The following is a 105583-nucleotide window of genomic DNA, read 5'->3' as shown; positions in this document are numbered from 1 at the left end:
GGTAACCGCTGCCGAAGCTTCTAAACATAGAAGAGAACTCCACAACTTGTAGTCTACTGGCCGTAACAGATCCAAGTAGTTCGAAGATTTTTCTATCCCATAGTGTCTCTTTCTCCAGTCTTCCTTTCACACTCTTTCTCTCTGTCACTATTTCCCTGCCCATCACTCTCTTTCCCTTCCACCTCTGTCCCGCCAGCTACTTCTACAACCACATTTTTTAGATACTCACATTCTGTTTGACTCTGTCCGCCTGCCGAAACCATTGGTAGTGTAGACAGCCCAAGGAGAAAATTGTAACGAAATTAAAGATCACTGCGCCCATGCCCATATTCACTAATTTATACGTCAGACACCAATATGTGTAACAAACGAATTCAAACAAAGTTGCCTGCGCGATCAGAGTCATGGACCAACCGACATGCTCGTTGATGATCTGCAGCAATTCATAGATGCGTCCGTGGATCAAGCGCAACATATTCAGCTGTGCGAACTCCCAGTGATTGTTGCGACGCCAAGCGGCACACTCTAAGTTTGGATCAGAGCCATTGTAAGCTTTCAGCCGTTTCAAGGCCTCACATAGTAGACACAAACGTTCATTGAAGTCGCACAAAATGAGGATTATATGGAAATAACGTAGACGTAAACCCGTAACAATCGTTAGCGTAAACCAATAGCTGAAATTTAAGCGTTTCAGCGTAAACAATTTAATAGCCTCACAAACGATTAGTATTATAAGTAGTGGCAGTATGCGTGATTTGAGATAACTAAAACGTCTTCGTTGGACCAGGTTCACTTTAAATTTCCTCTTTATCAAATCATCAATTGTACGAAGTTTTTGGGCTATGCGTCCATATTTTCGCCATTTCAGCGTATTCTCCACTATGCAAAACATATAAATTATTGCGGAGCCGACGGAGAGAAAGAGGCGCACCCAACGTACAAGCGAGTTATCACCGCCAATGATGAGCAACATAACGGGCAAATAACTGTAGTATAACAGAAATATTAACCAAGCAATGCGATACAAAACATTTAGCAACAGTGGCGCTTGGCCCGCCGGTATTATGACGAATATAACAAAAACCGACTGTAAAAAATACTTAATACATCTCTCCAGCGGATCCATATTTATTGATGGTACTCAATGAACTAATTTAATGAAGTATCAAAGTAGTTTGGTTTTATTTATGTTGCAAGGCAGCCAAATTAATAGCCGTGGTAGGCTAATTTAAACGCTATGACTAGACAAATTTTTTAAAACACCTCAACCCCCAAAAACGAATGAAGTTAAGAGCTAACAGGCACACATTTGAAACGGCACTTCACACTCTGGCACAACGTGAAGGCAATGGTGTGGTCCAATTGTCCTTAGATAGTGTTATAATGCCACTCCAATAAGTTATGAGTTTTAGGTACATATGTAAGTCGAAACAGTGATGTACATATATACGGGTATTCCTCTGAAAATTTGGGTTCCAAAGTCTGTTTAAAAAGATCGAAATGGACTCTTTTCCCAACTCTTGGTTTACTTTGGATTAACTTCGTGAACGTAATTTTAGCTATTGTAATTATCTGCCTGTAGTGCCCGCTAGTAGAAAGCAAATTAAGCGGAATGCTTCCACTCCGTTGGACAGATCGAGCGACATGGCTTTGCTTGATATTTCCGATTACTGCCAAACTGCGAGAAAAAAACGGAAAACCCCGTTTTTGTTGTTGCGGCCATGCCTACCCCAAAGGATTACTAATAGTATACTAATACCAAGATTTAACTTTTTTAAGTTTTCGTTTTTAATTGTTCCCAAATATATATATTTTCCAACAAATTCTTTTCCTGAGTAATCGGAGTAAACGGAGCCGGTATATCATTTCGTAATTATCCGACACCTTGTTCTGGATACTAGTAAAATAATTTCAAGCTGTAGATAAATGCATGTCGCAGGGCTCTATTTACCCATGGTACTCCAACTGGGATTTGTTTAGATGGGAACGAGAATCACAGAGAGGGTCGCATTCATACTACAACAAATATTGACTGTCCGTTGAAGCTCAGGTCTTCGAATAACAAGCGTCAAATCCTTTCCTTGGCTGATGACAAGCCGTTTGCAATCCGTAGCCCAATGTAAACCCAATTCCTCGCTTATTTGCCACAAACATGGGCCAGTTGTCCTTAAAAGAGACGCAATATATTGAGCTGCTCAAATTCCTCCGTCGTATAAGCCAGGGGCGGATCCAGAAATAATTTTTTGGGGGGCGGGGGGTGCCAAGTTTTAAGAATCTTCTTCTGGAGTGACTTCAATGTCATGATGCGTATGCCGCAAAGCCAAGTCGATCAATCTATCTTGAAGCAAGTTCGTCCTCAGCCACGTTTTAATGCGGCGAAGTGTCGAAAAAGACCATTCAGAGCCCGAATTCGTTAAAGGAAGTATGCAGAATATGCGAATAAAGCTATGAATTATCGGGTATAGGTCTACATCGCAGTTCTTCAACGTTCCCAATGCAGTAGTCGGTAACTTGCTGCCTTTTGACTTTTGGTTCTGGCCCCAATAGCACATCCAGTGATCAAGTTCACCTTTGAGCTAAAAGGCCTTTGAATTTAACTATCAACTGGTCAATAAGATTTTCCATTTCTTTGGTTTTCAAAGCACATACTTTTTCAGGAAACAGCAAACTCAGTTGAAATCCATCCAATACTTCTCTAGAAAAGCGCATCTTCAAATCTTCACCGATTGTATCCAACAGAGGAATGTACACTCAGACTTTTTAGTATTTTTCGCAAATTTTAACACAGAAATTTTCGCGTTTTCTTTGTCGGCCGCAGGTTCTTAGTTTTTCTTCGTCAACTTTCAATTCTGGCGGTATTTTTTTCTGGTCTGAATAAATGGGTCGGAAATATTCCTCATCATAATTTTTTCTGAAGAATTACGCTGAGTAAATGAGTTAGAGATAGAATATCAAATTAGCAAAAAATCCCAAATATAGATTAAAATATGCATGCGGTTGCTTTTCCCGCTCATTTAAGGACAACTGGCCCATTCCATTTATATTGCGGGTGATCAAAGTCTCCAAGAGACTTATAACATCTTGCAAATCACATACCGAATAACGTTAAAAGCATGAGCTCGGTATCTTCTATAAACCTTTGACAACTGCACTCATTATAGCACAAATTGTTCTCAATAACTTAAAATTGATTTTTGAATAGAAGGTTTTAGCTTTATTAATAAAACCTTTTAACCACATACTCGTATACTTAGACCTGATGAAATGTACGTACAAATTAATATTTCTATGAAATCGTTTCAGTTGCTCACGCTTGCCGTGGAATTCTCATTATTCACTATGCTGCTCAGTATTTCATTCCGATCCGCTTTATTTTTCTCGGCGAACATAAACTGTATGAGTATAACCAGATAAGTGACGATGGACGCAACCATCTATAAGTTGAAGAAACATAACGAAAGAAAGTGAGTACATAAAAAAAATAAAAATATAATACTATTTATTTATTTATTTATTAATAATAAATAAATATTTGAAGTCTTGCTTAAAAGGCTTAATATATTCTAAGAGAGGAACTATTAAAGAGATTCTTGAAGAGTGTCCTTAAAGAATTGTAAGCCATATGTAGATTCTGAAACCTGCAGGTAATAAAGTTCGTTTCTCGAATTAAACATAATTAGTTGGTATTAAGGAATAATATAATAGGAAGACGGGTTTAGAAAACTGAGAGCGCAGCATTCTAAGAAAAGTCATTTGCTTTAAAAAAATTTATTAAATTTCAAACGTGTTTTCGGATCTGTCTAGAGGAAAGAATATGTAAGCGTGAGGATTTTATCGAAAAAAAAAATATCTAGAGAAGCTTAAATATAACGGGTGATCCACGTAGAAATACTTTTTTCAAAACACTTTTTTTCAACGCTTTATCAATGAAATACCACTTACACTGCCCAAAAGAGTTAGATTCAAATTGAAGAATTCTTTTGCGGTAATTATATACTGTTGATGCAAAGTTTGCAAAGAAAAATCAGTAACCAAATCATTATAGCACTTATTGCCCAGTGGTTTGACGAGTTTGAACATAATACAACCAATTTGGCGACTCTGAAAATGAAAGACAACAAAAAAATTAAATTATATAGAGTAACTGTTATATATAATATTAACGTCGTTGTTCTTTTACAACTAAAATAGATAGAACCCACGAACTCTCCTACCATCGCCGCACTCACCTGTTCCTGACTGTTTTGACTTTGCCAACACAAGATCCAGAGCAATGTCACCACAACCACCAGAAACCCCAGATTTCTAATGAGCGTGACATGCTCGCTCAATCGCGCAATTAACGAAAATATTACCCAATAGGAGTTTATAGTAAAGTATATGAAATACATTATCATAAACGCCAACAAGGACCAACCATGACTCTCATTGATTATCTTAAACATATTATAAATATCGCCATAAAACTTTTTATACACGCGCAACTTCTGCTCATCCGCTTCTTCGCTGGGCTGCAATGTGGGTGACATAACACGTATAATACACCCCTTGGACACTGGCAAGCCGCGTAAATAGTGGCCAAAGACACGACGTATATTTCGTTCACCCATTTCATTAAGTTTGCGACACAATATAATAGCATATTCATTCAGCACCGTTGTGGATAATATAAGTTCTAAAATGCGAAATTGCACCGCCAAAGCATTCGGTAATGTATGCCAAACAAGTAAGGTATTCTTCAATGTCAACTGATATACATACAACGAGTATATTTTAAACGAAACATTAACCATTACAATAAGCACACTGAGTATTGATGAAAGGCAACTCTCACTACTGAAATTGCTATAGGCGTGCAAACGACCAAATTCTTTATTGAAACGCTTTTCAAACTCCTTGTAAATCTTTGTTGTTTCCGCCCGTTTGGAGTCCATAAAGAACGATTCGAGTAGAATCGAAATATGTGTAACCATTTGGGCTATGAAGAGTAAGTTGAACATGAGTCCACCCATGTCGGAGTGTAGGTGTAGCTCATAGTGTAGTGAGTAAAGTAGGACACATGTAATGTGAATGATCCAATAGCCGGCGTAAAGCTTATAAATGAGTTGAGATTTAGTGAAGCTACGACATGCGAAGACCACACAGCCAAAATTCACAAAAGCTCTTATAAACTCGAAAAGATAAATCTTGAAAGATTTCTTCGTAGCGCGCTTGCCGACGGCCATTTGGATGTGCTACTAACTATTTCTAGCTTCAAAAGATAACTGTGGCAAATGTGATCCATATAATCCAGTGACAACCAAAGTAAATACTACAACTCATTTAATTAGTCAATCAATCAAGTGGAAATATTAAAGCATTGACAGTTACAAAGAAATTAAACAACTTTGGGAGGTCTATTTTTGACAAACCATGACCTTTCTCGGTAAATTTATTTTTAGAGATAAACATTACACACCTATTGTTTTAATTCAGCGCCTCCAATATGTATTCAGCAAGGTTTAAGTTATGATTTGCTTAACACAAAGTCGGCTCATACAATTTTGAGACTAATTCGGTACTTTTGCAACCAATTCAGCACTCAATATGTATTCAGCACGGCTTAAATTATGCGTTTTGATACACCAGAGTGAAGTTGAAATAAGCTTTATATAATTCAGCGCTAATGCAAACAATTCAGCTCGAAAAATATGTATAAAAAAGTGTTATCAGAACGCTTCTCTGTAAATTTATTTTCTCAAATAGACCATGCAAACCTTTTTTAATTCAACATATATTCAGCAAGGTTTAAGTTATGATTTGCGTAACACAAAGTCGGTCAAAACAATTAATAGACTAATTCGATATTTCAGCAGTCAATTCAGCACTCAATATGTATTCAGCATGGCTTAAATTATGCTTTGTGATGCACTAAAGTCGGTGAGATAAGCTATTAATAATTAAGCGCTGCTACAAACAATTCAGCTCGAAAAATATGTATAAAAAAGTGTTATTAGAACGTTTCTCTGTAAATTTAATTTCTTAAATAGACATTACAGACCTTTTTTTAATTCAGCGCCTTCAACATGTGTTCAACAAGGTTTAAGTTATGATTTGCGAAAAACTAAGTCAGCTAAAACAATTAGTAGACTAATTCGACATTTCAGCAGCCAATTCAGCACTCAATAGGTATTCAGCACGGCTTAAATTATGCGTTGTAATGCCCTAAAATCGGTGAGATAAGTTATAAAGTAATTCAGCGCTACTGCAAACTATTCAGCTCGTAAAAATTTATCAAAAAAATTTAATTATAATTTTAATGATTTATTACAGTAGATTACATACTACTCGTACTAACATTTTCGTTGCTAAAGATCAGGTCAACTTGACTCTATAATTGGGGTTCCCGATCTTAGGAACATTTTTGCCAACGAAAAAGCAGACGAGTTGGCGAGAAGGGAGCTCAATATACGGCACTCACGAAGTGCCGCCGCAAATTTAAGCCGATTCAAAGACTAGTCATACGAGTAAATTTTGTGCCGGAGGTGCAATCCATATAGCGACTGCGAGAGCGATTTTTCTCCTCTCATTCGGAACTTTTTGAGCAAAGTAAAGTGTGTGACCTTTTATACTCTCCACCAACTGTGTGCGGTCATTCTTCCATGAAGTATTTATTGTGAAAATAAGTAAAGGGTCTGAAATGTTTTAAGCCATTTCCGAAAAGCTTATGGATTTTCTGAGAAACTTTATCACTGCTGAAGCTCAATCGGAAATTTAACATTTTAAGCATTGCCTTATCAGGAATTGGAGTTTACAACTTAGTCGGTTAGCTGGCTCTATATAAGAATGCAGGCATCGTGCCTGGCCATTGCTTAAGTGACACTCGCGCCGCGATGTAATGTTATTTAAAAGTCGTGCGGTGACTTCTGAGCAGCTGACTGTTAGCTGGTTCTATATAAGAAATGCAGACGCCGTGCCTGGCCATTGCTTAAGTGACACTCGCGCCGCGATGTAATGTTATTTAAAAGTCGTGCGGTGACTTCTGAGCAGCTGACTGTTAGCTGGTTCTATATAAGAAATGCAGGCAGCGTGCCTGGCCAGTGCTTAGGTGACTATCGCGCCGCGATGTGATGTTATTTAAAAGTCGTGCGGTGACTTCTGAGCAGCTGACTGCTAGCTGACTCTATATAAGAAATGCAGGCAGCGTGCCTGACCAGTGCTTAAGTGACACTCGCGCCGCGATGTGATGTTATTTAAAAGTCGTGCGGTGACTTCTGAGCAGCTGACTGTTAGCTGGTTCTATATAAGAAATGCAGGCACCGTGCCTGGCCAGTGCTTAAGTGACACTCGCGCCGATGTGATGTTATTTAAAAGTCGTGCGGTGACTTCTGAGCAGCTGACTGTTAGCTGACTCTATATAAGAAGAGCAGGCACCGTGCCCGGCCAGTGCTTAGTGACACTCGCGCCGCAATGTGATGTTATTTAAAAGTCGTGCGGTGACTTCTGAGCAGCTGACTGTTAGCTGACTCTATATAAGAAATGCAGGCACCGTGCCTGCCAGTGCTTAAGTGACTCTCGCGCGCGATGTGATGTTATTTAAAAGTCGTGCGGTGACTTCTGAGCAGCTGACTGCTAGCTGACTCTATATAAGAAATGCAGGCAGCGTGCCTGACCAGTGCTTAAGTGACACTCGCGCCGCGATGTGATGTTATTTAAAAGTCGTGCGGTGACTTCTGAGCAGCTGACTGTTAGCTGGTTCTATATAAGAAATGCAGGCACCGTGCCTGGCCAGTGCTTAGGTGACTATCGCGCCGCGATGTGATGTTATTTAAAAGTCGTGCGGTGACTTCTGAGCAGCTGACTGCTAGCTGACTCTATATAAGAAATGCAGACGCCGTGCCTGACCAGTGCTTAAGTGACACTCGCGCCGCGATGTGATGTTATTTAAAAGTCGTGCGGTGACTTCTGAGCAGCTGACTGTTAGCTGGTTCTATATAAGAAATGCAGGCAGCGTGCCTGGCCAGTGCTTAGGTGACTATCGCGCCGCGATGTGATGTTATTTAAAAGTCGTGCGGTGACTTCTGAGCAGCTGACTGCTAGCTGACTCTATATAAGAAATGCAGACGCCGTGCCTGACCAGTGCTTAAGTGACACTCGCGCCGCGATGTGATGTTATTTAAAAGTCGTGCGGTGACTTCTGAGCAGCTGACTGTTAGCTGGGTCTAGATAAGAAATGCAGGCAGCGTGCCTGGCCAGTGCTTAGGTGACTATCGCGCCGCGATGTGATGTTATTTAAAAGTCGTGCGGTGACTTCTGAGCAGCTGACTGCTAGCTGACTCTATATAAGAAATGCAGACGCCGTGCCTGACCAGTGCTTAAGTGACACTCGCGCCGCGATGTGATATTTAAAAGTCGTGCGGTGACTTCTGAGCAGCTGACTGTTAGCTGACTCTATATAAGAAATGCAGGCACCGTGCCTGGCCAGTGCTTAGGTGACTCTCGCGCCGCGATGTGATGTTATTTAAAAGTCGTGCGGTGACTTCTGAGACTGTTAGCTGGTTCTATATAAGAAATGCAGGCACCGTGCCTGGCCAGTGCTTAGGTGACTATCGCGCCGCGATGTGATGTTATTTAAAAGTCGTGCGGTGACTTCTGAGCAGCTGACTGCTAGCTGGTTCTATATAAGAAATGCAGGCACCGTGCCTGGCCAGTGCTTAGGTGACTCTCGCGCGCGATGTGATGTTATTTAAAAGTCGTGCGGTGACTTCTGAGCAGCTGACTGTTAGCTGACTCTATATAAGAAATGCAGGCATCGTGCCTGGCCAGTGCTTAGGTGACTATCGCGCCGCGATGTGATGTTATTTAAAAGTCGTGCGGTGACTTCTGAGCAGCTGACTGTTAGCTGGTTCTATATAAGAAATGCAGGCACCGTGCCTGGCCAGTGCTTAGGTGACTATCGCGCCGCGATGTGATGTTATTTAAAAGTCGTGCGGTGACTTCTGAGCAGCTGACTGTTAGCTGGTTCTATATAAGAAATGCAGGCACCGTGCCTGGCCAGTGCTTAAGTGACACTCGCGCGCGATGTGATGTTATTTCACAGTCGTGCGGTGACTTCTGAGCAGCTGACTGTTAGCTGGTTCTATATAAGAAATGCAGGCACCGTGCCTGGCCAGTGCTTAGGTGACTATCGCGCCGCGATGTGATGTTATTTAAAAGTCGTGCGGTGACTTCTGAGCAGCTGACTGCTAGCTGACTCTATATAAGAAATGCAGGCAGCGTGCCTGGCCAGTGCTTAGGTGACTATCGCGCCGCGATGTGATGTTATTTAAAAGTCGTGCGGTGACTTCTGAGCAGCTGACTGCTAGCTGACTCTATATAAGAAATGCAGACGCCGTGCCTGACCAGTGCTTAAGTGACACTCGCGCCGCGATGTGATGTTATTTAAAAGTCGTGCGGTGACTTCTGAGCAGCTGACTGTTAGCTGGTTCTATATAAGAAATGCAGACGCCGTGCCTGACCAGTGCTTAAGTGACACTCGCGCCGCGATGTGATGTTATTTAAAAGTCGTGCGGTGACTTCTGAGCAGCTGACTGTTAGCTGGTTCTATATAAGAAATGCAGGCACCGTGCCTGGCCAGTGCTTAAGTAACACTCGTGCCGCGATGTGATGTGATTTAAAAGTCATGCGGTGACTTCTGAGCAGCTGACTGCTAGCTGACTCTATATAAGAAATGCAGACGCCGTGCCTGACCAGTGCTTAAGTGACACTCGCGCCGCGATGTGATGTTATTTAAAAGTCGTGCGGTGACTTCTGAGCAGCTGACTGTTAGCTGGTTCTATATAAGAAATGCAGGCACCGTGCCTGGCCAGTGCTTAGGTGACTATCGCGCCGCGATGTGATGTTATTTAAAAGTCGTGCGGTGACTTCTGAGCAGCTGACTGTTAGCTGGTTCTATATTCGGTTCCACCTTACCGGGACAGATGAAATATACATATATCCGACCAAAAAGAGTCAACACCTATAAATTTCTGAAGAAAGATTTCTGACGTTACACAATCGGCGTAACAGTCGCGTACCTTGCTGATAGAAATATCTACTATACCAAGAAGTACAGAAGAAGATTTCCGATGAGACAAATGAGTGGGCGGACGAGAACGGTACTTCCTTTTGAAATGGTCTTTGGAGCAAGCTAGTATACCAAGAAGCTAAGAAAAAGAGAGAATAAGGAGCTGGAAGCCTCTGGTATACCAAGAAGCTAAGAAAAATACTCCGATGCTGTTCCCGTGACAATTGGGTCTATGTAACCGGAACGGACCTGGATTTTTATTCAGCCAAGGACTGCCAGGTCGGCAGAATTCTGGCATCACAACAACAACAGTCCCGATCGGGTTTGCCAACCAAAGTGGACCTATATTGTTAAAGTAGCTTTCGGAGACAATTTAATATAATGCCAGAATGAGCATGTGATGTGGGCTTAAAGCTATGCCTTCTCCTGACAAAATGCTTAACGATCGTACTGCAGATCGATCGATAAAATTTTTAGGCTGAGTTCCTGATTCTAAGGCTTTCGATGCTTCCGCCCTTTAAATAAAAAAACAGTAAAATTAATATTTTCTTGGTTATAACATAATTATTTATTTTTATTATAATTTAATATGATATTTTGCATATTTTTACACTTGTAAACAAATTTGTATATTTTATGCTTAATGTATGTATATTCTGACAATCATTTCCAGTTTTATTTTTTGTGTGTAAACTATTAGAATTTTCAAAATATGTGCGTAAATTTAAAAATTTTAATAATATTAGAAAATTTCGGTAAGAAATGTTAATGTGAAAGGACACTTATGTACCACTTAAGGTTCACTAAAATAGTACGAAAAGCTGTGGGATATGAGAGTTAAAGAGCTTTTGAAAATAGTTGATTTGAGCGTGGCTTAAGCTGCTTAAATAACTCTCATAAAGCACTTGAAAATATATATAAAAATACTATATATTACTGATCCAATTCAAGTTGCCTTTGCTGGCTTTATTTGGCACCACTTTGCGCTGAAAGCTTCTAGGGGCAATATTGTGACTTTGAAAGATGTCGAATTCGCCATAACAATGTTTATAAAACAGACATTACGGCTATATTAAGTGAAGTGTACCTGCCCTTGATACAACTTTCATATATTTTTTATATTTTAATTACCTTTTGGTCTTTCTCGTTGTTAAGTAAGTAAAGCCAGCTTGTATTGTAACAGTATTTCAAGTTGAAATAAGCTTCGGATGCAGCGAAGTAGTGCAAAGATCGCTTATTTAAGAGATTGATAGAATCTTTAAGCTTCTTTTACAGTTAAACTGCGAAATGTCAAGCATGTCAAACTTTTCACTCCACCAAAATTTGCATAGCATACAATTCTCAACAGGTTTATGAGAAATTTATTATAAGTAAATGATAGGTGGGAGGATAAAATGATAGCTGGTAAGAATAGGATATTATTGGAAAACAAGTAGCAAATTTTTGAAAGGCATATAATTAATTAATATATTATTCAACTAATAATAAAATATAAAATAAAAAAAAAATATTTATAAACTTAAAATTGATATTTGAAAATAAATAATTCTCATTAACAAAATCACAAATAACAATAAAAAGTTGTTATATATACTTTTATAAGCATTGCCCAATTTAAAACTTACAAGTTTATATACTTTGTTGAATATTTTAAAACTCTGCTCTGTAATTTAACACTTATACATATGTGCATTTGTAAAAATATGTGCAAATGCGCATATAAACATTAATACATACAAGTGTGCATATATTGTTATTAATAATAATTTTATAATATATTAAGTTTTTGGAATTTTAGATATTTTTATAATTCCTTTTGGAATACATAACATTTTCAACTAATCCCAATACTTTTATATACTACTGTTTTTGTTTAAATAAAACAAAAATGCAACACGCATTAAGATTGTTGACATATGTAAATAAAAAATCGATAAAACTGTCTTTGTAAAATATTAAAATTTATTAAAAGCTCCTAGAAAAGCTTTTATGGAAATATTCAAACTTTGCTTTCAAATTTGTCTGAAATTTCTCTGAATTGCACAAAATCATCTTGGTTTTTATTTTTAAAAAAATTTATTGCTGACACAATGAAAGCTTGCTGAAAGCTCTGTGAAATGCAATAAGTAGATTCTTATAGAATTTTACAATAATTAGTCAAACAATTGTATTAACTGTATAATTTAAAATAAAGTATAAAATTTCCGATAGCTTTTTTAAACCACCACGAAAGCTTGTTCAAAAGCTCTGTGAAAAGCTGTGTGTTTATAAAATTTTAGATTGAAATTCGTTAAAAAGGTCTTTCTAAAATATTAAAATTGATCAAAAGTTTCAAACTTTGCTTTCGAATTTGTATAAAATTTGTCTGTAATTTCTATAAAAATTTTTGAAATGAACAAAATTTTATCGCTAACACAATAAAAGCTTGCTAAAAGCTCTATGAAATGCAATAAGAAAATTATTTTAGATTTTTACAATAAATTTCGATTAATTATGTTAACAGTAGCAGTTTTTCAATAACCTCTTCAAACCACAACAAAAGCTTTTCCAAAAGCTCTGTGTAACAGTATAATTTTCCAATAACCTCTTCAAATCACAACAAAAGCTTTTCCAAAAGCTCTGTGAAATGCAATAAGAATGTGCTTATAAAACTTTAAATTTAAACACAATACATTGTATTTCAAGTTTGACAGTTTCCGATAAATTTTTCAAAGCTGTAGAAAAAGCTCTATTGAATTCACTAAAGCTTTTACATAAGTATGCAATGTATCGTGTTCATTTCTAGCTTTTATTCGCTTTTTTTGTAAATTAGAAATATTTGATTTTTTAAGTTGTTTATTCTATGAGCTTTTTTGAAAGCTCAGTATAATTCCATATGAAGATTCATATATAATTTCATATTCATTCTTATTTAATTCATTATATTTCAAGTTAGATAGTTTTCCGAAAGGCTTTTCATAATTATTTAAAAAGCACTGTGGAATTCAACAAAGCTTTTAAATTTGCTTTTTGGTTGAAAATGGGAATATTTGATGATCATATTTTTTATTAAATGTCGAAAAGTTATTAAAATCACCAAAACTTTATGAAAAATTTCTCTCAGAAGAGCAGTTTTCAGTGGTTTTCACAAATATTCAAAAGCTTTTTGGATTAAATGAGCTTTTCGTTCGAGTTTTGATATTTTGTCAAGTTTTTAATTTAATATACAAAGTAAGACTTTTTAATTAATAAAAAATTATATAAAAAGCTTGGCGTTTCGAGCTTTTGCAGAAATTTTTTTTTTTTAATTCTGCGCTCCCATGTTAAATTCTCTGTAAAATTTTCAAAACTCGTTAAAAGCTTGAAAAATCTTTAATCCTTTGAAAAGCTTTTCAAGAGCTGTATCAAATATTGAATAAAGCTTCCGACTGAAAATTGTTGAAATTTGCTGAAAATTTGCGTTTGGAGCTTTTGAAGAAAAAACCTTTTTTTTAACATTTTGTGCTCCCATGCTAAATTCTCTGTAAAATTTTCAAAACTCGTTAAAAGCTTGAAAAATCTTGAATTCTTTGAAAAGCTTTTCAAGAGCTTTATCAAATATTGAATAAAGCTTCTGACTAAAAATTGTTGAAATTTGCTGAAAATTGTTAAAATTTGCTGAAAATTGTAAGCTAATTTAGCTTCGAACTTATTTGAACACACAAAAACCTTTTTGAGCTTTTCATAAGCGTTGATTTTGAAATAAAATGTTGATTTTTAAATAAAGCTCTTACCAAAAATTTAAACTTAGTGAAACTTTGAAATTAATTTAGCTTTGAAAAGCTTTTGATATCATAAAAATCTTTTTGAGCTTTTTCCGAGCTTTGAACTTTTTTAACTTTTTTGTGGTATCTTCCGATCAATTTCTTTGGCACAATTTTTGAGTAAAATAAAAGCATATTTGTATGTATATAAATGTCTAAGAATATAAATTTGGAAATTATTTGTATATACATACATACATACCATATATAACAATGTAAATCTGCCATTCTCACCCCAATAGTTTAGCCGTTTTTTCTTGATATGTACCAGCATTCTTTTTTTGGCATATGCATACATACATACTATGTATATGTATAAAAAATGTGTATTTGTGTGTTTATTGTTGGCAACTGTGTATAAATATATTGTACACTATATGCAAATAGTACGAGTACTGTATTGGAATTAATATTTATAAATTTTTTCTTTCAAATTGAAAATAGTTCATCAGACTGTGTTTCTCTAAAAACTGGCTGTCATTCGCAGAAAAAGCTCAAGCTATTTTTAGACAAATTTACAAGTACAATAAAAACAATAAAGCACATATTGAAGTGTTGGATTGTGGCGTAAGCTTTTTGTGTCGGTATATTTTAAGCAAAATAACGCTTTTGCTTTTACTTTGCAAATTACATAATAATTTCGGATGATTCCTTTAATTTTTATAAGCTACAATAATTAACTTTTTTGCTTCTTTTGGTATACATAAGTGCATTCGCGTGAAATGTCTGTGATTAATTGGCTAATAGTTGTGGCATATTTTAATTTATATAAATTTATGTTTTTAATTTTTTGTTTTTTTTCTTTGTAAACTTTTTTCACTTTTAAAATAACCGCTTCGTTTCAAAAACATGCATATGTAATTAATTATGCACTAATGCATTTTTAATTAATTTTTCAATATTTTAATTTAATAATTTTAATAGCTACCTTTTGTAGTTGTTGTTATAAATTTATTTTTTTCAAGTAGAGTGAAGAGCAAGCAATTAGTAACTTGTTTCAGTAGTTGCAATTGATAAACTAAAAATTCATTTTTCCAACTGAAAAAAAAGCTTGAAAAAACTTAACATAACTTAAAGCTTTCAATACAACTCAAGCTTGTTTATAGTTTTAAATGATTTTTCTGTTGATGAGTATTAAAAAGCAAAGTTAAAAGAAAACAATTAAAAAGCTTTGAAATCTGTAGCAAAAGCTCTGCAAAAGCAACACGGCTGTATCGAAATAAACAAAGAATTATGCTCAGCTAACCAATACCAAATTTTTAATACATTTTATATATTTACACTCAAAAAGCTTTAAAAGCTCTGAAAGCTTACACGTGTTTTTTTAAATAACTTATCAATAAAATTTGATGGCGTTCATAAAAGATTATGTAGACAATTAAAAAACGAATAAGTTTTGAAATCTGTAACAAAAGCTCTTCAAAACCAGCACGAATGCCTCGAAATAAGCAAAGAGTCATGCAAAGCAACCAATGCTAACTTTTTAATATTTTTTATCTATTTAAACTCAAGAAGCTTTAAAAGCTCTGAAAGCTTACACGTATTTTTTTAGATAACTTATCAATAAAATTTGATGGCGTTCATAAAAGGTTATGTAGACAATTAAAAAATTAATAAGTTTTGAAATCTGTATCAAAAGCTCTCCAAAACGGATCGAAATAATGAACTATGCAAAGCTAACCAATACTGACTTTTTTATATTTTTTTGTCTATTTAAACTCAAGAAGCTTTAAAAGCTCTGAAAGCTTACACTTTTTCTTTCTAGATGACTTATCATTAAAATTTCAGTGTTCGTAAAAGGTTATGCAAATTATTTAAACAATTACCGGATCTCAAAGTATTTTCTCGATAAACTTTAAAAGCTCCGAAAGCTTCCGAGCCTTTTTTACGCTAACTTCACAGTAAAATGTCATAGTTCCCACAAAAGGCTACACAAAAATTAACAATACAAAAACTATTCTCAAAAAGCTATCAAAGTTCATTCTAAAAAAAAAGCTCACGAAAGCTTACTTGTTTTTTCAACAAAAATACTTAATTTTTTGCAAAAATTTATCGTCAAAACTGTATTTAACTGTAAAAATTAAAAACTTTACTCATACATATGTATAATTTGTTGACAATGTCAGTTTAAGTAAAAACTTGTATAGCCGAAGCATGAGCTTTTCAATAACAGTCTGCAGTTAAAAGATAATATTGCAAGTGCTACTAATTGCTTGCTCAACACTGTACTAAAAATCAATTTCTTTATGTTTCTGTTTTTTCGTTCAACTCGCGCTACTTAACGAATATGGTTTCATTCTCAAAACTACAAATACAATAAATTTTGTATGTTTTTAATATCAATACTTTTATGAATATTTTTTTTCAATTAAAATGATTTTCATATTTGTTCAGCTACTCAACGTTACTCGTAGCTAAAAATGTGCTGCTGAGGCACTATATATTTTTATTTTGTTTTGTGATTAAAATGCTTAGAAATATATATGTATGTAAGTATGTATACCCATATGCTATTTGTTGTGGAATTTATGTGGGTGTGTGACTGAATGAGCTTTCTGGATATATTGTAAAAGGATAAAAGTAAAAACTAATTTTCAAATTATTTTCTTCTTTTTCATTTTTAAGTTATTATTTTTTTCAAATTATTTTTATTTTTTTTTTAATTATTACTTTTTTTTTTTTTAAATAATTATTTTTTTTTATATTATTATTTTTATTTATTTTTTTAAATAATAATTTTTGTTTTAATTATTATTATTTTTGTTTATTTATTTTTTATTTTACTTATTATTCAATGAGATTTTATAATTCTTATATTTTCAATAATTAATTTATTTTATTTTTTTTTTATATATAGTAGGTATATTTTTTAATTTTCTTATTTATCTAAATTTTTTTATTTTGTGATTTATATAATATTTTATTTTAATTATTTCTTAAAAAAACATATTTTTTAATTCACTGCTTTCACTATTTCTGTATTTTTAATTTTCAAATTGTTATTTTTTTCATTTTATTATTTTTATTTATTTATTTTTTCAAAAAATTATTATTATTTTTGTTTATTTTATTTTTTATTTTATTTATATTTCAATGAGATTTTATAATTATTATATTTTCATTAATTAATTAATTTTATTTTTTTATTAAATATGTATGTATATTTCTTAATTTTCTTATTTATGTAAATTATTTCTATTTTATGATTTATATTTATATTTTAAATAATTGATTTATTTAAAAAAATATTTTTAAATTCGCTGATTCATTTGGTTAATTATTCAATTCCAATTGCCCCAAAAAGTATGCAACAGTACCAGTAAATAAATAAATTACAGTGAAATTGGTTACTTACTAATGGAGTGTCCGCTTAATAGAGCGTCCGTTTGAGAGAGCATCAGGTTTTCCAAACAATAAAATAATAAATTTCAAAAGTTTCAGAATATAAATTTTAATTGCATTCCTCATAATTTCACCAGTAAGCTTGAAAAGTCTAAGCATACTCTCAAGCGCTTTCGAAAATATATTTTTAATTGAAATCTCACACTTTTTAAACCAATTTGAAAAGTTTTCTTTACTTTTATCCTTAAAACTCTGGCCAGTTTTGCTCACTGCTTTTATATTCCTTGATATTTTTCATATATTATTATATCTTATTATTTTTTATATATATTTTTACATATATATTATTTTTTCATATTTTTACTAAACAGTATTTTTAAATTTTATTTTGCAAAACATGCAATATGTATCTACTCAGATATTACGATTATTTCTTTGTATAAGAGTTAGTATGAGAACCTTGTACTACATTTAAATATAATATTTCATATTTTTTACAACATATTTGTTATCTGCCATATGTTTTGGTATAATAGTTTTACAAAAATTAAACCAGGAAGCATTCGAAAAATTTTTCAAGACAGAAAATAAAGTTAAATGTATGTTATAAAACACTGGAAGCGCCACATATTTGGTCTGTGCGAAATAAATGCAGTTGTAAGGTATAAGGGTGGCTCATAATATTCTACTTTTTGTTGAAATCGTTTAGTTTTCGTTGCTAAAATGTATTTTATGTGAATTACTTGGTTCAAAGAAAAATAAAATTGTATAAGTAATATAAGTATTTCAAACCCTTCGAATATTTCTTTAGTTTAAACAAAATTAAAATTAAATTAAGTAATGTTTTTTAAAAAATTTTATTTTCAGCATTAGTTTTACTTAATATGATTTATATTTCAAAACAGACCTGTTTCAAAGCATTCAAACATATTTAGTTGAATTTCAAGGCTTCAAAGGCATTTTTATAATTAGTAAGTCGGTAATTTATGTGCGAGGAATGTTTTTTCCAATTTTATAAATTTTAAATTTTAGTAATATGCGCAACTTTTTTTATAAAAAATTTATGAAAAATTTGCAATTTGTATAATACATAAAAGTAATTAGCCAAAATGTAATAAAAATGCAATAAAAACTATAAATATATTTATAAATATGTTTTTTTGTAAAAAATTGTTTACATCATATATATGTACATATGTGCATGCATACGTTAGACAATATTTGTTCAGATTCTTGTTGAAAAAAAATAATATTTCGATCAAATATTTCTAAGAATACTCGCGTAGTGTCGTTTTTGATTTTCATAGAAACAAAATTATACATAAATGATTTTTCGAATAAAAAACGTTTGATTAAAAATTTTCGAATAAAAAATTTTCGAACATAAAAATTTTCGAACATAAAATTTTTCGAATACAAAATTTCCGAACATAAAAATTTTAAATAAAAAATGTTCGAATAAAAAATATTTTGAAAAAAAATCCGGAAAACATTTTCGAATGAAATGTAAATTACACATAAAAAGATTTACGAGTAAGATTCGATAAATAAAATTTTCGAACAAAAAAATTTAATAATTTTATGAATACTCGTTTCAATTTTAAAAATCGCATTAAATATGTGGTTCAAAAAATTGCATACGCATGTCAGACTGTTCGAACAAAACAATTTCGAATAAAAAGATAGAACAGTGTTTATGCAAACTCGCGTGATTTTTTTTCGTATTCGTAGAACAATACTTTACATAGTGAAATTTTCAAAAACAGTTCGTTTAAATTTTTTTCGAAAATAAAATATTTTGAAAAACAATCGAAAAACAATTTCGAATGAAACGTAAATTTTATGTAAAAAAATTTGCGAGAAAAATTCGAATAAAAAGTATAATCATTTTATGAGTACTCGTTTCAATTTTAAAGTCGAATTAAATATGAGACTTTTCGTACGAAACAATTTCGAATAAAAATTGTACAGCAGTGCTTATGAATACTCGCGTAATTTGTTTTTTCATATTCGTAGAAACAATATTTTACATAAAGAATTTTTGTTTCGAATTTAAAAAATTCGAATAAAATTTATTTCGAACATAACGTATTTCGAAAAAGTTTCCAATATAAGGTAAATTACATAAAAAATGGCTTATTTAAAAAATTTTCACATAAACAAATTTTCGATTACAAACAATATGCTTATAAAAAAATATTTAAAAAAAATTTTTGGAGGTAAAAAAATTTCGAAAATACACATTTTCAAATAAAAATGTTCGAATAAAAACTTTTCATTTAAAATAAGGTAACTAAATTTTTTATTTAATTTAAAATTCGTATTTTTGAGTTACTAAATAAGTTTGCGTATAAAATATATTTCGAATATTAAATATAGGGTTTTCACAAGTCTCATAAAGTTATAAGTTATAACGATTCGATAACATAGCATTGAGAATTGTAAATGTGTAAACTCATTTTTGTATGAAATCCAACAACAATTTTTTTTAACAAGTGTAAAAATGTATAATTTTACGATTTTACGATGCTTTACGACAGGTTGTGAGTACCCCAATAGTAAAAAATATCAATTAAAAATTGTAAATCTTTTTATATACTGGTTTCAATCTCAAATTCGTAAAAAGTGTTACATAAATTTTTTTAATAAAAAAAGTTGCATAAGTTTTCAAACAAGCAAAAAATATCGAATAAAATATAATTTTTTAATTTTTGAACAAACATTATGCATTTAAAATACGCGTTTTAATAAAAATATTCGCTCAAAAATTTGGCATATAACAATTTTTTCGAATACTAAAATAATAAAAATATCAATAAAAAATGTATTTATAAAAAATAAATACTGGTTTCAATCTCAAGTTCTTGTAAAAAAATAGTTCAGAAATTTTTCGAACAAAAAAAATTTTGATATTTAAGTTTTCGAACAAACAAAAAATAAAAAATTATTTTTTATTCGAGTATACTGTTTTCTCGAAATACTTTTTTTTATTATTTTTTTTTTGTAATTTAAAATAATTTGTTTTCACATATATCTGCATGAATATAAATTTTAATTGCTAACAATTTTTAGTTTCAAACACTTGTATGTATAAAAGCTTCGCTCACACCTTTTCGAAAATAAATATATTTTAAAAATTGATATTTTTCTTATAAATTATAACAAATAATAATAAAAAATATGCACAATTTAAAACTAAAACTTTTCAGACAAAAAAAAATGTCAATAAAAAGCACAATATGTAGTTTTTTTGTAAATATTTGCGCTTTCTAGAAGTATTTTTTATTTATATTTTTAATTTTTAAATACTTTTTCTTTACGCTTTACGTTTTCGTAGAATAAATATAATTGTATAATAAATTATTAAACACATGCACAATTTACACTTAATTACTTAATTTTGTTTGTTGTGCTCGGGACTTTGGAAAAAATAGCACCTTACCAGAAATAATAAAAAATAAATAAATAATTGCATATATACACATTACATGGCATCACATGATGGTATACATACATACGTGCTTGGACTTTATAAACTAAATAGAAAAATTGTGTAGAAGACAATAAATATATATGTTTGTATATAAAATAGAAAACACTTATAAACATATTTGGCTTTAGTATAAATATTGAAGGACGATAAGTGCAGAGAATTTCCTAGATGTATTAATATTAATATTACAAATGCTTGCGAGGCGCTTGGAAAAGATAATTAAGCTAAGTAGCGCTGGAAGGGCTGCTATTTAAAGCCAAAACACATACAAAATTTGAGGTTATGCAGAATTTTTAAATTTATAATGCGTATTTGACTATTTAATAGTATTATTTCTGCATGAACCAAAACTAAATATGATAAAAATATAATACTTTTCAACCCAAACTTTGAAATCACAACTTTTGGCATTTTATTTATTATTTTTTTTTTTTTCTAAAATTAAGATTGAAAAAATATCAACAGCATTATTTCGCTGTTACATATATCACCAAAATCGCGCGCTCTTTTCAATACTAAACATTTGTAGTCAACACCTAGCATTCAAAAACATCACATATTACTAAAAAAAAAAACAATGCATAACCTAAAAAATTCCTGCATTTATCGTCTTTCTTCGTGTTAATATCAACGCATTCACATTATACATGTATACTTCTGTAGTGTAGTGTAGTTATTTTCAGCAAAGGGAGGAATGTTCACCATTTCTAGCAAAAATCTTTCCAACAAATTGTGTCACCGAAATTTTCGGTTTCACTTAACGACACTTGCTTTACTTAAAACTGAAAAATTACAGCTATTTGCACAAAATGCTTTCAACACAAACAAAAACGTACAGCAATTTACTTGGCCTCCATACTGCCAGGTGTGGCGGAGAGTGCCATTTTCGACAGCGTAGCCAAGGAACGTTTGGAAGTATCCGAAGTGTCGGAGAACAGGCGGCGGAAGCTGTAAGGAAATAAAATAAAAATATTTAATATAGTTTACATTAAAATTAAAAAATTATATTAAAATTAAAGAATGAAAAATATAAAAAATATAATAAATTAAAAATATAAAAATTTTGCAATATTAAATTAATATTAAAAAAAATATTGACATATTTTAAGCATTAAGAAATATCTTTTAATTATATTTATTTATTTTTTTTTAATTAAAAATTCTTATTTGCAAAGCTTATAAATCTTATTTTAATTATTAAAAAAAATAATATTAATAAATATTAAGCCTTAAAAACTACTTTTTAATATTTATAAATAACAGACAGACAGGTGATATTAAAAATTAAGCAATATTTTAGATAAAAATAAAAATATTAAAAAATATAAATATTATATAATATAATATTATGAATACTATGAATACTAGATTAATAAGAAAAAAAAATTATTAAAAGAGGTAATTAAATAAAAATAATAATATGTGTATATAATTATTATATTTAAACTTTTTAGGATGCGGTAGAAATATTGTCAGAATTTTATTTAAAAAAAAAATGAGGTTAAATATAAAAAAATGCTTATAAATATTAAGTATTAAAAATTCATTCACCGGTTATAAAAAAAAATTAAAAATTAAAAAAAAATAAAATTAAATAAAAAAAAATAAAATTAATTAAAAAAAATAAAATTAATTAAAAAAAAATTAAAAAAATAAAAAAAAAATTAAAAAAAAATAAAAAAAATTTAAAAACAATACAATAAAATTAAAAAAATTAAAAAAAAATATTTAAAATTAAAAAAATTAAACAATGAACATTTAAAAAAATATAAGAATTAAAATTAATTATAATAAAAATGCTTATAAATATTAAGTATTAAAAATTCATTCACCTGTTATAAAAAAAAATTTAAAAATTAAAAAAAATAGAATCAAATTAAAAAAAAATTAAGTTAAATTAAAAAAAAATTAAATTAAATTAAAAAAAAACAATAAAATTAAAAAAACAAATTTTAAATTTAAAAAAATTAAACAATGAACATTTAAAAAAATATAAGAATTATTAATTATAAAAAAAATGCTTATAAATATTAAGTATTAAAAATTCATTCACCGGTTATAAAAAAAAAATTAAAAATTAAAAAAAAAAATTAAATTAAATAAAAAAAAATTAACTTAAATTAAAAAAAATACAATTAAATTAAAAAAAAAATAAAAAAAATTTAAAAACAATACAATAAAATTAAAAAAATTAAAAAAAAATATTTAAAATTAAAAAATTAAACAATGAACATTTAAAAAAATATAAGAATTAAAATTAATTATAATAAAAATGCTTATAAATATTAAGCACCTATTAAAAATTCATTCACCAGTTATAAAAAAAATTTTAAAAATTAAAAAAAAAATAAAATCAAATTAAAAAAAAAATTAAAAATTAAAAAAAAATAAAATCAAATTAAAAAAAATTAAATTAAATTAAAAAAAAATTAAATTAAATAAAAAAAAAATACAATAAAATTTAAAAAACATTGAAAAAACATTAAAAAACAAATTTTAAAATCAAAAAAAATAAAAAAAGAACATTTAAAAAAATATAAGAATTAAACAAAGTAATATAAAAAATATACAAAATAAAAAATTTAGAAAATAAAAATCAAATTAAAAAAAATTAAAACTTAAATAACAAAAAAATAAAAAAAATGTAATATAATACAAAATATTCTTGAAAATTTAATTTTTAATTTTAATGGTGCGAAATTTTTAGTTATTTTTTTCTAAACAATTTGTAATTTAATTATATTTAATTATTTTTATGGCAGCATTATAATAAAAAAAACAAAAAGCAATTTTTCTTATTATCAAAGCCATACCTCTCAAATAAGTGCATATATAGTACATACATATCCATGGGATTTGTGAAAATTTTCAATATTTCTGCATATATAGTTAGCTTTTCAGCCAAAGTAATTTTTTCCATTTTTTTTTTTTTAATTTCTCAAGTTCCTTAACCGATTTTCTTGGAATTTAGTGAGAGGTTTTTCGATATATATATACCTTTATCTTACTAATTATTAGTTTTAGCAGATAACTAGTTTCAAAAAAGCTATTTACACTAAATACATATTACTATAATAAAAAAAATCAGAAAAGTAAAAAAAAAACAAAATTCAACAATATTTGTTTTAATAAATAGCATTTTTTATAAATAGTTATTTTTTAATAAATAATATTTTTTAAAATACCATTTTTTATAAATAGTCAGTTTTAATAAATAATATTTTGTAATACTTTTTCAATTAGCATAAAAAAAAACAAAAAAATAGTAAATTGTTTTAATAAATAGCATTCGTATTTTTTTTTTTTAATAAATAGTATTTTTTTAATAAATATATATTTTTTTTTAAATAAAATTAAATTTTTTCAACAGCATTTTTTTAACAGCATTTTTTTATAAATACTAGTTTTTCCAAACATTCACAGTTTCGCAAAAACAAAGAAAATGCGAATTAAGCAAAATATTTTTCTTTTGTTTGAGATGGATTGGAGGATTCCAATCGTTAGAAGTATAGGCTTATGATTTTTTTCAATAGCTTATAACTTTTTGAGTATCAAATTTTCTTAACTGTTTTATGTATTGCTAAAATATGAATAAATAAAAAGCTTATTGATAAAATGCAAATTAATAGTAAAAATATTTGTTATGGTTTTTTATATCGCCTCAAATTCAGTCCTCTAGAGTAGAATACTCGTACCCTTCTAATATTGTATCTATTATATTATGTGTCATTACTAGATTTTTAAATTTGTTTAATAGTGCTTCCATATTTCTTAACGGTACTAACAATTTGCGTATGCCGGATTCACTGCTCTTCTTCCAAGGAGCATCGTCTGGCTCATACGGTAGAGGTCCTTGTACTGGTGCATCATGGTCAGGTGGCCTAAAAACAATAAATAAATACACAAAACTATGTAATTTAAATTCTAAAAAAACGTGAAGTAACACAGCTACACAATAAACACATGCATATGCGCATACGAAGAAAACAATGCAATCAAAAAGAGAAAAACTGAAAAACTAAAAGCTAAACAAACAATAAAATGAGAAGAGAAGACCTTTTAAATGCACACAATAGCTGTAAGGCGCTATGCAGGTAGCGACACTTGACGCCACTCAAGCGCAACAACTACCACACCCACACAGCGCACAATCACTGCTGTACTAACGCACACACACACACGCACAAAACTATACGCCTTGTACTCACGTGCCACACACAGCGCCTTCTTGCGCCTCTTGTGATTCCTCATCCACATCATCATCCTCGTCGTCATAATCATACGAACTTGAATCACCACCACCGCTACCGCCGGCACCACCGGCCGCTGTCGTTTTGGCATTACTAGGTTTGAGTGCCTTCAACTCTTCGGTCAAATTGTCAACAGTGGTGATTAATTCGTCACGTTCACAAATTAACTCCTTCAACTGTAGCGTTGTGTAACGCGGACGATTCGGATCGTTGGGGTCGTCGCTGCATGATTTCACCAAATCCTCATTCTCCTTCTCAGCCAAACCGAGTTGCTTGCGTAATTGATTAATGTCACGATATTGGTCCTGCAGTTGGGCGAGAAAGTCGGCGCGCTCCTCGCACAACGTCTTCACCTGCGACTGCAACATTTTGCGTCGACGGTGTGCATCGCGTCCAGACGATTTCAAGCGATCCATTTGTATGTGTAGCTGTAAAGCAAAAAAGAAGAAATAAAAAAAATTAAATAAAAGTCTCATTGCAAAGGATATTATACAAAAAGAGTGGGTGAGGGTAGAGAAAAAGTACGGGAAATGCAAACAAGCATAAAAACAAACACCTACACACACATGCATGCGCATGGAAAAAAGCAATTCTATTGAGTTGTTGCAAAACTTTTCAAGTTAAGGCAACGACAACGTTGCTGCATAGGCAGCTGCAGATAATTGGCAACGAGTTGATTAAATTAGCCAAAGTTAACGAGCGTTAAATACATTTTATGATGACCTGAATAATGGAAAAATCAGCATACTTCGCCGAAGTAATTAAATTGCAGCAAAACTTGTTATGGTTAAGGAGTAATAGAAAGAAACGTTGCGCTGGAATACCCTTCATATACACAAACGATTCTATACCAAAACTTTATTTTGAGCGGGCAGTTTATATGGCAGCTATAAGATATAGTGCTCCGACATGAACTATTTCTTCGTACCGTTGTACCGGTACAATAATCCATGCCAAATATGGTGAAGAATACTTGACAAACAAAAGTTTTAATAGAAAGACTGGATTTTGATTAGTAAGTTCATATGACAGCTATATGAAACAGTAGTCCGTTAACGGCGGTTTAGACAAATGGGCAACCCCTTTAGGAAAAAAGGACGCGTACAAAATTTCAGATCGATATCCCAAAAATTAAGGGCCAATTCCCGAGTATACAGTCGGACGGATAGCTCATCATGCAGATCATTTAAATATATATTTTTGGAGGGTTTCCTACCATTCCTTTTGGATGCACTTCGTGGCACACTTAACATACCCTGTTCAGGGTATAATAAGCTGTAATTCAATTATGTACTGTAATCGGCTTTAAACGGTTAATGAGTTTATTTAAGAAAATTACCTAATTTATTATATCATTTATATTGTAATGTGATTTATCTAAAGTATTTCGTAAAGATTTTCTAGGAAACAATTTGAAAACGTTGCTTTGGATTAGGTTAGGTTAAGTAAATATATAAACTATTGCTTTGCTTGCAACACTTACATTATCGATTTCACCATATTTTTCCTGCAGTTCATGCTCTTTTTCTTTCAGCTCGTCACGTTGTTTGTAGATTTGTTCCTTTAAGCGTTGCAGCACTTGCGTATCGGTTAGCGCAGCATTCAACTCGTTATTTGTAATGCTAATGATGCTCTCGGTCAAACTAGCGCCCAAGCCGGATGAGTGTGCGGAAGATGATTGTAGATCTTGCGTTTGTTTAACCAGACGCTTGTTTTCATCCTGTAATGTTTGTACCATTTCTACCAATTCATTGGTTTCGGTACGCCATTGCTCTTCAAGCACCTCCATTTCCTGTTAACAGTTATAAAGTTTAAGAATTTGTCAACTACAAAATATGTAATAAACACTCACCCTTTCGAAACGCCTGCGATACTCCGCCTTTTCGGATTTTTCACTCTCCAGTTGTGCTATCTTTTCACGCAACTCCTGTATTGTTGCATTTTCACGCTCATTTTTAGTCGCCAGTGCCTCCAGCAGCTCGAGTGTATTGATGATCTTTGGCATTATGCCTGTTACGGCATCGGTGCCGTAACGGTCTATAATTCGCTCATATTCCTTACCAATATCTGTTGCTAAATCATAGACATCAACAACAGCGATATCATCGATGGCATCCAAAACCATTTCACCCATTTCATTTATGTGAAAACCGGGCATGTATAGTTGTCACTTCTCTTAAAGCTTCTTAGCAGGCAAATTTTTTGAGTTGAAAACAAAAAAGAAAATGTATACGAAAAAGGTTTTTGCAAGAGTTTATTGCTGCGCCACTGGTACAGCTGCAACAATTATTTCTATTTAATTATAAACGACTCTATATTGTTGTTTTCTGTATTTGCGCTCCTTAATTTCAGCAGCTGCAAAGTTTATCTGCCAACGCTGCTCCTTGTGCACTTCTGCTTACACACACGCACTGTAGTTAATAATAATGAATTTGTTTACAAAATGTACAAAAAACTTCAATATTAAAACAGCACTTGTAAGACAATCGTATCTTTATTCGTTGAATATTTAATCAAAATCGCTAGATATTTTAAAAGCAATCAGATATCTGCAGGATGCACCAGCTGAAAATGTTTCACTACTCCTTTTTGCACCGTTTCGGAAATTTGCATGAGTAATATCAGCAGATTGCAGATGACGACATATAGAGTTGCATTTTGGACAAAACAAATTATATTGCTCAGAGACGAATTCGCACCTTTTTTTAAACCTTCCTGCTTTATAAACTAATTATGTAATATTATATATATATATTTATAAATTAATATACTATTTCTAAAATACTAGTAAACATGTTTATCAGTTTTTATATCATATGTGTTAAGGAACTATTAATGATGTGTTTACAAATTCCTTCTCATAAAAAGCATATTCTTACAATTTGCAAGTCATTTACATAAAAAATACGTAATTAATAAATATAATAATTATTATATTAATAATTATAATAAGGTAAACACCTACGGATAACTAAGGCATTGGTTACTGATAACCAGTTACTTAATTTTACCCTTTTTGTAGGGGTACACTACTATTTTTCTATTTCAGACAACAGCAAAAACCTGGCAACACTTACGTTCTATTTTTCAAATCGTTTCATTATTATTGCAATGTTGTTTGATTTGTTTTCTTCTTGGTATTGCATTATTGTCAGGTAGTGAAAATAGGAATTATCTTTAGAAGTGAGAAATCTAAACAGATATCAGATTAAAATTTTAAACTATTTATGCTTTATCAGAAGCAATTCAAAAAATATTTGTGCATGTGCAATTATTTGTGTGATATACGCAGTTTAAGGCGTGGCTAAATACAGGAAACTAGTAAAATCTGCGGTGCTAAAGCGTGTCCGTTGCCTTTGTCTTGACATTTGAGGAATTTCATTAACGCCAGACAAAGCAAGTTTTCAGATTACCAGCAATTTAAAAACGAAGAAGTGAAAAAGTTTATACTACGCTTAAAACATAAACTATTTTAAAAACGACTTGTTTCACAGTGTTTGCATTAACTAGCCGGTTTAAATGTTTAACAAACATCTAGGAACCAATTCGGCCATAATGGAGGCGTTGGAAACGCCACCTGGAATCGGGGTGAGTTTTGTAGTTTCTTTTTATTGCTAAACCTCGATTACAAGCACAGATTTTCGCAATAGTTGTGGTAATTCGAATGACTTTGAAAAAACAATAGAATGAGCAAACCGCAAAGCAGAACACATGTCTGAAAATCATGAATTGCGTAGCAGAAATTAACCACAAAATCGCCTAAAAATTCTAAAAAATAACAAAATTATGTGTTCATGAGTTCCACGATAAGTGTTCCATGTATAAAACTGCCCAACAACAGCTGTACTGATAACGCAATAGCGTCGTCAAGTAAATTTCATATTGCTGGAGCGACAATAACATTCGTTGCATACATATTTACTTTGATATTTACTTACATATATATGCAACAATCAAGAAAATAACGCATGTTGGAAGAAGGTGTGTCACTATACCTCATCCGAGTCGTGAATAAAAAAACCCAAACTGCACTGATAACGTAGACTGGCCTCCTTAGCTTTAGACTGAGCAGCGTCATTGAAATAAAGATTACAAATTTGCGACTCTAAGTTCAACCTTATGACTTACATTATCTTGCAAAAACAAAACTATTTGCATCAATTATTTGAAAAAAATAGTAATTAATTGCTGTAAAAGCGTCGCATTGGCTCTGGCTACAACACGTGTATTTTTGCAACAACGCTATTACGAAAATTCTGTCGATTTTCAAAACACTATTAGAAAATATATTAAGTATATCGGCTTTTGAAATACGCCAGTTTATTTCTAACTTAAACTAATATTACAAAAGCCTTAGTTAATGATATCTGCGACAAATAGAATATGCTAATGCGAAACTTGTTGTTCACTCTACAAAAACACATACAAATGTACATAAGGGTACCTTCAGAGTGGACGCTCAAGCCGAGCGTAAATAGAAAAATGCGCTCGGCTCGGCTTTAAGCGTTCACTCAACGGGTATCCTAAGTGAATGTATGTATATCTTTTACCTTACTGAAACACTTTGTGTAATACCAATAACATTATGTGGCTTTGACACTGACACCAACAGCTGATTGAAACGTGACTACCTGAAGCTGTTTATGTACAAACTTCTCCTACATATATATATGTATGTGTGGATGTTTGCGTATATAGTATAACATGTGTGTAATTATCATGTTTTTGACTTTGTTGAAATAGTTTTATTTATAAACAAACACATTTCGCAGTTTATTGTTGCGATTAACACAAACATCTTTCCGCTGTTTGTCTCCATTTATATGTGTATATATGTATATTTTTTTTTTAATAGTTAACTACATATTATGAAAAGTCATATGGACTTTTTAATATTTATAAATATGTACATATGTTTGTATATTAATAATCACGAACTCGAATGCGCAATAGCGAAACAATATACATATGTACATATCCAGTTAATACAAAAATAAAAGTTTGATATGTGAAATTTTATTAACCAAAAAATAAAAATACTGAAGTCATCGCGCTTTTTCGAAATCTATAAAATACAATGTATTACAAATGGGTGTATGTTTATATATGTACATACATATATGAACCACAATTTAGTATTGTTCTTTCGTTTTCAATATACAGTTAGCGCAAATAGCATTTTATTACTTTAATAAGAAAAATGTTAACTTCGGTCGCACCGAAGCTTTAAAATACACTTCACATTTAGAAAAGATTTCAAACAAAAACTTGTTTTTATTTTACGATCTGAACAATTTCTACGGATATTGTACCGTTGCGTTTGACAATAATCCGTCTTCGCGACAGTCGAGTCTACGTAACCGGAAAGGACCCTGATTTTTATCCGCCCAAGAACTGTTAAACCAACAGCATTTCTCCAAATGACTTCAGGTATGCTTTCTGTCGTTACAATAACAACAATCCTACTCCGACAAATTTGGTGAATATATCTCGTCAAATTAAAAAGTTTTCCATAAAGAGGCATCGTTTTGATCGTTCAAAAATTTATTCATTGAAAACAGCTGATCAGAAATATTGTATGTTCATTAGACAAATGTGCATACATGTACATTTATATGCGTCTACTTGATATGTACATAGGCAATAGCGTATGCAATTACATTTTAATTTATTCTGCTTTTTAAAAATTTCCAAATTGAGGTATGAATCATCTTAGCGCTTGCGATGATTAAAAATATATATATGTATGTATAAATTTTTTAGAATATAAATATGCGCGAAAGGAAATGTTAAATGTAAAAAACGCGACATTTAATTGTGTATAATATTTTTAATTCCTTTTATAGATTGGCAGACACCAATCAGTGTATGTATACATATACGCATTCACATTGCATTTACTGGTCGCAAAAAAGTTTATTTCAGTTTGCAGATAACAGTTATAAACACATTTTGGCTCAATTTTGAATTTAAATCTTTGCTTTTGGAAGTGTGTCATGCATGCATCGTAAAAAAACATATAATCTCAGCGACTTGTATACATATAATATATATTTCCTTCGGTTTTATTATAATTACCTTATCGTATTTATATTATATGTACATACATATATGCATAAATACAAATAAGTAGGTTTAATACACCACCTTCCTCGCCTTTTGTGTATTTAATATACACACATACATTTATATGTGCGTATGCACTAAAAATAAAATGAAAACAAAAACGTGCTAGCCTTCATTGCAGTACAATGACTTTTGTAAAAGGTTTTTAACCATATCTTATCGCTTTCATACAATAAACTGATACATATGCGTAATATAATATTAAATCATGCATTTTATTACAAAAAACTGTAAGGAGACGGACTCTTTGTAGTAAAAATGGTTAATTGCGACTTACTAACTTGGTAGCTGTGTATCAGTTGTATCTCTACTCAACTTCACAAATAAAATAAAACAAATCCTTACAAGAACTTGATTTTGATCGAACAGTTTGTTTGACAGCTATATACTGTAGTGGTCCGATCTGAAACAATTATTCGCAAAATATACCGTTTATAATCCACGCCAAATTTCGTGTCTTGCCAAATAAAAGAGTTTTGAAAACCATAAATTTATACATACATAAGTTTATGTATTTATATGTATTATACAAGTATAGTATACAAAAATATAAATAAATGTACTCTGTTATAAATATAGAGGCGTTTCCTGGTCCAACTGTTATTCATTAACCTTTTGTAAATAATTATAAATTTACAAAAGGTTACAAAAATATATATGTACATATACATTTACAAAAATATTTGTTTCTATAATTTTTTTTTTAATAAAATGCAATTTCATGGTGGTTTTCTTTTATTTTTTACTTACATATGTGTGTATGTTTGAATGTACATACTTATATACATATGCACATCTTCCTGCAATGTACTCGTTATCTATATGCCTTTGCATTTCGTCTGACGTAGCCGCCGTCGCTTTATCTCCAGCGTTTACTTTTCCTCTGCGCGTTATCACACTCAGAGTATTTTGCTGAATTTCACACTGATTTGTTTGTTAATATTTTATTTCATTTGTTTATTTACCGGTACTCAGCTGTTCTTTGCTTTGTCTCCATCTTTGCATTTATGATTATTATATTTTCAATTTTTTAAAGCAAAAAACTGCAGTCGACCAACCACAAAGCGACAGCAGTAGCATTTCGGCCAAGTAGAGTCCAATAACAAGCCTAAAGCGCTGAAATCAATTGAGATATTTAACGTTTGTGATTCTTCGGAAAGACAGTAGCGCTGCAAATTTTATTTGTGATTATTTTTTGTCTTGGCTGCAATTTTATTTTATTTACTTTTGTTAAGTTTGTGATAAGTGGATATGGGAGTGCAAATAAATATGCATTTTTAATGTGCAATGTGCTTATGTATTTAATACTATTGCAAAACTAAAGTTGTGTGCAGTAAAAATAATTTTTATAATTACTTACATATTATATTTGACTGCACATTATTAAAACCAAGTTTTAGTGTTTGAAATTATGTGGGAAGTTGTGTTTTTGGATGATGAGGTGAGAAATCCCATCGCGTTTTATTTCATATTCATATATATTCAAAAAGTTTAAGTGTTTTTTATGAAGTGTTCCAGTGACTTCCTTTACTGAAAAATTAAACAAGAAAAAAAGTAGATGGTGAAATCCGTTCGGTTTCACTGAAAACTTAATACCCTTAAAAAATAAAAAAGTTTCGAGATAACAACATCCGTCAGTTTGTATGGCTGCTCTACGCTATATCGGTCTGACCTGAACAATTTGTTCGGAGATTGTGCCGTTGCTTTGGACAATATTAAATTTCAAATTTCGTGAAGAGATCTTGTCAAACAAGAAAATTGTTCCATACCAGGACTTGATTCCTTTCGGGCGTGTACATAATTGCAGATCGATATCACAAAAACTGAGGGACATGGCTCCGATGTTTGTTTTTAGCTGTTCAGGGTATAAAAACACACTTAAATACATTCGTATGTATCGATATCTCAAATGTATGAGTCATAAGTGATGGCGGTTGGTATATTGTAGTAGTTAGAAGTGCGCATTACCATTCTGCTGGAACTGACTACCATGTCAATTACACTCAGAGACCACAAATCAATAACGGCTGTCTTAGATAAAAAGAAGTAGTAATTATTGTTGTATTTGCGTCACCGAAACCTACAATTAGTTTTTGTTCTCTCAGTTACGGTGTACAACCGGAAAGGACCCGAATTTTCAACCGTTTCATTCAAAATAATTTGAAAATTAAAAAAATATTAATAATATAGTACATAACCTCAAATAAATTTTTCAGTTTATTGCTAATGAATACTGTATATATACATATAAATAGATAAATATATCGTTTTCTTATGTACTCTTAAATTTTTCAAACAATTAAATACCAAATTAAATATAAAAAATATAGGACCATAACCTCAATTTATAAATCGGTGATTTATAATGTTCTATATATTAATCATTTCATTATATGCGCTTACAATTTGTAAAAAAAAAATAGTAATTCCGTAAAGCTAGAAAATATATAACCTCAAATCATATTTCTTGCTTACATACGCATTTTTAAGATTTCTATATTTTACATTCTACATACATATTATTATTAGTTGAATTTTATTAACATTTATTCCTCCACTTTTCTCCTACTCCTTTCACAGAATGTTGCAACATCAGGTCCAAGCCATGCCGCCAGCGATGATTTCACATCAATTGATTGCTGCTCACCCGTTGCCAAATATGAGCTGACCGATAACTCCACAGATCATTCGTTTCTGCTCATGGATGCTGAAGAAAATTTGCGTATAGCGACCGCAGACCGCTTCCGTCAGCGACTAAAATGCAGCGATGATACAAAAATCAAAGTGATCTCTATATTTGGCAACACCGGCGATGGCAAGTCACACACCATGAATCACACGTTCTTCGGCGGCGCTGAGGTGTTCAAAACGTCAGCGGAGCAGAGTTCATGCACGATAGGCGTGTATGCGGCTTTACAGCGCAACATGGACGTGCTTTGTCTGGATACGGAAGGCCTTTTGGGCACCTCCAAGCAGAAGAATCGACGCACGCGCATGCTGCTGAAGGTGAGAGTGCGCTACATAGTTTAATAATTATGTTTCTTATCCCAAACCTTATTACAGATACTCGCCGTGTCGGATATTGTTATTTATCGCACACGCTCCGAGCGCTTACACAGCGATATGTATGAGTTTTTGGGCTCTGCGTCGGAAGCATTCTGCTTGCATTTCGCGCAGGCACTACAGTCGCTGCCAGTGCCAGGCACAGCGCAAACGCTTGGCCCCGCCGTCTTCATCTTCCACGAAACACAGCATACAAATCCGCTTGACAGCTGTAAGTAACTACAAAAAAATATAGTTCTATATTTTTTTATTATTTCACCACTTGCCTGCTTCATTTACAGCTGTCGCTGAAAGTGCCGAAGATCAATTGCGCAAACAATTCGATATGCATAACCACAAAATAAACGCGTTTAGCTCGTTGCGCTATATTGGCGTACAAACATTGAAACATTTGGCCACCGACTATAGCAAACTAAGGGATGCCATCAAATTGGAAATCGCCAATACCACCGTACGCTCACCACGTCATCCCAGTGTTGTGTTCAAAGCGATGAATGCGCTCAATACGAAATTCTCCGGTGAAATTACTGAGGAAACTATAAATCCGTTTCCCGAGCAATTTTTCACTTGTCCAGTGCGCTGTGAGGCATGCAATCAGCGTTGTCAACGTTCAATGGGCCATATGAGTGATGGCGATGGCCATTCGAATCAAAACCAATGTAATTATCAGCATCAGTATGACAATAAGAAGTATATGTGTGAAAAATGCTACAACAAAGGCAAAATGGTGAGTAAAAATTGTTGTTATTATTTTAAAGTAATTATTTTTCAGCTTTAAAACCAGTCAAACAGAAGTTCCTCCAAAATTCAAGATATCTGCGATTTTAGCTGTCCAAAGCCCTTGTTAGCTCCATAACCTAACCTAAATCATTGAAAAAAATCCGTTAAATTTTAACAAAACTGATAGAGAAGTTTTTTTGTAAAGGCGATCAGTATAAAGCTAGAACTCAGGATTTTGACGCGTATAAGTAGCGAGTAACCAGATAAAATATCAAGAGCGTAATCGCGGAACATATACTCTAAATGCTCAAGACATCTTGAGCTGTTTTTATTGTTGTAGCACCAGTAAACATTCCTGAAGTGTTTTTGAGGAATGCTGTCGAGTTAAAAATCTTAATCCACTCTCATAAAAACCCCGTAACCCGTATTTATATACCGCCAAGAACAGCCAACTCGTCATCTAAGCGTCCTACCCCCACGAAGCGAGTTGTTCCGATATTATGGGACCATATAGAGAGACTTGTTAGATTAGTGTTCTCACGACAGTCGAGTCTTCATAACCGCTACGGACTCGGAGGACTCGGATTTTTATCAAGTCAAGGACTGTCAGCTCTGTTCTGCCCCTACAACAACAAAATGCGTTAGATTACACATACAAAGGAACGGGCAATATCATGCGGGAACTCAGGGATTCGAGTCTGTATAAATATCTGAAATTTTATTGCGGGAAGTTCACTAGTTCACTCTTTTTTCTCACGACGTACTCCATTATGAGTGTTAATTCGACTTCCAGAATTCCATTCACGCATTGCGTCTGCTGATTTGACCGAGTTTCTCCCTTAACCTCGCTCCATGCATTCGCCAAATCCTCACAAAATGATCATGTGGATTTCCATCTGTTCGGTTACCTCTATTCTAATTATAACGGTTAATTTGGCGTAAGATAATTTTATATCAAAATCGAGGAAAATTTATGTCTCATATACTATATAGCCATATATTCCCTTTTTAAGATTCCTTTGCTTACAAGCTTCAATTTATATATTATTGTTAATATCTATTTTCCTAGAAAGTTAATTACCTTTTCTTTTCCGCCACAGAACGTCGTCACATTTACTACACAAACACGCAGCGACAGCTCCTGGTCCGGACTGGCAAAATATGCCTGGAAGGGCGCCGTCATCGATTGTCCAACTTGCGGCGAAATTTACAGATCACGACAATATTGGTTTGGCAATAAATCGCCGGAAGAGACAGCTGTTAGGTAAATTTGAAGCACACTTTAAAATAATTTAGTTAATTTTACTTTTTATAAATTTTATAACATTTTAAAAATTTTGAAATAACGCTTCCACCTTATCATATATTCTAACCTTCTCTACAGATCCATTATTGTACACGCCTGGGAGCCAAAAGGTCCCACACACTCGGCACAAATGGTGCTGGATAAAGTATCCACACTCGGCGATGCATTGCCGAAGCTACATCCGAATGCTGTAACCGGTTGGTTAGCGGATTGGGTGGCACCCAGTTATTGGAAACCAAATAGCGAAATTATTGTAAATACAAAAAAAAAAATTTTAATGCAAATATTTTACTGTTACTTTTTTTACAGAGCTGCCATGCATGCAAGAAAGTTTTCGAAAATACTGGTTTGCTTAAGCATCACTGTCGCTGCTGTGGCGAGGGTTTTTGTCACGCATGTAGTATGAATCAGTTGCCAGTGCCAGCGCGTGGCTGGCGAGATCCGGTGCGTGTGTGTAATATATGTTATACGCTGTTGCAGAAACAGCCAAATGGAGTGCCGGGTAAGAAAATATTATACATGGTCTTTCATATATATACATACAAGCTTTTTTTTCTGATCGGTTGTTAAAATGCTGAAATATTCTCTAAATTTTTGTGGTAACTTGCTTTGGAGTCAGTTTCTGACCATAAAAAAGTATCCTCAATGTGCCGTAATACGCCTAAATTAAATATTCTTGCAAAATTTGGAATTTTTAACGCATTGTTTATAAAAACTTTAAAGTGTGCTCTAAATTCATCCATTTTCTTTACTGAAAGCGGGGATTTCGTAATGTCCAACCTATTTCATTCGTTGGCATCAGTTCAGTTTATAAAACTGTCGCTTTTTCCAATAATAGTGGCGCCTAAAAGTTAAAATGGATAAAAACCAAAGTCTTTATTTTATTTTAAAGGGTGATCCATTTCGAGGTTCCCTACTTTTTTAAAGAAAAAACACGGAAACTTCAAATTTAATGTCAAAAAAAGGCTACCAGAAAAATCCCTCTACTTGGATCACCCGTTAAAATCTAAACTTTCACTTTTCATTAGCAAAAACAGCAAAATTTGGAAAAATTCAGTTATTCGCACTTACTTATTCCTAGTGACGCAACATATGCTAAATTTTGTAACTGTTTTTGGAAACTGTCCAGTTGAACTAAATTACGTATACCATATAAAAAAGTCCTTTGTTTGTTTAAACTATATACATATGTATGTATGTATATGTATCGTAAGTTTTGAACTATCCAAAATGCCCTGCACTATGTTTCAAAACTCTTCCATTTAAGATAGATTGTGTGACTTAGTTTCGAAACTCTCCACTTTGCGCTTAACAATGTGATTAATTTTCAAAACTCCAATTTGTACTTGCAAAATGCGTTTAAGATTCGAAACTCTTTAACTTAAGATAAACTTTGTGACTAATTTTTGAAACTCTCCAATTTGCATTGAATAATGTGTTTAATTTTCAAAACTCCGATTTGCACTTGCACAATGCGTTTAAGATTCATAACTCTTTAACTTAAAATAAGTTTTGAAAGTCTCCACTTTGCGCTTAACAATATGCCTAATTTTCAAAACTCCAATTTGTACTTGCACAATGCGTTTAAGATTCGAAACTCTTTAACTTAAGATACATTTTGTGCCTAATTTTTGAAACTCTCCAATTTGCGTTGAACAATGTGTTTAATTTTCAAAGTCCTCCAACTTAACAGAAAATGTGTGACCAAAGTTTGAAATTCTCCATTTTACACTGAACTACATACATACGGTATATGTACAGTTTTTAAAAATCTCTTGTCTTCGCATTTTCATTTATGTGCGTTCCATTTAGACATTCTAGTTTCCACAGTTCAACGTTTGTTTTGCATTTTAAATAGTTTTTTTCATTTTCATTACACATTGTTTCATTTTCTAAAACAAATACATCTATATACAAGTACATATATATACATTTCTTATTGTACAGCAAATACAACCGAAGCATTTAATCATACCAATTCCAATTCAAATTCAAATCCAAATAATAATATCACAGGCCAAACAACGACTGAGCAAGCTGACATAAGTCTGCGCCAAATCGGCGAGGTGATCATCAATCCGTTGGGCAACATAACAAAGGGTGCCTATGAATTTACCAAAGGTTTGCCATATTATAACAAAAACAAGTTAAATTTTCATTAAAAACAATATATATATATGTATATAAACTTTCACACAGGAATCATCAAGGACACTGCACGGCCCTCATACTGGGTATCGGACGCCAGTTCACCCACCTGCTACATTTGTCAGACACTTTTCGGCACTGCCGAAGAGCTAGCTATAGCTAAGGCTAGTGGCGCCTCCACCAGCAGCCGAAGCACAAAACACACACATGACACACAAGCAAAAGACAATATTACCAATGGCAATATGAGTGATAGTGTCACAAGTAATCTATCGAATGGCGGCGGCAAATGTAACATACCATCGCCAATTGGCCACTGTCCACGTCATCATTGTCGGCGCTGCGGCAAAGCGGTTTGCGAAAAATGCTCACAGCAACGCCAGCCAGTGCCCGAGCATGGCTGGGATGAGCCAGTGCGTGTCTGTGATAAATGTGCCGATCCAAAGCAATGCGAGCCGACCGCTAGTGGCAGCAACAATGCTAATAACGGCAGCGCCGATTGAATGCGCAAGCGCATAAATTACTTTGCTATGATTTTGTTTTTGTTTGAAGTTTGCATTTATACGCATATGCCACTGGTATGGCGGCATTTGCACATTGGACTGAGCAGTAAAAGGCCTACAAATCGTAAAAATTCGCACACACAAATATAAGCATTGCCACATATTCTCATTGATATTCATTTTCACACATTTTATTCGTTAAAATAATTTTTATATGGACTTATATATATAGATATGAAGCGTTTGAGCGGTTACGTGCCCAGTGAACTATGCAGCTATGCTTTTCTTCACATAAAAGTGGTCAGTTTCTTGCACAAAATCAGTTATTTTTCTATATAGGAGTGGTTAGTTTCTTATATAAGAGTGGTCAGTATTTTATATAAGAGTGGTTAGTTTCTGATATTGATATTTCTTATATAAGAATAATCAGTTTCTTGTATAAAAGTGTTTAACTTGTTATATAAGAGTGGTTAGTTTCTGATATAGGAGTGGTCAATTTCTTGTATAAGAGAGGTCAGTTTCATATGTAAAAGTAACTAGTTTCTTATACAAGTATAGGCAGTTTCTTGAATAAAAGTGGTTAGTTTGTTATATAAGAGTAGTAAATTTCTTATATAACAGTGGTCAGTTTCTTGTACAAAAGTGGTTAGTTTCTTATGCAAAAGTGGTTAGTTTGTTATATAAGGGTAGTGACTTACTTATATAGGAGTGACTAGACTCTCGTATAAGAATAGCCAGTTTGTTATATAAGAATGGTTAGTTTCTAATATAAGATTAGTGAGTTTCTAATATAGCAGTGGTCAATTTCTTACATAAGAGTGGTCAATTTCTTGTATAAGAGTGGCCAGTTTATTGTATAAAAGTGGTCAGTTTCTTATGAAAAAGTAGCTACTTTCTTATATGAGTGTGGTGAATTTCTTATATAAGAGATTATATGCCTCTAAAGTATATATTTTGTACTTATGACAATGGTAAACCAATATAGCTGTGCTTATATCTTAAAATCGTAAAGTCGTATCTGACTAAATTATGTATTTTGTGTGCTAATAAGTACTGTGGGTCTATTCCAACATAATTTGTAGCTAATTTTAAAAAACTATTATTTCTGCTGACAAACAAAGTCATGTCGCTTATAAAACGAACAGCATAACTCCAATTAATCACTTTTGCTAGAGCCTACTTAAGCTATTTTACCACAGTTTTATAGTTATCAACTCGCACACAAATAACTTTGGCAATGAATTCGCAATATAAAAACGTTTTTTTGCGCTCAAAAAGTTTTAACCTAAAAATATTATTTTTTTTTTAATTACTATATAATTGAAAAATGTTAATATATATTAAAGTCCATTTACTGCATTAATATTACACCACACTTTGGTTCTTGGGTTTTTTTCATTAAAGTAAATTTCTTATGTCTTAACCTTCTAATTTGCCGTTATGCGCTTCCTGTTGTATATGTATGTTTATAGAAAAATTATAAAAAATCGATTTATTTTCACAAAGGCTACAAAATTGTAATGAATGATTGTGATACTTGATAAGCGTTTATATATATGTAGATATATAATTGTTTATTTGTATGCATTGTGAGATGCTAATTTCTCTCCCAAATTATATTTACTACCTAGAATTATATAAGTTGCATGGTAAAATAAAATGTAAGCGACATATGTATATATATATATATATAGATATATATAAATATGAAGATAGTTTATAGTCAAAAACAATGAAATGTGTCAACTGTTGCGCATGCGTGGTCAGTATTTTTGGCATACAAACTATTTGGTTGCATAAATCTGTGATTATGCCCGGCAGTGGCAGCACTGTTTCATCATTTGACTACAGCAAATATGTATGTATTGGTATATATATATATAATATAAGGAAAAAATATGTTTCTACGCTATCTTAATGGATTCAATATTACGCTAATTTAGTTAACCAATTTAAGTGAAGTGAAAAGTAGCTGAATTGTATTCTAATAATTTTCTTTTTGTCTGAAAAAAGGTTGCTTCTAGTTAATTTTCTTATTTTATGCAACACGAGTTTAAATTCAAACTTATTTTCATTGTAATACTATGTAATGTAAACAAATTAAATAAAATTGCATCTTTTTCTTATCAAATGTGTTTTTGTATACTTACATATGTAACTTTTTCAACATGTTTTTATGTTTAAGCGCCGTAAAGTAGGCCACACACTCTTTGTTTGCTAATATGCACCACAATATGCTGAGTGCACAAAGCCACCATGAAGTGTGGTGAAAAAATTTCAGAAGCTTGTGAGAACGAAAGTTATATAAACTTAAGCTATAGAGAACAAACGCTCTTTAAAACCGTGTATCGGCTTGTGAAGAGAAGAAGGAACAATTTCGGAGTAAAAGTTTATAAAAATAACATTTTTCTTACGCTAAAAAAAAACTATTATTTTTGTTTTATAATTACTATATATATTAAACGTATTAATATACAGTTGAACTTCCATAACTCAATTCACCATAATCCACAAGAAAAGCCATCCTTGTGTTTGTTGACGTGCGTTTGTTGCTGCACAGAGGCCGATACGTATCTTTGCTGCAACAAGATAGTGTTCCGAGTAAATACTAGGACCGCGGAGCGTAGGCACGTCTAATACACTGGAGATCTGTCTTCCGTCAATCGATTTGGTTGTTGGCTTTTCGTTCTGGGGACAGGCTGGCAGCTTGATGCAATTTCCTATGCTTGAATATAGTACTAAGAACCATATTCCGATCCCCGGCGAAGACGATCAACCTCAACCAATTTGTGGCTCTTTCATCATAGAGGCTGAATTTACCGACCATTGTGCCAAAGATACCTTCTTAGCCCACACTGACGTTAAAGTCGCCAAGCACGATTTTGATATCGTCGCGACTTATGTATGTATGTACATAAAGCTTTTTCTTTTAGCGATCACTTAAAAATTTTAAAAATTTATTGTTTGACAATACAACAAAAATTCATAAAATAATGTTTTTTAACTTTAAGCTTTTTTTATGGACTTCACATAAAAATTTGTAAACTTAAGTATTTAAAATACAACAAAATTCGTTAGTTTTTTTTTAATTTTAAATTAAATTGTTCGTAAATTCACTGAAAAAAATTAAAAAAAGTTATGTATTTTTAAGAATTCATTTAAAATTTATTTTAAAATTTTATTGCTATTCATAAATATAATAATTATGTTTTAATTTAAATTCATAAATTTGTTTTTACAATTGTTTGTTTATATTATGAAGTTACATCTTTTATTTTATAATTTTACTGAAGCACAAACGTTTGTTTAGGTAGCTAGAGGCAGTACATTTATTTAGGAGGGTAAAAAGTATTTTGAAACACAAGGAAATTATTAAATAAAAAAATGAGGTAAAGTAAACAAAATAATTATTGGGTAAAAATACAAAAATAGGAAAAAATATTACATTAAGGTTTATAAATTATTAATATATATGTATGTACATACATATATGTATGTATATATAGAAAAAAATTAAAATAAAAAAATAATATGCCAAATAATCACAAATTAAATTATTTTTATTTTATTTAGTGTTTATTCTTAAGCAAAAAAATATGAGCATTTTATAAGTATAAAGTTCATTTTTTTTTTTTTTTTTTTACATGCAAAATTTTTTATTTTTGCAATTAAAAATGTTAAGTTAATTACACTTATAGCTTAATTTAATTTTTTTATTTTATTTTAATTTTATTTTATTTTTTGTTTTATTTTATTTTTTTTATATTTAATTTTTTTTTATTTATTTAATTTTTAAAATTTAATTTAGTATTTTTCTTATTAATTAATTTTTTTCCTAAATTCAATTTAATTTAATTTTATTTTTATTTCTTTTATTTAAGTTTTTTTTTAATTAACTTTTCTATTTATTCTTATATTTTTTAATAATTTTTTTAATATAATTTATTAATTATTTAATTTTTTATTTTTTTTTATTTGCAATTTTATATTTAACTTTATAATTTTTATTTTAATATTTTTATTTTACTTTAATTTTAACTTTTTATTTAAATTTAAATAAATTTAGTTTTTTTCTTATTGATTATTTTTTAGTTTAATTTAATTTTATTATTCAATTAAATTCCTTTTTGATAGATCTTTTTAATTAAAATCAATGTAATTTGATTTAATTTATTATTATTTTTTTTTTTAATTGTACGAATGATATTTCTCGAAACGTTCTTTTTAGAGTCGGTGAAGAAAATCTCTCCAAAATGTCTAGACTTGAAATTTTCACATGACCTTCTTAGAAATATCAATTATACTTCGTATTTTTAAAGCCACTCCGAAGTGTGAATTTTTCCCAAAATCTATTTTTTCGAAACCGTCATTTTGTAAAAAAATAAAATTTTTTCTACATTATATATAATAATAATAATGATAATAATTATTTTGCTTTCTGAAATTTTAAAAAATTTTTATCAGAAAAATATTCCTCACCGCGAGCACCTCCTTTTGGAGTTCCTACTCGAGTTCGTTTAAGGCATCATGGGAATCAAATTTTTTCAAAATGTATTACCGATATTAAAGTAGATTACATTGTGTATATTATAATTAAGTTATTAAATTAAAAATTTCCGAAAACGCGTTTTTTTGTTTTAATTTTATAATTTTTATTGTTAATTAAACAATATTTTTATTAATTTATCTTTAATTTTAATTTTTTATTTAAATTAAATTTTTTAAATTTAGTTTTTTTTTAATTGATTACTTTTTTTTTAATTTAATTTTATTATTTAATTAAATTCCTTTTTTATTTGGTCTGATTTTTTGCTTAACCATTTTTTAAATTAATTTTTAATTAAACAATTTTTTATTATTTTTTTTTTAATAATCTAATTTTATGTTATTTAACTAAATTTTTTTTTTTGTATTTTTTTTTATTTAATTTACATCATATTTTTTAAATTCTTTTAATTTTTATTTTTTGTTTAAGTTTTATTAAAATTTTTAACTATTTTATTTTATTTAATTTTTTATATACATACATATATGTTTATTTTTAAACCTTTTTATTTAATTTTATTTTTTTATTTCAAATTATTATTTTTTATTTTATATAGTTTATATGTTCAATTTAATTAAATTATTTTTATCATTTAATTTTTATTTATCCTTTTTCATTTAATTTAATTTATATTTTTTACTCCATTAAATTCTTATTTTTTTAATTATTGAATTTATTTTTTGAATATTGCTTTATATTATTTTAATTTTTATTTTTTATTTAATTGTTATTAATTTTTATTTTATTTTTTTTTTTTCATTTAATTAAATTAATATTTTTTATTTCACAAAATTTTTTTTTTGTAATTATTTATAATAATTTATTTATTTTTTTAAAACACACTTCTACTTTCATACTCAAGCAAAAAAAAATATGTATATTTAACGGTAAATTGTGACAGCAACGATTTGCATACATATTTAAAACAACATATATTAAAATGCTACATAAAAACACACTTTCTAGCAAACAAAGGTCAATATTTATAAAATATTCAGAAAAACTAGCATTAATAGTAGCGTTCTCTTGAGAGCAAGTGCCTAAAGAATATACGCTTAAATCGAAAAGAGGATGTAATGAAGTAAAAAAATATAAATAACGGGTGATTTTTTTTGAGGTTAGGATTTTCATGCATTAGTATTTGACAGATCACGTGGGATTTCAGACATGGTGTCAAAGAGAAAGATGCTCAGTATGCTTTGACATTTCATCATGAATAGACTTACTAACGAGCAACGCTTGCAAATCATTGAATTTTATTACCAAAATCAGTGTTCGGTTCGAAATGTGTTTCGCGCTTTTTTATCGACAAATTTTGTTCAGCGATGAGGCTCATTTCTGGTTGAATGGCTACGTAAATAAGCAAAATTGCCGCATTTGGGGTGAAGAGCAACCAGAAGCCGTTCAAGAACTGCCCATGCATCCCGAAAAATGCACTGTTTGGTGTGGTTTGTACGCTGGTGGAATCATTGGACCGTATTTTTTCAAAGATGCTGTTGGACGCAACGTTACGGTGAATGGCGATCGCTATCGTTCGATGCTAACAAACTTTTTGTTGCCAAAAATGGAAGAACTGAACTTGGTTGACATGTGGTTTCAACAAGATGGCGCTACATGCCACACAGCTCGCGATTCTATGGCCATTTTGAGGGAAAACTTCGGACAACAATTCATCTCAAGAAATGGACCCGTAAGTTGGCCACCAAGATCATGCGATTTAACGCCTTTAGACTATTTTTTGTGGGGCTACGTCAAGTCTAAAGTCTACAGAAATAAGCCAGCAACTATTCCAGCTTTGAAAGACAACATTTCCGAAGAAATTCGGGCTATTCCGGCCGAAATGCTCGAAAAAGTTGCCCAAAATTGGACTTTCCGAATGGACCACCTAAGACGCAGCCGCGGTCAACATTTAAATGAAATTATCTTCAAAAAGTAAATGTCATGAACCAATCTAACGTTTCAAATAAAGAACCGATGAGATTTTGCAAATTTTATGCAATTTTTTTAAAAAAAAGTTATCAAGCTCTTAAAAAATCACCCTTTATAAAAATCATATTTTTGAAATTCGGCGCGTTTTTGTTTGAAAAATAAGCGACTTCAAATATAATATTGCGAAATGCAAAAATAAGTATTCGGGATTCATTGAAAATCTCTCAAATCAACAGCAGAAACCAAAATGTAGAATATTTTTGCAGGTTATTCAATAACTGCAGTGAGTTTTTGTTTATCTGTGCCGTACGTTCTTTTGCACTCGCTTAAGAAAAAAAACATTTCTTTTTTTAAATATACTTTTGTGCTTTTAGCATTACAACAACGTCATACACACTATCACGTTTTGAACTATTTTCTTAAACAAATAAAAACTTTAATTTTAATTTAGTTTCAAAGTGGCTGCGCCGCTCCCACAAAACTCAATACTTTCGGTCGCGTTGGGAAGGTATTTTTAAATACAACAATAGCATCGTATATCACTTTTTGCGGTTCGGCAAAGATGTTCGCCTCATTTTTATCGAAAACCTCCAGATCGCTCACCGTTGAGGCGCTGCTGTTGCTGCCGCTGCTGCTGCCGCTGCCGTTAGTTGAATTGTTGCCGTCTTCGTCGGCGCCAATACCCAAAGTTGCTGTTTCACTGATGGCCTTGAAAATTTCGATAATGTAATTGTCATCGGCACGCATTTCTTCCAGCTGATCGGCAATGGATTGCAAGAAGAGGCGCTGCGCCATAGTCGACACAACGCTTTCTAATAAATCATATATAGAGAGAGAGAGAGGAAGATAGATTATAACTGTATATATTTTAAAGGTTATTATACTCAACTCAATCCTATGTCGTCGGCTATGTTGTTTACAACTATTTTAGCGGTATAATCGCGTATTTCAAAGTCATCATCCATGAGCAGCGCCAACGTTAGACCAATAAACAAACGTACGAATGGTAATTTTTTCTTCTCCAAAGCTTTATTAAAATGTACAGCTATGTGTGATAAGATTTGTGCAGCCTTCAATCTGAAAGTGTTGAAAGTTAACTCCCATAAGTTTATACGTGAGTAGGTATGAATTTGAGTTGGTAATTGATAAATTTGAAAAAAGCATACAACATTACTCTCGGCTGTTCCGAGCTATAACCTAACTAACCTCAAACAGTCGGGATTCCAGGCTTGTGAAATTTCCAATAAATACTCCAAATAAGATAGCGATACCTTCGAGTCAACACCGCCTTGTTTAAGCACCAAACGCTCCACACACATGGTCAGCGGTGACTTAACATCACCTGTGTGCTTTTTAGACTCTTTCAGCAAGTGACTTAAAGTGAAATCGAAGTTATCCAATAAACTAAGTATGGCATACGCTTTCATCACACACTCCGGATAGTAAAGTGGCTTTGGCAGGAGTTCCTTCAGTGTGGCATGCAGAGCTTTACTCTGCCGCAACTCTGCGGCCAAACTATCGCGCATCTCAACGGGCAGAGCGCGTACGAAACGCTGCTCTTCATGCGATATTTCGAATTCTGACAAATCCATTTCCTCTGGCCCTAGTATTAGTAGTATCACATTGAGGCAAACTTCCGCTTGTTCCAATTGCACGGTGGCATGCGTGAGCGGCGGGCAAAGCAGGTAATCAGAGAGCGCACCGAATGGCAGTGTTAAACGTAGAGTATGTAAATTGTAGATATAGAAAGATTTGCGCAGCACCGGATAGTAAAAGCTCAGTTCAGCATTGTAAAGCTCCTTGTGTGTGGTGAAGTAGAGTAAGTTTTGTATGGTTTGTTGTTCATAGCTGAGATTCTGTTGGCTGTTATGGCAAAAAGAAGTTATTAAAATATTTTTAAATATTTACATAAATATAGTAAATACCTTTGTAGCATCTCGATAAAAATATCCAAAATTAATTTGAGTATAACGGCATTTTTTATTTGAGTTTTCTCCTGAACTACCACCAATGTGGCCGCTATATCACCGACTAGCTCAGCATCGGGTCGTTTAAGTGCTTTCAGTAGCATGTAAATCTGCAAGAAGTAATTATTTATGAATTAAATGAAAAATAATAAAATTTATAACGGTAGTTTGTCACACCAAAAGCCACTATGTAATAATAAAAGTAGCTACAGAGTTAAATACAAATAGACAAAGCACTTTGAGCTTGTCACAAATTTGTTAAACGGCTAAAGTCAGTTTCGGTTATTTCTCCTGGTTCGCCGAGGGTTTTTCAAAGTACCTGGATGTTTTCGCACGCGAACAACATGGCAAGGATGCCCCTCTAGCTAGCTCTTCGGCTTTGCAATCACCATCGATTCCGCTACTAATAGTCACCCAAACAATTCTGAAGATAAAGTAGCTTGATGCTACTTCTAGTGAGAAAAGAAACTCTTTAACTAACTTTGAGCTCAGCGTATTCTCGCTCTGCGTTCGAAAAGAATGCTCCCCTTCCTAAAAGAGGCTGCACTTCGTAGCAGTACGTCTCTTTTTCTTTACTGGCGTAGAAGTACGTCTACTGCCGCTTTAATAGCAGCCACTTCTGCCTGAAAAACACTACAGTGGTCCGGTCGCCTAAAGCTAAGATTGACGGAAATCTCCTTGCAGAAAACTTCCTCACCAACCTTCGCTCCTAGCTTTGACGTACACGTGGGGCGTAGAGAGCTTCTTCCCCAGCGTCTCCTTACAACCGATATCCCTCGAGAGGCAGCGAAAAAGCCATCACGAGCAGCTTCTGTGTTGCAGTCATCCCAGTTTTCAGCTTCCCGGCAAATTCCGTATGCATAAGGACATAATACTACTTGGTGTCGACCGACCTGCCTTTGCATTTGGGGGTAGGATGTGCTTGAACCTTGAGCTCTCATGACGGCCCTCTCTACACTTAAACTTTCTTAGCACTCTTCGGACTTGTAGCTTCTAACAAATTATTTCAAAGTTTGCCAATTATTCTTCACGGCAGCTTATAAGACATTGAGACACTGTGCGCCAGCTCGAATTTCAGGTAGTTGCTCAAAGTGTATTTTCAACCTAAGCTTGTGGAAGATATGCGGCGTTAAATAATGCTTGAGACTTACCTGCAGCAGTTGGCCATGTAAAACATTCAAATTCAACGTCTTGGGACAATCAGCCGAGATCTATAGGTACACATAATAAAAAAAAAATTGCATCAGAAAAATAAAATAATAATATTTAATCTAAAATAAAACCAGTTTCGTACGCACCACAATCTCAGCACACATCTGCAATACAGTGACGGGTATGGCATCCTTGGAGACTAGCGCCACAACAGCTTTCGCCGCTAGATAACGCGTCTGCATTTCAGGACAACTCGCACAATTCGCTATGTACGGTATAAACTCGCTTAACTGTAAGTAAACAGAACGATAACGAAATTATAAGAATGTCTACTTGAAGAAACAGCGGCAAATCACCTTCAAATTGGACTCTGTGCCCTCCAGCGCGGACGGATATAGACGACTTAACAACAACAATAGCGGATGTAGGTTATGCGCCTTCTGTTGCTGTTGCACCAATGCGCTGGCTTCTTGCAACTGCGCCAGAAAGAAATCATACAATTTGGGATAACGCAAAAAGAACACACGTCCGGTCATCTTATTGCGCACATTCAAATTATCGGAATCGCGCGTGCGCTGCACACCGAAAATGCGTGTAATAAGCGCCGCAAAGAGTAAGGTGGCTGAATTTTTTTCCGACCACGTTTCGGCATTGTAACCGCGTATGGCGCAAATGACACCGTCGCTCACATACTCCACCACCGCCTCATTCAGATCGGTGCAACGGAAGAGCGCACGCAATATATTCAAGGCATGCGTACGCGATTCGGCGCTGCGTTCGCGTGCCGCACATAACTGCAGCAAATGTGACATGGCGTAGTAGAGCGATTTGGTGGAGCCCACGCGCAATTCGGCTGTAATGAGCGCCTGCACCATGAACGGCACGCCCGCGCTGCGACGTGTCGCGCATATCTTCTCATTCAATTGTTCGTCTTTCGCAATGAGCGCGAGCAATTCGCGTAACCATTGCATGGGTAGCGAATTCAAATCGACCACCTCCAGGCACCACAGACGACAACAAAGTTTTAAGAAGCCAACATAGGCTTGTTCGAAGGCGCCACGATGTTTGGTTTCGGCCAGTAACTGCTTGAAATGCTCGCCGATCTCAAGCAATTGCTCTTTGGTGATGAGAAATCGTTCGGTAAATTTACTCAGCTGTATACGTGACTCCAACACTATTTCGCCCAGTATCAGTGATACCTCCTTGACGGTGCGCCAAGCGCATAGCAGCACCATTTGCGGTGTTGTCTTCACATTAGACAAATCGACTTTGGCTAATTTGGCAGAAAGTATTTTAGTATTAGCATCAGGGGCCGTTAGCTCTTCGCCATACTCCGCGGGCAGTTGGCTGAAGTCATTCGGCAAATGACCTTCAGGTGATGAGCTATTCACCACAGGCGATACAACGGTGGTAAGCTCCTTACACAACACAATCAACTCGGCTATAATTATGCGCCATGGTATCTCTACTTCCAACTGATCAAATTCGAGTAGCTGTAAGATGCGCTTTACGGCAAATAGGATGCCATATAATGGATTCAATTTGGCCGCTTGCAGGAGACTCTCTTTAGCCAATTTCAGACCAGCTTTCAGTTCTTGCAGGAGCCAACGTAACGCGGCATAGTAGTAGGGTTTATATTGCGTTGGCTCATAACTGCCAAAGCTGCTGATGTGTTCGTTTCGATTACAATAAAATTGCAATTGATATGCGCCGGTTACCGAATCGGCTGGACGGACCGATGTCAAGTTTTTGCAGATATGTGCGAGTGTGATATTCAATTTATGTTTTTGTATTAAATCACAATTCAAATTTTTTTCAATAAACGACAAAGTACTTGCAGCTGACGCTTTGTTGGCTTCGTATGAGTCAGCAAGCACATCGGCAAGCGCTTTAACGGTATTTGGTGGTAACACGTCATAAAATGATATATCGCGATTTTTGCAAATCTGTAAAGCCGTTGATAAGAGTTGTAAAGACACTGAACGGCGACTGAAATTGGCGCCCTGAAAGAGAGAAATCCTATTAATTTACATACACATAATTTTCGATTACATACGAGATGTTAAAAAATAATAAAAAATAAATAAATAAAAAAAATAAGAGGGGGGTTCAAAAAATTAGGTAACTAATAGTTTTATGGCACTTGTTATACCTTGGATAGGTATTAAATGTACTTTGTAACGCCAGAGAACTACAGGCGAAAATTACATATCGAGCTTGATAAAATTTTTAATTTGCGTGAAGCAATAACGCAAAATAATTCATGATTTGGCACCGAATGATTCTTTTACAAAAACAACAATAAAATGATGTTAATTGTTTGAATTCAAGTGCTGAGTTTCATGAAGCGGCGAAAATTTTCTGCGATTGAGAATTTTTCGTCTCGATCCATCGGTTAAGTATACACCAAAATACTTATCAGCAGTGCTTTTAGAAATGGCAACTGCTTTGTTTGAACTGAAGGTAAATTTTTGAAGGCAACCAGAGGTACATATATGAATTTAACAGTAAAAAAATTAAATGTAACCTTACTTTTTGGTACACCGCGTACTCTTATTTGTATGATATTGTTACAAAAAGTAGTATTAAGTTGTATTTGTATTACTATATGCATCCCTGATTATGAACAATAGCTGTAGGTATATGGAATAGCATTTGTCTTGTTGTAGACATCTGGCGCCACACTGTCTGCTCGTCTAGTTAAACAATTGCTGAGTCTGGCGCCGCGACTGTCTGCTTGCGTCTGGCGCCGTATAGCCGTATGTTCTGGTAATTTCCAGACGCGATATTCTAGAAGGACACGTCGGCATCAGCGAGAAGTGCGTGGCTATATAAGCCGTGGCAGCGCCAACGTAATCAATCAGTGCTAAGAGTAAACTGCTATAGTGTAGACGAGTTGTGAAATAAAGAGTTGTTGAATTAAATTAAACAGTGTTGATTTTATTTGTCAATCCAGAGATACGAACCTAGCAAAGTAAACTAGCAAGAGTAAATTCGTAACAATATTACTGACTGACTGTCAAATACAAAATAAATAATAAAGATTATAATAAATAATAAAAATTATAATAAATAATAAAGATTATAATAAATAATCGTAAACATACCTGAAAAAGATTTTCCACCAATTTCTTAATAACATCGCGCAAAAATTTCAATTGCAATGGCGCATCAGCACCAATGCCTTTACCAGCAGCGCTTGCCGCCTTAATTGCCTTGGCGGGTTTATAATCTTTAAGCACTTTAACAAGATTTACTTCGCAGCGAGTTAGTGCTTTGTCGAACAAGGCTAGCATTTTTTGACGTGTCGCTGGACTTTGACAATTGGAATTATATTCGAGGAAGGTAAGCAGATTTTCACATTCCAACAATGTCAGCAGCTCCGTTGTCTTATTTGTCTCCACCAACAAGCGCAAGGCCATAATGCGTGTTTCATCCGAATTGCAGATTATGCTGTACACAAGATTGCAGGAGAATTGCTCCATTATTTCGGTGAAATCATCAACTTTTATGCCCGCCGTACGCACAGCCCACAGTACCGATAATTTTGTGCTAATCGGTATTTGAGCAGGATGTTGTATGATATGCTTTACAATTTTCGGTTCACATTTCACCGCTTTTACAATTAGCGTTTCGATGTCACTCAAACGCACGTCATCAGCAGTGGCTATCACAAGCAGATATTCGATCCAAAGTTTGAGCCAAGTTTCGTATCGCACCTCTTTGTGACTGGCAAACATAAGTGCTGTAAAAAATATGGTATATAATATATAAAATGTATGTAGAAATGTGTCTACTATTTTGTAAGTTAGCTGTACTTACTCTCAAATAAGTTGTTCGCCATGAAATCACGACCGAGCTGTTCGGCGAAAATGTTTGTAAATACTTCGGAACATTGATGTATTATGGCATCTGCGCCCATAATTGCGGCAGTTTGTTGCAGCACTACACATTTCATTGAAAGCGACAGTCGCTCAGAATTACAGGCATCATAAATTTTTTGTATGAGAAAGTCAAATTTAATTTTTTTGGCCGCTGCCACAGTGTTACGCAGCAAATCCCGACACAAATGCCGCACGCTATCCATGTGATGCTCTAAATAGCCAAATGTGAATATTAAAAGTTTACGTAATATCAACTTGGCATCATCGGTGGGTGATGCTTGGGGCTTTAATTCAAAAGTGAGTATAATTTTTGATATCTGATAAAGTGCACGTGTAGCGCAAAGTAAAATATTCGGCACCGTCGCATTAGCGTTTGCAATTTCCTCTATTTTGCTGCAAATGTCGCGTATATCTGCCGAGATATGTTGAAAATCATGGTGATCGAAAGTATTAACGATGCCAACACATAACGCAATCTCATTGGGATTCTTAGTCAGTTTGACTTCTTGTATAAAACTTTCATAGGTAGCCGTTAGTTTGGCGTTGTGCGCTAATAAAATACCAGAATTGGTGCGTGGATCCATGGGTATTTCGTCGTCGTGTACAATTTGCTGACATAGCGCAGCTAACTGTTTGAGTGTGTCACTGTGTATTTCTTTGACTTTTGCGCCATACTCCTGTACACAGCTGAGTAGTAAGCGTATAGCATTGTGTACATACAAGTAATACTCATTACGTACGGAGGGTGAACTAAGCACACTACAACGGAATATAATATGAAATTGTAAATAATAAATAAACAAAAATGTGTTTGAATTGTTGACACAAACCCCAATTCGGTAAGATATTTTTGCACGGCCGCGCTGAGAAAAGGAAACACATCAACTATGCTTTGCTGAAATGCTTTAAGGCCACAATCGAAATTCTCGAAACAGCCAGACATTGAAGTGACGGTAAAATTCCAAGTGCTGCTCTCAGTTTCTCCTCTAGTTTCCTCCACTAAACGTTGCAATGTGTGTGACAAAGCGTTTACAATGGATGTTTCATCTGTATCACCGGTGCCCAGTCGGGCAGCTGTAATTAAAAGCCTGCATGAAGTAGTAAAAAAAAATATATGTTAATTTTAACTAGAAAAAATATTTACTACAAAACATTAAACTACTTACCTGAGTATTTGATTACGTACGGGATGCTTAAGCGGACAATGAAAATATAAGTCTGCCAAAAATTGCAATGCTTGGATATCTCGACTAAGGTTTTTAAATATCTAAATTATAAAATATTAAATAACCGTAAAATTATGTTTACAATAGATATGTAAATATGTCTGTTAGTATGTATATACTTACATTTTTTACGGCCGCCACCTGTTCTGGTATGGAATTGGCACCCTTTAATTCAATACAATAACTTGCGTCGGCTGTATTTTAAGATAAAAGCACAAACGTGTATATTTTGTTTACAAATTTTAATAAAAGCTTACAATTTTCGTAAAGTTTTGGCAACGTGACAAGCGTTGTCCGCATTTCAGCATTCTTCTTTACATTGTCCCCAGTCTTCACCGAAGACACACGCAAATTTAGTGAATTCATTGCTTTCTGTTTGTTTGGTTTTTCTTTCCAACAGTTTATATAAAATTTAAATACAAATGTCTTTGATATTAAACTGTGATATTTCAAAAACCCAGAAAGCTAATAGGAATATAAGCAACAAAAGACCGCAAAAGCGGAACTATCAGCTGTGCTAATAGTGTTTACCACTCCTACTTTTTCCCCTATCATTTGTTGATAACACCAAATCTGCCCACTTAATGTTGATGTAGACCACACTTTTCTTAAAATCAGCTGTTCAAGTTGCTGCCACTTTGAATATATTTAAAAAAAATGTAAGTGTTTTATATCTCAATCAAAAAGGATTGTCTGTAAACTTCAAAACGTAATTATTAAATACATTAAATGGTAAATGTTCAGGAGAGCGGCTTTTCCGAAAACGAACACCAATTTTCACGGGAAATGTCTTAAAAAAATTCGTTTTTAATTCCGATTCACGAATATGTCTGGCGCGTTATCTAATTTTATGTATTTTTGCAATAAAAACAATAAAAAATATTTCGATTTTGCACAATATTCACGCTATAAATGGCATCACTATTCGAAATTCAATTGAAAACTAGTGATAAAAGCAGTGATCGGGTTCGAAATATCGATACTCTCGATATTCTAGACTAAACAAAAATTGATAAAAATGAGAGATATATAATAGAAAAATATTATTAATTGGAAAAATAAAAATAAATTAAAATATCGATATTCTCAATATTCGATTTTGAAAGAAAATTGGTAAAAATGAGAAATACACAATAGAAAAATAATAATAATTGGGAAAATATAAATAAATTAAAATATCGATATTCTCAAAATTTGAGGCTGATCGAGAATTGGTAAAAATGAGAAATACATAATAGGAAAATTTATAATTCATTATTATTGCAGAAAGAAGAAGAATTTGGACACAGAAGAATTTTGAACACCGGGGTTTTGGACCGACCAGGGATATTATTTTTCGAGCGCTCGAAAAATAATATCCCTGGTCGGTCCAAAACCCCGGTGTTCAAAATTCTTCTGTGTCCAAATTCTTCTTCTTTCTGCAATAATAATGAATTATAAATTTTCCTATTATGTATTTCTCATTTTTACCAATTCTCGATCAGCCTCAAATATTGAGAGTATCGATAATTCGAAAACGATCATGAATCAATAGTGGCCATTCGAATTTACAACAGCTGTGCCATAATTTCGAACATACCTTGCCATTTTCGTTGAATTGAAGTGATTGTAAAGTTTTTCATATTTTTATAAAAATAACAAAAAAACCTATTTATCTTATTGATTAACGAAAGAACATCAATAATTACGTGAATATAACCTATAGAAAGTATAATTTCAACATCCAAAGACGTGTAAAGTGCAAAAGTGAATTTTTGATTTCGGGAAATACGATGTTTTTTGATAAAAACAAAGAAAATACTGATTTTAAAGGCACGCGCCTAACATATTCGTAAATTAGAACTAAAAACGAGTATTTTAAGACCTTTCCCGTGAAAATTGGTGCACGTTTTCGGAAAAGCCGCTCTCCTGAACATTTACCCATTAAATTACTAAAAAGAAAGTTAGTAACTAAGAAGAAAGTTAATAGGGGTATTCTCTTGCTCTTGCAAGATTGCAGATTGCAAAAATACTACACCAAAATATACAAGGACACGAGAGCACCCATTGCAGAATCTAGTGATATATGAGCGACTGATTCAGTCAATTTATTGTAAATGACTATTGTGCGTGGCTATTGTGAATTAGCGCACCATCTGCATGCATTTTTAACAAAAAAACTGTAACAAAACTTTATAATTTAAATAGAAATTATAAAATCTAATTAAAATTTACCTTTCTCAACAATTTAACGACGTAATATGTCTTTATGTAAAATGGCAACTACAACAGGGTTGCAATTTTATTTTTACGTGACATTGCACGCCAATATACACGGGTTTTGGTCTGACATATTTCACAGCCCTTGCAAATATTTTTCTGCGTGTGTTTGTTGTTGTGCCGTTGTAAATTTGCAATGCTTGCACCGTGCACCGGGTTTTGCAAGAGCAAGAGAATACCCCTAATAACTATATTAGATTGAAGTTCTGACATTATATTTTAATAACATAATTTACTGAAGTGTGGTAGCCCTATCATTATTAGTGAGTGCTGCACAACACGTGTAAGCCGCAATTTTATTTAACTGGTATTTTTAGTAAATTCATAATTATAAGCAGTTTTTAAAGCCATTTTCGCAAATCAGTCGCTAAAATGGGTAAGAAGACTAAAGTTGGAAAGGCGCGGAAAGATAAGTTTTACCAGCTCGCGAAGGAAACAGGTGAATACTTATTCCAGTTCCCAATGAAATCTTTACTTTTATGCATTTACTGCTTACAGGTTTTCGTTCCCGTGCTGCATTTAAGTTGGTACAGCTTAATCGTAAATTTGGTTTCCTACAGCAATCACAAGTATGTATAGATTTGTGTGCAGCTCCAGGAGGTTGGATGCAAGTCGCCAAACAAAACATGCCTGTATCGAGCATTGTTGTTGGTGTCGATTTGTATCCTATTCGTCCAATACCAGGGTGTATAAGTCTTGTTGAGGACATTACCACTGAAAAGTGTAAACAGTCGTTGACCAAGGAGTTGCAGTCGTGGAAAGTTGACGTTGTACTGCACGACGGTGCTCCGAATGTGGGTCGCAATTGGTTATTTGATGCTTACCAACAAATATGCTTAACATTGAATGCGTTAAAACTTAGTACACATTTTCTACGTAGCGGCGGTTGGTTTGTTACAAAAGTATTTCGTTCCAAGGATTATAACGCATTATTGTGGGTGTTGAAACAATTATTCAAAAAGGTGCATGCCACTAAACCGAGTGCTTCTCGTAAGGAATCGGCTGAGATATTCATAGTTTGTCAAGGTTACTTAGCGCCCACAAAAATAGATCCACGATTTTTGGATCCTAAATATGTTTTTGAAGATTTAGATATCGAGGGCAAGAAAAAAAATTCCTTGCTGCATCCTGAAAAGCAGAAACGCGTCAAGGCCGAAGGTTACACAGAAGCAGATTTTGCACTGCGTAACGAACTATCTGCTACGGAATTTATGCAGTCAAGCAGTGGCATAGGAGCGCTACAAGGTATGGGTTCAATAATCATCGACGATGAGCGTATCGCAAAACATCCAAAGACAACTCCAGAAATTCTGGAATGTTGCAAGGATATTAAGGTACTTGGACGCAAGGATATTAAAGGATTGCTAGCATGGTGGAAGGCCTTAAAAGATGAATTGTTTAAGAAACCTGAGAAGGAGACTACCGTTATAGAGGAGGAAGCTCCAAAGAAAACACTCACACAAGAAGAAATTGAGGATATGGAAGAGGAAGAATTGCAACAACAAATAGCGGAACTTGCCGAAGACGAACAACGTGAGATCAAACGGAAACGGAAGAAAGGACTTAGAGCAAAACAGAAATTACATGAAAAAATGAATCTAAATATGGTGATCAAAGGCGATGCGGGACCACAAGAAGAGGCCGAGCTGGAAATATTCGATTTAAAGAGTGTTAAATCACAACGTGAACTGGACGAAATGTTGGATGTGGTGCCTGATTTTGATGTTGAAGGCGAAGCAGTCGAAGTACCGAAATTGCCAAAATATAAAGCTTACGATAAAGATGATAAGCGTCTGGATGATGATGCCAACTATGAAAACGACGATGAGCCCGATGTATCCGCGGAGGAAGATTCTGAAAGTGACTATGAGAAGGATGGCTTGGGTTTGAGCGAAGACGAGGACAATACAATCGAGGCACAAAAGAAAAAGAAACGCACCGAACATCCGCTTATAAAATCAGGAGACTTTAGAGATAAGGACACAAAACGGCAACAGCGTGTGCAATTGTGGTTCGAAAAAGATAATCTGCAACAAATAGATTCGGAAGATGATGAGGATTACGATTTGGATCGGTTAGCAAATGAATATAAAAGTAAAGGTGTAGCAGTACTGGGCGAATCACAGCAAAATGCCGATTCGGCAAAGTTACCTTTGGGCAAGAAAGCTAAAAGGCGTGCAAGACATGATGACGCAAACGAGAAGTCGAGTTCCGAATCCAGCGATAGCGACTCTGATGCCACTGTAGATGAGAATGATGAAGATGGTGAAAAAAAAGTTGCCGGCAATATGGCAAAAGGTGAGTGGAGCATTGAATTATTTTATACATTATAAATTATGCATATATGTATATTATATATATATTTTTTTTGTTAGAGCCAAAAGCGAAGAAGGTACGACTTTCCGAAGAAGAGCTTGCTCTTGGATCTATGATGATTAAGGGCAAGAAAACACGGCGTGATCTTATAGACGGTGCTTGGAATCGTTATGCCTTCAACGACGAAAATCTACCACATTGGTTTGTACAAGACGAAGATTTACATATGCGAAAACCAGTACCAGTGCCAAACGAAATCATAGAGGAGTATGAACGTAAAGTGCAAGAATTGAACGCACGGCCAATCAAGAAGGTAATGGAGGCTAAGGCGCGCAAGCGCAAACACGCGCTCAAACGTTTAGCCAAAGCAAAGAAACAAGCTGAAAAAATAATGGACGACAACGACGCGACGGCGCAAGAAAAGGCAAAGCAGCTAAGAAAGATTTACAAGAAGGCGCAAGAGAAGAAAAAGGAAATTACTTATGTTGTAGCGAAAAAACATCAAGCAGCGAAACGTGCGCGTCGTCCCGCCGGCTTGAAGGGACGTTACCGTGTAGTCGATCCGCGACAGAAGAAAGACAAACGCGCATTGAGTGCGAAATCAAAGCGCGAAAAGAAACGTAAGGGCAAAAAATAAGAAAACTATATTAGTCAGCACTAAATTTTTACATATTGCTATGTACAGAATTACATAATAATAGTTGTAGTTAATAATTGATTAAATGTATTTACAAATTCATAAAGAAGCTTTTAATTTCAAATAGAAAATTTGGCATTTTTATACCCAAAACAGAGTATTTTATGTAAAAGATAAAAGTAAAAGGTTTTTTGTATATTTTTTTTTTTTATTCTTCAAAGACAATAATCATATTTATTCATACTTTTTCAACAGCAAACTAAAACTTTTCTTAACGCTTAAGTAACTTAAATATATGGAAAAAATACTTTGAACGGAATACAATAAGAAATTAGAGTAAGCTTTTAACTTTAGAAATATTGTTGTACATATTTTTTTTTACATAAAAACGTCTGAACTAGCCAACCACCAATTTTTTCATATACTTATCATATTTACTTTCTTCTAACTACATAGTTATAATATTTAAGAAAATATCCATATTCCTACATTCACAACTACAGTGTGTACAGAAAATTGCATAAATAAGGCACCAATTCCTTTGTAAAGCCCTTTGTAACCTTCCATAATTACAATGGTATTAAAACAATCTCCGATTCCTTGATAATATGTTAATAGCGGTTGCACACTCTCACCATTATCAAGATTATCTATAATAGTGTCAGTATCCTGTATTAGAAGGCGATGTAGAATAGTTTCCAACGGATAAAACGCAACCTCGGTAATGATGCGTGCAATCAGATCAGATCTAATTTCCATTTTTTGATTCTCAAATTCCGATGGTTCTATTAATAATCCTCTTAATCCTCTTAATCTCTTCCTACGTAAAATGGCCAATGTAGAGTTTTTTACCAGCGCTCTAGGGTTACAGAAAGGTAAGTAATTATGGTTTGAAGTAGGTGTATCATTTATTAAATTAATTACCTAAATTCGTATTTTGCGATTTCCATGCACATGTAAGGAAAAAATAGCGTTTTTACTGATATTTGACGTTGGCAGTTAGTCGAACTGGTAGAACCGATACCGATACCGATACACTAAGTTTCCTACAGTGCTTATTAAACAATATCTTTTTAGTCCGAGCGTCGCAGCTTGAAAACTAAGAGCGAAAATAGTACAGACAAATTTGAATATTTAAAGAGCGAATTAAATATTTCAAGATATGAGCCAAAACTTGTGATAAAAATAAATTACGAAAGTTACGATTTTCGCACAATTAACTTATCTTATTATATTAAATTTTTTTAAAAACAATTTTTTTATAGAAAATTTTTCTCACGAGCTCATTTACTAATTTAAGGTTCCACCTTTAAAATTAAAAATCAACAAATATTTTCACGTTGCGAGAATATAAAGAAACGTATAATTTTATGTTCATTTCCGTCATTACTTACATACCATTGGCGTGTTATACGTACAAATAAACACGTTTCGCCTTCATAGAAAAACATATTGAAAATTAATGTTTGACATTGAATGTTATTTCAGTCTGACTAACCTGTGAAAGTGTCATTTCCTATCAGCCATGAAATGCCCTTTAAAATAAGGCTACAACCAAGACCTTTCCAAAATGTTTTAAGACCTTGACGATAATACAGTTGTATTATGATTGGCACTAACGAAAAAGGTAGTAAATGAAACCTGTAAAATGATAAGTGATTTGTTAATTATTAATAAAATTCAATATATCATTAAAGTGTTACCTTCGAGCTACGTTGTTAACTTGACATTGTTGACGCAAAACAATAAACGGATGAGAAAGCACATTATCGACGAACCAGCTGAACCACGTCAAGCCTATAAAAGGATCATAATAATTGCTAGATTAGTAACAACTCAGCAAACTAAATTTCGTTTTAATTAATATTTAACTTAGAAGTGCTACTAGTAAAATGTGTTATTTCTTTATTTATTATTTTTTTTTGTTCAATGATGCATACCTTTGCTTTTGCTTTCATTCTCAGGAGGATATGAATTTCCATACCCATTGTTACATAAGCATCTTGGAAGTTGAGCATATTCATAATAGTTATCCGGAAATATCTCTTCTTCATACCGTTGTCTCTGATTTTCGTTTCGTCTCATTGAAATTTCGTTGAGAAGAAGTATTTCTTGGTTTCTCCTTAAGGCTTCAATGAAATTTGCTGAATGCTCATATTCTTCTTCTTCATTGGCATTCGCATTTCTTAGCAGTTTGACACGCCCCATACTTAATAAACATAAAATTAACTTGTTTTTAAGGATAAACACTTTTTCAGATACTCACACTTCTGGAACACATACACCCCAGTAGCGCATAGAAATTAGAAAGTTGTCCTTATTATTGCATACTGGACATCTAAATAAATCGCCGGCTGAGTGTGCATACGTTTGTAAACACAATTTGTGAAACCAATTGTTGCGGCAACACGGCGAGCGCAACATTTTCGCTGGATTGAAATTAGTAGTTCCTATGAACATTTTTTCACGGCAAATGCAGCATATTTCATTCGCGTTTGGACGAGACTTGGGCAATTTAACATGGCGATCACAAAACGAACGGAAGGGTGCAACAAATTGATTTCTGGCCCCATTTTGTAGGCCGCAAATGAAGTGAAATGTACGTTGACAATCACGTTGAATGCAACTAACATTTGCACCTTTCTTTTTACAATAGCAGCAATTCTGCAGATGCATACATTTCATAAAAAGCAAATTTACGAAAAAATTAATTAGTAGACACATAAAGCAAAGAAAAATACATTTTCAAAAGTACTTCATTAGGGTGTAAACTACAAATAGCTAACCAACAAATAATTTCCGTTAATCCATAAGCTAATCTTATATTCTATTAAAAATTAAAACTGGACATATCATTATTTCGTGAAAAATGTATGTATTAAAATAAGTTATTTTTCACAGTTTTTTTCGGTTTGATTATTTACCCTTGTTTTGAAAAGTCTGCGTTGATTTGAAATTTCATCTAGAAAGAACTCGTAAAACCCATAATCATCTTGAAGCCTTTGTAGCCCAGAAGAAAAGAACTGAAAAGATAATATGTTAAAATGTAAATAAATTACGTAAATTCAAAATGATATTTATTATAAAAGCTAAAAGTTTTTACGAATTACAATTGTTAATTTTTTAAAACAAGTTCCAAGTCATTTATTTATAATAAAGGTAACGTACACCAATTTTCACGGGAAAGGTCTTAAAATACTCGTTTTTAGTCCTAATTTACGAATATGTTAGGCGCGTGCCTTTAAAATCAGTATTTTCTTTGTTTTTATCAAAAAACATCGTATTTCCCGAAATCAAAAATTCACTTTTGCACTTTACACGTCTTTGGATGTTGAAATTATGCTTTCTATAAGTTATATTCACGTAATTATTGATGTTCTTTCGTTAATCAATAAGATAAATAGGTTTTTTTGTTATTTTTATAAAAATATGAAAAACTTTACAATCACTTCACTTCAACGAAAATGGCAAGGTATGTTCGAAATTATGGCACAGCTGTTGTAAATTCGAATGGCCACTATTGATTCATGATCGTTTTCGAATTATCGATACTCTCAATATTTGAGGCTGATCGAGAATTGGTAAAAATGAGAAATACATAATAGGAAAATTTATAATTCATTATTATTGCAGAAAGAAGAAGAATTTGGACACAGAAGAATTTTGAACACCGGGGTTTTGGACCGACCAGGGATATTATTTTTCGAGCGCTCGAAAAATAATATCCCTGGTCGGTCCAAAACCCCGGTGTTCAAAATTCTTCTGTGTCCAAATTCTTCTTCTTTCTGCAATAATAATGAATTATAAATTTTCCTATTATGTATTTCTCATTTTTACCAATTCTCGATCAGCCTCAAATTTTGAGAATATCGATATTTTAATTTATTTATATTTTCCCAATTATTATTATTTTTCTATTGCGTATTTCTCATTTTTACCAATTTTCTTTCAAACTCGAATATTGAGAATATCGATATTTTAATTTATTTTTATTTTTCCAATTAATAATATTTTTCTATTATATATCTCTCATTTTTATAAATTCTTGTTTAGTCTCGAATATCGAGAGTATCGATATTTCGAACCCGATCACTGCTTGTATCACTAGTTTTCAATTGAATTTCGAACAGTGATGCCATTTATAGCGTGAATATTGTGCAAAATCGAAATATTATTTATTGTTTTTATTGCAAAAATACATAAAATTAGATAACGCGCCATATATATTCGTAAATTGGAATTAAAAACACGAATTTTAAGACCTTTCCCGTGAAAATTGGTGCACGTTTTCGGAAAAATAATAAAAATAAATTAAACATTGCTTTGATAATTTAAACATAACTAAATTTTTATAATTACAAATTTTATAACCGATAAGTTTGTATTCATTTGCAGCTTTTTGCACAATGCGGGCAACTTTGTTCAAGGTCACCATATTTTTTTAATTCGGGGAATCCCATGATATATTTTTCGCCCTCATTACCGAAAACTTGCTAAATCATTTTTAATATTATTATGAATACCATTAATATTCACGGTTGGGCTTTAGTATACTATCCCACGATTTCAAGTGCTCACAACTTTGAATTTCAATTTCAAAGCAATTTATATTTACATACTTATGTATATGCACAACTAACCAAGCAATTTTTATGCACCGCTATGTTTTGCTTTCTTTTAAAGGAACCATATTGAATTTCATCTTGCTGATTAGATCCGCAAAGCTTACACCGCATTATAAAATCTTTTAATATTATTTTATTTACGTAAGTAATGAACAATAAATTCTAAAATATATTTAAAAGAACTTCGCAACAAGAAACTTTTCTTCAGACGGCTTATTAGAGATGTTCGATTTTTGTAATAATTTCTATTAAAGATGTACTCTTACGTTTTTCGATTACACGTAATTAATCGATATATAAATATTCGAATGTATTTTTTTATTTGAATCATAAGCAATTGCTTCACCTTAAGGTGATTGTGGTATCCACAAGTAATTTTCAAATTATTTATTTACTTTGATCGTTTGACTTTTATATATATATTATTTCAGGACCATTTTCTGCTTACTTGCTACTCAATCTTCTATTAAATATTTGTGGACAAGTGGCATCACTAACGAAATGAATATCTTTAAACTGCAGGTTTGACGGAAGTTTTATCTGACATCAGAACCGTTTAACGGTATTTTTTATTTAAGCTTATTTAGTAATTAAATATTCATATGAAACAATAAATAGATGCGTACTCCTTATTAACACAAATGTATTAGCCGAGTCAATAATAAAAAAATATTAGCGTTTTGGCTAACTTTACCGCTTTTTATTTATTTTTGTTGCTGTTAGCATCAAAAAATATTTATTTTCATGTCATGTCGTGTCATGTATAATTGCATTGATTTTAATTATTAACCAAACTTACAATATTTATCGTTAATCTAATGTTACATAACATTATCATGCAATTTAGCTACTTCAGTTTAAATATATTATTATTATAAATTTTAGCATAAGTTCATTTGAAATTTGAAAGCATTTACAGTTTAACAGATCACTCCTGTCGTCCAAGTATAGATATACGTTGTATGTATATATATTTGAAACTGTTGAAAATGAATCGCTTCATTATTAATTACATTAATCCACCGAACGATTCCCCATACTTTGAACGTCCAATTCACTATTGGTACTTAGGCTCGGCGAAATTGTCGTCGAATTCGAGATAAGTCCACGATCCAAATTATAGTATTGCATAACTTTTTGTGGTGGCCGACTAGAAATCACTTCAGTTATTTGTGTGACAACCCACTTTGTAAGCTTTATAACAGCAATATGTGCAGCGAACTGTAAAACTATAGCGCCAAAACCTTTATAGAGTCCTGAGAAACCTTCTGCGGCGACGGTAGTACGATAACAATCGATAGCACCCTGATAATTGGTTAGTATGGGTACAACAGCATAGCCATTATCGAGATTATCAATAATAGTGCGGGTGCCTTGCAGTTGAATGCGATGCAGTATTGTTTCAAATGGATAAAATATCACTTCTGTGGTGAGCATTGAAATTAGATTCGAGTAAATTTCTACATTTTGATTTTCCAAAGTGTCGTCCTTATATTTAGCACCCTTACGTTCTTGAGCTTGTTGGATTCGACGACGCATAATACGCGATGAGATACCTTTGATCACAAGTCTAAGGAATTCGTTTTACAGCATTATAATTTCATTAATTAAATATTAAAAAAGACGTACCCAAATAAATATTTTGTAATGCCCACAGACACACAAGGACCAATTAATGCCCACGCCGGGAGCATACGTCCTTTTTGTGGTGAACTCCAATACAACAAACGCAAGCTTCCTTCTCGGAATACATCAAAAAGACCGGGTTTTTCACTGGCTATATCGCTCTGCACTGTCTCCACCAAGGAAGCAGAGTAAAATGGCATTACAACCGCAATGCTAACACTATCCATTTTATCAATATATTTTCAGTTAATTAATGTTAATAAAATTCGATTTTAATGAATTTTAGTCATACCACTTTAGAACAATATGCTGACCAAATTTCTTTAAAGTTGTACGGCTATCCACATCTCTGCAAAATTAAATAATAATTGCATATAATTTTTACAATATAATTTCATAATTTCATGGCGGATGTTGCTTACTTTGGCCAGTGAGTTATTTTGGAAATAACGTCATCTACTGCTAACGACATGCCTCGAACAAGTAGGCAACTACCTAATCCTTTCCAGAGTGTAGTAACACCTTGTCGCCGATGCAGATGTATAATGCTGGGAACTAGCGCAAACGGATGCAAATGGTAGCTGTAAAAATTTAAAGCTATTAAATTTAACAATGTTTGTAATAAATTTCAATAAGTATACCGTCTGGAAGCATTGTAAACTTGACACTGTCGTCGTAATACAATGAACGGATGGCTAAGCAAATTTTCAGTTACCAAGCTGACCCACTGAACTCCTATGCCGAGATACTTCCGTATTGATATTTCTATCAGCAGAAGAAATCAAATAAATATGTAATTCAATGCGTCAAAAAGATTTTGTTGAAAAACTATATTTTACCATCCTCTTGACTGTCATAGTAGTTATCTAGCACTTTATGTTTTTCTAGCGGTAATGATAGATCACGCTCTGAATTGACATATTTCAATCCTGTTGAACCACCAGTCGTCATGTCATGGGCTGAACCGCCTAAGCTGTCAAGAAAATTTTGTGTATGCAGTTGTCGTTCATCATGCAAGGGAAAGCTGGAAACCGAAGAAATTTGTAAGCAATTACACAACTAAATAAATTGTTATCCACTAAAACTTACGTCATGTGAGAACGTTGTAAATTTAGTGTATTAGGTGGTACTAATGCACTTGCACCAGCTCCGGTTGTAATGTTCGATGTGGTCATTATTGGCCCTTGAATTTGACTAGCACTAAATATATTACGAAGTCGAGTTTGTTGTTCAGGTTCGTCGCTATCATCATCCTCATTTTTTTCATTTGTCGCATACCTGCAATATAGATGTAAATCACAAATCGTGCCTTAAGGAATATTATTGCGAAACCAAAATTAATTATTTGCATTCACTCACATTAATGTTGAATAATTATTCATTCCTGCCATTACACGTCACGACACCACACTTAACAAAATTATTATAATTTTGTTATTATTCCTATTTGTGCGTTTTTTATATTATTTTTAATAAGTTGATAAAAAGAAATATTTCTTCCTACTAAAATATAAAAATTCTTCAATTTCCCCTTAACCATCTGAGCAAGTGTCAGACTTTGGCAACTGATTTTTAACAAAAACAAATAGCATCCGTATGTTCAGTGATAAGCTAAGAATTCATTACTAAAGTTAAAACTTAAAATAATCTGTAAAAAAAACTCTTTTACTAAATAATATTATTCCAAACATTATTGTTAAACTATAAATTGATCTAAATTGACGTAATATGGAATATAAAATCTTAGTACAGTGATTGAATATATATATTTTTAAAAGTCAAATAAGTGTGGCAAGGACAAGTCGGACTGCGGCTCACTCATATGGCACAAAAAGAAAACATTGCTAATGAATTAAAACTTAGTGCAAACTTAAATTTATTTAATAAACAAAATGCTCCGCACACTTATTATTGACCTAAACAAATTACGGTAAGTGTAAATTTAAATCAATAATTTCATTAATTAAAAATGTAATGTCTTAACTAACCTCAAATTTTAACTACATTCACAAGTCTAAATCCAGTCGTGGTTACACAAGTACGGGAGAAAGGACATTTAACCCGACCGCGTTTGAGAAACCCTTACTGGTTTGTACGCAAAGAAAGATTGGTAGGTAAAAATATGAAAAGTTAAGTTTAACTGACAAATACTAATTTAATTTACCACAAGGCTCGTGATACAACGGTGACAACAGAGAACAAAGCTTTCGTCAAAGAAATAATAAAAGACAAATATGGTCCTCCTGCAATTATAAAAGGTATACCTTCATACGACCAATCGGCTTTAATAAAAACAGAACAATACGAGCGACAGCCATGGCATGAAAAAGCACGTCGTTGTGGACTCATTGCTCGTAAAATTGGGCAGTATCCACTCTGGTTGAAAAATGGTGAACGTATACGTACCACATTGTTACAGGTTGTGGACAATCATGTAATTCGCTATATACCTCCTCATGAATACAAGCCTGCGCAAAAACCTAATGTTGCCAATCTGAATAAATATGGTTGTCTGCTAGTGGGTGCCGAGTCAGTAGATCCCTCCACATTAACCAAAGAGTATTGCGGGCTATTTCGTGATTCCGGTGTTATGCCTAAACGTAACTTGGCGAGATTCATTATCTCTCCAGAAGCGGCGATACCAGCTGGCACACCATTAAATGTTGCACACTTTAGAGCAGGCGATTTTGTTGATGTACGAGGCAAAACGTAAGCGTTTAAGAAAACCCAAATCAAATAAAAGACTGATTTTCTATAAAATATTTTCCTTTAGTGTCGATCATGGCTTCCAGGGAGTAGTAAAGCGTCATGGATTTAAAGGTATGCCTGCTTCTCATGGTGTAACAAAAACACATCGTCGGCCTGGTAATATAGGTGGTGGTGGCGAAAAAGGTCGTGTATGGCCAGGCACAAAAATGCCTGGTCATATGGGTAACCGCTGGCGTATAGCGAAAGGATTGCGTATCTGGCGCATAAACACCAAATACAATGTGATGTGGGTACAAGGCAGTGCCATTCCAGGATCTACCAATGGGCTTGTATATATTTACGATACAATTTTACCGCTGCGAAAACATAAAACAGCTCCACCTTTCCCCACTACTTTTGAAGAAGAACTAGAAGCATTAACTGGACCATCGGATGATATATGGTATGAAGACGTGCATAGTTTCAAAGATGATACTATAACTTTCCAACCAGAAACGAATTAAAGTAAAAACTTGTTAAAGAAAGTGTTGTAATTTTATTAAAAATATACCACCCCTAATATATACATATGTAAATATACAAATTATTTCTAAATGACAACATTTGCCCAATATCGCATTATAATACACTGTTTTTCTGTAATTCGTAAAATTTCTCGTCATTATTTGACATTAACTTAAGTTTTCCTTCACGTTGCAATTTCTCAAGGTGATGTCCAACATTATATGCAGCAGCCGGCCACAATTGTTCCGGTGTCTCTTTGTATACATCACGTACTACATCCATAGCTTGTAACGGTTTATTAGGATTTCGACTAAAGAAATCTAGTACTTGTACTTCGCGCTGATTTCTATGATTAATGTAGTATTTGATTTTGTCAACCGGTTCCTATAAAAACATACAACGAATTTTTATAAAAATATACTTTTTATATTCGGTATTTTACTTCAATTATGTTGCCATGTGCAGGGTATATCACTTCAGGTTTTATGCTTAATATTTTGTGCAAGCTTTTCATGTAATCATATAATTCTTCGAATACTGCGGTACCTTCACCTAAAAAGTACAAATTGTAAAATCTGTCAAGCTTGTAAATACATGTTCATACCCAAAATACAGTCACCACTAAACAGTATGCCATCTTCCGTAGTCAACACAACATGATCTGTTGTATGGCCCGGGGTATGCACAATTTTCACTTTCGCACCCTCTACACTTAGTTCTTGTTCATCCTGCAATGGGTGCACCTTAATATTTGCGGGGATCTCTGGGCATACATCTAACGCGTCGGTACGTGGGAATTTATAAACCAAGCAATCTAAATATATTTAAAGAAACATTAAGCGAATTAATTTAAATCACGCGGAATGTCAGCTTAAAACGAACCACTCGCAGCGCACGTCTTTATCACATCTTTCACCCCGCCTACATGATCATGATGCCAGTGGGTAAGTATAATTGTACTTAATGCCGCCTGTTCCTGCTTTAAAACGGTTGTTAAATGTTTGATATACTCCGGCACGTCCACATCACCAGTGTCTATTAATATACGTCTTAAAAAGAGTGAAGATATACGTACATAAGACTTATATCCATTTAAGAAATAATCTTTGACCTACCTTTTGCCTGTACCCAATAAATATGTATTAGTACCTTGCAAGGTCATCGGCCCCGGATTGCAGCCTAATATACGTATAATTGATGAAGTGAGACGAGTAACAGGTGGTATTAATGCCATTTTAAGAATATTTGCCACTTTCTAAATAACAAATTTCCGTCAGTGTAAGTCGGTGATAAATTCTTATCAGTACTGTGAAAACTACAATGTAAACAAAAACAAATGTTCTCTAAATTGTCAATCTCAAATACATTTTAGCACAGGGTTACAAGAAATAATAACAGTACGGCGAATAAAAATGTTTTCCTTTGCTACACCCCATTTTGTAACGGATATTATTGCTTTCAAAAAGACAAGTACAGTTTGAGTGCTGAAAAAAGATGATATTAATGACAGTCATATTTTAAAATATTTTTTGGCTTCCTTTCCAATGCACTTGATTTACTTTCATAATTTTCCTCGCAATTTGATTAAACTTTTTACTATTTAAACACAAAATGTCTACTACTACTACTATAAATAAATTGGCATTAGCTGAATATTCCGCCGAATTGATGGTTTATTTCGAAAAACATAAAATTATCGAAATTATAACGGTGAGAAAACTAAAAACTAATCCTATTTGGTATAACCTGACTTTATATAAAATGTTTACAGCGTTTGATGGTTGAAATTGGTTTGATTCGGCCCACTAATCCACAAAACTGGATCGCTACCAATATACGGCGCATTGCGGATGAGTTTTATCATAAATGTTTAAAAGCAAGCTATACATCCAGCAAAATTGGTAAGGCGAGGAAGAGATCCTTACAAATTTCTTTAGTGTGCTGAAATAATTTGTTTTTGCTACTCTAAAGATTATTACCAATTGCCGCGACATTTTCACCATCGTATAGTTATATTTGGACGCAGTGGCTCGGGTCGCAAAACTCAGGCGCTGGCGATAGCAAAACGTTTTAATTTGATTTATAGTAATCTACACTCATTTTACATACAAACATATATTAATAAGTTTACATAAAATTTAGTTGACGCCGAAAACTTGATTTACACAACTTTCTTTCGAAACGACGAAGTCGCACAAAAGTTACATAAGGCATTCTTAGACAATGTGGCAAAGGATAAATCGTCTGCGGTATCAAAGGCCATACAACAGCGCTTATTACAAATAGATGCCCTACGACAAGGTTGGGTGTTGATTAATTATCCACGAAATGTGGAGGAATTCACCGAGATGTTTGAAACCTACAAAATACCACCCAACAAAGTTATTTATTTGCAATGTCCGGAGGTAATGGCGATGCGACGCCTAGTTGCAAAGCCAAATTTGGGGTGCCCGCAAAATACTTGTGAATATATAGAGCATGAGGTAATTCAAGGGGTTATGTAATACAAATATACATATAGTATGTATGTGATCTAAGTGTTAAAAAAATTAGCGTTAATCTATTTACTTAAATTTATTCCATTCGATTAAATTAAATAGATGGCATATTTCTCACAAAACGAAACAGCAATAAACGACTACCTCCAACGTCGCCATGAGACCATCTATATAGACTCAACACCTTGTTTTGAGGCTGTGCGTACAAACTTATGGACACAAATGGAGCGTTTGCCTTATGTAATGGGTTATAAAATGTAAAAAAAAAAAAAATTATAAAAAAAAGCTAAATTTGCAAGTAGAATTATAATGGCAGTGCTTTAATTGCTGTTACTTAGTCTAGATCGTAGCTAACTTTTTTACAAAGCACATTTGTACATACATACGTATACATATTTTATAGAATTGAATTAAGATATTAAACCATTGAATCAGTACTTCATTTTGCAAAGCATGCACGATACCAAGAAAAACTTATTTGATAGAAATATTAAAAATATTTTTTTTAGAAAATTAACTTATTTGATAGAAGTGCTAGTCGGTAAACATTTGAATTTGGCATAAACGGGTGCATACGTAATGTGCTTGAAGCCAACTTTATAACTCTATACCTGCGCTAAAAAACGAATGATAAGCTTTTTTGACTAACTGTTGCTTCATAATATTTTAAAATTATACACTAGTTTTGCGTAATAATTTTGCTTTCACTTTTTTTTCAAATAAATAAGCTTAACTATGACTAGCCACCTCTCCTGTTGTCGAACCAGTATTACTAAAATATTGTTGCCTACAAAGTTCCTCCATTACATCGTGATTGTAAGTTGAGTGTAGCATGAGCCCCAATACACCAGCACGTGAAGCCATAAGATGTCGTATGTGACGTTCTTGTTCCAAAAGTTCATCCATTTTCAGCCATTGACGCACTCGTTCTAAATCGATTTCGGCGCGACGTATCTTTTCCCAAACATAGTGTTTGAAGCAGCTCTTTTTAGGTGCGCGACAAAATTCACCTGTTGGCTTGAAAACGTTTGCCACTAGCGGACAACCGCATACATCAGTCTCACTAATTTTCGGATCCTTACAGTGCTCTGGACAGAGCACGCGCAAACGTTTACAGTACGTTTTACTAGCAGGATTATAGAAGTCACAGAACATTGAATTGCCTTCGATGCGCGTCTTGAAAATGCTACCGAATGATGCTTGTGATTCATATTTGTTAAAACATTTCTCCATATGTTTGATGGCGGTGCGCGAGTGTATTTCGTGACCGCAGGTAATGCAATACATCGATTGTTCATCTTCGATGTCATTATGGTCTTGTGTACGATTTGTATCTAGCGTACTATGCTTGGCACGGTCAACAATCATATCCAGTTCCATGTGTCGCTTATCGAGTTCGGCTAATGCGAAACGAACCACCGCCTGTTTAGATCGTATCTGATCAAGTTGTTTTTTGTTTTCTTCCTCTGCTCGACAATTGGATAGATTCCATTCTTGCACACGTTGTGGCAGCACCTGAAAAAATTAAATAAATAAATTTAAACTGACAAAGCTATGGCAATTGGAGGTGAGTATATGAAATTTATGGATTCGAAACTTACCTGAAAAATACGATTGGTCGCCAAATTAATGCCACACACATCGCTGCAGTACTTCGACTGTGGTCTTGCATTGTTTCTGCAACGAGGCCCATAACATTGTCGCACGCCTTCTAAATCTGGATTGATAAATACTTCCGGACTTAGTGAGCGTTTCCGTTTCCGTGAACGTTCTTTCGGTTGTTTTTCTTTACGTTTATGTCGAGTGGGCACTGGTACTGCATTTTGCTGTTGTGTAGGCGGTTGCAATTGCTGCTGTTGAGTTGTTGTTGTTGACGGAGCTTGACACACACGCATCTCACAACGCGGCTTATGACCACCCACCCGTATGCGACATGATTCGCATATTCCACAGTTTGGAGCGCGACAACCTTCACAATTACCACAGCGACTTTGTGATTGCTTACTTCCACCTGAAGTTATCGCGCCAATATTGACCTCACGTAGGTTGCCTTGTTCCTTTGCCTTTTTACGTTTATCAGTGTCAGTAATACTAGTAGCGCCACTTGGCGCTGCAGTCTTTTCGATTGGTACAACTCGGAACACAGTTTGTAAACTAGGATCTTCTTCTTTGCATCGCTGGCAGTAATAGTGCCTTATATGTTTAGCCTCTTTCTCAGTGATATTGATGCAGTCACCGTGATACCATTCTTCACAGCCATCACAACCGCTAAAAATAACGACCATTGAATAATAACAATTAATGCAATTTTTTTTTGGAAATTTTAACTTACATCATGAAGCGAGAACAATCAGAAGTTCTGCAAATGCAATATGCCTGACCATCCTGCTTCATTATAGTTGCGATTTTAGACTTTCTTTCTGGCAAGTCGAACTCACGCGCTATCTCCTCTTTCTACATAAAAATCAATAATAGTTAATTCATAAATTCGTAAAATATTGAAATTTTTCTTACTGATTTTTTATATTTTCGCTTATCAGCCATTTTTCGTGAATGCCAACTAAATATCAAGGGAAAGTATTAACAAAAACAATTGTTTAAATGATGAACTTGCCACATGTATCGAACACAAACAACACCATATGTAGTTATGTTAGATTTACAAACATTAAAATTTGTTGATGAATTTAAACAATTTCAACTTATAACTTTAACAAGCTATTAATTAAAATAAATTTATTTTTTTAGAATAAAATATAAATAATAAAATATAAGAAATATAGCAAGTGAATATTTTATATCAGAACATTAAAATTCATAGCATAAAATCATAAAAATACATTCTTGTAAAAATGTCTTTGAGTGCAACCCTGCTTAGTGCGAACTTTTACATATATTTTTATTCCACACAACCCGCTTAAGATTTGTGCGTGTAAGATTTTATCAATTGTGTGAAAATTTTGTAAAATAGTTTCACTGCATAACACTATAATTTTTTAATTATATAGAAAAGATAAATAAGCAAGAGAAGTAGTAAGGAATCATAAAGAACATTATTAGCTAAGAAAAACATGATATAAGAATGGCAAACATAATATTTTAATAACTAGTGAAATCGAAGGTGATCAACAACAACAAAGCGGAACGCCAACCCTCCAAAATTGTGTTTTCGCACGTTTGCCGCCGATTTTATCGCGTGAAAAGTTTGCTGGAAACGAATTTGGCTGAAATAAATATAAATTTAAAGCGTTCGTATAAACGGTTAGTAAATTTTAAGGTTTTTGCATTTATAACTTGTTATCTAAATAGTACAAAGTAATGTTTGCATAAAGCGCGAAAATATGCCAAATACTTTAATTGAGTGGTTATTATGAATGGATGTTTAATTACCGCGTCGGTATTTTATGTTTTTGGAGACACGATGTTCTCAAGTAAAATATGATCTTTGATTATTACTATTACTGAATTCTTTTTTATACACAATAAATGTGTACAAGAAAATTAATAGAACAATTTCATTGCAAACTTTATGTACCCTACTCAGTGTATACAAGTTCTAAAGATGTATTTAGTCAAAAAGTTATATATATTTTATAATAGTTTTCTTTTTTGTTACAGAGACTAGGAGATTTGTAACTAACGCGGTCGAATATAACCTCTTTGACAAGATGATACCCACAAACACAGGACTACATTCAGAAGATCACATATATTGCCAACGTCAAAACAGTAATATGTCTTTAGAAATACGACAAAATCATCGTGAACCTCTGCAAGCGCAACTACAATTTTCGCAGCAAATCCAGCATACTTTATCACCTCGACAACCACAATTACCCCACCAGCAACAACAAAATTGTAGTGTATCAAACAGACTAGAAGAAGTAACGCAAACGTTGCAACAGAACTCTTCACAGCAGCATCAAAGGGCGACAGTTTCCTCTACCGTTTTTACTTCGCACGAATTGGCTGTGGAGAGTGTGATGCCAGGCATATATTTAACAAAGAATTTTATCGCCTGGAATGAGGAAAATTTACGTTCACATGGCTTTACACATATCATAATAATTGACAAGCACATACAGGAATTGTATTATCCTTCACCCATATTTAAATTATCCACTGAAAATACCACTGTTGATGCATTTGACACATATGAATACTTTAGTCATCCAGCCACTGCGTCACTCAAATTTGGTAAAGAATTTGAAGCGATTGATTTGAATTTTGGCGAAAAATCCTACTTGACCACTGTGTTGCCGAATTGCTATCGCGCTGTTAAATTTATAAATAAAGCCTTACTAGCGGGTGGCACAGTCCTTGTAATCGATTGTAATGGCAGTGAACAAAAGTGTGTGACGATAGTTGTGGCATATCTAATGTACAAGCATAATATAAATTTTAGGTGAGTCTCTTCGTTAAAACATTTTTGCGCAAAATTAAAATATGACATGCATTATTCAATTAATCGTTGTAGCAAGGCATTTTCGCGCCTAAAAGAGCACTATGAAAAGGCTGATCTGGATCGCTTCTATATGACACAATTGTACGAATACGAACCAATATTACAGGTGCAGCGTGCACAATCACGCGGCCAGAGTTGTTCACGTGAAATGTACTCGGCCATACTGAAACGTAAGAAGGGAGATGATGAGGAAACCAGCGTGTATGATGGTAGCATGTCATTTTGCGCTAGCAATACAACACAAGACTTTTTCAATTCATTCAATCCGTTAACAAATTTTAATGCGACAACAACAACAATTGCGGAAAGGAATTTGAAAACAGTAAACGCATTTAGGCAACAAAGACACCACAATGAAACATCGGTGCAACATGAAAACAATGCTGCTTCGTCATCTGCAATTTACGGTAGCGATGATTATGCTATGGAGTAAATGAACTGAGTTTTTTTTTCTATGTTGGCAACCGGTTAAGCTGCTAGGTTAGTAATTTTGTACATAAATTTTTGCATACTTCTTATATTTAAGTATGTTTAACTAGTTTTAATTAAAGATAAAGTTAGTCCTTTCCTACATTTATATTCAAAATATATGTTTGACTAAGTAAAAATATGACATCCTTTCACAAAACAAACTTATTTTGGCCTTCGAAATTATAGTGCTTCCTTAGGAGAAAACTTTTACTTGTAGATGGTAATATTTCATTATAGTTAATTTTAGAGGAATAGCGGGTGAATGGAAGTCAACGTTTTTTCGTAATCTCCAGGAGGAGCTCCGAAAAAAGGTATTTTGCGGTGAGGAAATTTTTTTGCTTAAATTATTGGTAATGATCGAAAGATTAGAAAGACCTATTGATATATATTTTCTTTTGTTTTTAAATTTACAATTCAGAATGACTTAAAATCTAAAATTTACTATTATAGGAAATCGTATTTCTTTGATCATTCCCTGACATTTATATAATGTTTGAAAATTTGAAGTTGTTCGTTTCAGCCGTTTCCGAGCAGTTTCCCTCACCTACAGATCTACTTTTCGAACATTATTTTCAAATATACATACATATGTAATACATACATACATATAAGCAATAATTTTTTTTTTTTTTTTGAAATTTACAAGGGGATATAACTCTTTAATCTATTTTAAAGTCTATTATTCAAGAAAATTACACAAATAGTCGGTTTACCCTACACTATTCTGATTTTTTTATACTTTTGAACACTTTTCAACTTTTTTTTTCAGAAGAAATAATTTTTTTCTGCAAGCGTCTATCAGCTTTTTGTAACGAATTTTTATTGAATTATGTAGCATACCTCTAGGCTTTATTTAGTTTAATTCACAGTACTGTTTTATTAGTTATCTGGTATATTAATTCACAATAGTTTTACAGCGCAAGTGTGTTTTTATATCCTGAACAGGGTATATTTAGTTTGCCACGATACAACATCAAAATGTCAGAAGTATATGTGCATATAAATGACCAGTTTGACGAGTTGAGTCGTTTTAAGATAAATAGAGGAAGATTGCACATGTTCTAAGGTCTATTGTGCCCTCAGTCACAACGACCCACCTAGCCCCAGCACATTGATAAATTCTAATATACAGCTAGGTGCTAGTGAGGCGATGTAATCCCTATTTGAATCATGGATCCAAATGCCTTTATCCTGCGTCTCCAGACTGTTATGCAGTCAATCAGTTGGTGTTCTGGAGTTTCAGGCTCCATGTCGCAGAACCGCCAATTTGCACAAGAAGCTAGACCCATGTTATACAAGTGTTTCTTGAGCTTAAAGTGGCCATCTTACCTACATGTATATGTATATAATACATACATACATATGTAAGTACATGTGAATTTCTTAGTAAAAGGAATGCTCGAATTTTTTTCGGTAAATCGCTTAAATATTCCTTTAAATTAATTTAATTTATTTGGTTATTGTTTTAAATAGTTTTTCTCAATTAATTTATTTAAAAACTATACACACATATGTATGCAAGTCAAATAATAAGTTTGGCGCAAATATCTAATGGTAATTTATAAGAGTAACTTAGTAAATACAACATAAAATAAGAAATTTACACTAAATATTTATATTTCAAATAGCACTAACAAGTATTTTGTACGTTTGTATATACATATATGTAAATTTACAACATTTATGTCAGAAAATAAAGTTTATTTATATATAAATAACTATTATTACATACATATGTATATAACCTATCTATTTGCCGACGCTTTGATGATTATTTTATAAAATTTAAAGCGATTTCGATGACAGTACTCGTATTTGTATAAAATTATCGACAAAACGAGTGCATATTTTTAAAACTAAAGCAATCAACTGATTTTTGTATCCTCATCCTTTATATAGCAAATGTAAAATGGCCCTTCACATATAATATACTGGTGTTTAATCAGTCGTCGTGGGCTGAAGTGTCATCAAACGCGCGGAATGGAATTTTTTTTTATCTATAACGGACATCCCTCGGCAGACAAAAAAAATTAAAACAAGAAAGGCTGCACTGAAGCTATAATACCCTGCACAGGTACATTTCTTACAGCATAAAGGGTATAAAAAGATCGTTATCCTGATTGTTCAGTTTATATAGAAGCTACATATATGCTATAGTGAACCAATCTGAACAATATGTTTGGAGATTATGGCGTCGTCTTGAAAATAATCATGCCAAATTTCGTGAAGATATTGGGTCGTCGAAAAAGTATTTTCGTATTTCTAATCAAACTTCTACTTTTTTATATTTATTATAATAAAAAAACAAATATGCATCATTTTGGTCGACCACTTCTTGCCATTTTTCCACTAGAGACATTAATCCATCAGTGTAAAACTTTCGTCAGTGTATATCGAAATTTCCAGAACGGAACCGAGCGAACCATTGTGCTACACGAACTAATACAGCATCGTCTCCGTAAACGTCACAAATTTCATTGGTGGCTTCTTCCCTTTTTTATACAAAAATTTCAAAATATGGCGAATTTCTTTATTACCTTCACTCATTTTTGAACAGCTGTAACTTTTCTTCAACTTCCCGGAATGGAGTTTTTTTTTGTCTATAACGGACATCACTCGGCAGTCAAAAGAAATTAAAACAAGAAAGGCTGCACCGAAGCTATAATACCCTGCACAGGTACATTTCTTACAGCATAAAGGGTATAAAAAGATCGTTATCCTGATTGTTCAGTTTATATAGAAGCTACATAAATGCTATAGTGAACCAATCTGAATAAAATGTTTGGTGATTATGGCGTCGTTTTGAAAATAATGATGCCAAATTTCGTGAAGATATTGGGTTGTCGAAAAAGTATTTTCGTATATCTAATCAAACTTCTAAATAAATAAAGAAATATGTACCATTTTGGTCGACCACTTTTTGCCATTTTTCCGCTAGAGACATTATTCCATCAGGGTAAAACTTTTGTCAGTGTAAATCGAAATTTCCAGAACGGAACCGAGCGAACCATTGTGCTACACGAACTGATACAGCATCGTCTCCGTAAACTTCACAGATTTCATTGGTGGCTTCTTCCCTTTTTTATACAAAAATTTCAAAATATTGCGAATTTCTTCATTATCTTCACTCATTTTTGAACAGCTGTAACTTTTCTCCAACTTCCCCGAATTTTATTTTTTTTTTAATTTTTGGTCAAATGAAGTTTAAAATCTCACCTTTCTAACACTATACGCTATGACACTATGCGATTGTTAGCACTAGAGATATACTCGTACGACTGCAACGACATCTATTGACAATATACGAAAAGACTTTTTCGACTACTCAACATATGGCCAAATGTAAAAGTTTTCTATTAAAAAACTTGATTTGGATTGGTTAGTTTGTATGGCAGCTACTACATATATGCTAGAGTGGTCCGACGTTGGCTATTCCTCAAATAAGCAAGCTGCTTGGTAAAAAATAATGTGTGCAAAATTTCAGATTCATAACTCAAAAACTCAGGCTCTATGAGCTCTTTAATGATTCCAAGAAGATCCGACGTTTTCGAGCCAAATTTTGTTCAGCGCTGAGCCCCATTTCTGGCTGTGTGGGTATGATTTTGGGCGAAGAGCAACCTGAAGAGACTCAAGAGCTGCAATTAATCCAGAAAACACAACGGTTAGGTGTGGTTTGTGCGCTGTTGGAATAATCGGTCCACATTTCTTCAAAAATGATGCCGGTGAGAACGTCAATGGCAACGTTCGCACGGCATGATAATTGAATATTTTATGCCTGAAATCGAAGCTCGTAATCTTGGCGATATTTGGTTTCAACAAGACAGCGCCACCTCCCACACATTGCATCAATCAATGGATTTGTTGAGACAACACTTCGGGGAGCAGATAATTTGACGCTTTGGGGCAGTCGATTGAAACCAAGATCGTGTGATATCACACCGTTGGATTTTTTCGTGTGGAGATATGTAAAGTCTGAAGTCTATGCGGACAATACCGCTTCAATTCAGGCCTTGGTGCAAACTATCACGCGTGTCATTCGCCGAATCATGCGAATATACAGTTCAGGAACTCAAAATACAGTAGCTACACACCGATGAATGGTCCAGCTCTGAAAGTAATGAAAGTGTTTAATGCAGGTGCTAGGAGAGCAAAAAAAAAATGGTCTCCAATGCCCTAAAATATAGGCCATCAAAACTATTGGTACATTACAACAACTTACAACTACAAAAAATTAATAAGTTAAATTGGAATTTCAGTAGCTTTTATTCACTCTCAACCATCTAGCAGTGCTGTAAATCTCAAAATAATAGTTCTAGCTAAAAATCCTTGTGGAGAGCGGGTAAGTTTCATCTATATTTATATATTATTTCTTTCATTAAAACACTCACGTTATTATATATTCATACATATATAAATGTTTTATTTATTTATTACGTTTTCCAACTTGTCAAATGTACAGTTGCTTAACATACTGGACACGTTTTTGTTTTTTTCATATTTAACTATATTTTAGCTATACATATTTATTGTATTTTAGCCGGTATTTGTACACAAATGATGTCCTCGCTGTTCTGGTCCTGCAATTCCCATTTAACAAGTACATTTACCTGTAAATTAAATGAAGAAAATTACTCAAAAGAAAATGTAAAAAATGTAATTTTTTGAGGTTAGGATTTTCATGCATTAGTATTTGACAGATCACGTGGGATTTCAGACATGGTGTCAAAGAGAAAGATGCTCAGTATGCTTTGACATTTCATCATGAATAGACTTACTAACGAGCAACGCTTGCAAATCATTGAATTTTATTACCAAAATCAGTGTTCGGTTCGAAATGTGTTTGTTCGACAAATTTTGTTCAGCGATGAGGCTCATTTCTGGTTGAATGGCTACGTAAATAAGCAAAATTGCCGCATTTGGGGTGAAGAGCAACCAGAAGCCGTTCAAGAACTGCCCATGCATCCCGAAAAATGCACTGTTTGGTGTGGTTTGTACGCTGGTGGAATCATTGGACCGTATTTTTTCAAAGATGCTGTTGGACGCAACGTTACGGTGAATGGCGATCGCTATCGTTCGATGCTAACAAACTTTTTGTTGCCAAAAATGGAAGAACTGAACTTGGTTGACATGTGGTTTCAACAAGATGGCGCTACATGCCACACAGCTCGCGATTCTATGGCCATTTTGAGGGAAAACTTCGGACAACAATTCATCTCAAGAAATGGACCCGTAAGTTGGCCACCAAGATCATGCGATTTAACGCCTTTAGACTATTTTTTGTGGGGCTACGTCAAGTCTAAAGTCTACAGAAATAAGCCAGCAACTATTCCAGCTTTGGAAGACAACATTTCCGAAGAAATTCGGGCTATTCCGGCCGAAATGCTCGAAAAAGTTGCCCAAAATTGGACTTTCCGAATGGACCACCTAAGACGCAGCCGCGGTCAACATTTAAATGAAATTATCTTTAAAAAGTAAATGTCATGAACCAATCTAACGTTTCAAATAAAGAACCGATGAGATTTTGCAAATTTTATGCGTTTTTTTTTTTTTAAAGTTATCAAGCTCTTAAAAAATCACCCTATATTTGGTCGTATTTTTATAAAGACAATGAAAAACGTTAACTTCGGTTGCACCGAAGCTATAACAACCTTCACAAAAGAAAAATTTTCTATAAAGAACTAAATTTTGCCCGGTCTAAAAAAAATTAGTCGGAGATTGTGGCTTTGGCTAATCAATGCAGATACCAGATACAGTCTATCAAGTAAGAGCGTGGTGGGGATAATTTATAAAAAAAATTATTTTATGAAACTTTCATATTTATATATACATACATTGTACACATTACATACAATGATGCTATTTGGTCAATAATGTGTCCAGTCACCACCAGCGTCGATAACTGCCTGGCATCTCCGAGGCATGCTTTCTACTAATTTGACGGCGTATTGTAGTGGCAAGGATCTCCAGATCCGACGAATTTCTTAAGACAGCTCCTTCAAAGTGTATGTGCGTCTTCCACGAAGCTTCTGTTTAATATATGCCCACACATTTTCAATAGGGTTTGCATCGGGCGACTGCGACGGCCAATCCAATGTAACGATGCCAGATTGAGTTTTCCACTGAGTATAGAGCTTGCTGCGGTATTTAGGATCGTTGTTCTCCTGCAGAATCCAATCTTCATTTTTTCTGATGAACCATCGTTTGACAAATAGCAGTAAAGTCTTTTTGTAGATTTTTATCATTTTCTCGGCATTTAGGTTGTCAGTAAAGAGGTACAAAGTGCCGAATCCATGCTTTAAGAAGCAGCCTCAAAGAAGCACCTTTATTCCATGTTTTACGGTCCGCTGAACAAGTTGATCAGGCTCGCGTGAGGATAAAACGTGCCCATATAGAACATTCATCTGTAAAAATGACATTTTCAAAATCTCTATCAATATTCTGATGCGCCCAAGCGAGTTGCTTTGTCACAAGTTTTTCAGTCAACAGAAGCTTTTTCATTGTGTTGCGCCATTTTCGATCATGAGTATGAAGAAGGGTTCGGATAGTTTCGTGGGATATATCTAAACCTTTTGCCATTAATTTTGCTTGTCCTTGCCGCAGTGTTAAAGCAGGATTCCGTGAAAACAGATTCATTATTATTTTTTCATCTTTTTTGTTCACTTTTCCTATCGAACCACGTTCTGGTAAATTATCGACATATTGCTATATCCACTTCTTTGCAAATGCCTTCGACTTTCTCATATATTTAGCAGGCGCTGATTGCAACATTTTGGGACTTTTCGGGTGGATGCAAAGGAACACAGCCTCCTAGCGCGATGCGTACTTGGCACTCATGGCGTTTAACGTGATTCTCTTTCAAAAGTTCAACGACAACTGAACCTGCATCAAGGACAAAACTTCCCTCTATCGGCTCGCGAAAAAATTAGAGCGAAATCTTTCATTAACTGTCGGTAAAGTCGACCACTCTCTTACTTGACAGACTGTAACTCAGCTATAACCGCGTAAGCGGTGTTTACGCCAGTAAAGAAGAAACTGATTGACACTTTTATAAAGGTGCAGAGAAAGTCAACTTTACTTTAGAAAAGAATTGAAATACATTGAGGCCTGCAAAGCGATCTAAGATCTATTCTACCCTTAAATGGTGCCAACAAGTCATAGAATTCGTGAAACCCGCACTGTATACAAACGAACTTTTGGTTGTTGAACCAAATTATGGTTACTGGGAGTCTCTTAATTCCCCAATTAGATCTCGTGTTTGTACTACTTTTTTAGGGTAAGTACATGCAGTCAATATTCTATGCGTATCAGTCAGTTACAACTAAACAGTTGGAAGTCATTATTCCACAAGTTTCTGTTGAGATATGGTATGTTATAGCGAAAAATTGGTCCTAAATTGTATGGATAGTTTTCATAAGACGAAAGTTCCGTGACCATATGCACGAAGTCTCTTTCTAAGGGCATATCATAAAGTTTGCGCCAAATTATTGTTAACTTTTTTAAATTCTCAGCGTTTTATATAAAATACAACTTCCAACACACTAAAACACACCCTTTATATATATGTATATACATATGTTTATGTATTCTCACAAACCTTGGGATAAGCCTTTAGCACCGGCAATGTGGCTTTATATTCATATGTTTCGCCCTTCTCAAGCGGGCATTTAAGTCCGCTATCAACGCAAGCATCGGGATTCTGCAAATGGAACGGCATCTCGACACCCATCACCTTGCCATGCACCACCGTTGTAATTTTCGATGCAATCTCATCTGTAAACAAATTACGAAAGATAATAAAGCTGATTAAAGCAAATAATAATCAAAATTGCTTATATGTATATTATTTTTAAAAGTTTAAAAACCCCTATTATCAGTGATCTCTATTAAAAACAGGCTTTATGAAATTTTGCAAATTAAACGGAAGCAATCTTGCGATAGTGCTTGGCACGAGTATTGTGAAAACAGCCGCGTAATGTATATTTAATAATTTAAAAATTTTTTTACTAAATAGAAAAGTCGTTGAGGTCATAGGTGGCATCCATTGTTTTCCCTTGCCATAAAGTCTTATCTTTAACGGAAAGTTGTAAAATTTGACCTCGTTATATAATGTAAATAGTTTTTTTACATGTGTATTTTTGTAACTCAAAATCTTCCTAAATACCTATAAAAATGTTCACCGAACTCATAAATAAATAGAAAATTGTGTATCATATATTTTCTGAACACAGTTTCGGACATACGTATGTACATCCCACCGATTAAATTTTGTACCACTTTTTCCAACAAAATCGGTCTTGTCTTGTCAATAACTTGCCGAGTACCGGTTTTCAACTAGTCAATAGTCGCTTGTTTTTAGCGTATATAATTGACTGGACATATTCAGAAAGGAAGTAGTCGTCTATATTAGGAAAAGTCAAGTCGTCCAAACAATACGTGTGTAAAAGTTTAGCAGCAGCATATGGGTTCATTTTAAGCCCAGACCTGTGGAATATTAGTAATGGCGGAATACTTAAACTTGAAAAGCCAGACGAATCATATTGAAGCGGCTACGCGGATGATATAATCATAGCCCAAGACACAGAGGAAGCCCGAAAAAAGCTGAATCAGGTCATGATTCGAACGCAAACATGGCTTGATTCACATAACCTCCAGCTCGCTACAGAAAAAGCAGAGCTACTGCTGACGAACAAGTACATTTCTCTCGTAATAAACATGCAAATGACTAAGGATGTTTTAAGGACACAAAAAGCTATGAATTACCTAGGCGTAAGACTGGATCCCAGATTAACCTTCTGGGTACGAATCCAGCACTCCGCAGAAAAGGCAGCGAAAATCACCTCCTATCTTAGCCGACTAATGGGCAACATCTTAATGTCAACAACCATCAGCGTCTTACTACACGGAGCAGAGATTTGGGCAGATGTGCTAAAAAAGGAAAACCGACGTAAGTTATTGACCAGACTGCTGCGCATTGCTACCCTCAGAGTTGCAGCAGCTTATCGAACTGTGTCAGATGACGATATTGGTCATATGTGGTAATGCTTCCATTCCAAGAGCGCAATTGACGGAATAAAGAAAGACACGATACTCACACTGCAATGAAGATGGGAGAATGAGAATCGCGGCAAATGGACGGCCAGACTAGGAGATTTACACTTATGGACAAGTCAACACCACGGATATTTCAGAAAGTACGAGTACCTTCATAGAATGGATAAAGTTGAAGAGCCGTCATGCCTAAATAACGACGTCACATAAAACATGGCAGAACAGACATTTTTTAAATGTTTGCGATTACAACAGGCACGCAACGTCATAGAAGAACTAGTTGTCCCAATAAATATGGACGATTTAATTGGTGTCATGCTGGAGAGCAAAAAAAACTGGGGATTGTCCAGACATACGCAAAAATTTTGATACGCCAAAAAAGCAGGACCTGAACACAAGTGTGCAGATGTAAATCTCTCAATGAGAAAAATGGAACGCCGACACTGAAGTCATGCAAACGCGGTTCCAGGGTGGGCGACGGTTCCTTAGATGGGAGGTTTTCAGTGATCTACTAGTGGCACACAACGTAGCGGTGACGACAGCTCTAATGATGATGCGGAAAGCATTTTCCACTGTCTATGATGACTTTTTGCACCATTCTGCTAAACTCTTTTCGCGCTTAGAACATTGATATTGTTTTATGGAATCAAGAAGTCACGGATCATTTGACGGCAATGCTTATTTTTTACGGGACTGTTTTTTTCTTTTCTCACTTTTACAAAAGCATGAAGCAATAATGAAGTCGGCATGTATGTCACAGCAGAAAGAAAGTTTTTTGGATGAAAGAGAGCCTGGGAACTTCTTCAGGTCTGTTCGTATTATAAATACTTCACAATTACTTACTTACACAACCGTAAATTTGCCTTATCAGTGAAGATTGTGCGGCGGTGAAAATTTTGTGTACAGTTTGTGGGTTTTGGAAGTAAATGTCAAACATATGCCTTCACTTTGACAGCTGGTTTGGCAGTTATCCCCCCAGAAAATTGTATATCTCTAATACTCTTAAAACTATACCCTATACTATATATGTATATCGGGTACTAAATAGCATTTATATGAGTATCTTAAGAAACTATGTACTGTCGTCTGAAATAATATAATTATTGGTGTAAAATTATTTAAGAAATATTTTTTTTATTTATGAAAATAAGTTTTCCAAAAAATATCCACTTACTTAGCGCGAAGTTAATTGTGATCGAAGCCGTTGTATTGCGTTTGAGTATACATTCATTTTTGGTGGTATCACAGTCCGATATGATGACCTTGGTGAAACTGCCAGTTTTTGAACCTGAAATGGCAACAAAATTTTGTGTTTCATTAAATTTATTAATAGTTCTTAGAAACAGAAATTATATAAACATAACAATTATTAATATAGAGCGAAAGAAATAAAAAAAAGCTGGCCCTAGATACTTGAATCCGTCTGATTTTTCGCTTCCGATACACCCGTCTGTCATAGGTATGTTTCTTTTGGAGCTGGTGACATCACTTCACCGCTCCAAAGCTGGCATAAACTCACTAAAAGTTGTTTATCGAATCAGTTGCCATGAAACTCGCCAGCCAGAAGTTGGAGCGTTAGCTCCAGAGCGATATATTTTAATTGATTTTCGTAAACACGCTTATCTGGGCATTACTGTACCAGCCTTCTTATATGTATACGAGTATTCCACCTAGTCTCATACATATGTATAACCTAATTTAATTTAATTAAATCCATTTAGACCAAACGACTCGTATTATGAATGAAAATCGTCGCATGAAAGACGTGGAAACATGACAAAGCGCGAGAGAATTCATTCATGTAATGGAAATCGAAAAAGCATTTGTATTCGCAACAAATTGAATAAAAGGCGGTCAGATTGAGCCAACTGACGGTGAACAAATAAATTACGATCTTTGACATAAGCAAAACAGAACCGGAAAAATTCTCATGAATATACATAGGTACAAATTTATATTATACAAGGTATATAGATATATTATATAAATACAAGTTGTATGTTATATATGTAGATACGTAGATGTAAGCTCCCCTCTGTTATTTGATCTTTAGGCGACAAGTGGAAGTTCTTTAAGGTTTATGTTCACTCGGATTGATTTTATGAAATTGTCTTCATGGCAAAAATATACCTTAAGCATTACCATTGCCTAGGTCCCAAGTGGTTACGGTTACCATATCAATCCTTTTTCGTTCGTGGTATTTAATCTCTACATACACCGTCGAACATATTTAATATGTGTCCGATTACTTCGTTGAAAGTGATTCTTGAGCTCCTGTCGCATTTTGGATCAAACCGCTTTCCGAGCATGAGGATGATAGTGAGAAAATCAACTGAATGATCCTCTGTCTCTGCCAATCGAATATCTCTTAATAAAGAGTTCATACAGAGCAGCAAAAGATTGGGTAGCTGCGCTTTCAGTAAACATTTCTGTAAGACACCACTTTAATGGTCCTAGGACGGCGCGAAAACAGCAGAAGTTATTAATGCAGGACTAGTACATCTCAGCCTCTATGATGAAGTACTCTCTACCACCGTGAAGAAGTTTTCAAGCATCTCTCAAGCCGAGGTGTTTGATGTTGGTCGGTGTACGGCGGTAAATCTACAGCGCAGCTATCATAATTAATTGATCAAACACCGCTAAAGACTGTCTCGTCCTATGATATTTAATCTCCTTGAGTACATGGAAAGAATCAGACTATCAGTATATGATCTAATCCATTTCATGTGGGTGCTTAGTCATAGTGATATCAAGTGAAATGAATTAGTGAACCACTTAAGTCAAAAAAGTGGCATCGACAAGACATATTGAAACGGATCTAGTCAAAGAAAAACTCGGTAAAACTGAAAACTGAGTAAACAAGGCACTGCAAACTGGGTTGTCCGTGCAAAATGATCGACAGAAAACTGACACTGCTGACATTTTGTGGGAGTGGCATCGGAGTATAGCCTTACAGGATGTAGTGGCGAAGTCGTCGGATCTTGGAGTCCGAAACAGCGCATTAACTCTCTTGTCCACACAAACATTTTTTTAGAATTTCATAAACAAGAACGGGAGCTTATGTATGTGAAGAGGTTCACAGGTAGTAACCTCGTTTTAAACTAATCTACGTCTGTCTACTCCCATTTAGTTGGTTATTTGAATGTGCTTGATGGAATGCTGTGTAAAATTGTGGTGTTCAAAAATTATGGAAAAATATCCAAATATCTTATGACTATGAAGAAACGTCAAATCATTGATAAGAAGTCTCTTGGAGTGTAGAAACAATTTTTCGTTGATTTCATTTTCTCGTAAAGAAAAGTGTGCCAAGAAAATTTGAACATTTGTGAAAGTGACCCCCAATTTTTTAATAACGTAATCTCAGGTGACGAGTCATGGATCTTCGAGTATAATCCCCCGACAAAGTGAACAACCTTTCGAGCATTTTGAGACGGAAGAGGGAATCCAAGCAGCATGCACCTCGGCTCTAAGGCTATTCCGGAGAATGCCTTCCGTGACGCCTTCGTACTAGATTTTGAGGGATAAATTAAGAAAATTCTGAACAAAATCTTACTATTTTTCGCTCATAGTCGTATGTATGTATGTGGTGTAACCTGTCGTTGTGGTCTCAGAATTTACAATTTTATTAATTGTTCAATTAAGCTGTGCTTTCCTTGAACGGGGGTGAACACAAAAAATGTACAAAAATTCTATGTGTGTGAATCATTTTCAACTTAAATAGAATTTAAATAGTCAATTAAACTACGAATATTAATTGTTATTGCAATTCTTTCCTAAAAAAGTTGTACTTAATAAATAAAAAACAAGTAAAATGACACTTTACTATTTGCATTTTTGGAGAGAACTCCCTTTATGTCGCTGTAAGGCTATCTTTATATCTATGATTACATCATTTTTTCATTTATTATGCACGGACCACCATGTAAAAGTGCTTACAACAACAAAAAAAAAACTCTGAAGTGTGTTTTTTTATACTCTCGCAACAAAGTTGCTAAAGAGAGTATTATAGTTTTGTTCACATAACGGTTGTTTGTAAGTCCTAAAACTAAAAGAGTAAGATATAGGGTTATATATACCAAAGTGATCAGGGTGACGAGTAGAATTGAAATCCGGATGTCTGTCTGTCCGTCCGTCCGTCTGTCCGTCCGTCCGTCCGTCCGTCTGTCCGTCCGTCCGTCCGTCCGTGCAAGCTGTAACTTGAGTAAAAATTGAGATATCATGATGAAACTTGGTACACGTATTTCTTGGCTCCATAAGAAGGTTAAGTTCGAAGATGGGCAAAATCGGTCCACTGCCGCGCCCACAAAATGGCGGAAACCGAAAACCTATAAAGTGTCATAACTAAGCCATAAATAAAGATATTAAAGTGAAATTTAGCACAAAGGATCGCATTAGGGAGGGGCATATTTGGACGTAATTTCTTTCGAAAAGTGGGCGTGGCCCCGCCCCCTACTAAGTTTTTTGTACATATCTCGGAAACTACTATAGCTATGTCAACCAAATTCTATAGATTCGTTTCCTTCAGGTATTTTCATATACAGTTCAAAAATGGAAGAAATCGGATAATAACCACGCCCACCTCCCATACAAAGGTTATGTTGAAAATCACTAAAAGCGCGTTAACCGACTAACAAAAAACGCTAGAAACACTAAATTTTACGAAAGAAATGGCAGAAGGAAGTTGCACCCAGATTTTTCTTAACAATTGAAAATGGGCGTGGCGTCGCCCACTTATGGACCAAAAACCATATCTCAGGAACTACTCTACCGATTTCAATAAAATTCGGTATATAATATTTTCTTAACACCCTGATAACATGTACGAAATATGGGTGAAATCGGTTTGCAACCACGCCTTTTTCCAATATAACGCTATTTTGAATTCCATCTGATGCCTTCTCTGTATAATATATACATTAGGAACCAATGATGATAGGTAAATGACGGATAATGAACTCTCGATTATCACTTTATCATGCGAGAGTATAAAATGTTCGGTTACACCCGAACTTAGCCCTTCCTTACTTGTTTTTTATTAATGTTTTAAGAAAGATATCGTGCCGCAATCGCCTGATTTAAATCCGTGTGCCTTCTGGCTGTTTAATAAATTCAAACGACCGCTCTGAGGAAACAATTTTTAGTCAATTGAAGACGTTAAACGTGAATCTACGCGCATTGAAGGCTATTCTAGAAATTGACTTAAAGAACTGTTTCGAGGATTGGCAAAAACGTTAGCACAATATTAGGGTCAAGGGGGACAAAGATTTTGAAGATTAAGAATTTAAAAATTATGAACAAAGTCCTACTATTTTTTGCTCAGGGTAATAGGTGTATTAAAAAAACTGTAAAAAATTATTTTCTTTTTAAATTTTCATATTTTACGCACTGAATTATAAGCATTTATATAAAGTATAATAATAAAGCGTAATTTTGATCTCTAACTTGGTATCCTTTTTTTAATAAAGAAGATATAAAATCTCTAATTATCCTTTAAGCAATTAATCTGTCAACCATTTGAAACTTCAAAGCGTCTATATTCTCTTTGTGCGCAAAAACTAAATTCTTTAGAATTAAAGATAAGCTAACCTAACCTATAAAGTATTTTCGAAACAGAAATCATATTCAAGACAAAGGTTTAAATCGTGTCCCAATTGTCAACTGACTTCTTATCAGCAATTGTGCGAAAGAAAACTGCATGACACATTTAACGCAACTGAAACGTATTATCAAATACAAATGAAATGATGATATAGAAATAATTATTTCATAAAGAAAAAATTATTGAAAAAATTAAAAAAAAAAATCTTTATTTTATTTTTATTTTTTTATCTTATCTATTTTTATATCTTTTTTTATTGCTATTTTTTTTTCCAATTATATTTTTTTTTTTTATTTTTTGTATTATATTTATTTTATTCTTATATTTTTTATCTTATTTATTTATTTTATTAATTTTTAAAAATTTTAATTATTATTATTTTCATTTAATTTTTTTTTATTTTTTATCTCCTTTTTAATTAAATCTTTTAATTTTATATAGTTTTTGTAACCATTACTAAATTTACCAGAAAAATAGGTATGATTTTTTTGAACTTCGACCATTAGTATTATTTGTTGATTTCAATATATTTTTGGTTAAAAATATAGTTCATGCTAGTTTTTGTTTGCAAAAAAAAATTAATTTGTAACATTTTTTATTTTTGAAATTTCAAATAAAATTAGTAAAATTTCTAATTTTGAAATTTCTAATTGTTTTTAATTTTGTGCCAGTTAAAATTGGTCCAAACAGTTTATTGTTTTTTTTTTTTCCAGAACTATTTTTCTGTTCTACAGTGTATATCATGCGTTTTTGCAGAAAGCGTGTATTCCTTATGTATGGCACCTCACGTAAAAAATATTGTAACGGTATTTAATTATATTTATAACATTAATTCCAAATTTTGTAGAGTTTCGTATATGAACGTTCCACATGTACAAAAAAAATAAACTTTTTTTTTTCAATTTTAAAATCAAAATGTTTTAAACTAATTTTTGCTTTTTATATTACTGCTTAATCAATATTTACCGCAATCGGTGAATTGTAGTCCATAAACGACGCTCGAACAAACTGTGATGGCGAAGAGTAAAAATACAAAATTCTGCTGCATTATGATTTTTAATAAATTTTTGCTTCTGTTTTATAAATAATAGCAAAACTCTCGCTTTTTAATATTTTTTACAGTTTCACTTTTATTTTTTTTTTTGTATTGAATTATCGTCAAATATGAACCGTTCGTTAGCGCCGCTAAATATCTACTGAATTTTGTTGTATGGAAATGCAAAATATTAGCGCAGCAGGCTCGTCAGTCAAACCAAGAACAAGCAGCAATCGTCGGCAATGAGTAACAGAAATGATAAAGCTCGAGCGATATGGCGGAGGGTCTTTGCAGTTGACTTTTCGTGCGATAGTGCCACTATAATGTCATTGTTTGTGGGTTTGTTTATGTACATAACGACTAGTATATATACATACATTTGTATAGTATATCGTATGTAGAAATTTGTACTTGTATATAAATATATACTTAAGTATATATACAGATATACATACATACATATACATATATGTAATGTACCACGGCTAGCGCAGAATTCCAATCTTAAAACTAGTACCAAAGTAGTTATCTTATTCATGTAACCTTAAAGACTTCACTAATAGTTAATTAAGTGGTGAAGTCAAGATTTAAGAAAGTAAGGGTAACTTTGACGCCATATATGTACATACATACATATGTACGAATAAAGCGATTCTAGACAGTTGCTAGGGGAGTGGAAAATGCCGACATGAATCACAAATACGGGCATAATACAATTAACAAAGAAAGTTATTGCGATTGTCCAAAACTATGAGAGTAGTAAAGCGAACAAAGAACTGGTATAAATCACAAGTACGGGCAAAATTAAATCAAAACAGACGTTTTCTTCGAATTTTCAAAAGCCAGAATGTAATGAATAGAACAAAAAGTTGGTAGTCTCAAAAACTGGCATAAACAAATCGAACAAAAAACTGGTATAAATCACAAAAACTGCCATAATTGTATTATTAAAGGGGATTTCCTTAGTTCTTCCATAATTATAAGAGCAGTTAATAGAACAAAAACTGGTTTAAATCACAAACATTGCATTAATTAACGAAACTGGTATAAATAAAAAATATTGGCATAATTTAATTAATAAGGAGAGTTCCTTCGCTTTTTCATAACTATAAGAATAGTTAAACGAACGTAAACAACTGGTATAAACTGGTATAAATCACAAATACTGCATAATATAATATTAATAAACGTTCGATTCATGAACACGTTGAAAGTGAAGAAACTGACTAAAACTGGTATAAGTCTAAAAAACTGGCTTAAAAAATCGGAATAGCAGCTCCTTTAAATTTGCAAGTTTCTAAAACTCAGACTGCTATAGTTTAATCGTAATAAAGTTTTCCTCCAATTAATGAATACCTGGTTATGGATAAATCAATCAAAAATTGGTATAAATTAATAATAAGGACATAAAAATATACAAATAAAGGCTAACTTCGCATTGTCTACGTTTAGAGAGCGAAGAATCAAACTTGAAAAACTGGTATAAATCAATAATAAGCACATAATCACATACAAATTAAGGCTGAATTCGACTGGTCTAAACGTGGAGAATGAAAAATCAAATTTATAACTGGTATAAACCAGAAACCTTAATATAAGCTCATCGAAATAGAGGCTTTCTTCGATTAGTAAATTCCAAATACTGACCTGATGGCTTAGAAATAAAGACAGTATTCGATTTGCCAAAACTTACTAAGTAGTAAATCAAACTATCATCGAAATACAAGCTTTTCGATTTATGAAAATTTTTACATGTGCACATTTACTGAATAAACTGGTATAATTCACACTTTAACTATACCAATTTTTGATGCTGGGTACACTTGTGTATATATCTATACATATTTACATATATACTTATTATTTATGGCAACTCAATTGGATCAGTTAAGTGAATATTCCAATTTACGTAGGCGCATATTCTATTTCTCAGTGATACTACTGGCATTAGCTAAAGCTCGTCTTACCTACCGTCTTCTGAGTATTCTTTAATTTAATAAAACATGCTATTTTCTTTGTAAATACTCGAAAGAGCAGATGTGTTTACAAGACTGTCGTCAGTGACTGCTTTTTGCTGCTTACATTGTCTTGTTCATTGCATAATACGAGCGGTTTCTTTGTTCAATTTTCTTTACTAGATTGCTATGGGTTTTTTTACTAAACGCGAAGCGAGTCAGATGAATTTTTGTTAGACCTTCGCTTACCAGCAAGCTTTCGAATCCGATGATATGCTTAAGCAAACTAATAACTGGTCTGGTATCAATTTGCAGTTACTAACGGAACTGTGAATAATGTCGGTTTTGGACTTGGTGGCCCCCTGATCTAACTATTATTATTATTGATATTATGTACATTGTCAGTTGTCGCTGAGCACCAGGTCCCTCTGAGAACTTCTGGAGCGTGAGGAATTGTCCCCCATCTTGCCACCATATCTTAAAGAATATGGTCTGAATTTCAAATTGCTTAAAAGAGTTGCTCCTCAGTTTCTGAAGAAGTTTGAGATGAACCTATAGGGTCTACCAACAAGAACGACGAGATGTTGAAAGGAAATAAAACCCTAAAATTTCGTCAAATGGATTCAGCATTTCGGCTATAACGCGTTGAAGAAATAAAGCCAAATGATGGCGCCACACCACAATCGTCAACAAACAGTCACTTTTTGAATGGAATTGCGTTTCCTATACCACACGAGGATTTGACTCACTCGAATAGCAAAAATTTTGTTTGTTAACGAAGCTATTAAGCCAGTAATGGGCCTCTTCTGAGAAGCTGATTTTTCGATGAATGTTTTTTCAACATTGAATTCGTCTAATAATTTTGGACAATTTCCAAGCGTTTTACCGAAATGAAACTTGACTTGATGAAATGGCACACTGACAAAAATTGACACAAATCTGTAAACAAAAATGGCCGCCACGAGCTGTCAAAGTCACGACTGCTTCTAAGCTATAATACATCTCACAGGTGCATTTCTTATAGAAAAAAATGGTATAAAAAGATATTTATGTCGTTTTTGATCGGTCAGTTTGAATGGCAGCGATATGTACATATGTATGTATATAAAGTGGACAATATTCTATTTCATGAAAATATCTCTACAAATAACAAAGTTTTCCATACGAGAACTTGATATTTACTTATGTTTATATGAGCGGATGCGCCAAATGAGTAGCTTCTACTAAAGGAAAGAACGTTCAGATTCATATCTCAAAACCTCTGGAACTAACGGGTGATTTTTTTGAGGTTAGGATTTTCATGCATTAGTATTTGACAGATCACGTGGGATTTCAGACATGGTGTCAAAGAGAAAGATGCTCAGTATGCTTTGACATTTCATCATGAATAGACTTACTAACGAGCAACGCTTGCAAATCATTGAATTTTATTACCAAAATCAGTGTTCGGTTCGAAATGTGTTTCCGCTTTTTTATCGACAAATTTTGTTCAGCGATGAGGCTCATTTCTGGTTGAATGGCTACGTAAATAAGCAAAATTGCCGCATTTGGGGTGAAGAGCAACCAGAAGCCGTTCAAGAACTGCCCATGCATCCCGAAAAATGCACTGTTTGGTGTGGTTTGTACGCTGGTGGAATCATTGGACCGTATTTTTTCAAAGATGCTGTTGGACGCAACGTTACGGTGAATGGCGATCGCTATCGTTCGATGCTAACAAACTTTTTGTTGCCAAAAATGGAAGAACTGAACTTGGTTGACATGTGGTTTCAACAAGATGGCGCTACATGCCACACAGCTCGCGATTCTATGGCCATTTTGAGGGAAAACTTCGGACAACAATTCATCTCAAGAAATGGACCCGTAAGTTGGCCACCAAGATCATGCGATTTAACGCCTTTAGACTATTTTTTGTGGGGCTACGTCAAGTCTAAAGTCTACAGAAATAAGCCAGCAACTATTCCAGCTTTGGAAGACAACATTTCCGAAGAAATTCGGGCTATTCCGGCCGAAATGCTCGAAAAAGTTGCCCAAAATTGGACTTTCCGAATGGACCACCTAAGATGCAGCCGCGGTCAACATTTAAATGAAATTATCTTCAAAAAGTAAATGTCATGAACCAATCTAACGTTTCAAATAAAGAACCGATGAGATTTTGCAAATTTTATGCGTTTTTTTTTTTTAAAAAGTTATCAAGCTCTTAAAACCTCTGGAACTAGTTCGCGTATTTATATATATATTTTATAGGGTTTCCGACGCTTCTTTAGAGTGTTACGAGTATAATGCGCATTGTTTATATGTATGTAACTATGAGTGTTTATATATTTATTTTTTCTATTACTCATTCTTAAGTCACAGATATAAAAGTAAAAGTGATTAAGCTTGAAATTTAACGCCAGAGCGTGAGCTTATGAACCTCTTGCAATTGATGCATATACATACATACATATGTATATTGTAAATATTATACGATATATCTACATACATATGTGCAAAATGTATTTAGCAACATACATAAGTATACTTATTCCTATTATTTACAAAAAATATCATACTTACAGTAACAGCTTTTACAAGCATAATTTTATACTGTATATATGTAAGTATATAGTATAAGTACATTTATTTATTTATTGTAGACACAGTAGTTGCAGTATCGATTAAACATAAATAGAAGTACAAGATTTACAAGGAATGCACGAGATTGCAGCTAAACGGCTACTGATATCTTAGCGCAGGATTCAATGTTGCTTTATTGACAGTTCTGGGACGGCTATAAAACCGAGTCCCGAAAAGCAACTGCTTACCAGTCCAAACCATTATGGAAGCTCAACTGGTGGTAGTTTCGGCAACGAGGTCTGATCGAAGACTTAATTCTAGTATCACGGGGAGCAGCAGCGCTTAGAGTTCGCTCCAACCTGCACAGGCATACTGGCCCATCGAGGAGTATCGTGATGGTTCTGATTAAAACCCGAGTGCGGGAAGAACTGACATTTTGACAGTTGAATGTGGAGTTGCATTGCAATCGCGTGCCGGACTCAAAGTACAGCGGACGTTTTAGATAGGCCTCGAACCCTACCAAGGTGGTTAGTGTGTCCATTTCACACTGCCAATTGGTACGAAAAATACCTGGCATTTTCAGGATACTGATCAACGCACTGTCTACGCCAATTAAGAAGAAGAAGATCAACGCACTGATTTGATCCGGTGTGCTTTTGAGCGGCGTGTGGTAAGGTTGTCGTCACCAGGTACCCACGTTAAACACACCGGACGTTGTCCCGAAAAACAGCCGAGCATAATTCTTTATCGTTTACTATATTTAAGACCATATTTAAACAAAATTCGAAAGTGGCAGGTTAAATGGTTTCATACATATCGAAAACGGCAGGCAACAATTCCTTTAAAATTTATAAAAAAAATGGATTATTTATACGAACGAGTAGTATAAATCGCAAAGGCTGGCGTAAAAACAAATTAGAGAGTATCTTCAATTTATAAAAGCTTATTTCTTTATTGGCGTAGACACCGTTTAAGCGATTATAGCCGAGTTTACAAAAGCTCGCCAGTCGTTCTTCTGAACAAACTGACATATTGGCGAGGAAACATTAAGGTACTTCATTTACAGCTGCTGAACTCAAGTTTCCTTCGTATCAAAGAGTCCATGACTACTTTGAAAAAAAAATTAAATCTCTGCGAATGTCATTCCTACTCACAGAATTATGATAATTCCGGCAGCAATGAGCCAATATTGCTCTACTCTGCAAGCTATTCTGACTACCTCACCTTTTTTCTGGGAAGAGCAGTTGTGTAGAACTAAGCCGATGCGCGTAATGTTTCCTATTCTAAAAAAAGTATTGTAGCTATTCAGTATCATCGCCAACAGTAAGAATAAATAGCTAAAATGATACTCACCGATTGATGTTGTATATAAATACATACATACATATGTATGCATTACTATATTTCAGTGGATCGTATATTCAATAGGCGCCCGCAAACCAATACAAACGTATATACTTATATATGTACATACATAATTATAATTAAAAAAATGTTTTTATTAACTGGGTCTCATGATAAATCAGTTTTATACCCTGAACAGAGTATATTAAGTTTGTCACGAATTTTGTGCCTCCCAGAAGGAAACGTCGGAGACCCTTTAATATACATATGTACATATGTATGTATATAAATTATCAGCATGTCGTGCTATAAGAGGACTAGCCGGACATAGGTAAACGTTTGCTTATATATATAAATATGTATATACAACAAAAACAATATTTGCTTTTTGACCATTAAAAAATATATACACATACATGTATGTACATATACCGCACTATTTGCAAAAATACAACTTATTTGATAAGAAATTTTTTTTGCAAATAGTGCGGCTTATGTATGTATGTACATACAATACATATATATATTTTTTTATTGCCAAAAAACAAATATTTGTAGTCATGTTTTTATTAAAAATACAAAAGGAAAAATTACTAAATTATTAAAACAACTTTAAGCGCGCTTGTCGTGTGGTCTGCTGCTCGAATTAATGTGCATACATATGTGCATACATACATAAATGTGTGTGCTTCATTCACTCATGCTCATCAAGAGTGTTTATGGTGATATTATTATCGCATGAGTCCAGATTTTTCAATGTCCACTTGTAAATACTATATATGCACACAAACGCGACATGTATACACACTTTCACACATACTTGCTTACAATTGTTAATCGTCCCAAAAATGCATGCGGATGTGTACATGGAAGCCGTTTGTTTGAATGAATCATTATTAAACATTCATACACATTTATTTAAATTATATACATATGTATTTGTGGAAACATTGCTTAAATTACACGCTGGGTTCATGTACTGTTATTTACAACAAAAGAAAATTCCGCTCACTGCACGTGAATACCCGAGAATTTAATTTAATTTAGTTGGACATTTATGCCTATATAACAAAGGGAAATGAAATGAATAAAATAACATACATACTTATGTATGTGTGTGCTTATGTTCTGTGTTTAATAAAGTCGAAATTTTGTGCGTTTAGTTGTATTTTATTCCATAGCGCTTTTCACTTCGATCGAAATATTTTCAAATACTTTTTATTACTACCGTGAGCGCTCCTCAGGAAATGCAAAAATACAGCATGTCACTTTATTTTAGACCCGACTGTTGTATAATGTTTATATGGTAATGCAGTTGTGACTTTTTGACAAAAAATTGCACCACTATATCGACTTTTAAATGTCAACGCTTGTGCGTTTTGACACCGGATTGACACGTCGTATTCGGCTTTCTGCTTCGTGCCACACGATGGCTAGTTCGTAGCATTGCTCGAAAAGCAAAACGAATTATCAACTTATTCGTGTCAAACTTTTTACAGCGATAGAAGCAAAACGGTGCGTTAAGTTGTTATTTAGAAATTCATATATTATTCCAATTAGAAAAAAAGAATATGGGTTATTTAAATTTAAATTGCTGAGCAATAATATAAATTTAAAGTTATTTAAATGATTTTAGTTAATAAAAAAATTTAAATTTGTGGATAGGAAACCCACTTCTTGGTGTCATTTGCCACGTCAAATTTGTGCGGCACAAGTGCAAGTGAAAGGAGAAAGCTGAAGAATATTAGAATTGCACGTTTACTTGTGTAAATATTCCACAAATCCTAGTTCCTCTGTAAAAATTTTAGTATTATACATAAAGGAATTTCTCGCTTGAAAAACAACTCCTTCGCTTGCATTGTTTGCTTGCAAGAACTGCAGTGATTTTGTTATAATCATATCTTTCATTTCAGCATTTGTGCATTACCCGCCTAACATAAAAAATTATTGGTTATCATGGATAAAGTAGTTAAATTCTGCGAACCTGGTCGTGCCTTCGCCAAGGACTCCATTCGTTTAGTGAAACGTTGCACCAAGCCTGATCGCAAAGAATTCCAAAAGATCGCCATTGCCACCGCTATTGGTTTCTGTATCATGGGCTTCATTGGTTTCTTCGTGAAACTAATTCACATCCCCATCAACAACATCATTGTGGGCTCATAAATTGCACGGCGGCTGCATCAGCTGTATTATTTCGTACATTCATACTTATCTAACGATAGTTAATTTACATTTACTCAAATTTTGTTTGTATAAAACATTGAAATGAGTTTATTTTTCATTTAGCAATAAGAGATTAAATATTTGCTTGTGCAGAGATTACTACATATGTTTTATTCTTAAATCAGAAGCTAATAAGCCAAAATCTGTAATTTATCACAGGTGATGAATTGTTACTTTAAAATCATCCGGGATATCATACAGATTTCGGCTTAACAACTTTAATAAAACTAAAAAAATAATATTTGGATTTTTATTGCTATAGGAAACAGAGTTGACGTGCAGGTACAATCGGTAATAACAAGCTTAACTCATCATAATCAAAACGGATAATAATGTTGGTATTAAATATATATTTACTTACCAAGAAATAAGTTATACAGTTTTAGTTGTTTATATTTTTTACTTATACAAAAAAATATGTTTATTTATGCTTGAAAGATTTTGACCTAGTAGAATAATGAACTGAACATACTCCAAAAATTGATTGAACGTTCAATGATACCACAAAAAGCTTGACGTTCTTAAAACCACAGTATGGTGAATGATTGTCAATTTTGCGGAAAAATTTTACACGCTATACGTTTATCAAGTTTATTGCTGTGTAAAATTACTTCTGTACTGCAATTGAAATTGAAGAATAGTCAATAAAGTGTTTTAAAGAATTTGAGAAGTGTTTAAAATCGTTGAACAATAATTATATTGTAATATATTCGCGAGATAGTGGTTTAAATTTGCATTGAATTATCTATCGTCATCAAGGCCAAAGTGTACGGCAAGCGTAATCACTTTCCCCGCTTAACGCTTTGTGTGTACATGCAAATTATTGTACATTCCGTATAGTGTGGGTGCAAAATGGATGAAGAACTAATATTGCAACAGCCGGCAGATCGCCGACTGGGCACTGCAAATACGTTACCACCTGGTCCGCCAGGTGCAGAAAATGATGTTGTAGATTATGGTAAGTACATTCGCTACCAATAAAGAATTAAACTAAATTTATAAACTTAAATACATATTTTCCACAGAAGCTAAAAAGCCAAAATCTGATAAAGAATCAAATAGAAGTTCCACAAGCCGTTCAAGTCGGCGCCGTTCACCGTCAGGCAGCCCACCGCGATCGAGACGTAAATCTCCTTCGCGTGGTCGGCGATCACCATCACCATTAGAAAGTGGTAGCCGTAGGCGGCGACGTTCGCCATCACCACCGCCACGTCGCAATCGGTTTAGAGACTATTCGCCAGATCGACGACGTTTTGATGGCGGTGGACGTAATATGCGCCGTTCACCTGATAGATCACGAGGTGGCGGTGGTCGCGACTTTCGCTATAGAGGTCGTAGTAATAGCCGCTCACGTAGTCGCAGTGTTTCGCCACGCAGGAGAGGTGGCAGTCGTTGGTCACCTAAAAAGAAGCCAAGTTCACCACTACCAATTAATGCACCACCACCACCACAAGTAACTCAGCCACAAACCCAATACAATACTATGCCCCCACAATTATATACGAATGACACGTATGCACCACAAGCTTATAATCAATATGCCGTACCGCCACCGCAACAAGCAGCTGGATTTCCACCACAAACTGCGGCTGATGCTTACGGTATGCAGGCACCAGCACCGCCGGTGTTTAACGCTGCCTATCCACCACCACCAGTTTGGACAGCCAATGGTAAGTTATGGGTTAATTTTGTCATATAAATAAACTGTTTCCATGGTTTAAGTAAATATAAACTGTTTCCATGGTAAAGTATTTTAATATTTTAGTTAACTACGAATAAAAAGCTGTTTTTATTATTATTTGCAGAAGCTTATGCGCAGCAGCCTTGGATACCTACACCAGATCCAAGTCAACTACCACAAATTGCTCAACAGCCACCACCAGTAGCTGCACCAACAGCTATACCACCACCACAAATTGTGCAGCAGCCAATAGTAAACGAACCCCCACCAGTTGCAATTGAATCAAGTTCAAAACACGATGGTATGTATTCCATAAGTTTTTCAATATTTATATACTAAATTTTATACTATTTCGTGTTATGTATTTTCTCAAAATATACGAATTGATGTCATTCATTACTTTTACAAAAAATGACACACTCGGCTAGTAATATTAAGTGTACCACATAAGTACCAGCACAGGCTCATTATATCATACACTAGAACACACACACTAGCCGTGCTGTAAAAATTATAGAAAAAAAATTGGTTGAAAAAAATAAGATTCCAAATACTCGATGGAAAACTACAACCTCCAGCAGTACTTCCCATGTTATTCAACACGATTTCATCGTACGCACTAAACTTGGAACCAGGAGGGATGCAACGAACGAAACAAACTACAGTTTCATTTATGCATTGTGGCTATACGAGTGCACAATGTTTTGCATTGTCCAAAGCGTAAATAAAAAGAAAATGCAAAATATGCATTTTTGAAATATACTTTTGAATATGCTTTTGTGGAATTGGAGCGACTAATACACCTTTATTATTATTTTCATATGTTTATAGCAGCTGTCGCACAAGAAGCAGAAAATCAACGCGATGAATTAAAACGACAACGAAGCAGTTATCTGAAAAAGACATCATTGCTCCGCCAAGAATTGAAAATGTTAAAGGATCAACGCAAGGATCTACACAGCGGTGGTGCTGCACCACCATCGCCTACCACAAAGGGATTCATCGATGAAAACGAAAAGCTACAGGTATGTCGAATTATGAAAAAATGCATTATGTTGTTAGTGTGTTTTTTTTTTAATTTTAATATTATTTTGGTGAGTTAATGCTGTGTAACGAATGCTGGAACGAATAGGCACCTTAAAGTCACGCAGTTTGTCTAATTAGTTTTACAGAAATATTACGTGCAATAGCAATAGGCTTGTCAAGCCTGTCAAGTGTCAAGTTTGTGTTTATACAAAAAGTGTTTGAGAAAATGGAAGCTTAATCATTAAATATTACGACAACAAAATAAAGTATTTCAATAACTGTTTATATAATTATAAAAGTTTGTTATGGTGTTATATTAATAAGTAACAATCAGTTAAATTGTTAATTAAATGTTGTGCAAAAATAATGAATGTGTACGGATCTCTTTTGATGCATAATTTAACGTCGTTTGAGCTCGAGTTGGAAACCAACTCACCTTCCTAAACCGCGCGAACGTTGACGGACTAGATAATTGCTGTAAGCACAATAGTTCTTAATCTCTCTTTTAAATGTATGCTCTACTTGCTTTTATTATGTCTCAATTAAGAGCGCTCTGCATTAGAATGCTTCTTGCTGCCAAATTCCTGTGCTGCATTTTAATAGCACAAATTGTGACAAGTGGTATGCAAGCGTAACGTTTATTTGTGTACATAACGGTGTTAAGACGGAAAACTTTTTTGAATTGAAGACATTTGTGAAATATGCTTTTCTGTTATTATTAAAGTGCTTATTCGTTCGGTGCATTTTTATACACAGTATAACGTCTGTGAATGCAATGAAATAAATTTTAATACCGTTAGCGTGTAAGCAACGTATTTAAGTCGATTATGTGAGTAAATGACAAATTTTTCACAGCTTATGTACCTGTTGATTTGTATATGCATATACGCGTGTGTGTATGCAAACGTAGTTGTGCAGCAATTACTTTCGTACAGTTTAGATGTGTTCAAACAGTCGTTTCTTTCTCGTTCATCATTGGTTGAAAAGCGCAAATTTGCAGGAAAAACACGGAAAATGGAATTCAATAAGTTAGTGTTAATATAAGTCTATATATTTATTGCTGTGCACACATTTTTCTGAAAATAATAATATGCAAATATGTATAGGTTATGTATTCAAAAAAAAACTAGTTTATTGCTAAAATTATTGTATATGCAGCAAAATTGTAATTATTTTGAACTAGTATATGAAAATATATTGTATTATGCACATTGTTATATGAAAGTAAACAAAAAATATTGTAAAACATAACCACACTTTAATGGATATGGCATGAGGCCCAAGCCACTGAGGACTACCGTTGAGAACGCAGTTTGGACCGCTGCCGCTGGAAATATCGGACATTTGCTGCCGTCTAACTGCTGATGCTTTCAACTCTATACCCTAGTTAGCAATTGCGAAACGAAAAAAATGAGAGAAATGCATTATATTTTTAAATTATTTCAAAATCGGAATTTGTGTGTGCTAATTTATTTATTTCTTCTTTCCCACATTTAGAATCAAATACAAAAGAAACTCAACACCATTGAGAATGTCATTGACATGCTGACGGGCATTATTGGCGAGGAGAATTTGGAAAGAGAAGAAGAAAATTACGCCAGCGATAAGAGCGAAAAGGAGGAGCCAGCTAAGAAGCATACAAAAGAAGCAACTTTGCCGCAACAGCCAGTTAGCGCTGGTGGCGAAAGCGGACGCATTCGCAAGAAGAAACGTAAAAATTCGAGTACTTCGTCTGGCAGCAGCTCGGGTAGCTCCAGCAGCAGTAGCAGCTCCTCATCGAGCTCATCATCATCCGAAAACGAGGTGGAGGAGGAGGACGACGACAGTTCGCCTGAGCGTTTGAAGAATAAAGCCATCGAATCAATGAAAGCCAAAGCCAAGGAGGGTGTGAAACGCGAGCTGAAGGAAGAGAAGTTGTAAGTACACAAACTAGAAGTTATAAAAATGAAATTTAAAAAACTTTATAAGTATTTTAGGTTAGTATTTGTCATTTATTTCAATATTAAGCGCCATGTGCTCTTTAAAAGTATAATAAGAAGAAAATATAAAATTAAAAAAATCTCATAATTGTTCTAAAAATCACGCAGCTTTCTGCGCATGCGCAATGGTATTTTAAGAATTTTATTTTATGAAACCGTTTGCTTTAAATAATTTATTTATATCTAAAAATACGGCAGAAAACCTCTAAAAATCATAAAGCCGTTTGCGCATGCGCAGTGCAACTTTTACGAAATTCTTTGTTTTCAGCACAGATATCAACACAGCAGCACAACAATTCGTAAAATACGCATTAATTTTCTGTTCTATAACAAAATAATTAAATATCGCTTTTCATTACAGATTCGATGAGAAGAAACGTTTCAATTATGTCTTCTATGATCCGGAAATGCATTGGTGCCAGACATGTGATGTTTTTCCCAAAACCGCAAAAGATTTCTTAAACCACTTGCATTCCAACGAGCATATGGATCGTGAAAGCATCGAAACACCGTGGCACATTGATGTGGCAAATGATGTAAGTGTTTAATTTGAGGCGGAGTATATCATATACAACTAGTTTTTGCTATAAGATTATTTTTTTTAACCGTGAATTGTTGCCCAAAACGATTATATTTTGTTCGTTTAACGGTTAGTTTTCTGTACAGTTTGAAATTGAAAAAAATACGCCTTGATTGCCTGTAAAACTATTTTAAATCCCATGAGTTTAAGTTCTAGAAAAATGAAGATCTCCGTATGTTATGCACCCCAATAACAACAATACCAAGTTATCGATAAATAATGTCTTCGAAATCAAAATCGGTCTATATCCTCCCCTAGCTCCCCTAATATTTAATTTTCTTCTTTCTCTTCATTTTAATAGCAATTTCCAAACTATGAGAATGCCCCAACAAAACGTACCCCGATACGTGGTCTAACATTCTTCGTACCAGCTTCGGCATGGTTCTGCAAATTATGCAACAATTGGATGGGCGATTTGCATTGCGCCTCAACACATTTGAAATCACAACTACATGCAAGCAAATACAATGTAAGTGTGCTGATTTATAACTGTAATTACTTCCTCTCAATTGTTTCGAGAACATTTTTCATGAAATCTATTATACTTGCAGGCCTTCTTGGAGAAAAATCCACACTTTGAAGTCAATTGGTTGGCAGATCGTCAGCGTGTGCTAAATGAGCGTAAGAATTTGCCGCCACCACAGCAAATTACATCCGTCTCCACCACTGCGGCGGAGAGTACACCCAGTAAAAAATCGAAGAAGGAAGAGAAAGTGAAGAAGCGCAAGAAGAAGGGGTATGTATTCGACTGAGTTCTGCATATTCACAATTTCTTACATTTAGTTAAGTCAGGGTGGTATGAATTAAGATTTTTTGTAATCTAAGATCAGAAAAATTGCCATGTCACTACAAAAACTCTGATCCTAAAAATCCTATAGCCCTTCTGGAACTCCCTAAAAGCATTAGTGCTCTTCTATTACATGCTAGTGTCAGGCAATGACAATAAAAGACTAACCCACTTGTC

At 33.5% G+C, this 105583-nt stretch overlaps 15 protein-coding genes and 1 long non-coding RNA gene across 20 annotated transcripts in view; 8 read left to right on the top strand and 8 right to left on the bottom strand.

The window, feature by feature from the left end:
• Positions 1-3257: 3257 nt before the first annotated feature.
• On the bottom strand, positions 3258-5375 carry LOC105228623 (gustatory receptor 23a). Its single transcript, XM_049454855.1, has 3 exons — positions 4146-5375; positions 3943-4101; positions 3258-3434 (listed from the first exon to the last, which is right to left on the bottom strand). The coding sequence occupies exons 1-3, from the start codon at positions 5223-5225 to the stop codon at positions 3300-3302; spliced, it is 1374 nt and encodes a 457-aa protein (XP_049310812.1). The 5' UTR covers positions 5226-5375; the 3' UTR covers positions 3258-3299.
• Positions 5376-20480: 15105 nt separating this feature from the next.
• Positions 20481-27539, bottom strand: LOC105228609 (RILP-like protein homolog). Its single transcript, XM_011208498.4, has 5 exons — positions 26765-27539; positions 26396-26704; positions 24871-25340; positions 24448-24543; positions 20481-21610 (listed from the first exon to the last, which is right to left on the bottom strand). Exons 1-5 carry the CDS (start codon positions 27068-27070, stop codon positions 21505-21507), a joined length of 1287 nt encoding a protein of 428 aa, XP_011206800.1. The 5' UTR covers positions 27071-27539; the 3' UTR covers positions 20481-21504.
• Positions 27540-28029: 490 nt separating this feature from the next.
• On the top strand, positions 28030-40909 carry LOC105228608 (zinc finger FYVE domain-containing protein 1). 3 transcript variants are annotated; one of them, XM_011208497.4, is made up of 9 exons: positions 28030-28500; positions 33619-34044; positions 34102-34312; positions 34383-34828; positions 35922-36085; positions 36206-36380; positions 36437-36629; positions 38144-38248; positions 38327-40909. In XM_011208497.4, the coding sequence occupies exons 1-9, from the start codon at positions 28432-28434 to the stop codon at positions 38776-38778; spliced, it is 2241 nt and encodes a 746-aa protein (XP_011206799.2). In that variant the 5' UTR covers positions 28030-28431; the 3' UTR covers positions 38779-40909. The 3 variants fall into 3 exon arrangements, with proteins under 3 accessions (XP_011206799.2, XP_011206796.2, XP_011206797.2); XM_011208494.4 differs by having other exon boundaries at positions 38075-38248; XM_011208495.4 differs by lacking the exon at positions 28030-28500 and adding an exon at positions 31830-32479 and having other exon boundaries at positions 38075-38248.
• Positions 40910-45638: 4729 nt separating this feature from the next.
• Positions 45639-54008, bottom strand: LOC105228607 (thyroid adenoma-associated protein homolog). Its single transcript, XM_011208493.4, has 13 exons — positions 53740-54008; positions 53606-53676; positions 53423-53523; positions 53087-53344; positions 52195-53015; positions 51480-52117; positions 48729-50375; positions 48519-48662; positions 48372-48431; positions 47179-47330; positions 46460-47116; positions 46143-46330; positions 45639-46065 (listed from the first exon to the last, which is right to left on the bottom strand). The coding sequence occupies exons 1-13, from the start codon at positions 53846-53848 to the stop codon at positions 45707-45709; spliced, it is 5205 nt and encodes a 1734-aa protein (XP_011206795.2). The 5' UTR covers positions 53849-54008; the 3' UTR covers positions 45639-45706.
• A 207-nt stretch (positions 54009-54215) lies between these two features.
• LOC125778537 (uncharacterized) lies at positions 54216-55405 on the top strand. The gene is made up of 2 exons (XR_007422775.1): positions 54216-54696; positions 54749-55405. It is a non-coding gene; the product is annotated as an uncharacterized LOC125778537 (long non-coding RNA).
• A 588-nt stretch (positions 55406-55993) lies between these two features.
• On the top strand, positions 55994-58803 carry LOC105228605 (pre-rRNA 2'-O-ribose RNA methyltransferase FTSJ3). The gene is made up of 3 exons (XM_011208492.4): positions 55994-56180; positions 56240-58039; positions 58117-58803. The coding sequence occupies exons 1-3, from the start codon at positions 56114-56116 to the stop codon at positions 58692-58694; spliced, it is 2445 nt and encodes an 814-aa protein (XP_011206794.2). The 5' UTR covers positions 55994-56113; the 3' UTR covers positions 58695-58803.
• An 815-nt stretch (positions 58804-59618) lies between these two features.
• Positions 59619-63569, bottom strand: LOC105228604 (G2/M phase-specific E3 ubiquitin-protein ligase). 2 transcript variants are annotated; one of them, XM_049456848.1, is made up of 8 exons: positions 63335-63569; positions 61619-61717; positions 60961-61358; positions 60635-60903; positions 60398-60491; positions 60193-60335; positions 60089-60129; positions 59619-59793 (listed from the first exon to the last, which is right to left on the bottom strand). In XM_049456848.1, exons 1-8 carry the CDS (start codon positions 63428-63430, stop codon positions 59671-59673), a joined length of 1263 nt encoding a protein of 420 aa, XP_049312805.1. In that variant the 5' UTR covers positions 63431-63569; the 3' UTR covers positions 59619-59670. The 2 variants fall into 2 exon arrangements, with proteins under 2 accessions (XP_049312805.1, XP_049312806.1); XM_049456849.1 differs by having other exon boundaries at positions 60093-60129; positions 63335-63568.
• Positions 63570-64080: 511 nt separating this feature from the next.
• Positions 64081-66512, bottom strand: LOC105228603 (mitochondrial outer membrane protein SLC25A46). The gene is made up of 8 exons (XM_011208490.4): positions 66305-66512; positions 66035-66223; positions 65785-65969; positions 65587-65710; positions 65368-65526; positions 65238-65294; positions 64949-65164; positions 64081-64889 (listed from the first exon to the last, which is right to left on the bottom strand). The coding sequence occupies exons 1-8, from the start codon at positions 66334-66336 to the stop codon at positions 64334-64336; spliced, it is 1518 nt and encodes a 505-aa protein (XP_011206792.2). The 5' UTR covers positions 66337-66512; the 3' UTR covers positions 64081-64333.
• A 201-nt stretch (positions 66513-66713) lies between these two features.
• On the top strand, positions 66714-68254 carry LOC105228601 (39S ribosomal protein L3, mitochondrial). The gene is made up of 4 exons (XM_019991148.3): positions 66714-66875; positions 66959-67055; positions 67116-67654; positions 67719-68254. Exons 1-4 carry the CDS (start codon positions 66838-66840, stop codon positions 68155-68157), a joined length of 1113 nt encoding a protein of 370 aa, XP_019846707.2. The 5' UTR covers positions 66714-66837; the 3' UTR covers positions 68158-68254.
• Positions 68167-69490, bottom strand: LOC105228602 (beta-lactamase-like protein 2 homolog). The gene is made up of 5 exons (XM_011208489.4): positions 69274-69490; positions 69041-69207; positions 68763-68972; positions 68601-68710; positions 68167-68542 (listed from the first exon to the last, which is right to left on the bottom strand). The coding sequence occupies exons 1-5, from the start codon at positions 69390-69392 to the stop codon at positions 68273-68275; spliced, it is 876 nt and encodes a 291-aa protein (XP_011206791.1). The 5' UTR covers positions 69393-69490; the 3' UTR covers positions 68167-68272.
• Positions 69491-69627: 137 nt separating this feature from the next.
• Positions 69628-70925, top strand: LOC105228599 (adenylate kinase). Its single transcript, XM_011208486.4, has 5 exons — positions 69628-69868; positions 69930-70059; positions 70130-70243; positions 70301-70641; positions 70759-70925. The coding sequence occupies exons 1-5, from the start codon at positions 69770-69772 to the stop codon at positions 70915-70917; spliced, it is 843 nt and encodes a 280-aa protein (XP_011206788.2). The 5' UTR covers positions 69628-69769; the 3' UTR covers positions 70918-70925.
• Positions 70926-71074: 149 nt separating this feature from the next.
• Positions 71075-73308, bottom strand: LOC105228600 (CXXC-type zinc finger protein 1). Its single transcript, XM_011208487.4, has 4 exons — positions 73171-73308; positions 72989-73110; positions 72258-72924; positions 71075-72171 (listed from the first exon to the last, which is right to left on the bottom strand). Exons 1-4 carry the CDS (start codon positions 73198-73200, stop codon positions 71386-71388), a joined length of 1605 nt encoding a protein of 534 aa, XP_011206789.2. The 5' UTR covers positions 73201-73308; the 3' UTR covers positions 71075-71385.
• Positions 73309-73550: 242 nt separating this feature from the next.
• LOC105228598 (uncharacterized) lies at positions 73551-75750 on the top strand. The gene is made up of 3 exons (XM_011208484.4): positions 73551-73917; positions 74275-75061; positions 75134-75750. The coding sequence occupies exons 2-3, from the start codon at positions 74325-74327 to the stop codon at positions 75552-75554; spliced, it is 1158 nt and encodes a 385-aa protein (XP_011206786.2). The 5' UTR covers positions 73551-73917; positions 74275-74324; the 3' UTR covers positions 75555-75750.
• Positions 75751-79981: 4231 nt separating this feature from the next.
• On the bottom strand, positions 79982-91501 carry LOC105228597 (NPC intracellular cholesterol transporter 2 homolog a). The gene is made up of 4 exons (XM_049454961.1): positions 91206-91501; positions 85815-85928; positions 83187-83362; positions 79982-80199 (listed from the first exon to the last, which is right to left on the bottom strand). Exons 1-4 carry the CDS (start codon positions 91285-91287, stop codon positions 80116-80118), a joined length of 456 nt encoding a protein of 151 aa, XP_049310918.1. The 5' UTR covers positions 91288-91501; the 3' UTR covers positions 79982-80115.
• Positions 91502-98871: 7370 nt separating this feature from the next.
• LOC105228596 (protein transport protein Sec61 gamma-2 subunit) lies at positions 98872-99452 on the top strand. The gene is made up of 2 exons (XM_011208482.4): positions 98872-98896; positions 99044-99452. Exon 2 carries the CDS (start codon positions 99087-99089, stop codon positions 99291-99293), a length of 207 nt encoding a protein of 68 aa, XP_011206784.1. The 5' UTR covers positions 98872-98896; positions 99044-99086; the 3' UTR covers positions 99294-99452.
• A 438-nt stretch (positions 99453-99890) lies between these two features.
• Positions 99891-105583, top strand: part of LOC105228594 (zinc finger matrin-type protein CG9776) — a 9167-nt gene continuing 3474 nt past the window's right edge. The window contains exons 1-8 of one of the 2 annotated variants that reach the window (XM_011208480.4): positions 99891-100311; positions 100379-101023; positions 101159-101335; positions 101869-102059; positions 103558-103976; positions 104401-104575; positions 104921-105088; positions 105171-105355. In XM_011208480.4, coding sequence (XP_011206782.2) covers positions 100206-100311; positions 100379-101023; positions 101159-101335; positions 101869-102059; positions 103558-103976; positions 104401-104575; positions 104921-105088; positions 105171-105355 — 2066 coding nt within the window. In that variant the 5' untranslated portion in view covers positions 99891-100205. Of the gene's footprint in view, positions 100312-100378; positions 101024-101158; positions 101336-101865; positions 102060-103557; positions 103977-104400; positions 104576-104920; positions 105089-105170; positions 105356-105583 lie in introns of both variants that reach the window. The other variant, XM_011208479.4, reaches the window with a different exon arrangement.

The sequence above is a fragment of the Bactrocera dorsalis genome, chromosome 4 (genome assembly GCF_023373825.1).
Source record: "Bactrocera dorsalis isolate Fly_Bdor chromosome 4, ASM2337382v1, whole genome shotgun sequence".
Taxonomy (NCBI): Eukaryota; Metazoa; Arthropoda; class Insecta; order Diptera; family Tephritidae; genus Bactrocera; species Bactrocera dorsalis.
The sequence above is the reverse complement of the archived record's forward strand: the minus strand, read 5'-3'. Positions and strand labels throughout refer to the sequence as shown.

Bases quoted from the DNA above. Each gene is read 5' to 3' on its own strand.
- LOC105228623 (XM_049454855.1), bottom strand. From the start codon at position 5,225: ATGGCCGTCGGCAAGCGCGCTACGAAGAAATCTTTCAAGATTTATCTT. The intron at 4,102-4,145 runs GTTACTCTATAT...TTTCATTTTCAG, and splicing joins CGTTAATATTATATATAACA to AGTCGCCAAATTGGTTGTAT. The intron at 3,435-3,942 runs GTAAGTGGTATT...TTCAACTTATAG, and splicing joins ATCTAACTCTTTTGGGCAGT to ATGGTTGCGTCCATCGTCAC.
- LOC105228609 (XM_011208498.4), bottom strand. From the start codon at position 27,070: ATGCCCGGTTTTCACATAAATGAAATGGGTGAAATGGTTTTGGATGCC. The intron at 26,705-26,764 runs GTGAGTGTTTAT...AACTGTTAACAG, and splicing joins ATCGCAGGCGTTTCGAAAGG to GAAATGGAGGTGCTTGAAGA. The intron at 21,611-24,447 runs GTTAGTACCGTT...ATTTCCTTACAG, and splicing joins GAATCCGGCATACGCAAATT to CTTCCGCCGCCTGTTCTCCG.
- LOC105228608 (XM_011208494.4), top strand. From the start codon at position 28,432: ATGTTTAACAAACATCTAGGAACCAATTCGGCCATAATGGAGGCGTTG. The intron at 34,045-34,101 runs GTGAGAGTGCGC...ACCTTATTACAG, and splicing joins GCACGCGCATGCTGCTGAAG to ATACTCGCCGTGTCGGATAT. The intron at 34,829-35,921 runs GTGAGTAAAAAT...TTTCCGCCACAG, and splicing joins GCTACAACAAAGGCAAAATG to AACGTCGTCACATTTACTAC.
- LOC105228607 (XM_011208493.4), bottom strand. From the start codon at position 53,848: ATGAATTCACTAAATTTGCGTGTGTCTTCGGTGAAGACTGGGGACAAT. The intron at 53,345-53,422 runs GTAAGTAGTTTA...TACTTCATGCAG, and splicing joins GTACGTAATCAAATACTCAG to GCTTTTAATTACAGCTGCCC. The intron at 52,118-52,194 runs GTAAGTACAGCT...TATTTTTTACAG, and splicing joins GGCGAACAACTTATTTGAGA to CACTTATGTTTGCCAGTCAC.
- LOC105228605 (XM_011208492.4), top strand. From the start codon at position 56,114: ATGGGTAAGAAGACTAAAGTTGGAAAGGCGCGGAAAGATAAGTTTTAC. The intron at 56,181-56,239 runs GTGAATACTTAT...TACTGCTTACAG, and splicing joins CCAGCTCGCGAAGGAAACAG to GTTTTCGTTCCCGTGCTGCA. The intron at 58,040-58,116 runs GTGAGTGGAGCA...TTTTTTTGTTAG, and splicing joins TGCCGGCAATATGGCAAAAG to AGCCAAAAGCGAAGAAGGTA.
- LOC105228604 (XM_049456848.1), bottom strand. From the start codon at position 63,430: ATGCGGTGTAAGCTTTGCGGATCTAATCAGCAAGATGAAATTCAATAT. The intron at 60,130-60,192 runs GTTAGTCAGACT...TTTTCTATGAAG, and splicing joins AGGAAATGACACTTTCACAG to GCGAAACGTGTTTATTTGTA. The intron at 59,794-60,088 runs GTAAGTAATGAC...TTTCGCTCTTAG, and splicing joins GTATAACACGCCAATGGTAT to TTTTCAAGCTGCGACGCTCG.
- LOC105228603 (XM_011208490.4), bottom strand. From the start codon at position 66,336: ATGGCAGGAATGAATAATTATTCAACATTAAT. The intron at 65,970-66,034 runs GTAAGTTTTAGT...TTCGGTTTCCAG, and splicing joins TTACAACGTTCTCACATGAC to CTTTCCCTTGCATGATGAAC. The intron at 65,295-65,367 runs GTAAGCAACATC...TTAATTTTGCAG, and splicing joins AAAATAACTCACTGGCCAAA to AGATGTGGATAGCCGTACAA.
- LOC105228601 (XM_019991148.3), top strand. From the start codon at position 66,838: ATGCTCCGCACACTTATTATTGACCTAAACAAATTACG. The intron at 66,876-66,958 runs GTAAGTGTAAAT...TACATTCACAAG, and splicing joins ATTGACCTAAACAAATTACG to TCTAAATCCAGTCGTGGTTA. The intron at 67,655-67,718 runs GTAAGCGTTTAA...ATTTTCCTTTAG, and splicing joins GTTGATGTACGAGGCAAAAC to TGTCGATCATGGCTTCCAGG.
- LOC105228602 (XM_011208489.4), bottom strand. From the start codon at position 69,392: ATGGCATTAATACCACCTGTTACTCGTCTCACTTCATCAATTATACGT. The intron at 69,208-69,273 runs GTAGGTCAAAGA...ACTCTTTTTAAG, and splicing joins TTATTGGGTACAGGCAAAAG to ACGTATATTAATAGACACTG. The intron at 68,973-69,040 runs GTTCGTTTTAAG...AAATATATTTAG, and splicing joins AAAGACGTGCGCTGCGAGTG to ATTGCTTGGTTTATAAATTC.
- LOC105228599 (XM_011208486.4), top strand. From the start codon at position 69,770: ATGTCTACTACTACTACTATAAATAAATTGGCATTAGCTGAATATTCC. The intron at 69,869-69,929 runs GTGAGAAAACTA...AAATGTTTACAG, and splicing joins AAATTATCGAAATTATAACG to CGTTTGATGGTTGAAATTGG. The intron at 70,642-70,758 runs GTAATTCAAGGG...TAAATTAAATAG, and splicing joins GTGAATATATAGAGCATGAG to ATGGCATATTTCTCACAAAA.
- LOC105228600 (XM_011208487.4), bottom strand. From the start codon at position 73,200: ATGGCTGATAAGCGAAAATATAAAAAATCA. The intron at 72,925-72,988 runs GTAAGTTAAAAT...CGTTATTTTTAG, and splicing joins GATTGTTCTCGCTTCATGAT to CGGTTGTGATGGCTGTGAAG. The intron at 72,172-72,257 runs GTAAGTTTCGAA...TAATTTTTTCAG, and splicing joins CGACCAATCGTATTTTTCAG to GTGCTGCCACAACGTGTGCA.
- LOC105228598 (XM_011208484.4), top strand. From the start codon at position 74,325: ATGATACCCACAAACACAGGACTACATTCAGAAGATCACATATATTGC. The intron at 75,062-75,133 runs GTGAGTCTCTTC...TAATCGTTGTAG, and splicing joins AAGCATAATATAAATTTTAG to CAAGGCATTTTCGCGCCTAA.
- LOC105228597 (XM_049454961.1), bottom strand. From the start codon at position 91,287: ATGCAGCAGAATTTTGTATTTTTACTCTTCGCCATCACAGTTTGTTCG. The intron at 85,929-91,205 runs GTAAATATTGAT...TTGCCATTTCAG, and splicing joins ACTACAATTCACCGATTGCG to GTTCAAAAACTGGCAGTTTC. The intron at 83,363-85,814 runs GTAAGTGGATAT...ATTTGTTTACAG, and splicing joins CACAATTAACTTCGCGCTAA to ATGAGATTGCATCGAAAATT.
- LOC105228596 (XM_011208482.4), top strand. From the start codon at position 99,087: ATGGATAAAGTAGTTAAATTCTGCGAACCTGGTCGTGCCTTCGCCAAG.